General features: G+C 31.9%; 2 protein-coding genes and 1 long non-coding RNA gene across 3 annotated transcripts; 2 read left to right on the plus strand and 1 right to left on the minus strand.

Moving 5' to 3' along the window:
* Nucleotides 1–276: 276 nt before the first annotated feature.
* LOC147816058 (transmembrane protein 94-like) lies at nt 277–47,342 on the minus strand. Its single transcript, XM_087156700.1, has 9 exons — nt 47,205–47,342; nt 21,010–21,177; nt 18,581–18,809; nt 16,770–16,888; nt 15,307–15,431; nt 12,009–12,102; nt 11,102–11,210; nt 9,677–9,779; nt 277–459 (listed from the first exon to the last, which is right to left on the minus strand). The coding sequence occupies exons 2-9, from the start codon at nt 21,151–21,153 to the stop codon at nt 381–383; spliced, it is 1,002 nt and encodes a 333-aa protein (XP_087012826.1). The 5' UTR covers nt 21,154–21,177; nt 47,205–47,342; the 3' UTR covers nt 277–380.
* Nucleotides 47,343–113,264: 65,922 nt separating this feature from the next.
* Nucleotides 113,265–115,322, plus strand: LOC147816059 (uncharacterized). The gene has a single exon (XM_087156701.1). The coding sequence runs from the start codon at nt 113,265–113,267 to the stop codon at nt 115,320–115,322; it is 2,058 nt and encodes a 685-aa protein (XP_087012827.1).
* Nucleotides 115,323–115,779: 457 nt separating this feature from the next.
* On the plus strand, nt 115,780–122,895 carry LOC147816060 (uncharacterized). The gene is made up of 3 exons (XR_015431013.1): nt 115,780–115,896; nt 119,107–119,223; nt 121,649–122,895. It is a non-coding gene; the product is annotated as an uncharacterized LOC147816060 (long non-coding RNA).
* The last annotated feature ends 11,051 nt before the right edge of the window (nt 122,896–133,946 follow it).

Consider the following 133,946-nt stretch of genomic DNA (forward strand, 5'->3'; position numbering starts at 1 on the left):
TGTCTAATAAAATATCTTCAATGACAAAAAAGAAACTTGTCACTGGTTTTTATAAGTTTTTGCCACATTTCGACAAACAGTTTATTATACTTTTTGACAGGTTTTTGACATGTCGTGTCAAAACCAGCTTTTGATGCGAAAACTAAAACCCTGGATAGTAAATGAAATCTCCCCAGGAATTTTTCCATATCACTAGAACTTGTGCAAACTGCAATTGCCAATGCATTTAATGGATTTTAAAATCTCACTTAAAAAAAAAAAAAGATATACAAGCTTGATTGGAGGTTATGAGATATATACCCTTCAAGTTGGTCCTCGCCTGTAATGTGTCCAGTACCTTGTAAGCCACTGCCTGGAAGTTGCAAATATTTAGAGATTATTCAGCTACAGATCATGATATGGAAATCTTCCCATTGCCCAAGAATATATATATATTTTTTTCCCGAGTAAAACTTTTTCCTAGAGAAATATCAAATATTAAAACAATTTTTTTGAAGCATTTTACAATTACAATCTAATTGATAATATAGATTGTAATAAAGATTTTAAAGCTATAATAAATCTTTTTGAAACATGTGATAACTAAAAACATTAAGCAAGAAAAATAAATGTAACAAATTTAAGGGCTTAAAACAGCTGCAATCCTTCAATATTGTACATAAACAAGTAATATGAAACCTTTTTAAAAAAAAAAAAAATTATGATCAGGGATGAGAGTAGTTGGAAAGTAAAAAAGAGGAAATTCAAGAATGAATATATATATATATATATATATATATATATATATATATATATATATATATATATATATATATATATATATATATATATATATATATATATATATATATATATATATATATATATATATATATATATATATATATATATATATATATATATATATATATATATATATATATATATATGTCTTATATGTCTTATATACCGAAATGAGGCTTCTAAATCACATGAATATGAAACTCTATATCGGATTTAAAAAATGCGAAAATACAAATCATGATGCGCAATTTTTAGATCACGTAAATACGAATCACGATACGTAATTCTTAAATAGCGTGAATACGAATCCCGCTGTCTAATTTTTAAAGCACGCATAAATAGGAAAATCGATATTTGATATTACAACCACAAAAACGAATCACGACATTGGATTTTAAGCTCGCATGAATACGGATCGCTATATAGGGTTTTAAAAGTGCGTAATTACAAATCGCGATATTGGATTTTTAAATCTCGTAAATAAGAATCGTAATGTACGACATTTAAATCGCCTGATTAAGAATCGCAACGTTCAACTTTTAAATCAGGTAAATGCGAAAAGCAATGTTTGAGGGAGGAATGAAGACTTAATACTTTCGCTTCACGGAAAATTTAATTCCTCATAAAATATTTTTAACTTGTGCAAAAAAAAAAATTTCAGCGGAAATCAGCGGGAAAAATGGAAAAATCTGAAAAAAAGCGGAAATCCGCGAATCCGCAGAAGAATCACATCCCTGTATATCAACAAACTACAATTTTAAGTAAAAGTTTTTAAAATTTTCTACAAAATATGAAAATATAACTTTTTGTGCTTTGAGGAAGAGGGCCACAAAACATTTTGCCCCGCAGATTCTATAGATTTTGATTTATTTTATTTTCCTTGATTTATTTTATTTATTAATTTGTGACTTTTAATATATATACATACCTGCCAACTTTAAGCATTTGGCGTAAAATTTTATTATAATGCATGATTTCTATATATTCTTCGCATTTATAAACTTAATTAATAATTTTTTTGATCACCACTATTGTTAAAAAAAATAAGCAATTATGTAAATGTGTAATATTGTCTGTCACTACACATCAGCCCTGTCAAAATACGGCGTAAGTTTCTGCCTAAAATTTAAATTTAAATCGCATTTTACTACCACTGGTGAAAATCATCCTTGAAAGGATTGAAAGTTGGCAGGTATGTATATATTTACATCATATTTGACAAGAAATTTTAAAAATAAAAATTAAGGGTGGTGATTATAAAATACCATTTCTAGTTTAACTGAAAGTAGTAATTAAAATCCTTTCAACATTGGTTTCAACATGCAATGCATCATATAGGAAATTTCTTTAGCAGATACATAAAAATCTGAAATATCAGAGAAGTACTTTTGATATTAAAAAAACTATATAATTTATTTTCATTATCATTCATCATAATGGCAAATTAAGGAAAGATTTTTTTTACAAATTAAAGAAGATCACAAACATAAAATTATTCATTATAAAAACAACAACAACAATGAAATAGACTACATGAATCAAACATTATATCATTTATCTTTGAAAACTATTTTTTACAATGAAACTAAGCCTTGGAAAGATTACTACGGAGTATTTTTGAAAGCTTTTCTCAAGAGCTCAAAATCCTTCAAAATAATTATGGAGTTCTTAAAATTCTGACTATTACTATTTATTTATATGAGAATGAAACATTGAAATAGTTATTTCCACTCTAATCCTTTTTAAATTCATAAGACAAACAATTCAAAGTTTGAATAAGTGATGTAATATTTAAATCTTAGCTTTCAGAGCTCATGAAAGGGAAGTTTTTCTTCTGCGGAATGGTTAGGAAACTGGATTTGAAAAAAGGTTTTATTCGTCTCGGGGAAAATAATCACTTACCATGCCGGTTTTAATTACACAACTTTATTGAGACAAAACGCATAGAGAACTAAAACTACATGTACATAAAACAAAAATTAACATTTACTATTCACGTGACTTTATACTGCCATCTATATTTCATTTTGAAAACTACTTTAAGCATAGACATCCTCCCCCGCCATGAACCCTTAGGGGGTTCATAAAATGTTATACATTCATTCAAACTTTAATTTCAAAGATAAAGCAGCAATAAATCAATTACAGAAAATTTTAAGTTTAAGAATCTTCACACAAAACTAAATCAACCTTAAATGAAATATATGTGAATCGTAGACAAACAATAAAAAATTAACTATAACAGAAACAAAATTGATCTAATGAAATGCACTTACAGACCATCATAAAACTTTGATTTAAAATGATTTAAAATTTTGATTTAAAATGAAAATTAAATTTGACTGAAAAATTAAAATTAACAGTTCAAAGTTCGTATGAGTTCAAAGTTTGTATTCTATAGGCAGTGGGCAAAGTTTAACAATAGGACGTTTTAACTCACCATTTGCAGTTTTCAACCTTACCACTCTGATTTTACCATCTGCTCCCGGATAAGTCTCTAGCACACGTCCCAACTTCCACTTCAGTGGAGGTAAATCATCTTCTTTGATTAGCACCAGTTCATTTACAGCAAGATTTTTCTTTACTTGGAGCCATTTCGGTCGCCTTTGAAGAGTGGAAAGATAGTCAGTTGACCACTGTTTCCAAAATTGTTGTTTCATTTTTTGCATTAACCTCCATCGTTGTAAAGGTGTAATCACTTCCTTTGAAAGATCAGAATCCGGTACTGATGTCAATGAAGTACCAATAAGGAAATGACCAGGCGTCATTGCCTCACAATCAGCAGGATCATCCGACAGAGGGGTAAGTCAGGGCTAAAGAGAATAGAAGGGCTGGTTCACTCCTTTGAAGTATCTCTCGCCGCGCCGATTCTCCGACGTCACTCTATTGACGTCACTTTGGCGCAAAGCTCGCACTTTTACTTCAAGAACGGAGCGTTTGGCCTTACTAGCTCTAACTAATATTGGATCATTTCTTTTTGCGAGATATTCTAAGACATTTGTTATTTTCTATAATGACTTTCCTCAGTTTTTGCAGTGAATTTACAAGAATTTAAAACTATTATCGAAATGCCAGTTTGCGCAATTGCAACTTGCAAAAATTCTGATATAAAAACAAAAGGAAAAAGTATAATTTTTCACGTGTTCCCTAAAGTAAATGAACAACTATGTAAAGAATGGATTCCGAAATGACACAGTTAATATAAAACAGCAATACGTTTATTCTGTCGTAAAGAACTTTTATAAAAATTTATTATCTAAATAGAAACCGCCTCGTTACTTCGTAAAGAAAGGCAGGTGAAAAGAATTAAAAAATAGATAAAGTCAAAGAAAATTAAAATGTAAGTAAAAAGTATAAATAAAATATATAGTATATAGTTGAAATTCTCCTAATTTCATAACATATTTTTTAATGTAGTTATTCTAAATATTTATGATTTTTTAAAAAAAATTATATTCTCTTCAATTTAAATATATATAAATTATATCATCGTAAATTTAAATGTCTATAAACAATTGTAAAATTTCTAATGTCATTATGAACTTAAATTATTATTTTGTTTCAGTAATTAGCGTTTAAGGTTGATGTTTCCTAATGATTAAGTATGAACAAATTGCTATTTACGACATGTTTTAAAATCAGGGATTCTAAATTTAACTTAACTTATCTTTATAAAAGAATATGTTGATAAAAAAAGTGTCGATATATGCCTTCATTTTTCTTAATAGTTAAAGTTAAAACTGAACTTTTTAAAATAAAGTATTTATCGTGTCATTTTCACCAACTAGTAAAACATTTTTATAAGTTTAAAATGGTATTTTTTTAATTTAATAACCAAGAAAGTTTTTTTTGAACTATGTTTATGAACGGAAATAATGTGTTAAATACGTAAAGTTTGAAAGCTAATAACCAGAAAAAGTCTAACTTATTTTTACAAAGAGAAAGATGCAAAGTTATCATATCTTTGCTTGCGATCTCCGAGATCTGTGGACACAGTGACGTCATGAGGAGGGAAATCGTAGCTTCAGCTCTAAGAGTGGAGTGAACTAGCCCTTGTATTCTCTTTAGCCCTGGGGGTAAGTGGCCTGGAATTAAGGCAAGCTTCTACTTCAGCAATCAGGGTTATGAATTCTTCGTAGGTGAGGATCTGTTCACCGACAGTTTTTTCAAGGTGTGACTTCATAGATTTAACAGTAGATTCCCACAATCCTCCATGATGAGGTGCCGCAGGAGGATTGAATTTCCAAATGATATTATCCTTTGCAAGATAGCCTTGAAAACCTTCATCTGAAGAGAGTGATGCAATCAGGCGTTTCAACTCTCTATACGCACCAACATAATTTGTCCCACAGTCACTGTGTATCTGATCAGGTTTTCCACGTCGAGATGTAAATCTTCTTAAAGAAGCTAGGAAGGCATCAGAAGTCAGATCACTTACAAGTTCTAAATGAACTGCTTTTGTGGATAAACACACAAATAAACAAACATAGCATTTCATAGTCTTCACACCTCCTCCTTTTCTGAACTTCACTTGGAAAGGACCGGCATAATCAGTTCCAACAATGGAGAAAACTCGGGAAGGTGTTACTCTTACTGAAGGTAAATCAGACATAAATTGTGTCAAAATTCTAACATTTTGACGATGACATTTTACACAACTGGAGATAGTCTTTCTGACAAGATTCTTGACACCAATTATCCAATATTCTTGCGTTAATACTGATAATGTCATTTGAATAGTTCCATGTAGATGGCTTTCATGAAAATATCTCACAATTATCGTTGATAAATGATGACCTTTTGGGAGAAGTATTGGATGTTTTCGACTGTCAGAAAGATTGGAATTCTTCAATCTTCCACCAACTCGGAGCAGTCCCAATGAGTCAAGAAAGGGTGCCAAAGGCAACAGATTGCTATTTTTTGGGAGTGTCTTCTCTTTATGCAGATATTCTATTTCAGTACCAAAAGCATATTCTTGAACTATCTTCACCAGAGATTTTCTAGAATTTTGACTCTCTGCAGTTGTTAAACAACCACTAATCTTTGCAGCTGGAAACTTGCAATTTAAAATAAATCTTCTACACCAGGCAAATACTCTTTGCAATTTAGTCCATGACGAAATTTTATTTATGACGTTCATAAAATCAGGCTGGCTTTCTTCCTTTCAATCATTCATATTAATGTTCATGGGCTTGATTCGTTTCTCAATACGAACTTCATCGTCCAAGTGTTCGCTATTCCAAGAACTAAAACCTTTAGCATTATTCCATTCTGACTCTTCAAGTCTCAGCCAAGGAGGTCCATGCCTGTATTTATCTCCTTCTTTCAATTCGCTTGCATTGCTCCCACGTGTCAGCAAATCAGCAGGATTATCGATACCACAGCAATGTCTCTAATTTTCTGGTTCAGTTTTTGCTTGAACTTCCATTACTCTGTTCCCTACAAAGGGTTTCCAATTGCTAGCACACCCCTTGATCCAATGTAAAGTCACCATGGAATCACTCCATAAATAATAATTGTTCGTTATGTGGAAAACACTTCTCAAGGAGACTAGCACTCTTGAACCAAGGACAGCGGATAAAAGCTCTAGTCTCGGTAACGTAATTTTCCTAACAGGTGCAACTCGAGCTTTTGCAAGGACAAAGCTAACTTCATACTGTCCTGATTCATTGATGTATCTGAGGTAAGCTATAGTACCGAAAGCTAATTCACTGGCATCGCAGAAAATATGTATCTGAAAATCGATGTTCTCTCGACTAGACCTAGGAAAGTACCAACGAGGTACAATAATGTCTTCCAGTTTCGGAACTTCAAATGTCCATTTCTTCCATTTTCTTCTCAAATCATTAGGTAACTCATCATCCCATCCAAGTCTTCTTTGCCAAGTAAATTGCAATAATATCTTTGCTCGAATGCAGCTATAAACCCGATAGGGTCAAAAATCATGCATGATAGGTGCAAAATGGCACGCTTCGTGCAAATAGTACTTGAGAGAGAACAGTTTATGGAAGATAAATCCAATTTCAGTTCATCTTTCACGGTGTCCCATATGACACCTAGTACCTTAATAGGAATCAAACTATTTTTGGAAGATTCTTCGAATTTCGTTTCTTGCCAATATTGCGATAGTTCGATGCTGTTAGTTTTAAACGCACGTAAGTTCATGTTGGCAGACATAAGAATGTTCTTTGTGTCGTTACACAGTTCAATAGCGTCTTCTAAATTATTCACACTTGTACTTAAATCATCGACATAGAGACAATCGTTTAACGCCGCGTATGCTAACTCGTGTGACCCTTTAAATTTCTCAATATGGTGCTTAACTGTAGCGGCTAATAAAAGTGGCGAAGACTTAACCCCGAACGCAACTGTAGTGTTCCGAAAAATCTTAATCTAATTTGGCGGCATCTGATCAAACCAAAGAAAGCGCTGACAATCTCTATCGTTTTTATTTAAAGAAATGCGCAAAAACGCTTTCTCAATATCTGCTATAATTCCAATAAAATTCTGTCGAAACCGCAAAAGAAGATTGAACAAATTAGGGTTAAGATTTGGACCTGCCTCTAAATTATCATTCAATGAATAACAATTTTTGTCTTTAGAAGATGCATCGAATACAATGCGTAGTTTTGTACGCGATTCCTCTTTATCCCTTCTGATAACTGGATGATGAGGCATGTAATACATATGGTCTGACGAAATCCCTTTCTCAATAGCAATAGGTTTAATTACACCCGATTTTAACTGTTCTCTAAACACTTCATTATAATCCTGAAAGAGAGCCTGATCTTTCTCAAAACGGGTAGTCAAACTCCAGAGCCTCCTCTTAGCATTCGAAAAATTATCAGAAAGATTCATGTTTTCCCTAAAAGGCAACCTAATCACATATTTTCCATTTTCAAATTTTATTTCATTTTCAAAGCGTCGCAAAATTTCCATATCATTAGTTAAAATGCTATTATCATCCTTCCCAATAAACAAATTATCTATTTCCCAAAGTTTCCTTAAATTAGCATTTAAATCACCATCTGAATTCGTAAAATTTTTTCTTTCCGAAATTTAAACGTTAACTGATTGAGTTCTTAAATTCATAAATTGCGTAACTCCACTAATACAATAACCGAATAAAGTTTCAATACAATAAAGCCCTTTAGAAAATTCTAATTTATTTCCGGTATAAAATTTCCACATTAAATCGCATCCCAATAAAATGCGAATTTTCTCTTTTCCCTCAAAAGAAAACAATTCTTCTGATGATAAATTTAATTCCTTTAACATTCTTTTAATCATATCATTCGGAGCCTGCACGTGGCAATGAGAAATAGAATCAGTAATAAATAATTCTACTTTCGCGCATCTGCTTGGATTATTTATATGAGATAGGTTAACTGTCGTGACCCCGAAATCTTTTTGAATTGGGTTATTTCCAAATGTATATACTTCTAATCGCTCAGTTCGAGAAATCAATAAATTAAGACTATCTGCTAATTCCTTCGTAATGAAACTACAGCTACTAGCTGAATCATAAAGCATTAAAATATTTTTAGAATTACATTTTTTATTTGGATTACGCGCAGTTACAGAACACGTCGGAAAAATTATACTCTTGTTTTGACTATTGGCCTCATGCGCAATACTAGAAATAATTGATTCAGGAATTTAGATGCTAAAGGTTACGGTGTTGCAACAGCCGTAGGATCAAACCTTAAGGGACCGTTTAAATCTTGCTGTTTTGACAATGCTGAAAAATGGTGACTTGGCTCGTCTGGAAAATAAATGGTGGTACGATAGAAGTGAATGTAAAAATGGAGAATCTAAAGTCTATTGCGGGCAGGATCGTAGGAAGTGTTTGGTGGTTTTTTACTCTTATAATTATTTCATCTTATACAGCCAACTTGGCAGCTTTTTTAACTGTAGAACGTATGGTTACTCCAATTAATTCAGCTGATGATTTAGCAAAACAAACAGAAGTTGAATATGGAGCCCTAATGCACTCGTCGACACAGGAATTTTTCAGGCTACAAAGTGGGAAAATTCCTGTGTATGCCCGCATGTGGGAATTTATGAACTCCAGAAAACATGTATTTGTGCGCACCTATGAAGAAGGCATCCAAAGAGTTCGAGAATCGAAAGGAAAATATGCTTTTCTAATGGAATCAACCAAGAATGAATACATTAACGAACGAAAACCTTGTGATACCATGAAAGTGGGAAAAAATTTAGATGATGAGAATAAAAATGAAAAAAGGTTTTTAGTTCTTCATTTTTATTCTCATCATCTAAATTTTCATCTTTATAACAGGATTCTATTTTATTAAGCAGTTTAGTCGTTAATGCTCTATATGTTGTTCTCTTTTGAATGTTTTTTTTTTTCGAGTTTTCATCAATTTCATCTGTCTCATTATCACTGACCGACATGGTTATTCAAATTCAATTCTAAAGTTCCCAAATTCAAATTTCAATTCTATTCAAGTTTCAAACAAATTCAAAAATCAAAGTCACTTACATGAGTCATCCACATCTGCCCCACGTAATGGCGCCACAAATGAAAAAAGGTTTTATTCGTCTCGGGGAAAATAATCACTTACCATGCCGGTTTTAATTACACAACTTTATTGAGACAAAACACATAGAGAACTAAAACTACATATACATAAAACAAAAATTAACATTTACTATTCACGTGACTTTATACTGCCATCTATATTTCATTTTGAAAACTACTTTAAACATAAACAGGATTTGTTTAGCCAAAGGAAGAAAACTCAGCAAATGAGAAAATCTTTCATAAGTTAAGAAGAGATATATTCAAACAAGATGAATTCTTAGACAATCAAAAGTAATTTTATGTCACATAACAATCAATTCAGTAAAGTAACTGGAAATAAACAACCTGTCAGATTCAGTGAGAACTCGTATGTCATTGCCATCCCAGTACTCATAGCATGCATCTAAAACCAAATCAGCAGTACCTTGAGAAAATAACTGATTGCTACCTGAAAGGAAAAATGTAACAAATTAACATCATAATTATATGTTTTTTCTGAATAAAAAGAGTGAGATTTTTAAAAAAAAAGTGTGGTTAAAACAAAACCAAGCATACTTTGCAACTCTATTAATACTAATGTTTTGCAAAATTAAATTGATATTACTTTAACAAACTTTGATAAAAAAGAATCTAATTATGCCAAATTTTACATCATATCTACACAAGTCACTTGGTGAAACTTGTTACTCCCAGAACTAAATGAAATTCTAGTAATACCTTCATAGTAAACGATTTTATGTCAAAAAGTAAAAACTTATATGTCTGTTGGGCTAATCAGCACCAAAGAAAGACGTTTGGATCAACCAACTTAGTTGAACAAAAGGAAGAAAATCTATAGACTGTTAAAGACAAATTGATATCAAAATTTTTATTTTCTTTACCAACAAAACTCTTTTTAAAGGATTTTTTGCAATTAAGTGATGAGTAACTATATTTATTAATAATGAAAACTAATATTTAACTAGTTAAACTAATAACTGAAACTCATGATCATCTGCTATAGGTTAATACATATTAGTATTCAAAAAATTTTATATTAGGTTTAAAACTCAAATAGTTTAAAATCTCCAACTATCGAAATTAAATAATTTCAAGGAATAAAACTTTACTAAACGAAGTTTGATTTAATAGTTTTCTACTCGTAGTGCTACTAAACTATACTTACTTTAAGAGCTGCTACTGGCTAAGATCATACACATCATATACTTAAAAAAGAACAAATGAGTTTCTTTTAATAATGCAGAGTAAAATAACTATGAACGTGTGGGGATAGTTATTATCGCCAATGTCAACCTTCATCTAGGAAAAGGTACTCCAACCTAGAATCGAGTTAACATGTCTTATATACTAGTGAATTGGAATTGTATTTTTGTAGTGGTAGACACACTACAAACGTATAAATCACAATAAAATGTGATTTGAACATTACTTCGATTTCCATCACGATAAAATGTGAACCGTGATGATAAATGCTTGTGTTTTTAATCAAATGCGAAACTTATAAAACATGCAACTACAATCAGTGAAACAGTAGCCATGACAGATAAGTGTGATTTCTAATTCATATTCGGGAGAACTTCACTTAATAACAAGGTTTGCTTGAAAGTATGGGATAAGAAAGTGTGAGTAACAGTAATGACTGAAGATGAAAGGATTCGCTTTAACAAAAGAAAAAAAAATTATTAACATTTTTACAAAACGAAACACATCTAAAACATATCACACAAAGAGGAATAATGACAAAAAAAATTAATAAAGGAAAATGATTACCTCTATGGAGATCTTTCACAATCATACAAGCCATATTAGGGAATGGCATTTTTAGACCAGGGAAATTGAGTGATTTAGCCAATTTGCCTTTCTGAATAACTTCTGGGTGCTACAAAGCAGAAATATTTAAATTGAAGCTTAAATATAAATATTTAAATACATAACAGAATGTACACATTAAGGAAATAATAGATTTTCTAAACTTACGAGCATTTCTCCTGTTTTATACTCTTCTGAACATGATTATTTCATATCACTTTATTTTATCAAAGTTTATAATAGCTCGTAATAAGTTGATAAGTTTAAATGGAAATTTGTACCTGGAAAAATACAATCTGAAAGTACCCAACTTTGATTTTCACCAATCCACAGGATTAAAGTTTTGTTTTACTAGTTTTTAATCATTTATAAAAATGTATGAGAGACTTTTTGGCTGCGTAATTATTTTTCAACTTTCTAAAAACTATAAAAAAACAGAGAATTTAAAAAAAAATGAAGGATAGAAAATGAAGAAATCATGGATCAAAAGAAGAATCTTCTGTAAATTATAAAATTTTGAATTAAAACAAAAACATTTTTTTGAATAATCACAGGCAATAAAAACAATCACAATTAAGTAAAAAAGCATGCAATTTAGAAATTATGCCTTTCTTTATCAAACCACACGCTTTCATATTGTCAAAACACAACTTATTTTCAGATAAATGATATACTTTATTCCCGATTCTGAATTACAGACAGCACATGCTCATGTAAGAGACGATGCATTCCAAAAACACAAATAGGCAGAAACACAACAATAATTATTCACACAGGTGAACTTGACAATTATAATTAAAAAAAATCCAGTAAAAATAAAACACATAGTTAGCTTTGAATCCAAATATTATTACTGTAAATAACTCACCACATGTCTAAATATTCCAAGCTGTTGTTCTAATTCATAAAAATCTACAACTGAATCTGAAAATCCTATTTGCTTTGCTAACACACAGAGGCATCTGAAATAATTTTAATAAAATTATTTTTTTTTATTTTAAATAAATTAATTTGTAAACTAATTAAAATTAATGTACAATAAATTAATGTCTAATAAATTTAACTCAATATACAATAAATAAATAATACAAATAATTACAATAAATTAATGTCTAATAAATTTAACTCAATATAAAATAAATAAATAATACAAGTAATTACAATGAATTAATTTACAATAAATTAATTTTAATAACTCAATTTACAGTAGATTAATTTTAATAAACTAATTCACAATAAATTAATTTTAATGTATTATCTGGCAAATAATTTTGAAGTTTCTTATATTTAACTAACTATAGTTCCATCTCTTCACTTTTATAATGTATAACCTGCTTATAACTCAATATATTTTAATTACAACCTGATTATAACTTTGTGGAAATTATTTTGTTCCATACATAATTCTTTCAATGAATTTTTAGTAGAACAGTTCTCATTATCAGTTTATAACCTAAAATTTTTTTTCAAGCTGAATTTGACAGCAATTGTTATGATTAATAGGAATATTTTTAAGTCTTAAATATTAGAGAAAATTTCAAAATTTGTAAAACATTTTCATTTTAAAAAAAGACAATATAATACCCAAAGGGTAAAATGCAGATTTATTTAACGCTGAAATGCTTGCTAACAATTGGTCTATCAAAATATACTTTCAGCAACTCATTCTATAATTAATTATCATTTTACACAAATAAATAAACAATTTTTCATGACAGTTATTCAATATTTTGGAATTTGCTTATAGTATAGTCAGTGTTTATTACGAGGATTGCTATTTATATTTCTGGCCTTGGCAATAGTCAGTGTTGCTAGGCGACCGCAGACGATTTTAATCGAAAGTTTGATATTTTTAAACATAAATTCAGCACACGATTTACCATTGTAGCTTCATTTGTGTTGTTGACAGTAAATTGAAAAGTTCTTCTCTTTCGAAAAATGGAATTGAATCGTGAACATTTTCGTGCCATTATTTTTCATAACTTTCGACGTGGATTGTCAAGACAAGAGTGCTTCGATGAACTTAATTCTTTATTCAGCGATAAAGCGCCATCCTACAGCACTGTAAGAAATTGGTATAACGAATTTAATCGTGGTCGATGTTCGATCCAGGACGAATCCCGTGCAGGTCGTCCAAAATCCGTTGTTATGCCAGAAGAGATCGATGCTGTGCGTGAACTGATAAAGCAAGATCGTCATGTGACATACCGTGAGCTAGAGGCGTCTTTGGACATTAGTATGACTAGCATCAATAAAATATTGCATAAACATTTAAGCGTAAAAAAAATTTGTTCGCGTTGGATCCAGCATAATCTGACAAACGCTCAAAAAAAGGCTCGTGTCAATTGGTGCAAGGGAATGTTGGAAAAATACGTTCAAGGTACATCAAAGGCTGTGTATAACATCTACACAGGTGATGAATCATGGATCTATGCATATGAGCCGGAAACAACACAGCAATCAACTGTATGGGTCTTCCAAGACGAGGCAAAACCAAGAAAAGTTGTTCGAGGAAGAAGCGCATCGAAACAAATGATTGCTTGTTTCTTCGGCATTAACGGTCATGTGGCAACAGTTGCGTTAGAGCAACGCAGGACGGTCAATTCTGAATGGTACACGACCATTTGTTTGCCAGAAGTCATCGGAGAAATTCGAAAAAAGCAGAAGAACAGGCGAATCATTCTTCATCATGACAATGCGAGCTCTCACACATCGACTCAAACAAAGGCATTTTTGACGGAGCGAAAAATCGAACTGATGGGTCATCCGCCGTACAGCCCTGATTTGGCACCCAATGACTTCTTCTTATTCCCACACATCAAAAATAAATTACGTGGACAACGATTTTCGACCCCCGAAGAAGCGGTTGATGCATTCAAAACGCGTGTTTTGGAGCTACCTCAATCGGACTGGAAAAAGTGCTTTGAAAATTGGTTCAAACACATGCAAAAGTGTATTGATCATCATGGAGAATATTTTGAAAAACAATATAACCAATTTCGATCCTACATATTTGTTTTTTCATTATTAGGCCAGAAATATAAATAGCAACCCTCGTATATATATATATATATATATATATATATATATATATATAAGTTCAAAATGAAGAAAAAAAAAACAAAGAAAAATTATAGACATATGAAAAAAAGGGGGTGGGAAATAATAAGTAAAAAAACAACAAGCAATATTTTATTTTTAGAAAAAAAAAAAAAAAAAAAAAAAAAAAAAAAAGTGAAATGTTAATTAAAAAACCGGAAAAAAAGCCGGAAAAAAAAGATATAATCTTTTCTTCAGCCCACACGATTATATCCGCAAAACAGAGTGCTTTCTGATATTGTATCAATAAAGCCAAAGCAAAATATATTAATACAATAGTGTGAGGAGCACTCAAAAAATTTTTTTAAAAATAACATAAAAATAGATCATAAAAAGTAAATATAACATGTAAAAACAGATAATAAAATAAAATAAAAAGAAATAATAAAATAAAAATAAAAAACATTAATGTTAACATTAATTAATGTTGTAAACATTAATTAATGTAAACAAATTTAATGTTTTTTATTTTTATTTTTATTTTTTTATTTTATTATTTCTTTTTATTTTATTTTATTATCTGTTTTTACATGTTATATTTACTTTTTATGATCTATTTTTATGTTATTTTTAAAAAAATTTTTTGAGTGCTCCTCACACTATTGTATTAATATATTTTGCTTTGGCTTTATTGATACAATATCAGAAAGCACTCTGTTTTGCGGATATAATCGTGTGGGCTGAAGAAAAGATTATATCTTTTTTTTCCGGCTTTTTTTCCGGTTTTTTAATTAACATTTCACTTTTTTTTTTTTTTTTTTTTTTTTTTCTAAAAATAAAATATTGCTTGTTGTTTTTTTACTTATTATTTCCCACCCCCTTTTTTTCATATGTCTATAATTTTTCTTTGTTTTTTTTTTTCTTCATTTTGAACTTATCTAATGAGTGCTGTTTACTTGCAGCTTAAGCGCAATAAATGTTACTTATTGTTTTTCTTAACTTTCTTAGTGTTTTCTTGTATTTATTTATTTATATATATATATATATATATATATATATATATATATATATATATATATATATATATATATATATATATATATATATATATATTCATTTTCTAATACCTTTTGTTGACTACAACAGGTACAATTGCATCATTATACAAAGATTCACACGCTATGTGATCTGAAAACTTTGTGTAATGTTCTTGTATATTTGGATTACATGTATTCAATAAAATTCCCAACCCCTAGAGGAAAAAAAAAGAGAAAGCTATTAGTTTAAAAAAGAAATGATTGATTTTTTTTCGATGAAATAATACTCAGAATAGTGTAAAACATTGCTTCAATAAAAAATATTTAATTCAAATATGTTGCAACAAAAACTTTTAATATGTTGGCAAGTAAAAGAATAGTATTTCTGACAAAAACAACTATGGAAATATAATTTGATAAGAAAGAAACTAAAGAGAAATATCCAATTATAAAACAGTTGTTTTGAGCTTTATATGAGTAAAGCTAAATAATGTTTGAAAAAAAAATAATACAGTCGAGCCTTGTCGCTGTGAGCCACCTTTGGATTCAGCAGTAAGTCCACTATAAACGATGGTTTATATCCCTGAGGTCATAAATGCAAAACCTTTTCGATCGAGAGAGCACGACAAATGTCTAAATGGCTCTCTCTGTACACCAAAGGTTTTGCCAAAAGTACAGGCAGAGAGAAATAGAATACAAATTACAAAAACCAAATGCAAAAGTATAATACTTAAACTAATACAAAAGAAATCAATGCTCAAAAACTTACTTAAAAATAATAAAAGATTAATAAAATTTCCAGATTAATAAAATAATTAATCAGGAAAGAAAGAGTTTTCCTTTTAATTTCTGTAATATCGAATTTAAAATTAAAAATATTATTAAAAATTATTAGTTTTGTTTTCTTTTAATAGGGCATGATCGAGTCTTAGCTGAGTTGCCCCAGTTAAGCATTTCTGCTAATAATGGCAATTGTTTTCTTGATCCTTTTTTCTTCCTCCTGCGCATTCAATTCGGGGGCGTTTTTTTTTTTGTTTTTTTTTTTTTGTAAATTTCAACTTAGTTGAGGATTTGTAGTCTGTTGTGTTCTTTGGTTTCGGATTTATTATTATTTATTACTATATTGGTTTCAATTTTCTTACAAAATTTCTTTTACGTAGTGCGTTTTTCCACTGGAAATGTAGTTTCTAATTGCTTTTTTTATATTTTCGATTTCCCTTCTTCTATTTATACCACTATAAAGGAACTATCAATTTCTCAGTTCTTCACTATAAGCATATTAAACAACATTAGTTAAATAGCATCTTGAAAACAGTTCACTACAACTAAATATTTACTACTTATGGGTAACTCATTATAGCAAGTTTAAACATGAAAAAACCTTCATCAGTGTCTGAACACGGAAAAAAATTCTTTATTACAGAACCGAATCAATTATATATTGAAAGTTATTCTATGAACTTTGTAACATTATTTAGCCTTAATCAGGAGCTACTTCTAAATGCAGCATTAAAGAAAAAATAAATAAAATTTTACATGGAGTTGATACATACTAATGGTTTTAAGTTTCCGAGAAAGAGTTTCCAGTTGGAATCATCAAACTGAATACCAAATGGGCTGTGCAGATTGTGGGTCAAATCTAATACCTCAACCTGGCTGCCTGGATGATAAACTAGTAAAAAAAATTAAACGGCTTATACTTCCATACATAGGTTTAAATTTAAAAATTAACAAAAAGACTGCACATTGACCATGTCATAGGAATAAGTGATTACTGAATAAAAGAGCTTCTGGCAAATACATTGATCAGTCAGATTTTTAAATCATTCCAATAAGCATTTTTTGATAAAAACCTTATGATTTTTGCATAAACGCCAAGATTTTTTGGTATATTTTGCGGTGAGTCAAAGAAAATTCAAAATTCCTATTGTGTATCTATCTGGAACCAATACAAAGGGACAGATTGGCTAAAAATGTCCGTTAAGAAAACAGTATGGTTTATTGTGATATAGTCCCAAGCACATCACTTCATATAAGCATCCCAAGAGATTTCATTCAAGCTGTTTCTCCTCATATATTCTTCTTAAAGCAAAAATCATTTTATGTCAAAAAACTACTAGTCATTTAGTTCCTCCTTTAAACTTTTGGAAATATTTTACTGATAAAGACAAGACAACAACAATAGCATTTAGTTGCACACATTAAATTTGTGCAATGGCTAATATAAGTGTGGCTGAAAAATTTCCTATGAAACAAATTTCAAAATGAATTTCAGTTTTTGAATAATTATAACATTCTGAGAAATGTTGTAATGAAAAATATATATATTCAATATATATATTTAATATTTGTTTTGTTTCCTATCATAGGCATTAGATATAAAACATTTTTTTAGAACCAAAATTTGAGAGAAAAAAAAGATTTTTTAAAGGAAGAAAAATAATTAGAAAATTTGGAGATATCGAAGTAATTTATTTTCAGTCAATCACTATTTATCAGAAAATTCTACAGACAGGAAGGAAGGAAAAGAAAATGAGTGAATTTTATATCTATTCTCAGCACACTGAATACATTTTTATTTTTTGAGAATGCATATAAACATGCAAATAAAAGGATAAATTTACTCAGTTTACAAGTAATATTGTGTTGTATATATCTTAAGCTAATTCGAAAATCTCGTATTTAGAGAACTACCTACCTCTTTTGCTAGTCTCATCGCAACATAACATTGGCAGTTTGCAAAAAACTAGATTTTTGAATTAGCCCATGACATATACATCTTTTCAGTCATCCTACACATGTTTTAAATCACACAAAAAATGATTTAAATTGCTTCTTTTACTTTACATTCATCACTAACAAAAAAGTTTGTTCAGAATACCTGTGGTTTTTAGAGAAAAAAGCAATTAATAGTTAAGTGCTATGAATCAGCTAAGTTGGTGGCAAGGAAAATTAAAAAAAACTCATTTTGACATCAAAATAATTGTTATAATAAGTTTTACATACATATTTATTCTCCAATTACATGCTATTAGTAATTACATACTTAGTTTATCTAGCTTAACTACAAACAGCAAGATACATTCATAAAAATCGAATTAGAAGTCATTTTTAAAATTACAGTCAATTTTTACAGGTGCATCCCTTTTTTTCTCTTCCTTTTGCTTGTGGCGAGGATATAATATTCTTCATTTTGATTTCTTTTAATAAGTTTCAAAAGTTATATTTTTGAAAAAGAGAGAGAAAAATAAGGCAGGTGTCGATAATTCTTTGCGGATATTAATTCCAATATAATGATAGTATGAAGTTAGGCAGGCAAATTTTTGCAACTATTTTTATGAATGAAAATATTCGCTTGACTCACTATGGTCTTTAACATCCAATCTTTTATTCATTTTGGTGAATCTTTTAATCTCCAATACTTGTTCATTGAGAGGCTGTAATTCTTCTGATGATTCTTGATCAGCATTTTCACACATTTGGGTGCTGTCTTCAGAGTTCGATTTGCTTTTTGGAGACTTCAGGAAGAAAACTTTTTCAGCTGTAGGATTAGGCCAAGACAGAATTCCCTTTTTATCCACACAGCAGAGAGCCTAATGTAGAAAGATATTTTGTTTTATGAAATACTATAAAAGTCTGCCATAATGACAATTCATAATATAGCATATCAATTTGCTGTTATAGTGAGCTTGTTGCTATTAGCATGTAGTGCACATATTTAATATTGAAATAGCAATAAATAAATAAATAGAAAATGAAATAGTTATATCATAGCTGCCAACATGGAAAGGAAACAATCTAGTAGATTTCATGAAATAACATAAATTTCATTGTTGCATAATGTACTAAATATTTTACACAAAGGGAATTTTATAGTTATCAAAATAGAAAAACTGCAATATTTTCCAATTATGATTAACATTAAATGAACTTGAAATTTTATGTATTATGTTGACTCATAAATTCAAATATTAACAGGCATTTAATTTATTGAAAGATGGATTTAAAAAAAATTAATTAATTTTAAAAGAGAGTTCTGAATAAAAATAAACTAAACATTTTAGAGCAAAAAAAAGTTTTGAACTGATTTCTATAAATTAGTAATACTTATTTAAATTAGTATGTATTAGTACACCCTTGTGCAAATTAATTGAAACAAACTCAATAAATTCAGAAAACTAAGAGAAAATGCTATTTTATTTAAATTTATACAAACTCAAAAATTTTTAGTACATAATATAATCTCCACGACACTTTATTAACATTTGGACACGATTCGACATGGATTCCACTTATTTTTTACAGTCATTTATAATATTTAACGCCGTGATTAGCTTCTCCATAGTTGTACAGTCCATATTTAATAGGCGATTCTTGCATATGGCCCAGAGATTCTCAATGGGTTGATATCTGGAGAGTTCCCTGGCCATTCCAATGTCTCAATTTGATTCTCAGACATGAATTTCTTGACAATTTTGGACGTATGTCAAGGAGCTAAATCCTGTTGAAAAATCCCTGTTCCATCAGGGTATAGTTTCTTCAACTCTGGAACAACTTTTTTACCCAGAATAGTAATGTACTGCTCAGAACGCATCATACCGTCAATAGGCTGCAAAGGTCCAACCTCATTGTAACCGAAACAACCCCAAAACATCTTCTTTAAGAAACACGAAAAAAAAAGTTTGTTTCAATTAATTTGCACAAGGGTGTAATACTGTATTAGTAATACTTATTTAAATATCCAAGCAAGTCATAATCGGTACAAAAATTCCATTTCAATCGGTAATTTTTTTTTAGAAAACTTACTCAATTTAAGGGTTTTTTCAAAAAAAGTACAAAAACCAGAAGAGTTTTAATTAAACCAGCAAACTAGGAGAAACTGGTAAAATCCAGTAGAGTTGGCAGCTATGTTATATTTATCGTTTTTTAATTTAATTTCATTTTGAACAACTATTTTGATTTAAAATACCAATCTAGAGCAGACTGCTTTTGCTTACAGATTATAGATTGAACTACGTAGCCTTGTACTTTGAAGGCCGAAATGTCTATGACAGGAACGTTTGAACAGTAAGTTTTAAAATCGTAACAAGTTTGTGTAAGAAGAATATGAAATAAAGGGCAATATCCTTGAACATCATTAATATCATGTTGATTTAAATAGTAAATAGGGAAACTAAGGATTGTAAAGTTATAGTTTGTGGGGAAAGACCATTAGACAATGCCAACCTTCATCCATCAAAAGGTGCCTCAAGATTGAATCAAGTTAGCATGTCTTATATATTAGTGAATTGATGTTTAATAATCATAGCGGTAGTTACGCCGCAATACACTCCCACCAGAATTTTATCAGGGATGAAATTCCATGAACGGATACCATTAGTTGCTGTATTTGTGAAAGACCGGGAGAGCTGGATTAAGGTCACCGGGTTTTGAGCTTTAGCCATGAGAGCTGTAATAAGTTCATGGTTGGGCATGAGGACTCTCCTGTGTTATTAGCAGTCGAGTGTGTGCAGGATACCATTGTGTATAAATGAGACTGAGAAGCAAACGGTCCGAGGAGGACGATGACGTAGTCACAAATAACAAGTCAGCTGTTCATTCTGGGCCATCCATTGAAGTAGTCGTGATCAGATCACCAATGTGGAGAAAGACCATTAGATAAAGACCATTAGATTAGACCATTAGATTAACTTATCTATCAAAAGGTACCTCAAGATACAATAAACTTGATAGATACAAAAATAAAAATAGATAGAAAACCAAAAATAGATGCAAAATAAAAAAAAATCTTACTGTTATGCTACCAAGTACTTGAAGAAGATTGGCAGACCTCCAAAGATATCCCCCAGTTCCGAAAAGAAGGCAGCAAATGAGGCTTTTTAAGTCAGTCCACTTAACACAGCTTTCTATGACAGATGGTACCTCCGTCTCTTCCATCTCATCAAATGGATCGAGCGGTTTCTAAAGAATTCAATTCAGTTTTAAATTTAGCATAGTAAAAAGAATATCCTAAAAAATATATCTTATCTCACAATAAAAACTGAAGGAAACTATACAGCAACTTACTACTAATAGTACTTTTAGTATTAATCAATATACAAGATCTATTGATTATTACAATTAAATATATATAATATCAAAAATATATAATACAATCTATTATAATATTTAATCCAGTTAATAAAAATTTACAGTATGTAAGGCAGTAAAGCCCTCCTTGAGGTACATCCATGTGCACCCTTATCTCAGCGGTTCCCAATTTTTTTTTTTGGTCACGGAACCGTAAATGAACGATCTTCTTCTGGTGGAATCCTTACTTTGCAGATGAAGTATAGAAAGACAATTATGAACTTATTAACCAATATATTTTGAAAATATTTAATAAGAGGATTCACCTTTTGCTCTCATTATACTTTATGAATACTCTTGAATTCACAGCCTAGAGGCTGAATATACTCTAGTAATGAATTTGTTTTCAGTGTATTATGTACAAGGGGAATTATGGTTTCTGTGGAAATGAAAACTCAAAAGAACTTCTATAATGCTTAGAAATGGTTATTAAGGAAACATATTTTTTTTATTAACGAATTTAATTATTTTTATTATGATTTGAAAAGCTCAATGGAAAATGTTAACGTAATTATTATAAAAAATAAATTATTTCCATAATTAATTTCTATTCCATGTACTGTTATTAAAAAATTATATATTCTTTTAAAAAAATATGACCATCAACTTTTTATTGGTATTTTACATTAATAATTTCATGAACACAACCGATGCACTAAATGAATAATAGGTTTTTAACAGGGTCTAAATGTTTTCGTTAATAATTTCCTCAAATTTCAAAGTTGTCAAAAAAAAATTCCTAACCATTGGAACCCCTATAAGCCTTCAGCGGAACCCTAGAATTCTATGGAACACCATTTGGAAACTGCTGCCCTAGTTAACACTAAATCCACTACGATTGCAATGGTTACTGGCCATGGCAGGCCAGTGAAAAGTTCCAAGATCTCTAGTCTGTTTGTTTAGTCATTTCAGTTTGTTTAACGTTCTTTTTCCTTCATGTGATTGTGTGCATAAGACAAACATATTGTATAATTTCTAAAATATACCTTTATTACTCTGTTTGCTTGGTCCGCAGCTAAAAGTTCTTTGCATATCAGTCGAATGAAACGTACAATATAAAAACTAAAAAGCGGAACATCTTAATATCTTTAAATCTAACGACAGGATTTTCACACTGACTTGCAATCTTTGTGGTTTGACCTCAAGTATGCTAATTAATATGGGCTGATGATAATTTAGGTTAGAGAATCAGACAGGAAAAACACACTTTTTCTGAATACATTTTGTAGTTGGTTTCAGAGCTTTGACCATCAAAATATTGAATATTGAGGTCCAAAATAGTTGAGTCACGTGAGCGGCCGAAAGTTTGGCTACATTAATGTTAAATTTCTTTGCAAGTTTCTAGATATCTTTGGAACAGCGAATCAAAAAAGTTTACATACGATTATTAATTGTAAATTAATTCATCTAAAGATAATTTCACGAAAAATACCTGTACATATTTAAATTCTTTATTAATTTTTTCTTATTTATTTTAATAATGGTCACAAAGTCTTTGAACAGCAAGGCATATACATTTTTATATCACTTTAAAATATGTAATTTTGAATGACAAAATCCTAAAATTCATATATAGTTCTTCAGAAATAAATATTTACGAAAATCGATTTTTAAAAATATGAAAGTTGAAATCTCATTACTCTGATACTATTCGATCCATTCAATTCAAATTTTGGATTTTATCTAAAATTTTATAGCTTAAAATGATGTTAAGCTTTGTGTACTTTACTACTCAATTTTTTTTTCACTATAATTAAATAATAAGAAATGGTAAATATTTTTATTTATTCGAAAAAAAATTCCGTGAAATTATCTTTGGAAAAACGAGTCTTACATTTGTGTACTAAATTTCTTGATTTATATAAATAATTCGAGAGATACTGAAATATAACTAAGTAAAGTTAACGCAAGAGGGTTCACATTTTTTACTGCTCTTTCAGACCAAATAAGCAGAAGCATATTTTTTTAGAATGCTTTTATACCCCATATTTGGAAAATCGAAAATCCGAATTGGAAATCCCATATTGGGATAAACTAAATCCGTCACAAAAAAAGCTATGTTTAATTAGAGAAAGTACGTTTTTATGTATTATTCTCTAGCTTAAAAAATCTGCGCATGTTAGTTAACATATTACAGGTTAAACAATAAAGAGTGAATGTTACTACATGATAATTCAATAACGTAACTGCCAACATGGATACGAAAAAATCCAGTAGATTAAGAGCGCACAACAGCCGACCAGGTGGCCGAGTGGTTAGCGTGCCTGACTACGGAGCTGACGGTTGCGGGTTCGAATCCAGCTCAGGGCATGGATGTTTCTTTCTCTCTGTGTTCTACGTCCTTTCTACTCTGTGTGATTGTGTGAATGTGACCCGCTATATAAACAGGTTTGTGGCTGTGTGACGTGGGCGACGCTGCTCCACCGTCGTGGCTTCGCCACAGGTGCCCACTGGGTAACGAGAAGAGAGTAGCAGTTCCGACATTAAGAGGCCAAAGGGACAATACATCCCACAACCTGCGGCTCGCCGACTACTGAAGTGCGGCCCGCAAGATCTTCTAAACACAATAAAAAATAAACAAAAATTTTAAAAAAATGTCGAAATTTTTTAATTGCACTTTTGAGTCATCACGTTTTGACAGGATTAATTTTAACAGATTCTATAGTAAATGTATACCTTTAACGAGCTTTCTTTTGCTTAACGCGCCGATTTTATCATAAATATAAATGTTTTTTTAAACAGTTATATTTCAGCTTTTTAACGTGATTTCGAAAATCCCGAATTTTTATAACGATATTACTCGTATTACGATACGCGAGTTTCAGATCGCCATTTAAATAATCACTTTTTGGTGCAATTTATTTGTGACGTTTTCATCATAAATCTAAAGGATTTTTTTTTTGCAATTCCCACGCAAAAAAAAAAATTCCGAGAATTTAATTACGACATGCGAATTTTAAATCGCGCATTTGACACGTTTTATTCGTGCTGAGTTCAGCATATATTCATCAGTTCAGCATTCATTGTTCAGCATATATCATCATTAGTTCAGCATTCATCAGTTCATACATTCATGAGTTCAGCATATTTTTTTTCCAATTTTTGCTATACTATTCCACGTGATTTTGACGAACCCGTTATTTAATTTCAATGTTATTACGACGCGCGAATTTTTAAACACGCATTTGAATAATTAAATTTTGATACGGTATTCCGGTACAGCTTTATTGTAAATTCTGTTTATTTTTCCTTCGTTTTTTCGGCAACGAATATGATTTGGTCGAATGTGGTGATGAATTGTGACTTGGGTCGAAAATCGTATATATAATCGGAAGAAAAAAAATCGACCGAATAACATTTTTCAGGACTAAATAACAACGTTTTTTAGCAGCATAGCAACACTCAAACCGAAATTTCAATGTTTAGAATAATATTTTCTGGAAAAACGTATTCATAAATCAATTTGCACTTAATCATTTGACATGATTGCAAAGCAGCAAATCCTTCCAAAAAATATTGCACCAGCTGCATTTCAAAATGCGCACATTTTCCACCTCTTATTTTAATGATAAATTTTACCACAAGTTTGAAATATTTAACACCGTTCATATATTTTCCACACAATCTTCAGTAATCTTTACGTAATCCACGTAATCTTTTCCGCACAAAGCAAGCTTCCCGATAAATTATCGGACTTTTCATCTTCTCTAAGCAATCTAGTATATTTTAATAAAAGGAACATGCCCCAGGAAAATTTCAGTGGGCTAATTTTGTGGCTTTCGTTTTAACGCTGATTTTCATGGTAACCGAGAAAAAAAAATATACGTTTGAAATCCAAATAGAATTTCAGGATAATTTTATCACAATAAAATAACAATCTTTTTAATTATTAATATTTCGGTTAGTAGGTCACAAAAAAAAGGCATCGTCGGCTGCCAACTAGGAGCCACTGGTCATCAGAAGCAGTGCGAATGGCCAACTGGATGGTGGAAGTGTCCACTTTTTGAGAACATATAAAAGCTAATTTATTTTATAACCGTCGTTGAACAACCGACCCAATTTTGGGTTTGCGATTACTAATATTCAACTCCGTAGCCTCGTGATTTTGAACCCAATCCCGAAGACATGGAAACTTCTGGATCACTATCCCCAAAGGTATGATTTTGTATGGGAAGTTGGAGGACTTTGTGACTCGACAGATTTAACGTGCTTTAGTCACCATTTACTACACGGAGAGTCTTCGGCAGGCGGGGATCGAACCCACGACCTCTTGGACATGGGCCCAGCACCCTACCAACTAGGCTATCCCGGCCTATTTATTAGTATTTGTTCAGAATTATAGTAAAAAAAAGGGCGGAGATTTTAGAGCAATAGCGTTAAATTTGGAAACTTGGTTAATGATCAGGCCAACAGTAGCAGTTTTAACAGTGGAAATTTTAGAAAACATGCGGCCATTTTATTCAAAATTGAAAATTCTAAATTACTTTAAAAGACATTAGTAAAAATAAATTAAAATTTCTTTTTAAGTATTTCTCAAAATATGGAAAAGGCCACAGGGTTCATTTCTAATATGTATAAAAAAAATTTAAAAAAAAGAAACAAACAAACATTTTATGACCCCCACAAGTAGGCTTATGGTTTATGCATTGTATATAAAGTTTTTAACACATAAAATTTAAGGTTTGAGTTTTTGAACAAATAATGAAACATAAAATTCATGTATATTAAACAACATGAAATGCATTCGTTACAAATTAAATCTGAAATAATTAAAGGCATAATGAAATCGTACTATTTAGATTACTTTTAAATATAAAAAGATAAATATTACGACGAGTAAAAAGTTTTCCACCGAAAAAAAAGCAATCTTGTAAAATGATAAATATATACAAAATCATCAAAATTAATGAGAATAGTAATCTCCATTCAAATCAACAATGATCTGCCAACTTTTCAATCCTTTCGGCAAAGAATTGTGGCGTGCTCGAGTCTAGAAAGCAATCGACCTCATTTATGACCTCATCATTTGAATGGAAGACTGTGCCATCAAGATGCATTTGCAGATGTAAAAACAGATAGTAATCCGAAGGCTCCATGTCAGGTCTGTATGGTGGATGTTGCATCAAATCCCACTCCAGCAGGTCACTGCACTAACACGTAGCCAGGCGTTACCATGATGAAAAAGAACCACCTTCCTTCTAAACTCGTTTTTTCGTGAATGGCATTGCTAACTTTGATTAGCATATTACTGTATATTGTACTGTTGATAGCCTACCCGCTCTTTAGGTACTCCTTATAGATAATTCCACGAAAATCCCATCAGATACAGAGAAGCACCTTTTAGTTAGTTAGCATTCATCTTGCAACCAAAGTTGCTCTGTTTCCCCGAGTGCTGGCCACCCTTCTTTAAGGCTTCTATTGTTATAGTACACCCATTTTTTATCATAGGTTACAATTCTGTCCAGACTGTTCTCTTTTCTTTGACCTTTGGTCTTTCTTTGATCTTTTAGCAGGGCCAAACAGGTCTCTTTTTTTTCTTCTTGCTCTTGTTTCTTGCTCAGCAATCAATTCGTGAGTCACCCAGTGGTTAAACTTAAATGTTAGATTTATGCGTTTGAGAGCATTAACTAGTGTTTTTTGGCAAACGTCCAGCTCTAACTCAATAGTTCGTCTTGAACAATGATTTGCTTCAACTAATCACAATAAACCTCAATAGGGCGGCCAGAACGTGGTTCATCTTCAATGTTGAAATTCCCAGCCAATAAACTTTCGAAACCAAACTTTTACTGCATTATAAAAAAACAGTATTGAAACCTAAACTTTCACACATTTTTTTGTGGCATTCAATTGCACTGAGCTTAGTTTGAAGCTCATACGTACATAATCGTTCTGCTCTGCTGACGTGTTAGCTCCTTTTGAAACACTTTCATTGCACAAGATAATAAAGTTTTGACAAATAAATAACACAATTGTGTAGTTCGAACTTTCAACTTTAGAATGCAAAAACCCGTTAGGAGAAAGGTTAACTACCACGGCAATGGCTGCTGTTGGCGCGGAGGTATCTCCCTTTGGCGGAAAAGTTTTTACCCTACGCGATATATTAAAAAAAATAAAATTGCTGTTTTTTAAATATTAAAAAGAAGAGAAATAAAAGCAATATTAAATTAATTTGAGCCCGAATGAAGCCTGTGTTCCCCAGAAATTTTGGACATGCGTAAAACAATTGAACGTTCTGAAATGGTTACAGCTTTCCCTTGCAATAAATAATACGATATGCTGAAAGCACGTGATTTAGAATAAATGAAGTGCATTTTTGGCGAATAAAGTAGCTATCAAGTTGCATATGAAACAAACTATTTACCGCCATTTGTTATAATTAGTTGCCAAGTGGTCAGTTAAATTTGCCCTACGTAAGATTGTTCAAAGACATAGTTATTAGTCCCCCCTACTTTATGGAAAAGTGTGCACATCACAAAGCTAGGCTGATCTGGCAAATATCTCGAAATCGAAGATATGAAATCGAAGACAATTTGAACTTAAGCAAACTAATTTCTAAAAATTTCGGAAAACTACCGTCTTCACAGTTAAAAACAATATAGCATGAATTTTGTTAGATGAAAACGAAAAATGTAGGCAAATGTCTTCATTTCTAATAAATTAATATTTTTAAAAAAATTTAAAAATCGTTTTATGTTTTATGAAAGTAATCAGCCTGTTTTAGGTGTGACAAATTAGAATAATTTTCTTCTTTTTAGGTGACTTGAAAAACATAATTTTTATTTTTTTAAAATAATATTATCTATAATAATAAAAACGGCCGGGATACACTGGTCGGTAGGGCGCTGGCCCCATGTCCGAGAGTTTGTGGGCTCGAACCCCGCCGGCCGAAGACTTTCCGTGTAGTTGGTGACTGATGCACGTAAAATTCTGTCAAATCGCAAAGTCCTCCATGTTTCCATAGATAGCAAATCTATATGTCTGGGGGTACTGGATTGGAGATCGATCGTTCTTTGATTCAGGTCAAAATTACGATCTATGGATAAATGAATGGAATGTATGAATGGAATGTATGAATGGGTTCGCGTTATAAACAGGTGTGACGTATGATGTGGTAGAAGTCGAATTCTTGGCCATAGATGGGGCCACTGAAACACAAGAATCGCACACTCTGCCTTAAATTTGCTCGGTTTTACCAAGCAGGCTTGCCCGTGTGGCAAGTGGCAATAGAACCAACTAACCATAATAATAAAAGGAAGAGTTAGTGTGTTTCTCTAAGAATATCAGAACCATTTGTGCCAAGGTCCTAAAATTCATCAGTGGCTACAAGTGGCAATTTTTAACTCCCAATCACAAAAAAAAATCATTTTAAGTTTTTTATTATATCACTCATGAGAGACGATTAAAAAATGGAATTTTTTTCATGATTTAGTATTAGTAAAAAATAGCTTTTTCCCCACATTTAATTGTTTTTTATTCATTATGTCAGGTAAAATCACTGATCAACGTGGATGTTATGCGTCGGCTACGTCATAGAGTCAGTATCTTAAAGTTATTTGAAACTCCACATTTATTTTGTTAATAGTATTTTAAAACTCTTTTCCATGAAACTAAATAATTTAAAACCTATTAATAATTAGTAACTGATATGGGGGAAATAATTATGTACTAATAAGCAAAATTAATGCGGGAAAGTTAATAAATCTCTTTTTGAAGAATCGTGAAAAATCTCCCTCCCCTACAAAGAAAGTTTTTACAAATTAAATTAGAATAATCCTTTTTTTTCTTCTTAAATAATGTACGGGGATTATAACAATATGTAAGTTTAAGGACCAATACAGTGAAGCATTAACACAACAATAGTTAAAAAATTTATTTTTGCTTAATCGTTTGTTAAAATGAAATTGTTAACAATGACAACCGAAGGTATTAAAAAGCTACTTTTACAATTGTTACAACCATTTTGAAAGTTAGCGTCTGACTTTTAAAGCTTTAAGATTTCATTTGAGATAAAATGAGCGAATTGTACAAAAATACTTTGATACACCACTGGAAGTTGGAGAGAATGAAGCACCCACGACCACGACCCCCGGAATGTGAGTATACATAATATTATTACGTATATTTCATTAAATTTCTAATCCTTCTCAACAATGATAAGCAAGTGCTTGATTTTCGGCAAAACATTTTATAAATAAATAAAAAAAAAAGGTTTTCAGTTTTTTTCTTTTCTATTATATGTATCAGGTAATTTATTTTTATAGTACATACTAATGTGACTATAAGTTATTGAAAATCTTTTTATAGAATATGTTCTCACTGATGTACACTAGTTATAATTAAATAAAGGGAAAATTACAAGAATAGCGATAATCTCCCCGAAATAAGTCAACGCCAATGAATTTTGAACATGCTGTTGAATAAGAATTGCCAAGTAAAACTGCAATATGTAAATTAGTGGCACTGCAATGGAATGACTTCAGCTGCAATGAGAATAAAATTGTATGTACCGCTGCGAATTTCTTTGCATTTCCGAAATTAGAAGCTTGAGATAACCAATTTGAAACAGTGTCCTCCAGGCGTCATTTGTCCGAAGAACTGCGATGGAGATCTACTGGAAGACTAGAGGCAGGACAATGTCAGATAGCTAAATGTGAGTCTGTGGCTCATGGACTTTGGCAACAATTTCTAACTAGAGGTTCGGCATCCAGAAGGCTCAGCCAAAGACAGCCAAATGCTGCGAAGAACACAGATGATCGACATTTGTTGTTATGAGCACCAAGGAATAGAATCGCTACTCCGAGTCAACTCAGATCTTCCCAACGTCTACTGTGCGTAGAAAGCTTTACGAACGATATATTCGTTTACTAGGCAACCAGACATTTGCGTACCACTCTTGTCACGCCATAGAAGGGAATACTTGAGGTAGGTGCAGCGACACATCCATTAGATGGCTGTTACTTACACAGACGAGTCCAGGTTTAGCTTCCAAAGCGATAGCAGGCGTTCTGTCAATTAAGAGAGAACCTGGAATCAGATATAATCCATCAAACATCCGTAAAAAAGATGCATACCAATGAGGCATTGTCTGTGTGGGGGAGGGGTGGTATCACTTTAGGTGGACGCGCACAGACCTGCATGTCATCTCTATGCTCACGAGAATAGAGATGACATCCTTGATGTTTATATGCACTCTTATGCTGGTGCGCAATAGGTTAGGATTAACTAACAGGTCGGTAACGCCTCGTGGATGACTATCTTCAGCAACAAACAATTCAGCACGTGGAGTAGCCAGCACGATCACAGGACATGAATCCTATCGAGGATGTTTGGATTGCTTTAGGAAGACGTGCATCCGCTCTCAATCACCCGCTTCTGACCCTTGCAACTGCTTTGCAAGAACAATGGCTCGCACTTGTAACGGTTCTGATAGACTGCATAATTGAAAGCATCACTGAAGGCATCGCTGTATGTGCTGTAGTTATTTTAGACATTATTATATGCACTATAATGTTCAATTATCTTATTTATAAGTAATCCAGAATGGAGGAGTAACCTTACCAGGGCACATTTTAAACCTATTTTAAAAAATGCAATTGGAGTTTTGAATTTTTTTATAGAGTTTTGCACCATACAAAAAGTGCACAAAAATAGCTCGCAAACTTTCTATGAGTCACAGTAAAAAAATTGAATACAGTAGAACCTTAATTTATTGTTTCTCATGGAAGTATTCTTTGCGAACAATAGATATGGGAAACCAATAAATACTAAATTAAATAATTAATAATAAAAATTCATTACTAACCGATTGCTACGAAAATTCTCAAAAAACGTATTTTATATTACTCAACCATATTCTAAACTACGAAATCACAATAATTATGAATAAATCGTAATAGTTGCCACAACTGCATAAGTAATCTTAAACAAGAATTTCTGCTTTTCAGACAAAGGGAGTGCATGGATCGAGGAGATGAAAAGAGCCAAATCACTTGAGCTGAAAAGAAAAAATCGAAAACGTCACCAGGACGTGGATGAAACAACTCTTATAAACAGCCTCTTCGGCCGTACAAAAGTGGAAAATATCCTGGACGCCTCAACTTTTGAGGAAATTGAGAAAGAACCGAATAAGAATTGGTTTAGTCGATTAGGCTTTGCATCCAGAAAAAAAGGTGAAAAGAAAGTCAAAACATCTGACAAAGATGAGCCAATCGATGGATCATCATCTAAAATTGGTTCTAAAAAAAGAAAGAGTTGGTTTCATGTTCCAAAAGTCCTTCAACAGAAGAAAGGGAATAAAAAAGTGAACCTACCTGAAGTGTTCACTGCCTTTCGAAATTGGATAAATAAGAGGAGATCCAGAAAGGGTAAGTATTAATTTTAAAAAAATGAATAATTGTTTAATGTTTGAAATCTAAAAATAGACTAATAAAACGAGGTAATACTATTATTTAATACAAATATTGAATAATACTTCATAGACATATATTTTCTCCAAAATTGCTTGAAAAAAAATTTATATAAGAATAATGTATTACATGTTTTTATACAAATCATATTTTTTTCTTTTTCAAAGTTATTGCAAATAGACTTAAAGCCAAACTTTTTTTCTTTTTTGAATGAAATAATGATACTTCAATAAAAAAAATTATTCTTAACTCAGTTTCTTTATTTTGTAGATAAGACGAAATCTAAGAAGTCCAATCAGGAAAATGGAGACATTTTATTGGTTGAAAACAGAAATGTGCTGTTAGACCAAAAGCTAAAATGCTCTACTGATGAACTTCAAACCGATGACGGTGAGATTAAAATATTTGATGACGAGGAGTACTTGAAGTACACGGAATGGGTTGAAGTGGAGTACGAACGTATCTTGGCCCTTTTCAATAAAGAGGATAACACCAAGAACAGAAACTAGAGTAGTGACTGCTAGAACATAGACAGCCCAAATATTGACAACCCGAATATTGACACCTCGAATAACGACATCACGAATATTGACATCCCGAATAATGACAACTCAAAAATTGACAACTCTTGAACAATGACTGCCTGAATATAGACATATCGAATATTGACAGCCCAACTATTAGCGTCCTGATTATTGACATCCTAAATATTGACAGCCCAAATATTGACATTTCAGCTATGAGTGAAAAGAATGGGATATTCAGCTCATTAGATGATTGGGATAAACTTAGGTAAAATAAGATTTTCAATTTTAGTTTGATTAGTTCTAAATTTAATTTACTGTTATAATATAAATAAGTACAATACATTTGCAATAAAACATAAATAATATGCAAATATTTATAAAGTATCAAATTCTTTTTTTTTTTACTTTTTATATTGATTTCAAAAGATATTAAAATTACAGTACATTTTTCAAATCAAGCAATTAATATTATTTTTCTACTTGAAAATAAACAAGTACGCATTTTTACAATGCTAAAATAAACATTACGACCTTGAAAAATCTCTATGTAATGGAGGATAATTATATGTCATTAGAAATTATCACATTATATAGTTATACCAAAATGCGTATTTGTGTTAAAAATAGTTTAATATAGAATTCATTTCATAAAGCTTTTTAAAGTTTTATAAATCCAAAAACAATTTTTTTCTAAATTTCATGAAGTTAAAAAAATACTTATATTTTACCTACATGAAACTTATATTATATAAAAAAAAACTTAATTTATCACATTCATAAAGTTAACTTAAAAAATAATAATGTTTTAAACAACTTAAAATTTCATTTTACTACTTATTTTACTACTTATCTCTTTTTTTAAAATAAAAAGGAAAATTATTTGGGCATTCTTCGTTGATTTCATTTTATATTTTAAATGAGGCACCTTTAAAAAGTATGACAAAATTGCAGTTTTGCAACATATTTCTAAAACTGTCCTAAATTATTATTACAACTTTGAGGGAATAAAATGTATCAAAATTAGAAACTAAACTAAAATTTTATGTTTGAATAATTTAGATCTATAAATAACGCGTATTTCTTCATGTCCAATTGGATCTTAATCTGTATGTGTTCGCCTCAACTAATTGTAATTTTAATTTTTTGCTTTTGTTGCACTAGAAAGTTATTTTAAACAAAAATTAAATAAAGATTTATGACAAATACTTTAAAAAAACCCATCTAAAATTCACATTTAGAATTGCAATAAAGCTAATTTTTTAACAAAAATCTCAGATTCAGTGTGTCATTTTATATAATGAACGTTTTAAATTCTGATAATATACTTTTGTGCAAACTTTAACAAAAATAAATAAATAAAAATTCAAAAAACCTCATAATTAGGAATTCTAATAGGTGTGAATATGTTTTGGAATATATCCTTCATATAATTAGGAATAAACCCTAAAGGTTTTTATATTCAGCACATTTAAAAGCTTTTAATCTAAATTTTAAGATGCTATACATCGATATAAACATTTGCATTCATTAAAATTATAATTAATTTCTTTAATTTCAGTGATAAGGAGAAACAGTTCATTGTAGAACTGAAAAATTCATTACAGATTTATATGATGGATAATGAATTGATTCGATGATGAATTTTCATGGATTTATGGATGATTATGAAGTATTTATGGCTTTAGACAAGGATTTATACAAGTAAATTTATACAACGACATTCCTGATAGAGACAATCACTATGAGGACACACTGATTTATATGAAGACCTAAAAAAAAAGCACGACTTTCTGAATTGGTGAAATTTGCATTTTATAGAGCGTGAATTTATACAAGAAAAATTTTATATTCCTGATAGAGACAATAACTATGGGGATATAGTGATTTGCCGAAGTAATGACATTCATAATTTAAGACTGTGTGAATTTATGTGAGGACATTCCTGATAGGGACAATTACTATGAGGCCACATGGATTTATACAAAGACCTAAAAAAGTGACATTAATTTTCTGAAATGATGATTTTCATAATTTTACACTGAGTGAAATTATACAAGGGTAATTCTATATTCCTGATAGGGACATTTACTATGAGGAAATATCGAATTACACAAAGGCCTGATGAAGGCAAATTGATTTGCTGAATTGGTGACATTTATAATTTTATATTGAGTGAATTCATGCGAGGATATAATTCTATATTCCTTATAGAGACAATTACTATGAGGATATATTGATTTATAAGAGACTCTAAAATTGACACTCTACTGAATTGATGACGATGACATTTATTATTTCATACAAATCAAATGTATTCAAGGATAATTCTATATTCCTAATAGAGACAATTACTATGAGGATATAGTGATTCATCCGAGGACTTGATGAAGGAATACTGATTTTCGAAATTGACAACATTTATAATTCTACACAGAATGACTTTCTATGAAGATAATTCTATATTCCCAATGGAGACAATTATTAGGAGGAAACATTTGTTTAAATGAGGACCTAAAAAATGCACATAGATTTATCGAATTGATTGAATTTATATCAGATAGATTTATATAAGAATAACTTTATATCACACCTTGAATGCATTTATGTGGAGATAATTAATTTAAATGAGAATTCAAATAAAGCCATATAACATACTGTTGTATATGTTTCTTTCATATTGATTTTGTCTGAATTGCTAAAAAACACTAAGTTATATATAAACTAAGTAAATAACAATTAACTAAATAAATAGAATACAAATTTTAAAAACTTTGTTAAACTATGTAACTATGACCAGAAAAGAAGAAAATAATTTTATTTATGCAAATATTAATAATTTTGTTTTAAAGACAAAAAAATCCTAGTGCTTTATCATTTTCAAAAGACATGGTAATATTTTCAGCGGTGGTTGATCTTTTTTTTAGCGCATTTAAGACTCATAGTTCTTAAAATTTTGTTATATCTTTTTTTCATCTTATTTTTTTGCTTACTTGATCTAGGAACTATCTGAAAACCTTCCTTATTTCCAAGTAAATATAAAAGTAAATCCAATATAATACAGCGTTACCCCTTTACTTTTCAAACTAAAACAAAGCATTTCCTCAGACTTCTTGATAAAACATTGTAAAAGCCCTATTTCCCAATTTAATATGTGTCTTTCATTTAAGTTAATCCCATTTACAGCTCAGTTTGATTCATAGCAGGAGTTATACGGGTAGCTGACTCCCATACAAAATTCAGTTTCATGAATGTGATGCTTTTTACTTTATTTTATAATCGTCGTTGAACAGCCGACACAATTTTAGTGTTTATGACTACTAACGTTCAACTCCGTAACCTTGTAATTTCGAACCCAATCCAGAAGACAAGGAAACTCCTGGATCAAGTATTAGGAGAAATTTGCCTTCGTGGAGGATTTTTTGATGGAACTAACCCGCATTTGCGTTGCATGGAGAGGAAGACCACGAGAACCACCCACGGTTAGCCTGACGGCAAGGGGACTCTAACCCAGGATCCGTCTGCGAATTGCCAGAACATACCGCAGATTGTAAAGGGTTGGCGAAAATTTCTATTGGCGTTAAAGGAGCGTATTCGCAAATCGCCAAACAGCTGTGTGCTTATGTTTTTGTTTTGTTTTCGGTATCGCATAACATTCAACAAGTTAGATATGGGTGCGACATTTCAATTAAGCGGGTCTTCATTTGATTCTTCTGCATCAAATAAAATATAAAGCATATTTTTTTGTTATAGCACCGACATAATCGTTTGTATCTGTTGACTAAATTGTGTTTATTAGTGTTTTTTAAAAGGTCGTAATAGAACTAAGATAGAAAAATTACACATTATTACATATTCCATAGTTTCATAACTTTCATTAAATGTATTTCGAGTAGTGAAAATTCTTTTCCTACTCATCCACTAATTAAAATTAATAATTTCACAATAACCTTTAATCCTTTGTAATGAAATGATTATTATAATAAAGTTTGTTTACTTAAAAGATTAAAAATTTTTTTTTATTGTTTAGCAGAGACTTTGTTTCCAATTCCATACTCATTAATTAAACTTAATGGTTCTGCTCGAATACCATTTACAATGTTTTTAAAATTTTTATTTAATTTTCAATTATTATGAAATTCTTTAAATATTTTTCGACGTAGAGATTATTTAGCAATAATGCGAAAAGCTGAAATTTATTAATATATAATATTTATAAATGTTTAAGAGAATTTTTAGCAGCTATTTTGTACTAATTATTTTAGTTGAAATGTTCATTATACACAGTTTTATAATAATAATCGTAAAATTCATTGAACAATTGAGTATTACATTTTAAAATGCAAGTAGAATTTAATAATTATGTCATTTTATAACTGCAAAACGGTAGAAAAGTAACTTCGTTATAAAGTTTTACATGATACGAGAATATTATACGATTGCTTTATAATGAAAGAACAACAATTTAAGTTTTAAACTTTTTGTGGAAAAGAAAAAAAGAACGAAATTTTTTCCTTTCATCGGTGTTAGCGATTAGAGAGTCTTTTATCGTAGAAATATTAAATCAGTATTGTTCCCTTTTAAATAAAAATGCATTTTGCTCCGGAAAAAAAAATTACTTGAATTTGTCAATAGAAATTCCCTAATTATAGCAGCAAATTATAGAGAATTATAGAGAAATTTTTTTCCTGCGTATTCGGATTTTTGAGCCCCAGTATATAGAGGTTGCAGCAATCTGGAAATATTATCCCAATAGTTTGGTCAGGAAAGCAATGCAATGTTAGGACCCCTTAGTGTTAACTTTACTTTTAGCGCATTTCACCATATCTTGGGAACTTTCCAGTGAACTTTAAAGTGAATTGAAAATTTTTTGCACTCAATGTTTTAATGTTCATTTAATTTAGAATTTCCTTAATTCTCTACCACTATTGTAAATATTTACTTTTCACCTAACTTGTAAAATTAAAAAGATTAGAATTCTTTACAAAATCACTCAGGCGAAGTGATTGCGTTTTATTTAAATCTTATTTAGAAGGTATTTTTCTAAAAGTATTTATCTAATCCTGGGAAAGTTTTTATCTAATTTTTGTTTCTTATTTATCTATAGTTATTGAAAGTTAAGTTGATATATTTTAAGTTGAAATGAATGTCGACCTGCTTTGCATAGTTCAAAAATTATTTCAAAGGAAACATAACTTATCATTAAACACTCAGGACTTACAATTATAAATCAAACAATCACTACATTTATTTATTAAAAAACACTCTTATGAACTGATAATAAATTGATCTAAGTCCTAAATGTGAGTTCTATAATATATGATTTATTTAAACTCAGTATATACATCTGACATCTGTTGTCGCCAATGGCTCAATTTTAAAATATAGTTTTTCTTTTACAAATTTTCGGATATTTTTATATGAAGGATAGTATTAAGTTTGAGAATTAAAAATTTTTGTTCAAAAAAGTTGTTAAAAATTATAATTAGTATTAATACTTGACAACAGGAAGTTTTTAATTAAAGGTTGAAAATTTTTTTAATTATATTATTTTTTAATTCTGTTATTTTTCTATTATGTTTTTAATTACCTAATTCATATAACAGTATTTAGGAATCTATAAATTTATGCTACGTATGATCGCTGCAGAATAACCTGTACACAATATATTTAAATAAAATATATTTTTAAAATTGTGCATTTTCTATTAATTGCATTTATTATTCTTATACTGAAAGAGTATCAAGGTATCTATGACCTCCATAATAAATGAAGTATTTATGGACTTCTATATATATTAAGGAATTGAATCAATTTTTCACGAAGTTTAAGATCTCATCCCATTGGAAAAAAAGTTATTTAATAAATATTTTTTTACAATAAATGCTTCTAGTAATAAAACAAACGCGATATAGGTTATTGAAGAAAAATCCCTTCATTTGTACATTTTTCCCTTCTTGAAATTATTTCACATATTTCTTTTTTCACTAGCGAATTTCCGATTACTTTGAAATTTTAAAAATATCGATTTTTTCATTTGCATGAAATTTTTACTCTTTAGAGTAAAAATTACATGCAATACATGCGTGATAACATTTTTGAATACTCCAATTTTTTTTCTAATAAATGATATGTCTTTGTTAATTTCTAAAAAAAAATTTCATAAAAAAGTTTGCATTATTCTTTTATCAAGATTGATTTAACAGAGAAAGTCACTTAATTAAAACAGGTTATGTTTTCTTACCATAAAAGTTAAATAGAATTAATTCTTCAAAATAGCGTTCCAATAAAACATGGTATTAAAATGTTACGTTATTTTTTGTGATTGGTTCATTACTAAATTATTTTTATTTCTTCACAAACACAATTCTTGCAAAAAAAATTAAATCTGTTATATCAAAAAACTAGATCGTTTTATAAAATCTATATATATATTTCTCTTACACGGCACCAAAAAAAAGGCTCATTGCAGCTCCCCGAATGGCAATGTTAGAAAATCGACCAATGATTGCTGCTAAAAATGTCACATGGCAAATGTCACATGAGGTGGCTCAACATATAGCGCTTTTAAAAACGGAAACAATAACCAGAGTGAGCATTATCAGGTTGTTCAATTCAGATTCATGCCCTAAAAACATGATAATATTTAATTTAAACTCAATTAGGAATTAATTAGGCTGGCCTTCTCCATGATTATAAATAAGTCACAAGGTCAGACTTTTGAGAAAATCAGTTTAGTATTGACTAAGCAAGTTTTTAGTCATGGACAACTTTATGTTGGCCTGTCAAGAGTTAAGTCATTTGACAGCCTTTCAGTAATTGCTCTAAGATGCCAATCTATAATTGTGTTTTCAAAGAAATTCTGAATGCTTAGTGTTAATTTCTTAGAGCTTTGCAGAAAAAAATGTCTTTTGGAAAAAAAATTTATTGAAACTTCTATTGGCAGTAGGCAAGGGGAACTGCCAAAATCAAAACTCCCCGATTAGAAATGCAGCATGGCGACCTCCACGTAGTATTTCTCGGGTAATGCTAACAGCCATGCATTTTAATTTATTGTATGTAAAACATCCTTATTTTGTTCTAAAATGTTATGTACTTTATCACAAATGTTAATTAATTTAGAAATTGATTTCAATAATGCTGATCACCAAAAAATATTTCATTTGGCGATAAAACAAATTTTTGTGTTCTTGAAAATGAAAGACTTTTTGAGGGTTATTATCTCACAAGGAAAAGTTAGGATTTAAAGTTTATATTTTTAAATAATAAATTTTTTTTCTAAAACTTTCAGAATTTCTAGCATTAACTAATTTATTATACACATTCAGTTGAGTTTAGGTGAGTAACTGCATTATTTGATAATTTATTTTGCTGACATGTTTCTCATTTAGCTAATGTTTTGATTTTTTCACCATGTACAATCTAAATAGCTAATATACTTTTTTAAAAGTCAATAAGAACATTGATAGAATTCTTCTACATAAGTACAATACTATGTCTTTGATGATAATATACTATGTCTTTGTGCTAGAACATTGTGTTCATTGGCGAGCGAGAGCAGCGAGCCATGGTTCACGGCGTGAACCACATAGGATTGCTTGGCAATTCTCGGGGGTTGGCAAGCGTCAGCGAGCAGGGGGCGGAGCCTCCTAGTATAAATTATTGCGCTTAATAAAATATAAATACAGTTTATTTATAACGTGATCCTAAGAATAAAAAGGTTATTTTCTTTTTTAATTCTCTACTAAAATGAATTAATGAGTTATTTTTATTCATCATGGCTAGTCGAGGAGGAGAAAAAAAATATCGAATTTCACTGCTTAGGTTAATGTAATTTCGTTCTTCCACCACATTTACGCGTAATCCATCGCCAATTCCACTTGCAATCGCCTAGTTTATAATCTACGGTATGTTTTGGCAATTCGCGATCCGTCTACCACTGAGGATATTTCATGTCAGCACTGCGGTCGATGCAAACCGGGTGCGGAATTCGTATCGACCAGCCATCGCCGGGATCGAACCCGGGTTCACCTCATTGAAAGACAAAAGCTCTATCACTGAGCCATCGCGGCTCAATGTGATACTTCAAAAATCATGTTAAAATAATTACTATTAAATTAAAATGTTAAAAATATTTGTTGAAGAACATGGAAAACGCTAAAGGGTTCATTTCTGAAATTAAGAAAAAATTTATGACCTCCACTAGTGGGTTTATGTAGTGTATATAAAGTTTTTAACAAATAAAATTTAAGGTTTGAGGTTTTGAACATAACGAAATGAATGAAACATAAAATTCATGTATATTAAACAACATGAAATGTATACGTAACAAAATAAATCTGAAACAATCATAAACACAATGATTATACTATTTAATCTACTTTTAAATATTAGAAGGTAAATATATTAAAAATAACAAAATTGCTTCTTTTTAAGGATTAAAAAGAAGCAAAAAACAATATTAAATTAACTTCAGCTCGAATGAAGCCTTTGTTCCCCAGAAATTTTGGAATAGCGTAAAAAAATTGAACGTTCCAGGAATGATTACATCTCTCCCTTAGAATAAATAATACGAGATGCTGAAAACACGTGTTGCATTTTTGGCGAAAAAGGTGGTGATCGGATTGCATATGAAACAAACAATTTAACGCCATTTGTTATAATTAGTTGCCAAGTGGTCGATTAAATTTGCCCTACGTAAGATTGCTCAAAGACGTAGTTAGTCCCCACTATTTTATGGCAAAGTGTGCGCATAAAACTTTCTGAAAACTACGTCTTCAAAGTTAAAAACAAAAATATAGCATTAATTTTGTTTTATGAAAACAAAAACTGTAGGGTACAGTCAGCAAAAGAAAAAAATGAATCACTTTGAATAACTTTTGTTCTAATGGTCGGATTTTCACGAACGTATCAATCTTCATGGTTCCTGGGGGTGACCTCAAATATGCTAATTAACTAGTGCTAACTATTAATTAAGTTATGAAATCAGACATAAAACCGTACTTTCTCTGAATAAACATCTATTTTCTTTTTACATATTTGGAATGCTGACCTTTGAAATAAGGGGGTAGATAAAATTTCGAAAAAATTGGATCGAAAAATGGGTCGCAATAAAGATTTATGTATATGGCAAAAGTTTAAAAAAAATGCCAAATTACCTCGACATAGAATGAAACAATTTAAAACAACCATAAAGAAGCTGAATGAATGACGAGACGTCATAACGTGTGTCTCTGTTGCTATAGGCAACCAAGAAGAGAATTTTTGGATCTGCTCTTTGGGCATAGAAAATAGTATTCCTTTTAATACTTTGAAAATAAAATTTTAATTTAAAATGAAGAAATGGAAATGAAATTATTTATGATTTTCCAATATTTCAAAATTTGAACGTTGAACTTATTATTTGACATTTCTTATTTTTTTAAAGATGTTATTTGAATAAAAATGCTGTACTAAAACCAAATTTACTTAAGTTATTATAAATTTATGAAGAGTTGTAGGGCTAATTGCTTTTACACCTCAGTTCAAGCCTTTCAGGAAAAGAAAAAAAGAGATCCTGCAAAAAAATTTGGGTCACGATTCTGATGCGCAATCAGAAGGTTTTGTAAAATTCACGGCATTTCTTTTCGACAAAATTGAAATATATATGTTACCGGCAAAGTATGAAATCCGGCATTACATATAATGCCTGAAACTAGCCGGCAAAGTATGAAATGATTTATATTTCACAAATTTCCTAGGCATTATATATAATGCCGGATGCTATTTAGGCAAAGTATGAAATAAACGTCCTGATGAGGTTATTATGTAAACATGTTACTGTGAATGACCGAAATCGGTGGTTGTTGACTTTCACCGGTGAATATTGACAATCACATAGTCGCTTTGAATGTCCGAAATATTTATTATATCCGATTTGATATTAATTTATTCGTGGATATAATTACATTTATTCGATATTTTAATACTTACTGACGATAGATTAGAAGAAACATCAGTGTTTGGAGTATCGGGCAAATATATACCGGGCAATGATACTTGACCTTAAAAAAATATCAGTGTAGGATATACCGGGCAAATGTATACCGGGAAGTGGCACTTGACCTTAAAAAAACATCAGTGAAAGGGGGAGTATTTAGAAGATAAACTAACTAAGAAATTGCGCTAAATTATTTTTTTATGATTCGCTGAAGTATTGTTAGAGATTCGCTTCTTGAAAAAATGAGTTCAAATTTTTAAAAATGTTAATTTCTTGAACCATGTTGCTAACTGTAAAAAATATAAAAAATGCCAATATTTTGACTCAAACAAAAACATATTACAGCGGATCGTAGAGTTTAAATAGCAAGGTTAGAGAATTACAAAAAAAGTTAAAAGATAATAATTCATAATGATTTAATTTTTGGCTGCTTACTAGGGTCTTCGTTTTTGCTTCATCAACGGAAAACTAATAACCAATGTGAAAATTATATAAATAACCATTTAAAGAATGCACATGCTTTATAACATTTGTAAAATAACAAGTATTTTTCCAAATTAGAATTTTTAAAGAAATTAGCTGCCTTCTAATATAAGAGTTCACTTTTGAAACTGCTGATCACGCATGAAATACCCTACTACCCTACACCTGAGCTCAAGAATTTGCTCTTCATATGATTTGCGAATGATACTAAGTAAACTTGATTTCTAGTAAAACGAATTAATATTATTTACATACTCATTTCGTTAGTTTGTTAAAAAAATAATTTAAAAAGTTAAAAGAAAGGAAAATTTAGGTTTATAATACCCTTAATTAAACAAGAGTAACACTTGTTACAGTATTTAACTCTGACATTCTTTTCATTAGATAACTTCTTTTGCCGACGATTTTGTTCGTTTTCTAAAATTAAAGCCAGCTGACGCCTTCTTGTGTAATTTTTGCATTTTATATTTGAAATTTTAAAGTCGAATGACATGTATGAAATTATCCCTAGTTCAAAGAATCGAAGTTAAATAGTTGCAAGTCCAACTGTTTCGAAAAGAATTAACTACTTCGGTGCATTGAAACAATTATCAATGAATTATTAATATTCTTGTTTCCTTATTACGAAATATTAGATCCAAATTTGTATTCATTATTTCTTCAAAACGTGCATTAAATCTATTATTATAGGTTTTTTAAGTAGAAAAAATCCTAATGTTAGAAAAAGACAAAACAAAACAAGGCATATCGAACATTTTCCTGATATAGGATTTTTTTTGAACTGCGCAAAAGTTGAGAAATAATATAAACAACTTTTTAAGCAGATATTTTCAACTTTTTAAAAGAAAAGGGTAACTTTCTTTAAGTTAGCAGGCAAGAATAACTTTGAACGGCAAAATAAAATTGTATGCCCATAGACTTTTTAAAAAACAAAACAATGTGTTGTATTTTTTTGTTGTGCACACATACGCATTTACTTTTCATTACTCAAATAAATAAGAAACAATAAAAAAAAATTAATAATTTATCTTCATTTTTCGAAAACAATAGTATGCTTAGTAAATAGTCAGCTGTTCTGCATCGAATGATATTGATCAGTAGAGTATTTTTAATTTCTTTCTTAACAAGACTTAATTCTCAGCTAGCTGGCAGTAATTCTAAGTTTTCTTTCAATAAAAACTTAACAATAATTTAAAAAGTAATTTTATATTAAAGGAAAACATAAATTAAAGTACTAAAACAATTGATTCGTATATTAATGGAAAAATAATATATATGGTAGCATAAAAAATAAGATTTTCAGAAACGTTAAAATTTAATTAAAAAGTTAGAAAAATAACACGTGCAGACAGGTAATTTGCAAATTTATGTTAAGATTAAGGCGATATATGAGATGTAAAGAAGTTTTAAAATGCTTAAAAATGTTGATTACGCATTCGTATTAATAATCATATAATAGATATTGAAAAAATTGATAAACATATTATTGCAAATCGATGCATACTTTGGTATATTATTGAAATTGTATCAATTATTAGAAGAACAAACAAACAGTTAAAATAAAAAAAGCTGATATATAATTACATTCTACCAGAAACATGTTATAAAACTCAACATTCGTTAATAAAATCTTTTTATTCAATAAAATGCTTTATTCAAATCTTTATTTAATTAAGAATAAATTTTTAAAAAACTCAAAAAAAAAAAAAAAAAAAAAAAAAAAAACGTATTTTATATTTTAAAAAAAAGGATTAGCAATCGGTTATCAGCGAAAATATATGAATGAAATTTTCATCTACGAGCGCGTAATTCAAATCCTCGTAAGTTAACCATATTTAAAGATTAATTGCCGCAATTAAATATTTCTTCATTGTCGCCAAATTATTTTTTTAAAAATAATTAATTTTAATTTTTCTCAGTTTCTATCATGTAGAGAAATGTATACGTCATAATTCAAAATTTTTTCATCCACAATGAAATTAAATAATAAATAATTATTACAAATTATTTTTCACATGCAATTATCTTTGGGTAAATGGGTTTTATAAGTGAGCGCTATTTTATTTGAATTGCTTTATTATTTTTAAAAATATGACTAAAAACGCAAAAAGTGAAATTAACATTAAGGGGTCCGAAATTTGGATCTGTCTTCTGACCAAACTATGGGGACCACATTTCCCAGATTGCGGTTACCCCCTATATTTTGAAGGTTAAGAATCCAAATATGTTAAAATATGTTTATTCAGAGAAAGTACGTTTTTGTGCCTGATTTCGTAACTTAATTACACTAATTAATTATCATATCTGAGGTCATCCCCAGGAACCATTAAGATTGACACTTACAGGGATGATAGTAGTCAGAAAGTAAAGAAAATCCAAGAGGAAAATATATATATATATATATATATATATATATATATATATATATATATATATATATATATATATATATATATATATAAACAAAAATTTGACAAAAAAAGTGCGATTTTTAAACTTGTAAACCATGTGATTATAAATCCCGATATGAGGCTTTTAAATCACGTAAATATGAAACTTTATATCGAATGTGCAATATTTAAATCGCCTGAATAAGAATCGCAACGTTCAACTTTAAAATCAGGTAAATACGAAAATCGAGGTTTGATAATGAAATCGCGATTTTAAAAATGCATCAATACAAAACACGATATTGGATTTCTAAATCTCGTAAATAAGAATCGCAATGCGCAACTTTTAAATCAGGTAAATACGAAAATCGATGATTGATATTAAAATCGCGTGATTAAAAATCAAGATATTTGCAGAGTCTGGACTTGGGATTTCTAAAAGGCGTGTTTGTATTGTTTTTGTTTAGACATAATAAATAAAAATTTTTAAGATTAATTGAATGAGCAAATGAATATTTTCACAGCAAATACACCTCTATTTTTGTTCTCTCTTTTTTTTCTTCTTTTTTTTTCATGCCAGAATACAAGAAGCAGCGACGTCTGAATTACGAAAATACGAGCTATCCATCGACGGATAAAAAATACGGAAAATATTATTTAGTGTGTGTGAAATCGGAGAAAATAGCTAATATAAGTAAAAATGCGGAAGGGCGTAGATTGAATTTTCTGTTTATCTTTGAAAATCGTAAATAAATATAATTATTTTACTTCAACGACTGAATTTAAAAAAAAAGCGGGATATTTATAAAAAAAAAAAAAAACGAAACTTTTAGAGAATCGGAGTTTTTGATAAAAAGGCTGAAATTCGAGAGACAAAAAAAATCTCATCCCTGTATAAAGAAAGGTCAACCAGTTTTATCCCAAGGAAATTATTTTTAGAGAAACTTCAGAGGGAGGAATAAGGACTTCAATAATTTCGCTCCGCGGAAAATTAAATTCCTCATAAAACATTTTAACTTGTGCAAAAAACAATTTCAGCGGAAATTAGCGGGAAAAATGGAAAAATCTGAAAAACGGCGGAAATCCGCGAATCCGCGGAAGAATCTCATCCGCATGTAAAGAGTTATTAAAATATATAAATGAATTTTAATTAATACAACTAAATATAACAGGTACACAACTACAAATCACAAATTTAATTCACAACTAATAAAAGCATAGGAATTTTTATAATCATACAATGTTAAGTATGAATAATTAAACCAAATTTTAAATATAATATACTGATATTACACCTACATTTCAGAAAAATTTAAAAATTATTGCATTTTATCTTCTAAGGAAATCAATACAGAAATGTATAGAATATTTACTAATACAGTTAAACTGAGCTTAAAAATAAATAACCTTAAAATTAAATCATGAATTACCAATTGCATTTTAATATATTTCACAATGTAACCTATATTAAAACTTAATTTAGGCCAAGGGTCAGCAAATTAGTAGATAGAAAGAATAAAAAACAAAAGAAGTAACAAAAATTACAAATTACAGATTTGCAATGTAAAACTAAAGCAACTAACAGAAAGCTTACTTGTTACTCAAATTAAATGGTTAATTCTATGTAGCTTAACTATAAAAAAGTATTCTTTTAATTTGAGTGTTGTAAAATAACCGGAATATTAAAATAACATTAATACATTTTATTATATTTGAAAATGTAAACAGTTTTAAAACTCAATTTAGACCACCGCTGATCATAGTAGGAGGAAAATAAATAAAACACAAGAAACAACACACATTTCAAATAGTAGATTTGTAAAGTTAAGCTAAAAAACTAACTTCATCAAATAACAAAAAGTCAATTTGTTATTAAAGTAAAATGGTCAATACTATAATAATTAAGCAATAAAAGGAGTGCTTTTTAATTTAAAGATTTCATGAATTGTTTCATTATGGCAGCAGAAACTGAGAAATACTAATTGTAAATACATGAAATTGCAGATAAAAACACTTTATTTAGAATAACGGAAGTGATGTTCTACTGTATTTACAAAAATAAAATTAATATATCTACCTGGAAATACAGACAGATGTACAGACAGAACGACTATTTATTAAACAAATTTAAAATTTCCAATAACAGCGCTTCACATAAGCCTTGGATTCGTTAACCAATCAAATTCAACAATGCGCGTAGAAATTTGCACCTCAGAACTTGAGAGGGTTATGATGTACATTTGCATTGGGGAAAAAGTCGCCAATTCGATGATTGATGATCATAGTATCTTTTTAAAAATTCTAGTTAAGAACTTAGATTTTAATCTTTTTGTGTTGAAAACCCATCCTTCAAGATATGATTATGATGTGCCATAATAAGTGTGTTTTTTTCGTGATTTATTCTTCTTTTGAAATAAAGAGAAATACTTGGAAATTTTTTTTTATGGTAGTGGGGGAAAAAAAGTGTTTGTTAGCTGGTTTTAACGGCGATGAATTAAATTTCGTTTTACCTTATCACATAAAAACGAATAAAAAAACAGACTAAAATATGTTAATTTTTCGAGATGAAAATATTTCTTATATGATTTAAAATAACATTAAAAATTTTATTTATTAATATTCAAGGATTCTATTTTTTCTTTTTTCCTTGAGTGAAATACGAAGAGGTCGAGCTAGATTTATTATTATTTTTTCTTTTTAAAAGTTTGTTATGAATTCGAAATCCGAGGATTTAAAATATACAGAACATGCGGTGTGCTTCGTAAAAAAGCTTTTATTATAAACTTTCAGAATTCTTTTCGAAAAAAGAAAAAAGAATATAGATGCCCATTAGAAGTCTCAAATCGGTATTTCAGAGACAGAGAGAAAAAGAAAAAAAAAACTTTGTCAAAATCGAACCATTACAGCAATGAAGGTGGTAGAGAAAATATTAAAACCACTTCGATTACGGTTTAAACTTGGTGTTTTTAATAATTGCTCTATAAGTCTCCATATTTCCTCTGTCAGTGAACCAAGTTTTGATGTTTTCAGACCGATCCCCCCAGGCGGCGATTGAAAGCGTTTTCTTTCTTTTTTCCTCTCTATTAAATTCACGACTACGCAGACTTTTATGACTTCTATTTTTTAAAAGGGTACTAAAAATATACATCGAGGCAGTTTTTACGGGCCAACCTATATTTTGTAGCATTAAACTCATTCTTGTTTAAGTTAATGCGATAAAAAAAATAGGCTTGTTTATTTTTCTCTATTTAGCTAATTGACTGCAATAATAAGTTAAATTATTTTATTTTTTATTTATTTATATATTTTTTTAATACCCGTCGTTGAACAGCCGACCCAATTTTGGGATTACGACTACTAATGCTCAACGCCGTAACCTTGTAATTTTGAACCCAATCCAGAAGACAGGGGAACTCCTGGATCAAGCATTGGGAGAAATCTGCCTTCGAGGAGGACTTCTCGATGGAACTAACCCGCATTTGCGTTACATGGAGAGGAAGACCACGAGATCCTCCAACTGTTAGCCTAACGGTAAAGGGACTCTAACTCATGATTTGTCAACTACTGAGGATATTTCACGTCAGCACTGTGGTCGGTGCGAGCAGGGGGTGGAATTCGAATCAACCACCTATCTCTGGGATCGAACCAGGGTAACCTCATTAGGAGGCGAGAGCTCTATCCCCTGAGCCATCACGGCTCTAAGTTAAATTCTTTAACACAAATCACTACCGAAGGGCTGGGATCAGGGGCGGATCTACTTAAGGGCTTTTTGGGCTGCAGCCCAGGGCCCCGTGGATACAAAGGGCCCCAGTCCCCACTGAAAACAATCGGTGATATTTTGAATTTAAAAAAATATCTAATATTTTAAAGAAAAAACTATTATAATTTTGGCAACCCTGAGATCAATCAACCCATGCATGTGCGCGTCTATCGAACGGAACGGCGAATTACCAGTCGCTTGTTTTTGGTCAGTGTATTTTTTCGCGTCTATTACGGGGGACTTCCCGCAGCGCCGCTTAGCTCCCGACGTAATTTTTTCTTCCGCACTTTTGTTCTCGTCGTCAAAGTGTCAAACTTGTTTAGTTTACTAATAACTGTCTTGACTACCAGCAACCCTCTCATCCCACTGAAATTTGTTGATATTTTCTACACTATCATTCTATGATGTTTCTATGCTACACTATCTTAAGGATTTTTTAACTTTGCCAATCACTAGCTGTGAAGCTGAGCTCTCTTTCTCCAGGATGTCATACATAGAAAACAAATAAAGGACAACAATGTTGAACCATCGACTAAATCATTTATCAGTTTTTTTTCATAAATTGTGATTTAACGAAGGACTTAAAATGTGCTGAACAAATAAAGGAATTTGCACCACAAAATTGCAGAAAGGTTGCCTTATAATTTATATAACATAACTACACCTAACCTGTCAATTTCTTTTGCAATAATGTTGTACAGTTGCTGTTTGTATAGACAAATAAAAATAAATAAGTAAAAAAAAAATAATAAAATTATTTTATTGTCCTATTTTTTTCTATATACTTATCTACATCACTATAGAAAGCAGTTTTTTTGACAAAATGGCTATTAGGGCCCCAAAGTAGTTTCAGCCCAGGGCCCCACAAAATCCCGATCCGCCCATGGCTGGGATAGCCTGATTGATAGGGCGCTGGATCCATGTCCAAGAGGAAGCGGGTTCGAACCTTGCCGGCCAAGGACTCCCCGTGTAGTAAATGGTGACTGAAGCACGTTAAATCTGTCTATGCACAAAATCCCTCATGTTCCCATAACAAAACAAACATCTGAGGGTACTGATCCAGGAGTTACCTTGTCTTCTGGATTGGTTCAAAATTACAAGTCTACGGAGTTAAACATTAGTAGTCGCAAGCACAAAAGTGGGTCGGCTGTTCAACGACGGTTATTAAATATAAAAATCACTACCGTTCAAAATGTAGAGAAAACATGGAAAAAATTACAGAACAATGAAAAAAAAGGGGGGGAGAAAAATAATAATAAAAATAACAAGAAACTGGGAAAAAAATCCGAAAAAAAGGCAAAAAATCCGGAAAATGAAAGATATAATCTTCTTATCAGCTCACACGATTATATCCGGACAAAGGAGTGCTTTCTTATAATGTATCAATATAGCCAAAGCAAAATATATCAATACAATAATATAGTATATATATATATATATATATATATATATATATATATATATATATATATATATATATATATATATATATATATATATATATATATATATATATATATATATATATATATATATATATATATATATATATATATATATATATATATATATATATATATATATATATATATATATATATATATATATATATATATATATATATATATATATATATATATATATATATATATATATATATATATATATATATATACCGACTTATCGTAAGTGTGATTAGTTTCTTCAAAAAGTCCTGCACAAAGGCTAGTTTTTCGCAATACTTGTCCCCAGAGTTTCCTTGTTTTTTGGGTTGGGTTCATATTTTAAGGCAACAGAATTGAACATTGATATGCGTAAACTCAGAAATGTGTTACCCGTTCAACGGTGGTTATGAAATAAAAGAACATCCAATTAACCATCGTCTTTTCATCTGCTTTCTGTGAAAAAAATATCTAAGAAATTCTTACGACACATTGTAAGATTAACTTTTCCATAATATCAGGAAAATTGTGTGAGACTCAACTCGATTCTTACAAGTTATGCCTAATATTTATTTTGTTCAAAGCAATAAAAAAGTTTTTTTTCCATAACTTTTTTACATTTACTTTACATTAGTTTAACTAATTCAACACTATATGATTTTTGTTATTCATATTCAAATTAGAAATACTATTTATATGCGGAAATACATCTTGGAAAGATAATATTTTAAAACAATACACATCGCTGGTTCAAAACTAAAACGACACATCTGCAAACGTGTTATGCTTGAAGATGTGACGTTTTAGTTTTGAACCAGCGACATGTCATTGGAAAACCAATTACATTTATTTATCGAGAAAGAAAAACCGTTAGAATATTATTGGTTGACCTGTTGATTGTTATTTATCACATGTTACTCGTTAAGAGAAAAAAACAAAAAATACATTGTTAGTTAGCATTGTGTGCAAGCATTTTAGTTAGGAAATGAGTTATTTTAATCACTTCGTTAAAACTTAATATATTTAAAAAAAGGCATTTACGCTACAATACATAAACATATTAACAATTTCAGAAACAAAATGCGCACCGCATTTCACATTTTATTTTTAAATTTTAACTGTATGTTTTTAATGACATTTGTAAGCATCATAGCAATATTGGTAACATGTGCACTTATTTTGATGAAAGTCCCGCAGTGGACTGATCGTTAAGACACGGTTCCCAGCAGATCACCGAAGTCAAGCATCACTGACTGCGGTCAGTGTGCGGGTGGGTGACCACTTGGATCAGTCTGCGTAGGGACCGAGGGTGTGCGGTATTGGTCCTCGTTAAACTGTGCTACCGTAAAGTGCTCGACTTCGCGCGCAGTTCGTCGGGCTACTGAAGCGGGGGTGCATTCCCTCCGCAGAGGATCAAAATTGTGATGGCATGTCTTCGGATCATCCTCCGGGATGTTTCCCAGACCGTCGCCAATAGACCATTGTACAGCTCTAGTGCGACGTAAATAAACAACAACATATTTTGATGAAAAATATATAAACAGTACAAAAACTAGTTATAAAAATTATTTAATCTACTGATTTTAAAAGCTTTAATTTTTATCGAAATATGCGTTTTGCAGAACTCCCCCTCCCTGCCCTTTGTAACAAACTGTTGCAGTTTTAAGAAGTTCCACCCATCCCCTGCAGGCGTGACGTCATTATTTTATGTACTATTATTAATTTAATGCGTATCTTACGCTAAAAATTCCCACTTAGTGAATTAGCAAGTTTGAAAGGAAGCTATGAAAAAGATAATGGCTTAAATATGGTAACTATGGAAAAAATTAGAATTTCTCTCTTAAAAAGAGATATTTTCTTTTAAAAAGAAAAGATAGAAAAACACAAATGGATCGCAAGGGAAAGGAAAGGGGAGGGCGGAAGTAACTTTGAGCGGTTTTTAAATAATTAATAAGTTGGCAAGTAATCAGAAGAATTTTTGCAGTCGTAATTTAAATCTTTTACTTAGTGTCTCATTTTATACATTTAATTTTCTTTTTTTTTATCCTCCTCAGTTTTTATTTCTTTATACTTTTCACACTTTTTAAGAAATATAACTCAACTAAACTCAAACACAAACCTGCATTTTCTCGGAATTAAACGTAATTTTTTTTGGAAGGATTTCTATTCTTCATCATCAAAGCATGGAGGTTTGTTGCCCTTAATCTATAAAACACGGGTTCCAAACATTTAGGCTGGTGAGCGATTGAAAGTTTGGGACCATAATTGTTAATGTCACTTTGTGCGTATTTCGCTATTACTTAAAAATTTTTTTAATCAAATCGTAAAATTTATGCACACGATTATAAAATTCCTTTATCCGAAGATAATTCAATATAAAAAATACTTTTTAATAATTATTTAAACTAATTCAATAATATCCTCCTCAGTTCTGTGTGTGAATTGTGTTTAACACATAAAAAGGACCTCGAGTGCAAAGGGTTAAATTTATTCGCCTTTTTTTTTCTTTTTTAAAGCGTTACTTTTAAAAATAGCCGTCATTCAGGTGATTTGCATCGTCCGCCCTTAACCGCTTCTCTGATTATCCCGAGTTAACTCGGGTATGTATATATTGCAAATAATTATTATCCCGAGAAAACTCGGGTATGTATATATTGCAAATAATTATTATCCCGAGTTAACTCGGGTATGTATATATTGCAAATAATTATTATCCCGAGAAAACTCGGGTATGTATATATTGCAAATAATTATTATCCCGAGTTAACTCGGGTATGTATATATTGCAAATAATTATTATCCTGAGAAAACTCGGGTATGTATATATTGCAAATAATTATTATCCCGAGAAAACTCGGGTATGTATATATTGCAAATAATTATTATCCCGAGAAAACTCGGGTATGTATATATTGCAAATAATTATTATCCCGAGTTAACTCGGGTATGTATATATTGCAAATAATTATTATCCCGAGAAAACTCGGGTATGTATATATTGCAAATAATTATTTTCCCGAGTTAACTCGGGTATGTATATATTGCAAATAATTATTATCCCGAGAAAACTCGGGTATGTATATATTGCAAATAATTATTATCCCGAGTTAACTCGGGTATGTATATATTGCAAATAATTATTATCCCGAGAAAACTCGGATATGTATATATTGCAAATAATTATTATCCCGAGAAAACTCGGGTATGTATATATTGCAAATAATTATTATCCCGAGTTAACTCGGGTATGTATATATTGCAAATAATTATTATCCCGAGAAAACTCGGGTTTGTATATATTGCAAATAATTATTATCCCGAGTTAACTCGGGTATGTATATATTGCAAATAATTATTATCCCGAGAAAACTCGGGTATGTATATATTGCAAATAATTATTATCCCGAGTTAACTCGGGTATGTATATATTGCAAATAATTATTATCCCGAGAAATCTCGGGTATGTATATATTGCAAATAATTATTTTCCCGAGTTAACTCGGGTATGTATATATTGCAAATAATTATTATCCCGAGAAATCTCGGGTATGTATATATTGCAAATAATTATTATCCCGAGAAAACTCGGGTATGTATATATTGCAAATAATTATTATCCCGAGAAAACTCGGGTATGTATATATTGCAAAAAATTATTATCCCGAGAAAACTCGGGTATGTATATATTGCAAATAATTATTATCCCGAGAAAACTCGGGTATGTATATATTGCAAATAATTATTATCCCGAGAAAACTCGGGTATGTATATATTGCAAATAATTATTATCCCGAGAAAACTCGGGTGTAGCAGAATTTGTCGGTGCGCTTTGTTTTCTTACGTTTTTACTCTGCCAAAAGCAAAAAAAAAAAAATTTAAAAAAAAAAATTCTGCTGTGATCAGAAGTTGTTTGGGAGTTTTGCTGCTAGATTGTGGGACTGCAAACGTGTTTTGTGTAATTGTTTATACGATGGTTGATGACATTACATAGAAGAAAAATGGTAAAACAAATGGGACATCACTTCACTGGCTGTTGTAAAGTATCAATTTGTGTTGTCACTTTTAAAAACTATCATACAAAGACTGCTGTTTAATTTTCTTCACTTTCCCGAGATAACTCGGGATAGCAAACTAATAGTGAATTAAATATTTTTTTACAAATAAAAAAAAATAAAATTTTAACTTAAAACTTGTTTACTATGTTTCATTTCAGTTCCTTGTACTTATTAATGAAATAAAAAAAAATGTCGATTTTATGCATTTGTTTCAACAAATATTGGTGAGAGAAGCGGTAAATATATATATTTTTAGAATCCTTGTCAGAAATGAAGACAAAAAAAGTCGTAAATTAATGTTTAACACCGTCAAAAATATAACGATAATTATTGAAGAAGCTGGGACTAAAATCTTCTTAGCGTGTATAACATAGTTTTCCAACTTATTTTGGGTCACCGTCCTCTTCACAAGTGAAAAACTTTTCAGCTCCAGCGTATAGAAAAATAAAAATAATTGAATAAGAAGTTATAAACATTCTAGTCCCATATTAAGTCGTTTAACATTTTTGTTTTGATGCTCTTCTGAAACCTTTCTTTCAAATAATTGAAAATATATTTTATAGCTAATGCATTTAAACTATAAACGTTTTTTTGTTGTTGTTGTTGCTAGTTTTAGTAAAAATAACTCATACGCAGGTAGGTAGGTACTTTATTGACGTCGCATTAGAGCTGCACAATGGGCTATTGGCGACGGTCTGGGAAACATCCCTGAGGATGATCCGAAGACATATCATCGCAATTTTGATCCTCTGCAGAGGGGATGGCTCCCCTGCTTTGGTAGGCCGACGACCTGCGCACGAAGTCGAGCACTATATGGTAGAATAGCTTAACGTGGACCGATACGGCGCATCCTCGGTCCCTACGCAGGCTGATCAAAGTGGTTACCCACTCGCACATTGACAGCAGCCAGTGATGCTTAACATCGGAGTTCTATCATAAGTAAATAATTTAAGTGTTTTTGCGTAAAAATGAATTCAGCGGAATCATTTTGAAATTTAAAATTAAATACTTAATTAAATATTTTTCTTATATTTTATTTAAAAAAAATTTTGACAAATTTTATCAGAGCTGCGGTAGAAAGAAATGTTCACCTCTCAATGAGATGCCCTAGTTTGGAAACCCAGAGGTGCTGGGTGATTCGAATTCCGGTCCCGACTCGCACCGAACACAGTGCACTCGTAGGATATCCTCAGTGGTAGATGGATCAAGGGTTAGTATACCTCAGCCTTCGGGCTAACGGTGAGATAATTTCGTGGTTTACCTCTCACTATAACGCAAATACAAATTAGTTTCATCAAAAAGACCTCCGCGGAAGCTAGTTTGTCCCAATGCTTGATCTATGAGTTCTCTTGTCTTCTGGGCTGGGTTCAAAATTACAAGGCTACGTAGTTGAACATAGATAGTCGTAAACTCAAAATTGCGTCTACTGCTCAATGCCGGCAATATAATAAAAATGTTATTAGGTGGACCTGCAATCCACCGCCTGATTTTTTTTATTAGTACTACTATGAGTGAAATATTTTTAAAAAACTAATCACGTATACTTTATGAGTTAACAAAAAATGTGAGGTAAAGGGTATTTGAGAACATCCCTTTGAATTATCACACAAAGAAAGAAAAAAACACATAAATTATACAAATAAACTATCTTACCAATACATTCAAGAATTCTTTATAAAAAGTGTTAAAAACAAACAAATATTTGCATACTTTATAGTTTTCTAGTAACAAATTTCTAAATTTGAAAAATAGTACAGTTAATTAAGATATAGAATAGATCAATCTTCTAAAATTTCCGAAAATGAATAGCATCTCTCAATCACCCACAATCTTATTAGGTCTCTGCAGAAGGGCTTCACCGCCTACTGAGATAATCCCCCCCCCCCTGTCGGGAAACTATGACATAGAAATAAAGAGAGGAATTGAAAGGCCATTATAAAAAGAAACAATACAATTTTTTCAACAATCTGACTGGTTTGGACGTTTTTCATCTTACCTTCCAATATTTATTTAACATTATTTTATTGCGATTTATCATTGAGGGGTGAGTAGCCAGATTCTTCAGCAAAAAATAAGCACCGTTTAAGTATTTTTCTCGCACTCAACAGATATTTTTAATCACTTTCCCAAAAAAAAAAATCATGATTAGGATCTGTGGAGTATAAAAAATTATTTCTTTATATCTTTTAAAGTTCTTTATTTATAAACATAAAACCAACAAAATTCAAAAACATCATTTTCAAGGACTCTACATAAGACTAATAGTAACCGACCTACCCCCGAAGGAGTTTTCGGATAAGGGTTTCACCCGTTGTCACGTGAACTAAGCACTACAAATTACAGTAAAGTAAAATCAAAACCAAAAAGATTGATACACATAGGAAAAAATTACGAAATCGAAAAGATCAAACAGATAAAAATAAAACAGAATCCTCAGAAAAAGTTAAAAGCGCTTGAAACACCTAAATGAGTAAAATTAACGAACAATAAAAGTGTCAAAAATACAGGTAAAAACACATAAAAAGTAAGGTCAGGTAAAATAACAAATGGTAAAAATACCAGAAATCACATTAAAAACATAAAAAACAAAAATAAGCTTAATAAAATAAGACTTTACGTAAGCATGATAAAGTAACTAGTTTCTGATAAATATTGCAGAGAAAATTATGAAAATCATGCATTTTTTGTAATTTAGAACAATAATCGATACGGCAAAGAAAAAATCTCCTTCTAAAAGATAGAAAATCTAGCACTTTTTACAAATCCCGGATAAAAAAAAAGCACCTTTAAGGGCTTTTAAATAACGTAAATAAAAAATAAGCACTTTTTAAAAACGCTATACGCACCCTGGAGAAAACGTAGCGATTGAACATTGATTTAACATTTCGATATTGTTTTGTTTCTACCTATGGGGGGTGCCTCTAAATGATGTCACACGTGGAGGGGAGGAAGAGGGTTCGTGAAATTGTGACAGTTTCTAACAAAAAGGAAGGGTAGCATAATAAAGTTTGCTTTAAAAATAAAAATTTAAAGCAGTAAATTTAAGCACTTTATTTTTATCAAAATAAGTTTATAAATAATATATATTATTGCTGTGCTCACAAACGTTATTGTTACACATAGTTGTTTAAAAATAAAATAGGAAACAAAATCTATAAAATAATGCTTTATATTTTGAGAGCTACAAATATATTTTTATGTAGTAAGTGACAAGAGGAGGTCGGGGTGAGTGTGACATTTGGATATGGTGAGTGTGACATTTTGTTATAAAAGGGTGGATGAAAAATACTTGGGAAAAAAATGTGTGAGACATCATTTATGAATGACTCCTAACCTAAATATTAATTTGTGACCCACAAGATGCATATTTTTTTACATCATATTTAACAAAAATTCTAAAATTGAGCACACATTTTAGAATTATAGAGGAAAAAAAATTGAGTTATAGGAAAGGATTATTCTAGGATTATAAGAAGAAAAAAATTCATTGAAAAGGACATTTTTCCCCCCACACTATCTAATTTATTGACTGCATTAACAAAGACTTCATCTAAGAATGAAATTATTTAAACTTTGCAGCTTTTAATTCACAGATTAAATTTTTCAAATATTGAAGGTTATTCAGAACAGAAAACCACGATTTTTAAATGGCAGCTTTCTTAACTTGTTAAGCGTATTTGAAATTCTTATGGGCAGCGTTTTTAAAAAGAAAAACACAGAATTATTCATATTTTGTTACAGTTATATCTTGAAATTATAAATATATTCGAAAAACTCTTCTTTACGAAGTCGCTATTTTGTTAAACTCGTTGAACGATTTAAAATTCCAACTCGCGCAATTTAAAATTTATGAGCTTAGAATTACAAAATACACTCAAAAGATTAAATGTATCATGAGGCAATCTTAAAAATATATCAATTTTAACTCAGTTTGAAATTTCACTCAATATCACTAAATTTTAAACTGAAGGTTAAACTAAGGAGAAGAATCAAACGATGAACCTAACTTAGTTTGGCAATCTGCCAGGTGTTGCATAAGGGGGGAAAAACGAAAATTATTTTGTCTTTTAGGGAATTAATTCTATTGCCATTTTAATTTAACTGTCAAAATACTCACGGGTGAAAAAAAAAGAATGCTGAATTTCTATTAAAATCATTTTGCCAAATATATATAAAAAAAGAACTTTAAAATGCAATAAACAAAAAAAGTACGCTACATTAGAAACATGCATAAGTTAAACAATCAGTTAATTTTTTAAATTTCATGAATCTAACTGTAAATTAAAACACGTTTAATCTTTTCGAAAGCTTATTTCATCTAAAGCGTGACGTCAATAAACTACTATGAAAATATGTATATAGAAAGGTTCTTTATAGTTATATAGTTTTTTCCCCTCCCGATTTTAAAATGGTAATTGTGTTCTCCCTAATAACCTGCAATGTTACGTAATTTATCCTCAGTGGTAGATGGATCATGGGTTAGAGTCAGGCTAACCATGGGACGTTTTCGTGGTTTTCCTCTCCATGTAACGCAGATGCGGGGGTAGTTCTATCAAAAAGTTCTCCACGAAAGCAAATTTCTCCCATTACTGTATTCAGGAGTTTCCTTGTCTTCTGGATTGAGTTCTGAATTAAAAGGCTAAGGAGTTGAACATTGGTAGACGATAACTCTAATTTGGGTCGGCAGTTCAACGACGGCTATTAAGCATAAAATAACATGCAATGAGTTTTGGGGGCTCAAGGGATAGAGTATTCGCCTTCCAATGAGGGTGAACTGGGTGCGAATCCCAGAGATGGCTGGCGGATACGAATACCGCACCCGGTTCGCAACGACCACAATACTGATGTAACTCCTTCTAATATTGACTTATAATTTTCAAACTCTGGCAGAAATTAGAGTTTTATAAACCAAACAATCGTGCCGAAGGAAATATTTATACACTAATTTGGGGGCACATAATGGGCCAAAAGAGATTTTGTTAATTAACCGGAAGAAAGTTGTTTAAGCTATATATTCGTGAAAGAATTGTGTGAGTGGTGGTGTGGTTGTTAGCGCCATGAGTAAAGAAGTTTGTAGACTCGGTGGTCAGGGGTTCGGTCCTGGGCACTGGATAATTTTTAACTTTTTTTTCTAGCTACTTTATTTTATTTTTTAAAATTTATTTTTCAATATTTAAACGAGAATTAAGTGTTATATATAGAAAAATAATTATTTTTCTTTGGGAAAGAGGGAATATTAGGTAAAAAACGAATAAATATCGACTCCGGAGCTACGCACATGACTCACTCCGTAACTCCTTTTAATATTGACTTATAACTTTCAAACTCTGCCAGAAATTAGAGTTTTATATACAAAACAATCGTGCCGAAGGAAATATTTATACACTAATTAGGGGGCACATAATGGGCCAAAAGAGATTTTGTTAATTAACCGGAAGGAAGTTCTTTAAGCTATATATTCGTGAAAAAATTGTGTGAGTGGAGTTGTGGTTGTTAGCTCCATGAGTAAAGAAGTTTGTAGACTCGGTGGTCAGGGGTTCGGTCCTGGGCACTGGATAATTTTTAACTTTTTTTTCTAGCTACTTTATTTTATTTTTTAAAATTTATTTTTCAATATTTAAACGAGAATTAAGTGTTATATATAGAAAAATAATTATTTTTCTTTGGGAAAGAGGGAATATTAGGTAAAAAACGAATAAATATCGACTCCGGAGCTACGCACATGACTCACTCCGTAACTCCTTTTAATATTGACTTATAATTTTCAAACTCTGCCAGAAATTAGAGTTTTATATACCAAACAATCTTGACGAAGGAAATATTTATACACTAATTAGGGGGCACATAATGGGCCAAAAGAGATTTTGTTAATTAACAGGAAGGAAGCTGTTTAAGCTATATATTCGTGAAAGAAATGAGAGAGTAATGGTGTGGTTGTTAGAGCCATGAGTCAAGAAGTTTGCAGACTCGGTGGTCATGGGTTCGGTACGGGGCACAGGATAATTTTTCAATTTTTTTTTTCTAGCTACTTTATTTTATTTTTTAAAATTTATTTTTCGATATTTAGACGAGAAATAAGTGTTATATATAGAAAAATAATTATTTTTCTTTGGGAAAGAGGGAATATTAGGTAAAAAACGAATAAATATCGACTCCGGAGCTACGCACATGACTCACTCCATAACTCCTTTTAATATTGACTTATAATTTTCAAACTCTGCCAGAAATTAGAGTTTTATATACCAAACAATCGTGCCGAAGGAAATATTTATACACTAATTAGGGGGCACATAATGGGCCAAAAGAGATTTTGTTAATTAACCGGAAGGAAGTAAGCTATATATTCGTGAAAGAATTGTGTGAGTGGAGGTGTGGTTGTTAGCGCCATGAGTAAAGAAGTTTGTAGACTCGGTGCTCAGGGGTTCGGTCATGGGCACTGGATAATTTTTAAATTTTTTTTCTAGCTACTTTATTTTATTTTTTAAAATTTATTTTTCGATATTTAAACGAGAATAAAGTGTTATATATATAAAAATAATTATTTTTCTTTGGGAAAGAGGGAACGTTAGGTAAAAAAGCGAATAAATATCGACTCCGGAGCTACGCACATGACTCACTCCGTAACTCCTTTTAATATTGACTTATAATTTTTAAACTCTGCCAGAAATTAGAGTTTTATATACCAAACAATCGTGCCGAAGGAAATATTTATACACTAATTAGGGGGCACATAATGGGCCAAAAGAGATTTTGTTAATTAACAGGAAGGAAGCTGTTTAAGCTATATATTCGTGAAAGAACTGAGTGAGTGGTGGTGTGGTTGTTAGAGCCATGAGTAAAGAAGTTTGCAGACTCGGTGGTCATGGGTTCAGTCCGGGGCACTGGATAATTTTTTAATTTTTTTTTTCTAGCTACTTTATTTTATTTTTTAAAATTTATTTTTCGATATTTAGACGAGAATTAAGTGTTATATATAGAAAAATAATTATTTTTCTTTGGGAAAGAGGGAATATTAGGTAAAAAACGAATAAATATCGACTCCGGAGCTACGCACATGACTCACTCCATAACTCCTTTTAATATTGACTTATAATTTTCAAACTCTGCCAGAAATTATAGTTTTATATACCAAACAATCGTGCCGAAGGTAATATTTATACACTAATTAGGGGGCACATAATGGGCCAAAAGAGATTTTGTTAATTAACCGGAAGGAAGTTGTTTAAGCTATATATTCGTGAAAGAAATGTGTGAGTGGTGGTGTGGTTGTTAGCGCCATGAGTAAAGAATTTTGAAGACTCGGTGGTCAGGGGTTCGGTCCTGGGCACTGGATAATTTTTAACTTTCTTTTCTAGCTACTTTATTTTATTTTTTAAAATTTATTTTTCGATATTTAGACGAGAATAAAGTGTTATATACATAAAAATAATTATTTTTCTTTGGGAAAGAGGGAATATTAGGTTTAAAACGAATAAATATCGATTCCGGAGCTACGCACATGACTCACTCCGTAACTCCTTTTAATATTGACTTATAATTTTCAAACTCTGTCAGAAATTAGAGTTTTATATATCAAACAATCGTGCCGAAGGAAATATTTATACACTAAATTGGGGGCCCATAATGGGGCAAAAGAGATTTTGTTAATTAACCGGAAGGAAGTTGTTTAAGCTATATATTCGTGAAAGAATTGTGTGAGTGGTGGTGTGGTTGATAGCGCCTTGAGTAAAGAAATTTGTAGACTTGGTGGTCAGGGGTTCGGTCCTGGGCACTGGATAATTTTTAACTTTTTTTTCTAGCTACTTTATTTTATTTTTTAAAATTTATTTTTCGATATTTAGACGAGAATTTAGTGTTATATATAGAAAAATAATTATTTTTCTTTGGGAAAGAGGGAATATTAGGTAAAAAACGAATAAATATCGACTCCGGAGCTACGCACATGACTCACTCCGTAACTCCTTTTAATATTGACTTATAATTTTCAAACTCTGCCAGAAATTAGAGTTTTATATACCAAACAATCGTGCCGAAGGAAATATTTATACACTAATTAGGGGGCACATAATGGGCCAAAAGTGATTTTGTTAATTAACCGGAAGGAAGTTGTTTAAGCTATATATTCGTGAAAGAATTGTGTGAGTGGAGGTGTGGTTGTTAGCGCCATGAGTAAAGAAGATTGTAGATTCGGTGCTCAGGGGTTCGGTCCTGGGCACAGGATAATTTTTTAACTTTTTTTCCTAGCTACTTTATTTTATTTTTTAAAATTTATTTTTTGATATTTAGACGAGAATTAAGTGTTATATATAGAAAAATAATTATTTTTCTTTGGGAAAGAGGGAATATTAGTTAAAAAACGAATAAATATCGACAACGGAGCTACGCACAAGACTCACTCCGTAACTCCTTTTAATATTGACTTATAATTTTCAAACTCTGCCAGAAATTAGAGTTTTATATACCAAACAATCGTGCCGAAGGAAATATTTATACACTAATTGGGGGGCACATAATGGGCCAAAAGAGATTTTGTTAATTAACCGGAAGGAAGTTGTTTAAGGTATATATTCGTGAAAGAATTGTGTGAGTGGAGTTGTGGCTGTTAGCGCCATGAGTAAAGAAGTTTGTAGACTCGGTGCTCAGGGGTTCGGTCCTGGGCACTGGATAATTTTTAACTTTTTTTTCTAGATACTTTATTTTATTTTTTAAAATTTATTTTTCGACTTTTAAACGAGAATAAAGTGTTATATATATAAAAATAATTATTTTTCTTTGGGAAAGAGGGAATATTAAGTAAAAAAACGAATAAATATCGACTCCGGAGCTACGCACATGACTCACTCCGTAACTCCTTTTAATATTTACTTATAATTTTTAAACTCTGCCAGAAATTAGAGTTTTATATACCAAACAATCGTGCCGAAGGAAATATTTATACACTAATTAGGGGGCACATAATGGGCCAAAAGAGATTTTGTTAATTAACCGGAAGGAAGCTGTTTAAGCTATATATTCGTGAAAGAAATGTGTGAGTGGTGGTGTGGTTGTTAGAACCATGAGTAAAGAAGTTTGTAGACTCGGTGGTCAGGGGTTCGGTCCGAGGCACTGGATAATTTTTAACTTTATTTTCTACCTACTTTATTTTATTTTTTAAAATTTATTTTCCGATATTTAGACGAGAATAAAGTGTTATATACATAAAAATAATTATTTTTCTTTGGGAAAGAGGGAATATTAGGCAAAAAACGAATAAATATCGACTCCGGAGCTACGCACATGACTCACTCCGTAACTCCTTTTAATATTGACTTATAATTTTCAAACTCTGCCAGAAATTAGAGTTTTATATACCAAACAATCGTGCCGAAGGAAATATTTATACACTAATTGGGGGCCACATAATGGGCCAAAAGAGATTTTGTTAATTAACCGGAAGGAAGTCGTTTAAGCTATATATTCGTGAAAGAATTGTGCGAGTGGAGGTGTGGCTGTTAGCGCCATGAGTAAACAAGTTTGTAGACTCGGTGCTCAGGGGTTCGGTCCTGGGCACTGGATAATTTTTAACTTTTTTTTCTAGCTACTTTATTTTATTTTTTAAAATTTATTTTTCGATTTTTAAACGAGAATAAAGTGTTATATATATAAAAATAATTATTTTTCTTTGGGAAAGAGGGAATATTAGGTAAAAAAACGAATAAATACCGATTCCGGAGCTACGCACATGACTCACTCCGTAACTCCTTTTAATATTGACTTATAATTTTTAAACTCTGCCAGAAATTAGAGTTTTATATACCAAACAATCGTGCCGAAGGAAATATTTATACACTAATTAGGGGGCACATAATGGGCCAAAAGAGATTTTGTTAATTAACCGGAAGGAAGCTGTTTAAGCTATATATTCGTGAAAGAAATGTGTGAGTGGTGGTGTGGTTGTTAGCGCCATGAGTAAAGAAGTTTGTAGACTCGGTGGTCAGGGGTTCGGACCGGGGCACTGGATAATTTTTAACTTTCTTTTCTAGCTACTTTATTTTATTTTTTAAAATTTATTTTTCGATATTTAGACGAGAATAAAGTGTTATATACATAAAAATAATTATTTTTCTTTGGGAAAGAGGGAATATTAGGTTTAACACGAATAAATATCGACTCCGGAGCTATGCACATGACTCACTCCGTAACTCCTTTTAATATTGACCTATAATTTTCAAACTCTGCCAGAAATTAGAGTTTTATATACCAAGCAATCGTGCCGAAGGAAATATTTATACACTAATTAGGGGGCACATAATGGGCCAAAAGATATTTTGTTAATTAACCGGAAGGAAGTTGTTTAAGCTATATATTCGTGAAAGATTTGTGTGAGTGGAGGTGTGGTTGTTAGCGCCATGAGTAAAGAAGTTTTTAGACTCGGTGCTCAGGGGTTCGGTCCTGGGCACTGGATAAATTTTAACTTTTTTTTCTAGCTACTTTATTTTATTTTTTAAAATTTATTTTTCGATATTTAAACGAGAATAAAGTGTTATATATATAAAAATAATTATTTTTCTTTGGGAAAGAGGGAATATTAGGTAAAAAAACGAATAAATATCGACTCCGGAGCTACGCACATGACTCACTCCGTAACTCCTTTTAATATTGACTTATAATTTTTAAACTCTGCCAGAAATTAGAGTTTTATATACAAAACAATCGTGCCGAAGGAAATATTTATACACTAATTAGGGGGCACATAATGGGCCAAAAGAGATTTTGTTAATTAACCGGAAGGAAGCTGTTTAAGCTATATATTCGTGAAAGAATTGTGTGAGTGGAGGTGTGGTTGTTAGCGCCATGAGTAAAGAAGTTTGTAGACACGGTGGTCAGGGGTTTGGTCCTGGGCACTGGATAATTTTTAACTTTTTTTTCTAGCTACTTTATTTTATTTTTTAAAATTTATTTTTCAATATTTAAACGAGAATTAAGTGTTATATATAGAGAAATAATTATTTTTCTTTGGGAAAGAGGGAATATTAGGTAAAAAGCGAATAAATATCGACTCCGGAGCTGCGCACATGACTCACACCGTAACTCCTTTTAATATTGACTTATAATTTTCAAACTCTGCCAGAAATTTGAGTTTTATATACCAAACAATCGTGCCGAAGGAAATATTTATACACTAATTGGGGGGCACATAATGGGCCAAAAGAGATTTTGTTAATTAACCGGAAGGAAGTTGTTTAAGGTATATATTCGTGAAAGAATTGTGTGAGTGGAGTTGTGGCTGTTAGCGCCATGAGTAAAGAAGTTTGTAGACTCGGTGCTCAGGGGTTCGGTCCTGGGCACTGGATAATTTTTAACTTTTTTTTCTAGATACTTTATTTTATTTTTTAAAATTTATTTTTCGACTTTTAAACGAGAATAAAGTGTTATATATATAAAAATAATTATTTTTCTTTGGGAAAGAGGGAATATTAAGTAAAAAAACGAATAAATATCGACTCCGGAGCTACGCACATGACTCACTCCGTAACTCCTTTTAATATTTACTTATAATTTTTAAACTCTGCCAGAAATTAGAGTTTTATATACCAAACAATCGTGCCGAAGGAAATATTTATACACTAATTAGGGGGCACATAATGGGCCAAAAGTGATTTTGTTAATTAACCGGAAGGAAGTTGTTTGAGCTATATATTCGTGAAAGAATTGTGTGAGTGGAGGTGTGGTTGTTAGCGCCATGAGTAAAGAAGATTGTAGACTCGGTGCTCAGGGGTTCGGTCCTGGGCACAGGATAATTTTTTAACTTTTTTTCCTAGCTACTTTATTTTATTTTTTAAAATTTATTTTTTGATATTTAGACGAGAATTAAGTGTTATATATAGAAAAATAATTATTTTTCTTTGGGAAAGAGGGAATATTAGGTAAAAAACGAATAAATATCGACTCCGGAGCTACGCACAAGACTCACTCCGTAACTCCTTTTAATATTGACTTATAATTTTCAAACTCTGCCAGAAATTAGAGTTTTATATACCAAACAATCGTGCCGAAGGAAATATTTATACACTAATTGGGGGGCACATAATGGGCCAAAAGAGATTTTGTTAATTAACCGGAAGGAAGTTGTTTAAGGTATATATTCGTGAAAGAATTGTGTGAGTGGAGTTGTGGCTGTTAGCGCCATGAGTAAAGAAGTTTGTAGACTCGGTGCTCAGGGGTTCGGTCCTGGGCACTGGATAATTTTTAACTTTTTTTTCTAGATACTTTATTTTATTTTTTAAAATTTATTTTTCGACTTTTAAACGAGAATAAAGTGTTATATATATAAAAATAATTATTTTTCTTTGGGAAAGAGGGAATATTAAGTAAAAAAACGAATAAATATCGACTCCGGAGCTACGCACATGACTCACTCCGTAACTCCTTTTAATATTTACTTATAATTTTTAAACTCTGCCAGAAATTAGAGTTTTATATACCAAACAATCGTGCCGAAGGAAATATTTATACACTAATTAGGGGGCACATAATGGGCCAAAAGAGATTTTGTTAATTAACCGGAAGGAAGCTGTTTAAGCTATATATTCGTGAAAGAAATGTGTGAGTGGTGGTGTGGTTGTTAGAACCATGAGTAAAGAAGTTTGTAGACTCGGTGGTCAGGGGTTCGGTCCGAGGCACTGGATAATTTTTAACTTTATTTTCTACCTACTTTATTTTATTTTTTAAAATTTATTTTCCGATATTTAGACGAGAATAAAGTGTTATATACATAAAAATAATTATTTTTCTTTGGGAAAGAGGGAATATTAGGCAAAAAACGAATAAATATCGACTCCGGAGCTACGCACATGACTCACTCCGTAACTCCTTTTAATATTGACTTATAATTTTCAAACTCTGCCAGAAATTAGAGTTTTATATACCAAACAATCGTGCCGAAGGAAATATTTATACACTAATTGGGGGGCACATAATGGGCCAAAAGAGATTTTGTTAATTAACCGGAAGGAAGTTGTTTAAGCTATATATTCGTGAAAGAATTGTGCGAGTGGAGGTGTGGCTGTTAGCGCCATGAGTAAAGAAGTTTGTAGACTCGGTGCTCAGGGGTTCGGTCCTGGGCACTGGATAATTTTTAACTTTTTTTTCTAGCTACTTTATTTTATTTTTTAAAATTTATTTTTCTATATTTAAACGAGAATTAAGTGTTATATATAGAGAAATAATTATTTTTCTTTGTGAAAGAGGGAATATTAGGTAAAAAGCGAATAAATATCGACTCCGGAGCTACGCACATGACTCACACCGTAACTCCTTTTAATATTGACTTATAATTTTCAAACTCTGCCAGAAATTTGAGTTTTATATACCAAACAATCGTGACGAAGGAAATATTTATACACTAATTAGGGGGCACATAATGGGTCAAAAGAGATTTTGTTAATTAACCGGAAGGAAGCTGTTTAAGCCATATATTCGTAAAAGAAATGTGTGAGTGGTGGTGTGGTTGTTAGAGCCATGAGTAAAGAAGTTTGTAGACTCGGTGGTCAGGGGTTCGGTCCGGGGCACTGGATAATTTTTAACTTTTTTTTCTAGCTACTTTATTTTATTTTTTAAAATTTATTTTCCGATATTTAGACGAGAATAAAGTGTTATATACATAAAAATAATTATTTTTCTTTGGGAAAAAGGGAATATTAGGCAAAAAACGAATAAATATCGACTCCGGAGCTACGCACATGACTCACTCCGTAACTCCTTTTAATATTGACTTATAATTTTCAAACTCTGCCAGAAATTAGAGTTTTATATACCAAACAATCGTGCCGATGGAAATATTTATACACTAATTGGGGGGCACATAATGGGCCAAAAGAGATTTTGTTAATTAACCGGAAGGAAGTTGTTTAAGCTATATATTCGTGAAAGAATTGTGTGTGTGGAGGTGTGGCTGTTAGCGCCATGAGTAAAGAAGTTTGTAGACTCGGTGCTCAGGGGTTCGGTCCTGGGCACTGGATAATTTTTAAATTTTTTTTTCTAGCTACTTTATTTTATTTTTTAAAATTTATTTTTCGATTTTTAAACGAGAATAAAGTGTTATATATATAAAAATAATTATTTTTCTTTGGGAAAGAGGGAATATTAGGTAAAAAAACGAATAAATATCGATTCCGGAGCTACGCACATGACTCACTCCGTAACTCCTTTTAATATTGATTTATAATTTTTAAACTCTGCCAGAAATTAGAGTTTTATATACCAAACAATCGTGCCGAAGGAAATATTTATACACTAATTAGGGGGCACATAATGGGCCAAAAGAGATTTTGTTAATTACCCGGAAGGAAGCAGTTTAAGCTATATATTCGTGAAAGAAATGTGTGAGTGGTGGTGTGGTTGTTAGCGCCATGAGTAAAGAAGTTTGTAGACTCGGTGGTCAGGGGTTCGGTCCGGGGCACTGGATAATTTTTAACTTTCTTTTCTAGCTACTTTATTTTATTTTTTAAAATTTATTTTTCGATATTTAGACGAGAATAAAGTGTTATATACATAAAAATAATTATTTTTCTTTGGGAAAGAGGGAATATTAGGTTTAACACGAATAAATATCGACTCCGGAGCTATGCACATGACTCACTCCGTAACTCTTTTTAATATTGACTTATAATTTTCAAACTCTGCCAGAAATTAGAGTTTTATATACCAAGCAATCGATCCGAAGGAAATATTTATACATTAATTAGGGGGCACATAATGGGCCAAAAGAGATTTTGTTAATTAACCGGAAGGAAGTTGTTTAAGCTATATATTCGTGAAAGAATTGTGTGAGTGGAGGTGTGGTTGTTAGCGCCATGAGTAAAGAAGTTTGTAGACTCGGTGCTCAGGGGTTCGGTCCTGGGCACTGGATAATTTTTAACTTTTTTTTCTAGCTACTTTATTTTATTTTTTAAAATTTATTTTTCGATATTTAAACGAGAATAAAGTGTTATATATAAAAAAAATAATTATTTTTCTTTGGGAAAGAGGGAATATTCGAAACGAATAAATATCGGCTCCGGAGCTACGCACATGACTCACTCCGTAACTCCTTTTAATATTGACTTATAATTTTCAAACTCTGCCAGAAATTAGAGTTTTATATACCAAACAATCGTGCCGAAGGAAATATTTATACACTAATTAGGGGGCACATAATGGGCCAAAAGAGATTTTGTTAATTAACCGGAAGGAAGCTGTTTAAGCTATATATTCGTGAAAGAAATGTGTTAGTGGTGGTGTGGTTGTTAGCGCCATGAGTAAAGAAGTTTGTAGACTCGGTGGTCAGGGGTTCGGTAAGGGGCACTGGATAATTTTGAACTTTATTTTCTAGCTACTTTATTTTATTTTTTAAAATTTATTTTTCGATATTTAGACGAGAATAAAGTGTTATATACATAAAAATAATTATTTTTCTTTGGGAAAGAGGGAATATTAGGTTTAAAACGAATAAATATCGACTCCGGAGCTACGCACATGACTCACTCCGTAACTCCTTTTAATATTGACTTCCAATTTTCAAACTCTGTCAGAAATTAGAGTTTTATATACCATACAATCGTGCCGAAGGAAATATTTGTACACTAATTAGGGGGCACATAAAGGGCCAAAAGAGATTTTGTTAAATAACCGGAAGGAAGTTGTTTAAGCTATATATTCGTGAAAGAATTGTGTGAGTGGAGGTGTGGTTGTTAGCGCCATGAGTAAAGAAGTTTGTAGACTCGGTGCTCAGGGGTTCGGTCCTGGGCACTGGAAAATTTTTAATTTTTTTTTCTAGCTACTTTATTTTATTTTTTAAAATTTATTTTTCGATATTTAAACGAGAATAAAGTGTTGTATATATAAAAATAATTATTTTTCTTTGGGAAAGAGGGAATATTAGGTTTAAAACGAATAAATATCGACTCCGGAGCTACGCACATGACTCACTCCGTAACTCCTTTTAATATTGACTTATAATTTTCAAACTCTGTCAGAAATTAGAGTTTTATATTCCAAACAATCGTGCCGAAGGAAATATTTATACACTAAATTGGGGGCACATAATGGGCCAAAAGAGATTTTGTTAATTAACCGGATGGAAGTTGTTTAAGAAATATATTCGTGAAAGAATTGTGTGAGTGGTGGTGTGGTTGTTAGCGCCTTGAGTAAAGAAGTTTGTAGACTCGGTGGTCAGGGGTTCGGTCCTGGGCACTGGATAATTTTTAACTTTTTTTTCTAGCTACTTTATTTTATATTTTAAAATTTATTTTTCGATATTTAGACGAGAATAAAGTGTTATACATATAAAAATAATTATTTTTCTTTGGGAAAGAGGGAATATTAGGTTAAAAACGAATAAATATCGACTCCGGAGCTACGCACATGACTCACTCCGTAACTCCTTTTAATATTGACTTATAATTTTCAAACAATGTCAGAAATTAGAGTTTTATATACCAAACAATCGTGCCGAAGGAAATATTTATACACTAAATTGGGGGCACATAATGGGCCAAAAGAGATTTTGTTAATTAACCGGAAGGAAGTTGTTTAAGCTATATATTCGTGAAAGAATTGTGTGAATGGTGGTGTGATTGTTAGCGCCTTGAGTGAAGAAGTTTGTAGACTCGGTGGTCAGGGGTTCGGTCCTGGGCACTGGATAATTTTTAACTTTTTTTTCTATCTACTTTATTTTATTTTTTAAAATTTATTTTTCGATATTTAGACGAGAATAAAGTGTTATATATATAAAAATAATTATTTTTCTTTGGGAAAGAGGGAATATTATCTAAAAAACGAATAAATATCGACTCCGGAGCTACGCACATGACTCACTCCGTAACTCCTTTTAATATTGACTTATAATTTTCAATCTCTGACAGATATTAGAGTTTTATATACCAAACAATCGTGCCGAAGGAAATATTTATACACTAATTGGGGGGCACATAATGGGCCAAAAGAGATTTTGTTAATTAACCGGAAGGAAGTTGTTTAAGGTATATATTCGTGAAAGAATTGTGTGAGTGGAGTTGTGGCTGTTAGCGCCATGAGTAAAGAAGTTTGTAGACTCGGTGCTCAGGGGTTCGGTCCTGGGCACTGGATAATTTTTAACTTTTTTTTCTAGATACTTTATTTTATTTTTTAAAATTTATTTTTCGACTTTTAAACGAGAATAAAGTGTTATATATATAAAAATAATTATTTTTCTTTGGGAAAGAGGGAATATTAAGTAAAAAAACGAATAAATATCGACTCCGGAGCTACGCACATGACTCACTCTGTAACTCCTTTTAATATTTACTTATAATTTTTAAACTCTGCCAGAAATTAGAGTTTTATATACCAAACAATCGTGCCGAAGGAAATATTTATACACTAATTAGGGGGCACATAATGGGCCAAAAGAGATTTTGTTAATTAACCGGAAGGAAGCTGTTTAAGCTATATATTCGTGAAAGAAATGTGTGAGTGGTGGTGTGGTTGTTAGAACCATGAGTAAAGAAGTTTGTAGACTCGGTGGTCAGGGGTTCGGTCCGAGGCACTGGATAATTTTTAACTTTATTTTCTACCTACTTTATTTTATTTTTTAAAATTTATTTTCCGATATTTAGACGAGAATAAAGTGTTATATACATAAAAATAATTATTTTTCTTTGGGAAAGAGGGAATATTAGGCAAAAAACGAATAAATATCGACTCCGGAGCTACGCACATGACTCACTCCGTAACTCCTTTTAATATTGACTTATAATTTTCAAACTCTGCCAGAAATTAGAGTTTTATATACCAAACAATCGTGCCGAAGGAAATATTTATACACTAATTGGGGGGCACATAATGGGCCAAAAGAGATTTTGTTAATTAACCGGAAGGAAGTTGTTTAAGCTATATATTCGTGAAAGAATTGTGCGAGTGGAGGTGTGGCTGTTAGCGCCATGAGTAAAGAAGTTTGTAGACTCGGTGCTCAGGGGTTCGGTCCTGGGCACTGGATAATTTTTAACTTTTTTTTCTAGATACTTTATTTTATTTTTTAAAATTTATTTTTCTATATTTAAACGAGAATTAAGTGTTATATATAGAGAAATAATTATTTTTCTTTGTGAAAGAGGGAATATTAGGTAAAAAGCGAATAAATATCGACTCCGGAGCTACGCACATGACTCACACCGTAACTCCTTTTAATATTGACTTATAATTTTCAAACTCTGCCAGAAATTTGAGTTTTATATACCAAACAATCGTGACGAAGGAAATATTTATACACTAATTAGGGGGCACATAATGGGTCAAAAGAGATTTTGTTAATTAACCGGAAGGAAGCTGTTTAAGCCATATATTCGTAAAAGAAATGTGTGAGTGGTGGTGTGGTTGTTAGAGCCATGAGTAAAGAAGTTTGTAGACTCGGTGGTCAGGGGTTCGGTCCGGGGCACTGGATAATTTTTAACTTTTTTTTTTAGCTACTTTATTTTATTTTTTAAAATTTATTTTCCGATATTTAGACGAGAATAAAGTGTTATATACATAAAAATAATTATTTTTCTTTGGGAAAAAGGGAATATTAGGCAAAAAACGAATAAATATCGACTCCGGAGCTACGCACATGACTCACTCCGTAACTCCTTTTAATATTGACTTATAATTTTCAAACTCTGCCAGAAATTAGAGTTTTATATACCAAACAATCGTGCCGATGGAAATATTTATACACTAATTGGGGGGCACATAATGGGCCAAAAGAGATTTTGTTAATTAACCGGAAGGAAGTTGTTTAAGCTATATATTCGTGAAAGAATTGTGTGTGTGGAGGTGTGGCTGTTAGCGCCATGAGTAAAGAAGTTTGTAGACTCGGTGCTCAGGGGTTCGGTCCTGGGCACTGGATAATTTTTAAATTTTTTTTTCTAGCTACTTTATTTTATTTTTTAAAATTTATTTTTCGATTTTTAAACGAGAATAAAGTGTTATATATATAAAAATAATTATTTTTCTTTGGGAAAGAGGGAATATTAGGTAAAAAAACGAATAAATATCGATTCCGGAGCTACGCACATGACTCACTCCGTAACTCCTTTTAATATTGATTTATAATTTTTAAACTCTGCCAGAAATTAGAGTTTTATATACCAAACAATCGTGCCGAAGGAAATATTTATACACTAATTAGGGGGCACATAATGGGCCAAAAGAGATTTTGTTAATTAACCGGAAGGAAGCAGTTTAAGCTATATATTCGTGAAAGAAATGTGTGAGTGGTGGTGTGGTTGTTAGCGCCATGAGTAAAGAAGTTTGTAGACTCGGTGGTCAGGGGTTCGGTCCGGGGCACTGGATAATTTTTAACTTTCTTTTCTAGCTACTTTATTTTATTTTTTAAAATTTATTTTTCGATATTTAGACGAGAATAAAGTGTTATATACATAAAAATAATTATTTTTCTTTGGGAAAGAGGGAATATTAGGTTTAACACGAATAAATATCGACTCCGGAGCTATGCACATGACTCACTCCGTAACTCTTTTTAATATTGACTTATAATTTTCAAACTCTGCCAGAAATTAGAGTTTTATATACCAAGCAATCGATCCGAAGGAAATATTTATACATTAATTAGGGGGCACATAATGGGCCAAAAGAGATTTTGTTAATTAACCGGAAGGAAGTTGTTTAAGCTATATATTCGTGAAAGAATTGTGTGAGTGGAGGTGTGGTTGTTAGCGCCATGAGTAAAGAAGTTTGTAGACTCGGTGCTCAGGGGTTCGGTCCTGGGCACTGGAAAATTTTTAATTTTTTTTTCTAGCTACTTTATTTTATTTTTTAAAATTTATTTTTCGATATTTAAACGAGAATAAAGTGTTGTATATATAAAAATAATTATTTTTCTTTGGGAAAGAGGGAATATTAGGTTTAAAACGAATAAATATCGACTCCGGAGCTACGCACATGACTCACTCCGTAACTCCTTTTAATATTGACTTATAATTTTCAAACTCTGTCAGAAATTAGAGTTTTATATTCCAAACAATCGTGCCGAAGGAAATATTTATACACTAAATTGGGGGCACATAATGGGCCAAAAGAGATTTTGTTAATTAACCGGATGGAAGTTGTTTAAGAAATATATTCGTGAAAGAATTGTGTGAGTGGTGGTGTGGTTGTTAGCGCCTTGAGTAAAGAAGTTTGTAGACTCGGTGGTCAGGGGTTCGGTCCTGGACACTGGATAATTTTTAACTTTTTTTTCTAGCTACTTTATTTTATATTTTAAAATTTATTTTTCGATATTTAGACGAGAATAAAGTGTTATACATATAAAAATAATTATTTTTCTTTGGGAAAGAGGGAATATTAGGTTAAAAACGAATAAATATCGACTCCGGAGCTACGCACATGACTCACTCCGTAACTCCTTTTAATATTGACTTATAATTTTCAAACAATGTCAGAAATTAGAGTTTTATATACCAAACAATCGTGCCGAAGGAAATATTTATACACTAAATTGGGGGCACATAATGGGCCAAAAGAGATTTTGTTAATTAACCGGAAGGAAGTTGTTTAAGCTATATATTCGTGAAAGAATTGTGTGAATGGTGGTGTGATTGTTAGCGCCTTGAGTGAAGAAGTTTGTAGACTCGGTGGTCAGGGGTTCGGTCCTGGGCACTGGATAATTTTTAACTTTTTTTTCTATCTACTTTATTTTATTTTTTAAAATTTATTTTTCGATATTTAGACGAGAATAAAGTGTTATATATATAAAAATAATTATTTTTCTTTGGGAAAGAGGGAATATTATCTAAAAAACGAATAAATATCGACTCCGGAGCTACGCACATGACTCACTCCGTAACTCCTTTTAATATTGACTTATAATTTTCAATCTCTGACAGATATTAGAGTTTTATATACCAAACAATCGTGCCGAAGGAAATATTTATACACTAATTAGGGGGCACATAATGGGCCAAAAGAGATTTTGTTAATTAACCGGAAGGAAGCTGTTTAAGCTATATATTCGTGAAAGAAATGTGTTAGTGGTGGTGTGGTTGTTAGCGCCATGAGTAAAGAAGTTTGTAGACTCGGTGGTCAGGGGTTCGGTAAGGGGCACTGGATAATTTTTAACTTTATTTTCTAGCTACTTTATTTTATTTTTTAAAATTTATTTTTCGATATTTAGACGAGAATAAAGTGTTATATATATAAAAATAATTATTTTTCTTTGGGAAAGAGGGAATATTAGGTAAAAAAACGAATAAATATCGACTCCGGAGCTACGCACATGACTCACTCCGTAACTCCTTTTAATACTGACTTATAATTTTTAAACTCTGCCAGAAATTAGAGTTTTATATACAAAACAATCGTGCCGAAGGAAATATTTATACACTAATTGGGGGGCACATAATGGGCCAAAAGAGATTTTGTTAATTAACCGGAAGGAAGCTGTTTAAGCTATATATTCGTGAAAGAAATGTGTGAGTGGTGGTGTGGTTGTTAGCGCCATGAGTAAAGAAGTTTGTTGACACGATGCTCAGGGGTTCGGTCCTGGGCACTGGATAATTTTTAACTTTTTTTTCTAGCTACTTTATTTTATTTTTTAAAATTTATTTTTCGATTTTTAGACGAGAATAAAGTGTTATATACACAAAAATAATTATTTTTCTTTGGGAAAGAGGGAATATTAGGTTTAAAACGAATAAATATCGACTCCGGAGCTACGCACATGACTCACTCCGTAACTCCTTTTAATATTGACTTATAATTTTTAAACTCTGCCAGAAATTAGAGTTTTATATACCAAACAATCGTGCCGAAGGAAATATTTATACACTAATTAGGGGGCACATAATGGGCCAAAAGAGATTTTGTTAATTAACCGGAAGGAAGCTGTTTAAGCTATATATTCGTGAAAGAATTGTGTGAATGGTGGTGTGATTGTTAGCGCCTTGAGTGAAGAAGTTTGTAGACTCGGTGGTCAGGGGTTCGGTCCTGGGCACTGGATAATTTTTAACTTTTTTTTCTAGCTACTTTATTTTATTTTTTAAAATTTATTTTTCGATATTTAGACGAGAATAAAGTGTTATATATATAAAAATAATTATTTTTCTTTGGGAAAGAGGGAATATTAGGTAAAAAACGAATAAATATCGACTCCGGAGCTACGCACATGACTCACTCCGTAACTCCTTTTAATATTGACTTATAATTTTCAATCTCTGACAGATATTAGAGTTTTATATACCAAACAATCGTGCCGAAGGAAATATTTATACACTAATTAGGGGGCACATAATGGGCCAAAAGAGATTTTGTTAATTAACCGGAAGGAAGCTGTTTAAGCTATATATTCGTGAAAGAAATGTGTTAGTGGTGGTGTGGTTGTTAGCGCCATGAGTAAAGAAGTTTGTAGACTCGGTGGTCAGGGGTTCGGTAAGGGGCACTGGATAATTTTTAACTTTATTTTCTAGCTACTTTATTTTATTTTTTAAAATTTATTTTTCGATATTTAGACGAGAATAAAGTGTTATATATATAAAAATAATTATTTTTCTTTGGGAAAGAGGGAATATTAGGTAAAAAAACGAATAAATATCGACTCCGGAGCTACGCACATGACTCACTCCGTAACTCCTTTTAATACTGACTTATAATTTTTAAACTCTGCCAGAAATTAGAGTTTTATATACAAAACAATCGTGCCGAAGGAAATATTTATACACTAATTGGGGGGCACATAATGGGCCAAAAGAGATTTTGTTAATTAACCGGAAGGAAGCTGTTTAAGCTATATATTCGTGAAAGAAATGTGTGAGTGGTGGTGTGGTTGTTAGCGCCATGAGTAAAGAAGTTTGTTGACTCGATGCTCAGGGGTTCGGTCCTGGGCACTGGATAATTTTTAACTTTTTTTTCTAGCTACTTTATTTTATTTTTTAAAATTTATTTTTCGATTTTTAGACGAGAATAAAGTGTTATATACACAAAAATAATTATTTTTCTTTGGGAAAGAGGGAATATTAGGTTTAAAACGAATAAATATCGACTCCGGAGCTACGCACATGACTCACTCCGTAACTCCTTTTAATATTGACTTATAATTTTTAAACTCTGCCAGAAATTAGAGTTTTATATACCAAACAATCGTGCCGAAGGAAATATTTATACACTAATTAGGGGGCACATAATGGGCCAAAAGAGATTTTGTTAATTAACCGGAAGGAAGCTGTTTAAGCTATATATTCGTGAAAGAATTGTGTGAATGGTGGTGTGATTGTTAGCGCCTTGAGTGAAGAAGTTTGTAGACTCGGTGGTCAGGGGTTCGGTCCTGGGCACTGGATAATTTTTAACTTTTTTTTCTAGCTACTTTATTTTATTTTTTAAAATTTATTTTTCGATATTTAGACGAGAATAAAGTGTTATATATATAAAAATAATTATTTTTCTTTGGGAAAGAGGGAATATTAGGTAAAAAACGAATAAATATCGACTCCGGAGCTACGCACATGACTCACTCCGTAACTCCTTTTAATATTGACTTATAATTTTCAATCTCTGACAGATATTAGAGTTTTATATACCAAACAATCGTGCCGAAGGAAATATTTATACACTAATTAGGGGGCACATAATGGGCCAAAAGAGATTTTGTTAATTAACCGGAAGGAAGCTGTTTAAGCTATATATTCGTGAAAGAAATGTGTTAGTGGTGGTGTGGTTGTTAGCGCCATGAGTAAAGAAGTTTGTAGACTCGGTGGTCAGGGGTTCGGTAAGGGGCACTGGATAATTTTTAACTTTATTTTCTAGCTACTTTATTTTATTTTTTAAAATTTATTTTTCGATATTTAGACGAGAATAAAGTGTTATATATATAAAAATAATTATTTTTCTTTGGGAAAGAGGGAATATTAGGTAAAAAAACGAATAAATATCGACTCCGGAGCTACGCACATGACTCACTCCGTAACTCCTTTTAATATTGACTTATAATTTTTAAACTCTGCCAGAAATTAGAGTTTTATATACAAAACAATCGTGCCGAAGGAAATATTTATACACTAATTGGGGGGCACATAATGGGCCAAAAGAGATTTTGTTAATTAACCGGAAGGAAGCTGTTTAAGCTATATATTCGTGAAAGAAATGTGTGAGTGGTGGTGTGGTTGTTAGCGCCATGAGTAAAGAAGTTTGTTGACTCGATGCTCAGGGGTTCGGTCCTGGGCACTGGATAATTTTTAACTTTTTTTTCTAGCTACTTTATTTTATTTTTTAAAATTTATTTTTCGATTTTTAGACGAGAATAAAGTGTTATATACACAAAAATAATTATTTTTCTTTGGGAAAGAGGGAATATTAGGTTTAAAACGAATAAATATCGACTCCGGAGCTACGCACATGACTCACTCCGTAACTCCTTTTAATATTGACTTATAATTTTTAAACTCTGCCAGAAATTAGAGTTTTATATACCAAACAATCGTGCCGAAGGAAATATTTATACACTAATTAGGGGGCACATAATGGGCCAAAAGAGATTTTGTTAATTAACCGGAAGGAAGCTGTTTAAGCTATATATTCGTGAAAGAAATGTGTGAGTGGTGGTGTGGTTGTTAGCGCCATGAGTAAAGAAGTTTGTAGACACGGTGATCAGGGGTTTGGTCCTGGGCACTGGATAATTTTTAACTTTTCTTTCTAGCTACTTTATTTTATTTTTTAAAATTTATTTTTCAATATTTAAACGAGAATTAAGTGTTATATATAGAGAAATAATTATTTTTCTTTGGGAAAGAGGGAATATTAGGTAAAAAGCGAATAAATATCGACTCCGGAGCTACGCACATGACTCACACCGTAACTCCTTTTAATATTGACTTATAATTTTCAAACTCTGCCAGAAATTTGAGTTTTATATACCAAACAATCGTGACGAAGGAAATATTTATACACTAATTAGGGGGCACATAATGGGTCAAAAGAGATTTTGTTAATTAACCGGAAGGAAGCTGTTTAAGCCATATATTCGTGAAAGAAATGTGTGAGTGGTGGTGTGGTTGTTAGAGCCATGAGTAAAGAAGTTTGTAGACTCGGTGGTCAGGGGTTCGGTCCGGGGCACTGGATAATTTTTAACTTTTTTTTCTAGCTACTTTATTTTATTTTTTAAAATTTATTTTCCGATATTTAGACGAGAATAAAGTGTTATATACATAAAAATAATTATTTTTCTTTGGGAAAAAGGGAATATTAGGCAAAAAACGAATAAATATCGACTCCGGAGCTACGCACATGACTCACTCCGTAACTCCTTTTAATATTGACTTATATTTTTCAAACTCTGCCAGAAATTAGAGTTTTATATACCAAACAATCGTGCCGATGGAAATATTTATACACTAATTGGGGGGCACATAATGGGCCAAAAGAGATTTTGTTAATTAACCGGAAGGAAGCTGTTTAAGCTATATATTCGTGAAAGAAATGTGTGAGTGGTGGTGTGGTTGTTAGCGCCATGAGTAAAGAAGTTTGTAGACTCGGTGGTCAGGGGTTCGGTCCGGGGCACTGGATAATTTTTAACTTTCTTTTCTAGCTACTTTATTTTATTTTTTAAAATTTATTTTTCGATATTTAGACGAGAATAAAGTGTTATATACATAAAAATAATTATTTTTCTTTGGGAAAGAGGGAATATTAGGTTTAACACGAATAAATATCGACTCCGGAGCTATGCACATGACTCACTCCGTAACTCCTTTTAATATTGACTTATAATTTTCAAACTCTGCCAGAAATTAGAGTTTTATATACCAAGCAATCGTGCCGAAGGAAATATTTATACATTAATTAGGGGGCACATAATGGGCCAAAAGAGATTTTGTTAATTAACCGGAAGGAAGTTGTTTAAGCTATATATTCGTGAAAGAATTGTGTGAGTGGAGGTGTGGTTGTTAGCGCCATGAGTAAAGAAGTTTGTAGACTCGGTGCTCAGGGGTTCGGTCCTGGGCACTGGATAATTTTTAACTTTTTTTTCTAGCTACTTTATTTTATTTTTTAAAATTTATTTTTCGATATTTAAACGAGAATAAAGTGTTATATATAAAAAAAATAATTATTTTTCTTTGGGAAAGAGGGAATATTCGAAACGAATAAATATCGGCTCCGGAGCTACGCACATGACTCACCCCGTAACTCCTTTTAATATTGACTTATAATTTTCAAACTCTGCCAGAAATTAGAGTTTTATATACCAAACAATCGTGCCGAAGGAAATATTTATACACTAATTAGGGGGCACATAATGGGCCAAAAGAGATTTTGTTAATTAACCGGAAGGAAGCTGTTTAAGCTATATATTCGTGAAAGAAATGTGTTAGTGGTGGTGTGGTTGTTAGCGCCATGAGTAAAGAAGTTTGTAGACTCGGTGGTCAGGGGTTCGGTAAGGGGCACTGGATAATTTTTAACTTTATTTTCTAGCTACTTTATTTTATTTTTTAAAATTTATTTTTCGATATTTAGACGAGAATAAAGTGTTATATACATAAAAATAATTATTTTTCTTTGGGAAAGAGGGAATATTAGGTTTAAAACGAATAAATATCGACTCCGGAGCTACGCACATGACTCACTCCGTAACTCCTTTTAATATTGACTTCCAATTTTCAAACTCTGTCAGAAATTAGAGTTTTATATACCATACAATCGTGCCGAAGGAAATATTTATACACTAATTAGGGGGCACATAAAGGGCCAAAAGAGATTTTGTTAAATAACCGGAAGGAAGTTGTTTAAGCTATATATTCGTGAAAGAATTGTGTGAGTGGAGGTGTGGTTGTTAGCGCCATGAGTAAAGAAGTTTGTAGACTCGGTGCTCAGGGGTTCGGTCCTGGGCACTGGATAATTTTTAACTTTCTTTTCTAGCTACTTTATTTTATTTTTTAAAATTTATTTTTCGATATTTAGACGAGAATAAAGTGTTATATACATAAAAATAATTATTTTTCTTTGGGAAAGAGGGAATATTAGGTTTAACACGAATAAATATCGACTCCGGAGCTATGCACATGACTCACTCCGTAACTCCTTTTAATATTGACTTATAATTTTCAAACTCTGCCAGAAATTAGAGTTTTATATACCAAGCAATCGTGCCGAAGGAAATATTTATACATTAATTAGGGGGCACATAATGGGCCAAAAGAGATTTTGTTAATTAACCGGAAGGAAGTTGTTTAAGCTATATATTCGTGAAAGAATTGTGTGAGTGGAGGTGTGGTTGTTAGCGCCATGAGTAAAGAAGTTTGTAGACTCGGTGCTCAGGGGTTCGGTCCTGGGCACTGGATAATTTTTAACTTTTTTTTCTAGCTACTTTATTTTATTTTTTAAAATTTATTTTTCGATATTTAAACGAGAATAAAGTGTTATATATAAAAAAAATTATTATTTTTCTTTGGGAAAGAGGGAATATTCGAAACGAATAAATATCGGCTCCGGAGCTACGCACATGACTCACCCCGTAACTCCTTTTAATATTGACTTATAATTTTCAAACTCTGCCAGAAATTAGAGTTTTATATACCAAACAATCGTGCCGAAGGAAATATTTATACACTAATTAGGGGGCACATAATGGGCCAAAAGAGATTTTGTTAATTAACCGGAAGGAAGCTGTTTAAGCTATATATTCGTGAAAGAAATGTGTTAGTGGTGGTGTGGTTGTTAGCGCCATGAGTAAAGAAGTTTGTAGACTCGGTGGTCAGGGGTTCGGTAAGGGGCACTGGATAATTTTTAACTTTATTTTCTAGCTACTTTATTTTATTTTTTAAAATTTATTTTTCGATATTTAGACGAGAATAAAGTGTTATATACATAAAAATAATTATTTTTCTTTGGGAAAGAGGGAATATTAGGTTTAAAACGAATAAATATCGACTCCGGAGCTACGCACATGACTCACTCCGTAACTCCTTTTAATATTGACTTATAATTTTCAATCTCTGACAGATATTAGAGTTTTATATACCAAACAATCGTGCCGAAGGAAATATTTATACACTAATTAGGGGGCACATAATGGGCCAAAAGAGATTTTGTTAATTAACCGGAAGGAAGCTGTTTAAGCTATATATTCGTGAAAGAAATGTGTTAGTGGTGGTGTGGTTGTTAGCGCCATGAGTAAAGAAGTTTGTAGACTCGGTGGTCAGGGGTTCGGTAAGGGGCACTGGATAATTTTTAACTTTATTTTCTAGCTACTTTATTTTATTTTTTAAAATTTATTTTTCGATATTTAGACGAGAATAAAGTGTTATATATATAAAAATAATTATTTTTCTTTGGGAAAGAGGGAATATTAGGTAAAAAAACGAATAAATATCGACTCCGGAGCTACGCACATGACTCACTCCGTAACTCCTTTTAATATTGACTTATAATTTTTAAACTCTGCCAGAAATTAGAGTTTTATATACAAAACAATCGTGCCGAAGGAAATATTTATACACTAATTGGGGGGCACATAATGGGCCAAAAGAGATTTTGTTAATTAACCGGAAGGAAGCTGTTTAAGCTATATATTCGTGAAAGAAATGTGTGAGTGGTGGTGTGGTTGTTAGCGCCATGAGTAAAGAAGTTTGTTGACTCGATGCTCAGGGGTTCGGTCCTGGGCACTGGATAATTTTTAACTTTTTTTTCTAGCTACTTTATTTTATTTTTTAAAATTTATTTTTCGATTTTTAGACGAGAATAAAGTGTTATATACACAAAAATAATTATTTTTCTTTGGGAAAGAGGGAATATTAGGTTTAAAACGAATAAATATCGACTCCGGAGCTACGCACATGACTCACTCCGTAACTCCTTTTAATATTGACTTATAATTTTTAAACTCTGCCAGAAATTAGAGTTTTATATACCAAACAATCGTGCCGAAGGAAATATTTATACACTAATTAGGGGGCACATAATGGGCCAAAAGAGATTTTGTTAATTAACCGGAAGGAAGCTGTTTAAGCTATATATTCGTGAAAGAAATGTGTGAGTGGTGGTGTGGTTGTTAGCGCCATGAGTAAAGAAGTTTGTAGACACGGTGATCAGGGGTTTGGTCCTGGGCACTGGATAATTTTTAACTTTTCTTTCTAGCTACTTTATTTTATTTTTTAAAATTTATTTTTCAATATTTAAACGAGAATTAAGTGTTATATATAGAGAAATAATTATTTTTCTTTGGGAAAGAGGGAATATTAGGTAAAAAGCGAATAAATATCGACTCCGGAGCTACGCACATGACTCACACCGTAACTCCTTTTAATATTGACTTATAATTTTCAAACTCTGCCAGAAATTTGAGTTTTATATACCAAACAATCGTGACGAAGGAAATATTTATACACTAATTAGGGGGCACATAATGGGTCAAAAGAGATTTTGTTAATTAACCGGAAGGAAGCTGTTTAAGCCATATATTCGTGAAAGAAATGTGTGAGTGGTGGTGTGGTTGTTAGAGCCATGAGTAAAGAAGTTTGTAGACTCGGTGGTCAGGGGTTCGGTCCGGGGCACTGGATAATTTTTAACTTTTTTTTCTAGCTACTTTATTTTATTTTTTAAAATTTATTTTCCGATATTTAGACGAGAATAAAGTGTTATATACATAAAAATAATTATTTTTCTTTGGGAAAAAGGGAATATTAGGCAAAAAACGAATAAATATCGACTCCGGAGCTACGCACATGACTCACTCCGTAACTCCTTTTAATATTGACTTATAATTTTCAAACTCTGCCAGAAATTAGAGTTTTATATACCAAACAATCGTGCCGATGGAAATATTTATACACTAATTGGGGGGCACATAATGGGCCAAAAGAGATTTTGTTAATTAACCGGAAGGAAGCTGTTTAAGCTATATATTCGTGAAAGAAATGTGTGAGTGGTGGTGTGGTTGTTAGCGCCATGAGTAAAGAAGTTTGTAGACTCGGTGGTCAGGGGTTCGGTCCGGGGCACTGGATAATTTTTAACTTTCTTTTCTAGCTACTTTATTTTATTTTTTAAAATTTATTTTTCGATATTTAGACGAGAATAAAGTGTTATATACATAAAAATAATTATTTTTCTTTGGGAAAGAGGGAATATTAGGTTTAACACGAATAAATATCGACTCCGGAGCTATGCACATGACTCACTCCGTAACTCCTTTTAATATTGACTTATAATTTTCAAACTCTGCCAGAAATTAGAGTTTTATATACCAAGCAATCGTGCCGAAGGAAATATTTATACATTAATTAGGGGGCACATAATGGGCCAAAAGAGATTTTGTTAATTAACCGGAAGGAAGTTGTTTAAGCTATATATTCGTGAAAGAATTGTGTGAGTGGAGGTGTGGTTGTTAGCGCCATGAGTAAAGAAGTTTGTAGACTCGGTGCTCAGGGGTTCGGTCCTGGGCACTGGATAATTTTTAACTTTTTTTTCTTGCTACTTTATTTTATTTTTTAAAATTTATTTTTCGATATTTAAACGAGAATAAAGTGTTATATATAAAAAAAATAATTATTTTTCTTTGGGAAAGAGGGAATATTCGAAACGAATAAATATCGGCTCCGGAGCTACGCACATGACTCACCCCGTAACTCCTTTTAATATTGACTTATAATTTTCAAACTCTGCCAGAAATTAGAGTTTTATATACCAAACAATCGTGCCGAAGGAAATATTTATACACTAATTAGGGGGCACATAATGGGCCAAAAGAGATTTTGTTAATTAACCGGAAGGAAGCTGTTTAAGCTATATATTCGTGAAAGAAATGTGTTAGTGGTGGTGTGGTTGTTAGCGCCATGAGTAAAGAAGTTTGTAGACTCGGTGGTCAGGGGTTCGGTAAGGGGCACTGGATAATTTTTAACTTTATTTTCTAGCTACTTTATTTTATTTTTTAAAATTTATTTTTCGATATTTAGACGAGAATAAAGTGTTATATACATAAAAATAATTATTTTTCTTTGGGAAAGAGGGAATATTAGGTTTAAAACGAATAAATATCGACTCCGGAGCTACGCACATGACTCACTCCGTAACTCCTTTTAATATTGACTTCCAATTTTCAAACTCTGTCAGAAATTAGAGTTTTATATACCATACAATCGTGCCGAAGGAAATATTTATACACTAATTAGGGGGCACATAAAGGGCCAAAAGAGATTTTGTTAAATAACCGGAAGGAAGTTGTTTAAGCTATATATTCGTGAAAGAATTGTGTGAGTGGAGGTGTGGTTGTTAGCGCCATGAGTAAAGAAGTTTGTAGACTCGGTGCTCAGGGGTTCGGTCCTGGGCACTGGATAATTTTTAACTTTCTTTTCTAGCTACTTTATTTTATTTTTTAAAATTTATTTTTCGATATTTAGACGAGAATAAAGTGTTATATACATAAAAATAATTATTTTTCTTTGGGAAAGAGGGAATATTAGGTTTAACACGAATAAATATCGACTCCGGAGCTATGCACATGACTCACTCCGTAACTCCTTTTAATATTGACTTATAATTTTCAAACTCTGCCAGAAATTAGAGTTTTATATACCAAGCAATCGTGCCGAAGGAAATATTTATACATTAATTAGGGGGCACATAATGGGCCAAAAGAGATTTTGTTAATTAACCGGAAGGAAGTTGTTTAAGCTATATATTCGTGAAAGAATTGTGTGAGTGGAGGTGTGGTTGTTAGCGCCATGAGTAAAGAAGTTTGTAGACTCGGTGCTCAGGGGTTCGGTCCTGGGCACTGGATAATTTTTAACTTTTTTTTCTAGCTACTTTATTTTATTTTTTAAAATTTATTTTTCGATATTTAAACGAGAATAAAGTGTTATATATAAAAAAAATTATTATTTTTCTTTGGGAAAGAGGGAATATTCGAAACGAATAAATATCGGCTCCGGAGCTACGCACATGACTCACCCCGTAACTCCTTTTAATATTGACTTATAATTTTCAAACTCTGCCAGAAATTAGAGTTTTATATACCAAACAATCGTGCCGAAGGAAATATTTATACACTAATTAGGGGGCACATAATGGGCCAAAAGAGATTTTGTTAATTAACCGGAAGGAAGCTGTTTAAGCTATATATTCGTGAAAGAAATGTGTTAGTGGTGGTGTGGTTGTTAGCGCCATGAGTAAAGAAGTTTGTAGACTCGGTGGTCAGGGGTTCGGTAAGGGGCACTGGATAATTTTTAACTTTATTTTCTAGCTACTTTATTTTATTTTTTAAAATTTATTTTTCGATATTTAGACGAGAATAAAGTGTTATATACATAAAAATAATTATTTTTCTTTGGGAAAGAGGGAATATTAGGTTTAAAACGAATAAATATCGACTCCGGAGCTACGCACATGACTCACTCCGTAACTCCTTTTAATATTGACTTCCAATTTTCAAACTCTGTCAGAAATTAGAGTTTTATATACCATACAATCGTGCCGAAGGAAATATTTATACACTAATTAGGGGGCACATAAAGGGCCAAAAGAGATTTTGTTAAATAACCGGAAGGAAGTTGTTTAAGCTATATATTCGTGAAAGAATTGTGTGAGTGGAGGTGTGGTTGTTAGCGCCATGAGTAAAGAAGTTTGTAGACTCGGTGCTCAGGGGTTCGGTCCTGGGCACTGGATAATTTTTAACTTTCTTTTCTAGCTACTTTATTTTATTTTTTAAAATTTATTTTTCGATATTTAGACGAGAATAAAGTGTTATATACATAAAAATAATTATTTTTCTTTGGGAAAGAGGGAATATTAGGTTTAACACGAATAAATATCGACTCCGGAGCTATGCACATGACTCACTCCGTAACTCCTTTTAATATTGACTTATAATTTTCAAACTCTGCCAGAAATTAGAGTTTTATATACCAAGCAATCGTGCCGAAGGAAATATTTATACATTAATTAGGGGGCACATAATGGGCCAAAAGAGATTTTGTTAATTAACCGGAAGGAAGTTGTTTAAGCTATATATTCGTGAAAGAATTGTGTGAGTGGAGGTGTGGTTGTTAGCGCCATGAGTAAAGAAGTTTGTAGACTCGGTGCTCAGGGGTTCGGTCCTGGGCACTGGATAATTTTTAACTTTTTTTTCTAGCTACTTTATTTTATTTTTTAAAATTTATTTTTCGATATTTAAACGAGAATAAAGTGTTATATAAAAAAAAATTATTATTTTTCTTTGGGAAAGAGGGAATATTCGAAACGAATAAATATCGGCTCCGGAGCTACGCACATGACTCACCCCGTAACTCCTTTTAATATTGACTTATAATTTTCAAACTCTGCCAGAAATTAGAGTTTTATATACCAAACAATCGTGCCGAAGGAAATATTTATACACTAATTAGGGGGCACATAATGGGCCAAAAGAGATTTTGTTAATTAACCGGAAGGAAGCTGTTTAAGCTATATATTCGTGAAAGAAATGTGTTAGTGGTGGTGTGGTTGTTAGCGCCATGAGTAAAGAAGTTTGTAGACTCGGTGGTCAGGGGTTCGGTAAGGGGCACTGGATAATTTTTAACTTTATTTTCTAGCTACTTTATTTTATTTTTTAAAATTTATTTTTCGATATTTAGACGAGAATAAAGTGTTATATACATAAAAATAATTATTTTTCTTTGGGAAAGAGGGAATATTAGGTTTAAAACGAATAAATATCGACTCCGGAGCTACGCACATGACTCACTCCGTAACTCCTTTTAATATTGACTTCCAATTTTCAAACTCTGTCAGAAATTAGAGTTTTATATACCATACAATCGTGCCGAAGGAAATATTTATACACTAATTAGGGGGCACATAAAGGGCCAAAAGAGATTTTGTTAAATAACCGGAAGGAAGTTGTTTAAGCTATATATTCGTGAAAGAATTGTGTGAGTGGAGGTGTGGTTGTTAGCGCCATGAGTAAAGAAGTTTGTAGACTCGGTGCTCAGGGGTTCGGTCCTGGGCACTGGAAAGTTTTTAATTTTTTTTTCTAGCTACTTTATTTTATTTTTTAAAATTTATTTTTCGATATTTAGACGAGAATAAAGTGTTATACATATAAAAATAATTATTTTTCTTTGGGAAAGAGGGAATATTAGGTTAAAAACGAATAAATATCGACTCCGGAGCTACGCACATGACTCACTCCGTAACTCCTTTTAATATTGACTTATAATTTTCAAACAATGTCAGAAATTAGAGTTTTATATACCAAACAATCGTGCCGAAGGAAATATTTATACACTAAATTGGGGGCACATAATGGGCCAAAAGAGATTTTGTTAATTAACCGGAAGGAAGTTGTTTAAGCTATATATTCGTGAAAGAATTGTGTGAATGGTGGTGTGATTGTTAGCGCCTTGAGTGAAGAAGTTTGTAGACTCGGTGGTCAGGGGTTCGGTCCTGGGCACTGGATAATTTTTAACTTTTTTTTCTAGCTACTTTATTTTATTTTTTAAAATTTATTTTTCGATATTTAGACGAGAATAAAGTGTTATATATATAAAAATAATTATTTTTCTTTGGGAAAGAGGGAATATTAGGTAAAAAACGAATAAATATCGACTCCGGAGCTACGCACATGACTCACTCCGTAACTCCTTTTAATATTGACTTATAATTTTCAATCTCTGACAGATATTAGAGTTTTATATACCAAACAATCGTGCCGAAGGAAATATTTATACACTAATTAGGGGGCACATAATGGGCCAAAAGAGATTTTGTTAATTAACCGGAAGGAAGCTGTTTAAGCTATATATTCGTGGAAGAAATGTGTTAGTGGTGGTGTGGTTGTTAGCGCCATGAGTAAAGAAGTTTGTAGACTCGGTGGTCAGGGGTTCGGTAAGGGGCACTGGATAATTTTTAACTTTATTTTCTAGCTACTTTATTTTATTTTTTAAAATTTATTTTTCGATATTTAGACGAGAATAAAGTGTTATATACATAAAAATAATTATTTTTCTTTGGGAAAGAGGGAATATTAGGTTTAAAACGAATAAATATCGACTCCGGAGCTACGCACATGACTCACTCCGTAACTCCTTTTAATATTGACTTATAATTTTTAAACTCTGCCAGAAATTAGAGTTTTATATACCAAACAATCGTGCCGAAGGAAATATTTATACACTAATTAGGGGGCACATAATGGGCCAAAAGAGATTTTGTTAATTAACCGGAAGGAAGCTGTTTAAGCTATATATTCGTGAAAGAAATGTGTGAGTGGTGGTGTGGTTGTTAGCGCCATGAGTAAAGAAGTTTGTAGACTCGGTGGTCAGGGGTTCGGTCCGGGGCACTGGATAATTTTTAACTTTCTTTTCTAGCTACTTTATTTTATTTTTTAAAATTTATTTTTCGATATTTAGACGAGAATAAAGTGTTATATACATAAAAATAATTATTTTTCTTTGGGAAAGAGGGAATATTAGGTTTAACACGAATAAATATCGACTCCGGAGCTATGCACATGACTCACTCCGTAACTCCTTTTAATATTGACTTATAATTTTCAAATTCTGCCAGAAATTAGAGTTTTATATAACAAGCAATCGTGCCGAAGGAAATATTTATACACTAATTAGGGGGCACATAATAAGCCAAAAGAGATTTTGTTAATTAACCGGAAGGAAGTTGTTTAAGATATATATTCGTGAAAGAATTGTGTGTGTGGAGGTGTGGCTGTTAGCGCCATGAGTAAAGAAGTTTGTAGACTCGGTGCTCAGGGGTTCGGTCCTGGGCACTGGATAATTTTTAAATTTTTTTTTCTAGCTACTTTATTTTATTTTTTAAAATTTATTTTTCGATTTTTAAACGAGAATAAAGTGTTATATATATAAAAATAATTATTTTTCTTTGGGAAAGAGGGAATATTAGGTAAAAAAACGAATAAATATCGATTCCGGAGCTACGCACATGACTCACTCCGTAACTCCTTTTAATATTGACTTATAATTTTTAAACTCTGCCAGAAAATAGAGTTTTATATACCAAACAATCGTGCCGAAGGAAATATTTATACACTAATTAGGGGGCACATAATGGGCCAAAAGAGATTTTGTTAATTAACCGGAAGGAAGCTGTTTAAGCTATATATTCGTGAAAGAAATGTGTGAGTGGTGGTGTGGTTGTTAGCGCCATGAGTAAAGAAGTTTGTAGTCTCGGTGGTCAGGGGTTCGGTCCGGGGCACTGGATAATTTTTAACTTTCTTTTCTAGCTACTTTATTTTATTTTTTAAAATTTATTTTTCGATATTTAGACGAGAATAAAGTGTTGTATACATAAAAATAATTATTTTTCTTTGGGAAAGAGGGAATATTAGGTTTAACACGAATAAATATCGACTCCGGAGCTATGCACATGACTCACTCCGTAACTCTTTTTAATATTGACTTATAATTTTCAAACTCTGCCAGAAATTAGAGTTTTATATACCAAGCAATCGTGCCGAAGGAAATATTTATACATTAATTAGGGGGCACATAATGGGCCAAAAGAGATTTTGTTAATTAACCGGAAGGAAGTTGTTTAAGCTATATATTCGTGAAAGAATTGTGTGAGTGGAGGTGTGGTTGTTAGCGCCATGAGTAAAGAAGTTTGTAGACTCGGTGCTCAGGGGTTCGGTCCTGGGCACTGGATAATTTTTAACTTTTTTTTCTAGCTACTTTATTTTATTTTTTAAAATTTATTTTTCGATATTTAAACGAGAATAAAGTGTTATATATAAAAAAAATAATTATTTTTCTTTGGGAAAGAGGGAATATTCGAAACGAATAAATATCGGCTCCGGAGCTACGCACATGACTCACTCCGTAACTCCTTTTAATATTGACTTATAATTTTCAAACTCTGCCAGAAATTAGAGTTTTATATACCAAACAATCGTGCCGAAGGAAATATTTATACACTAATTAGGGGGCACATAATGGGCCAAAAGAGATTTTGTTAATTAACCGGAAGGAAGCTGTTTAAGCTATATATTCGTGAAAGAAATGTGTTAGTGGTGGTGTGGTTGTTAGCGCCATGAGTAAAGAAGTTTGTAGACTCGGTGGTCAGGGGTTCGGTAAGGGGCACTGGATAATTTTTAACTTTATTTTCTAGCTACTTTATTTTATTTTTTAAAATTTATTTTTCGATATTTAGACGAGAATAAAGTGTTATATACATAAAAATAATTATTTTTCTTTGGGAAAGAGGGAATATTAGGTTTAAAACGAATAAATATCGACTCCGGAGCTACGCACATGACTCACTCCGTAACTCCTTTTAATATTGACTTCCAATTTTCAAACTCTGTCAGAAATTAGAGTTTTATATACCATACAATCGTGCCGAAGGAAATATTTGTACACTAATTAGGGGGCACATAAAGGGCCAAAAGAGATTTTGTTAAATAACCGGAAGGAAGTTGTTTAAGCTATATATTCGTGAAAGAATTGTGTGAGTGGAGGTGTGGTTGTTAGCGCCATGAGTAAAGAAGTTTGTAGACTCGGTGCTCAGGGGTTCGGTCCTGGGCACTGGAAAATTTTTAATTTTTTTTTCTAGCTACTTTATTTTATTTTTTAAAATTTATTTTTCGATATTTAAACGAGAATAAAGTGTTGTATATATAAAAATAATTATTTTTCTTTGGGAAAGAGGGAATATTAGGTTAAAAACGAATAAATATCGACTCCGGAGCTACGCACATGACTCACTCCGTAACTCCTTTTAATATTGACTTATAATTTTCAAACAATGTCAGAAATTAGAGTTTTATATACCAAACAATCGTGCCGAAGGAAATATTTATACACTAAATTGGGGGCACATAATGGGCCAAAAGAGATTTTGTTAATTAACCGGAAGGAAGTTGTTTAAGCTATATATTCGTGAAAGAATTGTGTGAATGGTGGTGTGATTGTTAGCGCCTTGAGTGAAGAAGTTTGTAGACTCGGTGGTCAGGGGTTCGGTCCTGGGCACTGGATAATTTTTAACTTTTTTTTCTAGCTACTTTATTTTATTTTTTAAAATTTATTTTTCGATATTTAGACGAGAATAAAGTGTTATATATATAAAAATAATTATTTTTCTTTGGGAAAGAGGGAATATTAGGTAAAAAACGAATAAATATCGACTCCGGAGCTACGCACATGACTCACTCCGTAACTCCTTTTAATATTGACTTATAATTTTCAATCTCTGACAGATATTACAGTTTTATATACCAAACAATCGTGAAGAAGGAAATATTTATACACTAATTAGGGGGCACATAATGGGCCAAAAGAGATTTTGTTAATTAACCGGAAGGAAGCTGTTTAAGCTATATATTCGTGAAAGAAATGTGTTAGTGGTGGTGTGGTTGTTAGCGCCATGAGTAAAGAAGTTTGTAGACTCGGTGGTCAGGGGTTCGGTAAGGGGCACTGGATAATTTTTAACTTTATTTTCTAGCTACTTTATTTTATTTTTTAAAATTTATTTTTCGATATTTAGACGAGAATAAAGTGTTATATATATAAAAATAATTATTTTTCTTTGGGAAAGAGGGAATATTAGGTAAAAAAACGAATAAATATCGACTCCGGAGCTACGCACATGACTCACTCCGTAACTCCTTTTAATATTGACTTATAATTTTTAAACTCTGCCAGAAATTAGAGTTTTATATACAAAACAATCGTGCCGAAGGAAATATTTATACACTAATTGGGGGGCACATAATGGGCCAAAAGAGATTTTGTTAATTAACCGGAAGGAAGCTGTTTAAGCTATATATTCGTGAAAGAAATGTGTGAGTGGTGGTGTGGTTGTTAGCGCCATGAGTAAAGAAGTTTGTTGACTCGATGCTCAGGGGTTCGGTCCTGGGCACTGGATAATTTTTAACTTTTTTTTCTAGCTACTTTATTTTATTTTTTAAAATTTATTTTTCGATTTTTAGACGAGAATTAAGTGTTATATACACAAAAATAATTATTTTTCTTTGAGAAAGAGGGAATATTAGGTTTAAAACGAATAAATATCGACTCCGGAGCTACGCACATGACTCACTCCGTAACTCCTTTTAATATTGACTTATAATTTTTAAACTCTGCCAGAAATTAGAGTTTTATATACCAAACAATCGTGCCGAAGGAAATATTTATACACTAATTAGGGGGCACATAATGGGCCAAAAGAGATTTTGTTAATTAACCGGAAGGAAGCTGTTTAAGCCATATATTCGTGAAAGAAATGTGTGATTGTGGTGTGGTTGTTAGATCCATGAGTAAAGAAGTTTGTAGACTCGGTGGTCAGGGGTTCGGTCCGGGGCACTGGATAATTTTTAACTTTTTTTTCTAGCTACTTTATTTTATTTTTTAAAATTTATTTTCCGATATTTAGACGAGAATAAAGTGTTATATACATAAAAATAATTATTTTTCTTTGGGAAAAAGGGAATATTAGGCAAAAAACGAATAAATATCGACTCCGGAGCTACGCACATGACTCACTCCGTAACTCCTTTTAATATTGACTTATAATTTTCAAACTCTGCCAGAAATTAGAGTTTTATATACCAAACAATCGTGCCGATGGAAATATTTATACACTAATTGGGGGGCACATAATGGGCCAAAAGAGATTTTGTTAATTAACCGGAAGGAAGCTGTTTAAGCTATATATTCGTGAAAGAAATGTGTGAGTGGTGGTGTGGTTGTTAGCGCCATGAGTAAAGAAGTTTGTAGACTCGGTGGTCAGGGTATCGGTCCGGGGCACTGGATAATTTTTAACTTTCTTTTCTAGCTACTTTATTTTATTTTTTAAAATTTATTTTTCGATATTTAGACGAGAATAAAGTGTTATATACATAAAAATAATTATTTTTCTTTGGGAAAGAGGGAATATTAGGTTTAACACGAATAAATATCGACTCCGGAGCTATGCACATGACTCACTCCGTAACTCCTTTTAATATTGACTTATAATTTTCAAACTCTGCCAGAAATTAGAGTTTTATATACCAAGCAATCGTGCCGAAGGAAATATTTATACATTAATTAGGGGGCACATAATGGGCCAAAAGAGATTTTGTTAATTAACCGGAAGGAAGTTGTTTAAGCTATATATTCGTGAAAGAATTGTGTGAGTGGAGGTGTGGTTGTTAGCGCCATGAGTAAAGAAGTTTGTAGACTCGGTGCTCAGGGGTTCGGTCCTGGGCACTGGATAATTTTTAACTTTTTTTTCTAGCTACTTTATTTTATTTTTTAAAATTTATTTTTCGATATTTAAACGAGAATAAAGTGTTATATATAAAAAAAATAATTATTTTTCTTTGGGAAAGAGGGAATATTCGAAACGAATAAATATCGGCTCCGGAGCTACGCACATGACTCACCCCGTAACTCCTTTTAATATTGACTTATAATTTTCAAACTCTGCCAGAAATTAGAGTTTTATATACCAAACAATCGTGCCGAAGGAAATATTTATACACTAATTAGGGGGCACATAATGGGCCAAAAGAGATTTTGTTAATTAACCGGAAGGAAGCTGTTTAAGCTATATATTCGTGAAAGAAATGTGTTAGTGGTGGTGTGGTTGTTAGCGCCATGAGTAAAGAAGTTTGTAGACTCGGTGGTCAGGGGTTCGGTAAGGGGCACTGGATAATTTTTAACTTTATTTTCTAGCTACTTTATTTTATTTTTTAAAATTTATTTTTCGATATTTAGACGAGAATAAAGTGTTATATACATAAAAATAATTATTTTTCTTTGGGAAAGAGGGAATATTAGGTTTAAAACGAATAAATATCGACTCCGGAGCTACGCACATGACTCACTCCGTAACTCCTTTTAATATTGACTTCCAATTTTCAAACTCTGTCAGAAATTAGAGTTTTATATACCATACAATCGTGCCGAAGGAAATATTTATACACTAATTAGGGGGCACATAAAGGGCCAAAAGAGATTTTGTTAAATAACCGGAAGGAAGTTGTTTAAGCTATATATTCGTGAAAGAATTGTGTGAGTGGAGGTGTGGTTGTTAGCGCCATGAGTAAAGAAGTTTGTAGACTCGGTGCTCAGGGGTTCGGTCCTGGGCACTGGAAAATTTTTAATTTTTTTTTCTAGCTACTTTATTTTATTTTTTAAAATTTATTTTTCGATATTTAGACGAGAATAAAGTGTTATACATATAAAAATAATTATTTTTCTTTGGGAAAGAGGGAATATTAGGTTAAAAACGAATAAATATCGACTCCGGAGCTACGCACATGACTCACTCCGTAACTCCTTTTAATATTGACTTCTAATTTTCAAACAATGTCAGAAATTAGAGTTTTATATACCAAACAATCGTGCCGAAGGAAATATTTATACACTAAATTGGGGGCACATAATGGGCCAAAAGAGATTTTGTTAATTAACCGGAAGGAAGTTGTTTAAGCTATATATTCGTGAAAGAATTGTGTGAATGGTGGTGTGATTGTTAGCGCCTTGAGTGAAGAAGTTTGTAGACTCGGTGGTCAGGGGTTCGGTCCTGGGCACTGGATAATTTTTAACTTTTTTTTCTAGCTACTTTATTTTATTTTTTAAAATTTATATTTCGATATTTAGACAAGAATAAAGTGTTATATATATAAAAATAATTATTTTTCTTTGGGAAAGAGGGAATATTAGGTAAAAAACGAATAAATATCGACTCCGGAGCTACGCACATGACTCACTCCGTAACTCCTTTTAATATTGACTTATAATTTTCAATCTCTGACAGATATTAGAGTTTTATATACCAAACAATCGTGCCGAAGGAAATATTTATACACTAATTAGGGGGCACATAATGGGCCAAAAGAGATTTTGTTAATTAACCGGAAGGAAGCTGTTTAAGCTATATATTCGTGAAAGAAATGTGTTAGTGGTGGTGTGGTTGTTAGCGCCATGAGTAAAGAAGTTTGTAGACTCGGTGGTCAGGGGTTCGGTAAGGGGCACTGGATAATTTTTAACTTTCTTTTCTAGCTACTTTATTTTATTTTTTAAAATTTATTTTTCGATATTTAGACGAGAATAAAGTGTTATATACATAAAAATAATTATTTTTCTTTGGGAAAGAGGGAATATTAGGTTTAACACGAATAAATATCGACTCCGGAGCTATGCACATGACTCACTCCGTAACTCCTTTTAATATTGACTTATAATTTTCAAACTCTGCCAGAAATTAGAGTTTTATATACCAAGCAATCGTGCCGAAGGAAATATTTATACATTAATTAGGGGGCACATAATGGGCCAAAAGAGATTTTGTTAATTAACCGGAAGGAAGTTGTTTAAGCTATATATTCGTGAAAGAATTGTGTGAGTGGAGGTGTGGTTGTTAGAGCCATGAGTAAAGAAGTTTGTAGACTCGGTGCTCAGGGGTTCGGTCCTGGGCACTGGATAATTTTTAACTTTTTTTTCTAGCTACTTTATTTTATTTTTTAAAATTTATTTTTCGATATTTAAACGAGAATAAAGTGTTATATATAAAAAAAATAATTATTTTTCTTTGGGAAAGAGGGAATATTCGAAACGAATAAATATCGGCTCCGGAGCTACGCACATGACTCACCCCGTAACTCCTTTTAATATTGACTTATAATTTTCAAACTCTGCCAGAAATTAGAGTTTTATATACCAAACAATCGTGCCGAAGGAAATATTTATACACTAATTAGGGGGCACATAATGGGCCAAAAGAGATTTTGTTAATTAACCGGAAGGAAGCTGTTTAAGCTATATATTCGTGAAAGAAATGTGTTAGTGGTGGTGTGGTTGTTAGCGCCATGAGTAAAGAAGTTTGTAGACTCGGTGGTCAGGGGTTCGGTAAGGGGCACTGGATAATTTTTAACTTTATTTTCTAGCTACTTTATTTTATTTTTTAAAATTTATTTTTCGATATTTAGACGAGAATAAAGTGTTATATACATAAAAATAATTATTTTTCTTTGGGAAAGAGGGAATATTAGGTTTAAAACGAATAAATATCGACTCCGGAGCTACGCACATGACTCACTCCGTAACTCCTTTTAATATTGACTTCCAATTTTCAAACTCTGTCAGAAATTAGAGTTTTATATACCATACAATCGTGCCGAAGGAAATATTTATACACTAATTAGGGGGCACATAAAGGGCCAAAAGAGATTTTGTTAAATAACCGGAAGGAAGTTGTTTAAGCTATATATTCGTGAAAGAATTGTGTGAGTGGAGGTGTGGTTGTTAGCGCCATGAGTAAAGAAGTTTGTAGACTCGGTGCTCAGGGGTTCGGTCCTGGGCACTGGAAAATTTTTAATTTTTTTTTCTAGCTACTTTATTTTATTTTTTAAAATTTATTTTTCGATATTTAGACGAGAATAAAGTGTTATACATATAAAAATAATTATTTTTCTTTGGGAAAGAGGGAATATTAGGTTAAAAACGAATAAATATCGACTCCGGAGCTACGCACATGACTCACTCCGTAACTCCTTTTAATATTGACTTCTAATTTTCAAACAATGTCAGAAATTAGAGTTTTATATACCAAACAATCGTGCCGAAGGAAATATTTATACACTAAATTGGGGGCACATAATGGGCCAAAAGAGATTTTGTTAATTAACCGGAAGGAAGTTGTTTAAGCTATATATTCGTGAAAGAATTGTGTGAATGGTGGTGTGATTGTTAGCGCCTTGAGTGAAGAAGTTTGTAGACTCGGTGGTCAGGGGTTCGGTCCTGGGCACTGGATAATTTTTAACTTTTTTTTCTAGCTACTTTATTTTATTTTTTAAAATTTATATTTCGATATTTAGACAAGAATAAAGTGTTATATATATAAAAATAATTATTTTTCTTTGGGAAAGAGGGAATATTAGGTAAAAAACGAATAAATATCGACTCCGGAGCTACGCACATGACTCACTCCGTAACTCCTTTTAATATTGACTTATAATTTTCAATCTCTGACAGATATTAGAGTTTTATATACCAAACAATCGTGCCGAAGGAAATATTTATACACTAATTAGGGGGCACATAATGGGCCAAAAGAGATTTTGTTAATTAACCGGAAGGAAGCTGTTTAAGCTATATATTCGTGAAAGAAATGTGTTAGTGGTGGTGTGGTTGTTAGCGCCATGAGTAAAGAAGTTTGTAGACTCGGTGGTCAGGGGTTCGGTAAGGGGCACTGGATAATTTTTAACTTTATTTTCTAGCTACTTTATTTTATTTTTTAAAATTTATTTTTCGATATTTAGACGAGAATAAAGTGTTATATACATAAAAATAATTATTTTTCTTTGGGAAAGAGGGAATATTAGGTTTAAAACGAATAAATATCGACTCCGGAGCTACGCACATGACTCACTCCGTAACTCCTTTTAATATTGACTTATAATTTTCAAACTCTGTCAGAAATTAGAGTTTTATATACCAAACAATCGTGCCGAAGGATATATTTATACACTAATTAGGGGGCACATAAAGGGCCAAAAGAGATTTTGTTAAATAACCGGAAGGAAGTTGTTCAAGCTATATATTCGTGAAAGAATTGTGTGAGTGGAGGTGTGGTTGTTAGCGCCATGAGTAAAGAAGTTTGTAGACTCGGTGCTCAGGGGTTCGGTCCTGGGCACTGGATAATTTTTAACTTTTTTTTTCTAGCTACTTTATTTTATTTTTTAAAATTTATTTTTCGATTTTTAAACGAGAATAAAGTGTTATATATATAAAAATAATTATTTTTCTTTGGGAAAGAGGGAATATTAGGTAAAAAAACGAATAAATATCGATTCCGGAGCTACGCACATGACTCACTCCGTAACTCCTTTTAATATTGACTTATAATTTTCAAACTCTGCCAGAAATTAGAGTTTTATATACCAAACAATCGTGCCGAAGGAAATATTTATACACTAATTAGGGGGCACATAATGGGCCAAAAGAGATTTTGTTAATTAACCGGAAGGAAGCTGTTTAAGCTATATATTCGTGAAAGAAATGTGTTAGTGGTGGTGTGGTTGTTAGCGCCATGAGTAAAGAAGTTTGTAGACTCGGTGGTCAGGGGTTCGGTAAGGGGCACTGGATAATTTTTAACTTTATTTTCTAGCTACTTTATTTTATTTTTTAAAATTTATTTTTCGATATTTAGACGAGAATAAAGTGTTATATACATAAAAATAATTATTTTTCTTTGGGAAAGAGGGAATATTAGGTTTAAAACGAATAAATATCGACTCCGGAGCTACGCACATGACTCACTCCGTAACTCCTTTTAATATTGACTTCCAATTTTCAAACTCTGTCAGAAATTAGAGTTTTATATACCATACAATCGTGCCGAAGGAAATATTTGTACACTAATTAGGGGGCACATAAAGGGCCAAAAGAGATTTTGTTAAATAACCGGAAGGAAGTTGTTTAAGCTATATATTCGTGAAAGAATTGTGTGAGTGGAGGTGTGGTTGTTAGCGCCATGAGTAAAGAAGTTTGTAGACTCGGTGCTCAGGGGTTCGGTCCTGGGCACTGGAAAATTTTTATTTTTTTTTTCTAGCTACTTTATTTTATTTTTTAAAATTTATTTTTCGATATTTAAACGAGAATAAAGTGTTGTATATATAAAAATAATTATTTTTCTTTGGGAAAGAGGGAATATTAGGTTAAAAACGAATAAATATCGACTCCGGAGCTACGCACATGACTCACTCCGTAACTCCTTTTAATATTGACTTATAATTTTCAAACAATGTCAGAAATTAGAGTTTTATATACCAAACAATCGTGCCGAAGGAAATATTTATACACTAAATTGGGGGCACATAATGGGCCAAAAGAGATTTTGTTAATTAACCGGAAGGAAGTTGTTTAAGCTATATATTCGTGAAAGAATTGTGTGAATGGTGGTGTGATTGTTAGCGCCTTGAGTGAAGAAGTTTGTAGACTCGGTGGTCAGGGGTTCGGTCCTGGGCACTGGATAATTTTTAACTTTTTTTTCTAGCTACTTTATTTTATTTTTTAAAATTTATTTTTCGATATTTAGACGAGAATAAAGTGTTATATATATAAAAATAATTATTTTTCTTTGGGAAAGAGGGAATATTAGGTAAAAAACGAATAAATATCGACTCCGGAGCTACGCACATGACTCACTCCGTAACTCCTTTTAATATTGACTTATAATTTTCAATCTCTGACAGATATTACAGTTTTATATACCAAACAATCGTGCCGAAGGAAATATTTATACACTAATTAGGGGGCACATAATGGGCCAAAAGAGATTTTGTTAATTAACCGGAAGGAAGCTGTTTAAGCTATATATTCGTGAAAGAAATGTGTTAGTGGTGGTGTGGTTGTTAGCGCCATGAGTAAAGAAGTTTGTAGACTCGGTGGTCAGGGGTTCGGTAAGGGGCACTGGATAATTTTTAACTTTATTTTCTAGCTACTTTATTTTATTTTTTAAAATTTATTTTTCGATATTTAGACGAGAATAAAGTGTTATATATATAAAAATAATTATTTTTCTTTGGGAAAGAGGGAATATTAGGTAAAAAAACGAATAAATATCGACTCCGGAGCTACGCACATGACTCACTCCGTAACTCCTTTTAATATTGACTTGTAATTTTTAAACTCTGCCAGAAATTAGAGTTTTATATACAAAACAATCGTGCCGAAGGAAATATTTATACACTAATTGGGGGGCACATAATGGGCCAAAAGAGATTTTGTTAATTAACCGGAAGGAAGCTGTTTAAGCTATATATTCGTGAAAGAAATGTGTGAGTGGTGGTGTGGTTGTTAGCGCCATGAGTAAAGAAGTTTGTTGACTCGATGCTCAGGGGTTCGGTCCTGGGCACTGGATAATTTTTAACTTTTTTTTCTAGCTACTTTATTTTATTTTTTAAAATTTATTTTTCGATTTTTAGACGAGAATTAAGTGTTATATACACAAAAATAATTATTTTTCTTTGAGAAAGAGGGAATATTAGGTTTAAAACGAATAAATATCGACTCCGGAGCTACGCACATGACTCACTCCGTAACTCCTTTTAATATTGACTTATAATTTTTAAACTCTGCCAGAAATTAGAGTTTTATATACCAAACAATCGTGCCGAAGGAAATATTTATACACTAATTAGGGGGCACATAATGGGCCAAAAGAGATTTTGTTAATTAACCGGAAGGAAGCTGTTTAAGCCATATATTCGTGAAAGAAATGTGTGATTGTGGTGTGGTTGTTAGATCCATGAGTAAAGAAGTTTGTAGACTCGGTGGTCAGGGGTTCGGTCCGGGGCACTGGATAATTTTTAACTTTTTTTTCTAGCTACTTTATTTTATTTTTTAAAATTTATTTTCCGATATTTAGACGAGAATAAAGTGTTATATACATAAAAATAATTATTTTTCTTTGGGAAAAAGGGAATATTAGGCAAAAAACGAATAAATATCGACTCCGGAGCTACGCACATGACTCACTCCGTAACTCCTTTTAATATTGACTTATAATTTTCAAACTCTGCCAGAAATTAGAGTTTTATATACCAAACAATCGTGCCGATGGAAATATTTATACACTAATTGGGGGGCACATAATGGGCCAAAAGAGATTTTGTTAATTAACCGGAAGGAAGCTGTTTAAGCTATATATTCGTGAAAGAAATGTGTGAGTGGTGGTGTGGTTGTTAGCGCCATGAGTAAAGAAGTTTGTAGACTCGGTGGTCAGGGTATCGGTCCGGGGCACTGGATATATTTTAACTTTCTTTTCTAGCTACTTTATTTTATTTTTTAAAATTTATTTTTCGATATTTAGACGAGAATAAAGTGTTATATACATAAAAATAATTATTTTTCTTTGGGAAAGAGGGAATATTAGGTTTAACACGAATAAATATCGACTCCGGAGCTATGCACATGACTCACTCCGTAACTCCTTTTAATATTGACTTATAATTTTCAAACTCTGCCAGAAATTAGAGTTTTATATACCAAGCAATCGTGCCGAAGGAAATATTTATACATTAATTAGGGGGCACATAATGGGCCAAAAGAGATTTTGTTAATTAACCGGAAGGAAGTTGTTTAAGCTATATATTCGTGAAAGAATTGTGTGAGTGGAGGTGTGGTTGTTAGCGCCATGAGTAAAGAAGTTTGTAGACTCGGTGCTCAGGGGTTCGGTCCTGGGCACTGGATAATTTTTAACTTTTTTTTCTAGCTACTTTATTTTATTTTTTAAAATTTATTTTTCGATATTTAAACGAGAATAAAGTGTTATATATAAAAAAAATAATTATTTTTCTTTGGGAAAGAGGGAATATTCGAAACGAATAAATATCGGCTCCGGAGCTACGCACATGACTCACCCCGTAACTCCTTTTAATATTGACTTATAATTTTCAAACTCTGCCAGAAATTAGAGTTTTATATACCAAACAATCGTGCCGAAGGAAATATTTATACACTAATTAGGGGGCACATAATGGCCCAAAAGAGATTTTGTTAATTAACCGGAAGGAAGCTGTTTAAGCTATATATTCGTGAAAGAAATGTGTTAGTGGTGGTGTGGTTGTTAGCGCCATGAGTAAAGAAGTTTGTAGACTCGGTGGTCAGGGGTTCGGTAAGGGGCACTGGATAATTTTTAACTTTATTTTCTAGCTACTTTATTTTATTTTTTAAAATTTATTTTTCGATATTTAGACGAGAATAAAGTGTTATATACATAAAAATAGTTATTTTTCTTTGGGAAAGAGGGAATATTAGGTTTAAAACGAATAAATATCGACTCCGGAGCTACGCACATGACTCACTCCGTAACTCCTTTTAATATTGACTTCCAATTTTCAAACTCTGTCAGAAATTAGAGTTTTATATACCATACAATCGTGCCGAAGGAAATATTTATACACTAATTAGGGGGCACATAAAGGGCCAAAAGAGATTTTGTTAAATAACCGGAAGGAAGTTGTTTAAGCTATATATTCGTGAAAGAATTGTGTGAGTGGAGGTGTGGTTGTTAGCGCCATGAGTAAAGAAGTTTGTAGACTCGGTGCTCAGGGGTTCGGTCCTGGGCACTGGAAAATTTTTAATTTTTTTTTCTAGCTACTTTATTTTATTTTTTAAAATTTATTTTTCGATATTTAGACGAGAATAAAGTGTTATACATATAAAAATAATTATTTTTCTTTGGGAAAGAGGGAATATTAGGTTAAAAACGAATAAATATCGACTCCGGAGCTACGCACATGACTCACTCCGTAACTCCTTTTAATATTGACTTATAATTTTCAAACAATGTCAGAAATTAGAGTTTTATATACCAAACAATCGTGCCGAAGGAAATATTTATACACTAAATTGGGGGCACATAATGGGCCAAAAGAGATTTTGTTAATTAACCGGAAGGAAGTTGTTTAAGCTATATATTCGTGAAAGAATTGTGTGAATGGTGGTGTGATTGTTAGCGCCTTGAGTGAAGAAGTTTGTAGACTCGGTGGTCAGGGGTTCGGTCCTGGGCACTGGATAATTTTTAACTTTTTTTTCTAGCTACTTTATTTTATTTTTTAAAATTTATATTTCGATATTTAGACAAGAATAAAGTGTTATATATATAAAAATAATTATTTTTCTTTGGGAAAGAGGGAATATTAGGTAAAAAACGAATAAATATCGACTCCGGAGCTACGCACATGACTCACTCCGTAACTCCTTTTAATATTGACTTTTAATTTTCAATCTCTGACAGATATTAGAGTTTTATATACCAAACAATCGTGCCGAAGGAAATATTTATACACTAATTAGGGGGCACATAATGGGCCAAAAGAGATTTTGTTAATTAACCGGAAGGAAGCTGTTTAAGCTATATATTCGTGAAAGAAATGTGTTAGTGGTGGTGTGGTTGTTAGCGCCATGAGTAAAGAAGTTTGTAGACTCGGTGGTCAGGGGTTCGGTAAGGGGCACTGGATAATTTTTAACTTTATTTTCTAGCTACTTTATTTTATTTTTTAAAATTTATTTTTCGATATTTAGACGAGAATAAAGTGTTATATACATAAAAATAATTATTTTTCTTTGGGAAAGAGGGAATATTAGGTTTAAAACGAATAAATATCGACTCCGGAGCTACGCACATGACTCACTCCGTAACTCCTTTTAATATTGACTTATAATTTTCAAACTCTGTCAGAAATTAGAGTTTTATATACCAAACAATCGTGCCGAAGGATATATTTATACACTAATTAGGGGGCACATAAAGGGCCAAAAGAGATTTTGTTAAATAACCGGAAGGAAGTTGTTCAAGCTATATATTCGTGAAAGAATTGTGTGAGTGGAGGTGTGGTTGTTAGCGCCATGAGTAAAGAAGTTTGTAGACTCGGTGCTCAGGGGTTCGGTCCTGGGCACTGGATAATTTTTAACTTTTTTTTTCTAGCTACTTTATTTTATTTTTTAAAATTTATTTTTCGATTTTTAAACGAGAATAAAGTGTTATATATATAAAAATAATTATTTTTCTTTGGGAAAGAGGGAATATTAGGTAAAAAAACGAATAAATATCGATTCCGGAGCTACGCACATGACTCACTCCGTAACTCCTTTTAATATTGACTTATAATTTTTAAACTCTGCCAGAAATTAGAGTTTTATATACCAAACAATCGTGCCGAAGGAAATATTTATACACTAATTAGGGGGCACATAATGGGCCAAAAGAGATTTTGTTAATTAACCGGAAGGAAGCTGTTTAAGCTATATATTCGTGAAAGAAATGTGTGAGTGGTGGTGTGGTTGTTAGCGCCATGAGTAAAGAAGTTTGTAGACTCGGTGGTCAGGGGTTCGGTCCGGGGCACTGGATAATTTTTAACTTTCTTTTCTAGCTACTTTATTTTATTTTTTAAAATTTATTTTTCGATATTTAGACGAGAATAAAGTGTTATATACATAAAAATAATTATTTTTCTTTGGGAAAGAGGGAATATTAGGTTTAACACGAATAAATATCGACTCCGGAGCTATGCACATGACTCACTCCGTAACTCCTTTTAATATTGACTTATAATTTTCAAATTCTGCCAGAAATTAGAGTTTTATATAACAAGCAATCGTGCCGAAGGAAATATTTATACACTAATTAGGGGGCACATAATGGGCCAAAAGAGATTTTGTTAATTAACCGGAAGGAAGTTGTTTAAGCTATATATTCGTGAAAGAATTGTGTGAGTGGAGGTGTGGTTGTTAGCGCCATGAGTAAAGAAGTTTGTAGACTCGGTGCTCAGGGGTTCGGTCCTGGGCACTGGATAATTTTTAACTTTTTTTCTAGCTACTTTATTTTATTTTTTAAAATTTATTTTTCGATATTTAAACGAGAATAAAGTGTTATATATAAAAAAAATAATTATTTTTCTTTGGGAAAGAGGGAATATTCGAAACGAATAAATATCGGCTCCGGAGCTACGCACATGACTCACTCCGTAACTCCTTTTAATATTGACTTATAATTTTCAAACTCTGCCAGAAATTAGAGTTTTATATACCAAACAATCGTGCCGAAGGAAATATTTATACACTAATTAGGGGGCACATAATGGGCCAAAAGAGATTTTGTTAATTAACCGGAAGGAAGTTGTTTAAGAAATATATTCGTGAAAGAATTGTGTGAGTGGTGGTGTGGTTGTTAGCGCCTTGAGTAAAGAAGTTTGTAGACTCGGTGGTCAGGGGTTCGGTCCTGGGCACTGGATAATTTTTAACTTTTTTTTCTAGCTACTTTATTTTATATTTTAAAATTTATTTTTCGATATTTAGACGAGAATAAAGTGTTATACATATAAAAATAATTATTTTTCTTTGGGAAAGCGGGAATATTAGGTTAAAAACGAATAAATATCGACTCCGGAGCTACGCACATGACTCACTCCGTAACTCCTTTTAATATTGACTTATAATTTTCAAACTCTGTCAGAAATTAGAGTTTTATATACCAAACAATCGTGCCGAAGGAAATATTTATACACTAATTAGGGGGCACATAATGGGCCAAAAGAGATTTTGTTAATTAACCGGAAGGAAGCTGTTTAAGCTATATATTCGTGAAAGAAATGTGTGAGTGGTGGTGTGGTTGTTAGCGCCATGAGTAAAGAAGTTTGTAGACTCGGTGGTCAGGGGTTCGGTCCGGGGCACTGGATAATTTTTAACTTTCTTTTCTAGCTACTTTATTTTATTTTTTAAAATTTATTTTTCGATATTTAGACGAGAATAAAGTGTTATATACATAAAAATAATTATTTTTCTTTGGGAAAGAGGGAATATTAGGTTTAAAACGAATAAATTTCGACTCCGGAGCTACGCACATGACTCACTCCGTAACTCCTTTTAATATTGACTTATAATTTTCAAACTCTATCAGAAATTAGAGTTTTATATACCAAACAATTGTGCAGAAGGAAATATTTATACACTAATTTGGGGGCACATAATGGGCCAAAAGAGATTTTGTTAATTAACCGGAAGGAAGTTGTTTAAGCTTTATATTCGTGAAAGAATTGTGTGCCAGGTGGTGTGGTTGTTAGCGCCATGAGTAAAGAAGTTTGTAGACTCGGTGGTCAGGGGTTCAGTCCTGGGCACTGGATAATTTTTAACTTTTTTTTCTTGCTACTTTATTTTATTTTTTAAAATTTATTTTTCGATATTTAAACGAGAATAAAGTGTTATAAATATAAAAATAATTATTTTTCTTTGGAAAAGAGGGAATATTTGCTAAAAAACGAATAAATATCGATTCCGGATCTACGCACATGACTCATTCCGTAACTCCTTTTAATATTGACTTATAATCTTCAAACTTTGCCAGAAATTATAGTTTTTTATACCAAACAATCGTGCCGAAGGAAATATTTATACACTAATTAGGGGGCACATAATGGGCCAAAAGAGATTTTGTTAATTAACCGGAAGGAAGTTGTTTAAGCTATATATTCGTGAAAGAATTGTGTGAGTGGTGGTGTGGTTGTTAGCGCCATGAGTAAAGACGTTTGTAGACTCGGTGGTCAGGGGTTCGGTCCTGGGTGCTGGATATTTTTTAACTTTTTTTTCTAGCTACATTTTTTTATTTTTTAGAATTTATTTTTCGATATTTAAACGAGAATAAAGTGTTATATATATATAAATAATTATTTTTCTTTGGGAAAGAGGGAATATTAGGTAAAAAACGAATAAATATCGACTCCGGAGCTACGCGCATGACTCACTCCGTAACTCCTTTTAATATTGACTTATAATTTTCAAACTCTGCCAGAAATTAGAGTTTTAAATACCAAACAATCGTTCCGAGGGAAATTTTTATTTTCTAATTAGGGGGCACTTAATGGGCCAAAATAGATTTTGTTAGTTGACCGGAAGGAAGTTCTTTTAGCTATATATTCGTGGAAGCAACGTGTGAGTCGTGGTGTGGTCGTTAGCACCACGGGTAAAGAAGTTTGTAGACTTGGAGGTCAGGGGTTCGGTCCTGGTCACGGATTAATTTTTATTTCTTTTTCTATATATTTTATTTTTTTAAATTTATTTTTCGACATTTCAGCAAGAATAACATTTTCTATAAATAAAAATAACTATTCTTCTTTTGGGAAAAAGGGAATATTTGCTAAAAACGAATGAATATCGACTCCGGACCTACGCACATGACTCACTCCGTAACTCCTTTTAATATTGACTTATAATTTTCAAACTCTGCCAGAAATTAGAGATCTATATACCAAACAATCGTGCCAAAGGAAATATTTATACACTAATTATAGAGCACAAAATGGGCCAAAAGAGTTTTTGTTAATTAACCGGAAGGAAGTTGTTTAAGCTATATATTCGTGAAAAAATTGTGTGAGTGGTGGTGTGGTTGTTAGCGCCATGAGTAAAGAAGTTTGTAGACTCGGTGGTCAGGGGTTCGGTCCTGGGAGCTGGATATTTTTTAACTTTTTTTTCTAGCTATATTATTTTATTTTTTAAAATTTATTTTTCGACATTTCAACGTGAAAAAAATGTTATTTATCTGAAAATAATTATTTTTCTTTGGGAAAGAGGGAATGTTAGCTAAAAAACGGATAAATTTCGACTTCTGAGCTACGCACACGACTTACTCCGTAACTCCTTTTAATAATAACATATAATTTTCAAATTCTGCCAGAAATTAGAGTTTTATATACCAAACAATCGTGCCGAAGGAAATTTTTATACACTAATTAGGGGGCACATAATGGACCAAAATAGATTTTGTTAATTGACCGGATAGAAGTTTTTTAAGCTATATATTCGTGAATGCAACGTGTGAGTCTTGGTGTGGTTGTTAGCGCCCTGAGTAAAGACGTTTGTAGACTCGGTGATCAGGGGTTCGGCCCTGGGCACTGGATAATTTTTAACTTTTTTTTCTAGCTACTTTATTTTATTTTTTAAAATTTATTTTTCGATATTTAAACGAGAATAAAGTGTTATATATATAAAAATAATTATTTTTCTTTGGGAAAGAGGGAATATTAGGTAAAAAACGAATAAATATCGACTCCGGAGCTACGCACATGACTCACTCCGTAACTCTTTTTAATATTGACTTATAATTTTCAAACTCTGCCCGAAATTTGAGTTTTAAATACCAAACAATCGTGCCGGGGGAAATTTTTATATACTAATTAGGGGGCACTTAATGGGCCAAAATAGATTTTGTTAGTTAACCGGAAGGAAGTTCTTTTAGCTATATATTCGTGGAAGCAACGTGTGAGTCGTGGTGTGGTCGTTAGCACCACGGGTAAAGAAATTTGTAGACTCGGAGGTCAGGGGTTCGGTCCTGGTCACGGATTAATTTTTATTTTTTTTTCTATTTATTTTATTTTTTAAAATTTTTTTTTCGACATTTCAGCAAGAATAACATTTTCTATAAATAAAAATAACTATTCTTCTTTTGGGAAAAAGGGCATATTTGCTATAAAACGAATGAATATCGACTCCGGAGCTACGCACATGACTCACTCCGTAACTCCTTTTAATATTGACTTATAATTTTCAAACTCTGCCAGAAATTAGAGTTCTATATACCAAACAATCGTGCCGAGGGAAATTTTTATATACTAATTAGGGGGCACTTAATGGGCCAAAATAGATTTTGTTAGTTAACCGGAAGGAAGTTCTTTATGCTATATATTCGCGGAAGCAACGTGTGAGTTGTGGTGTGGTCGTTAGCACCACGGGTAAAGAAGTTTGTAGACTCGGTGTTCGGTCCTGGTCGCTGGTTAATTTTTAACTTTTTTTTCTATTTATTTTATTTTTTTAAATTTATTTTTCGACATTTCAGCATGAATAAAATCTTCTATAAATAAAAATAACTATTCTTCTTTTGGGAAAAAGGGAATATTTGCTAAAAAAACGAATAAATATCTATTCTGGAGCTACGCAGATGACTCACTCCGTAACTCCCTTTAATATTAGCTTATAATCTTCAAACTCAGCCAGAAATTAAAGTTTTATATACCAAACAATCGTACCAAAGGAAATTTTGAGACGCTAATTAGGGAGAACATATAGGGCCAAAATAGATTTTGTTAATTAACCGGCAGGAAGTTCTTTAAATGGATATTGGAAGGTAAGATGAAAAACATCCAAAGTAGTCAGATTGTTGAAAAAATTGTATTGTTTCTTTTTATAATGGCCTTTCAATTCCTCTCCTTTTTCTGTGTCATAGTCTCCCGACGGGGGGGGGGATTATCGCAGTAGGCGGTGAATCCCTTCTGCAGGGACCTAATAAGATTGTGGGTGATTAAGAGATGATATGGATTTTCGGAAAATTTGGAAGATCGATCTATTCTTTATCTTAATTAAGTATACTATTTTTCAAATTTAGAAATTTGTTACTAGAAAACTATAAAGTATGCAAATATTTGTTTGTTTTTAACACTTGTTATAAAGAATTCTTGAATGTATTGGTAAGATAGTTTTTTTGTATAATTTATGTGTTTTTTTCTTTCTTTGTGTGATAATTCAAAGGGATGTTCTCAAATATACTTTACCTTTACATTTTTTGTTAACTCTTAAAGTATATGTGATTAAAGTTTTTAAAATATTTTACTCATAGTAGTACTAATCAAAAAAACTGGCGGTGGATTGCAGGCCTGCCATATAACATTTTTATTATCTTGCCAGCATTGAGCAGTAGACGCAATTCTGAGTTTTCGACTATCTATGTTCAACTACGTAGCCTTGTAATTTTAACCCAGTCCAGAAGACAAGAGAACTCATAGATCAAGCATTAGGACAAAGTAGCTTTCGCGGAGCTCTTTTTGATGAAATTAATTTGCATTTGCGTTATAGTGAGAGGTAAGCCACGAAAACATCTCACCGTTAGCCCGAAGGCTGATGTATACTAACCCTTGATCCATCTACCACTGAGGATATCCTACGAGTGCACTGTGTTCGGTGCGAGTCGGGACCGGAATTCGAATCACCCAGCACCTCTGGGTTTCCAAACTAGGGCATCTCATTGAGAGGTGAACGCTGAATCTACGGCAGCTCTGATAAAATTCGTCAAAAATTTTTTTAAATAAAATATAAGAAAAATATTTAATTAAGTATTTAATTTAAATTTCAAAATGATTCCGCTGAATTTATTTTTACGCAAAAACACTTATATTATTTACTTATGATAGAACTCCGATGTTAAGCATCACTGGCTGCTGTCAATGTGCGAGTGGGTAACCACTTTGATCAGCCTGCGTAGGGACCGAAGATGCGCCGTATCGGTCAGCGTTAAGCTATTCTACCTTATAGTGCTCGACTTCGTGCACAGGTTCTCGGCCTACCAAAGCAGGGATGTAATCCCCTCCGCAGAGGATCAAAATTGTGATGGCATGTCTTCGGATCATCCTCCGGGATGTTTTCCAGACCGTCGCCAATAGCCCATTGTGCAGCTCTAGTGCGGCGTAAATTATCAGCAACAACGTAAAATATACGTCACATTCCTTTGATAACTCAAGAGGTTTAAACAATTTTTCTGCCTGCCATATGTGAGGCTATATCTCGATCTTGAGTCTGAAACTATGAATTGCTTTTAAGTTTCAAATACGTACGTTGGCTTGTTTACTCATTAGAAAATACGGTTATTCGATATAAAAACATTATATGCTGATCGTTTTGTCGTAGTGGTCTTTCAGAGATTTCGGGGAACGAATCCGCTCATATCACTAAGCCGAATTTTTGTATCTTGGCTACCCTGCTAGATTGTCTAGCAAAAACTTCATCAAGTTGAATGGTACTAGAGGAGTGATTTGATTTGATTACTTTATTCACATGAATAAAATGAAAATTCAACCAAAAACTTCATTTTATTCGATTTGAGCCTTGTCAATCGAAGAGCAGATAGCACAAATTCGATATAGTTACAATCAGTGTTAGAACGGAATTTGAACCTGATTCCTCGGAGCTTAAAAATATTCGGCAGGAGGACCATGTATCTTGACAAAATGATTAGAGAAAAAGCATAGACTTAATGGGAAGGTAACCGAGTATCTAATGTCTAAAGAGAAGCTGAGAGTCTAATGTCTCGGACGGCAAAAGAGAAGGTTTCAAGTTCTTGTCTGAAGTTACTAAAGAACCTCAACACTGTAACGGAGTGGAACAAGCACCAACTGCATGAAGATAATAACTAAGATATAAGTCGGTGATACCACAGAAATCAAAATCATCACCTTCTTCGCACCATAAGCATTTAAAGAATGGTTAACAGAAGTGAACTAACAACAGCAATATATTTTATTTATCAGGCTGATCAAAGTGGTCACCCACCCGCTAACTGACCACAGCCAGTAATACTTGACTTCAGTATTCTACTGGGAACTGTCTCTTTAAGATCAGTCCAATGCGGGACTCAAGCTTGAGAAGATCATCACAATGATGTAGTCAGGATGGCGGTGGAATCCTTACCCGTTACTTCCAAACTAGAGAGCGTTTGGTGGAATGGTGAGACCACTTGTCCAGGGAGGCCCCTTTTATCGTTCTGTAAAAAAGTAATTACCCTAAAACCTGATATTTCCTCTGCACCTTTTGCTAGAATTTTTCTCAACCATGAAAAGTAACCTCAGCTCACTCAAGGCACAGAGGATATATTGCATATGAGTATTTTATTCATTGGTACTTGCATGCTTGTGTGCTCAATTACATGCAAGTGCTCAATTACGTTACATGCATTCAATTATACAAGTACGACTTTTAAGTCTTTATCAGGTAGAAAGACAGATAGAACAATTCAAATAAGAACAATGCAAAGATACATTCGGGGTTCGGCGGGTTTCGAACCCTCTACCTCCACGCTACAGAACGTTTGGCTCGTGGTTGTGGTTTTTTACATCATACTAGAGCTGCGCAATGGGCTATTAGCGACGATCTGGGAAACACCCCTGAGGATGATCCGAAGACATACCATCACAATTTTGATCCTCTGGCGAGGGGATGGCACCCCCGCTTCGGTAGACCAACGACCTGCTCGTGAAGTCGAGTACTTTACCGTAGAAGAATTTAACGAGGACCAATACCACACACCCTAAGTTCCTTCGTAGACTGATCCAAGTGGTTACCCACTGGCACACTAACCGCAGCCAGTGATGCTTGACTACGGTGTTCTACTGGGAACAGTGTCTTAACGATCAGTCCACTGCGGGACCTTTATCAAGCAGAAAGACAGATAGTACAATTCAAGTAAGGACATTACGAAGATACATCCAGGGAAGGGCGGGATTCGAACCCGTTACCTCCACGCTACAGAACGTTTGGCAGGAGATAACATTCGACACAGGGTGGCCCTCAAAACGCGAATAGCATAGATCCACTTCATCATCAACTCAACTCAACTTTGACAGACAATAATTGACAATCGTTATCGATATGAAGGGATATAAAATACGGGGCAAGAGTGGTACCCAACGATACCATGACATACGAGAAGCACGTGAACGAAGAAAATTTATCGTTTGTGTTGCACTCGATCTAGTCTCGGCATACGACAACGTATGGATTGATGGTCTCCTCACCAAACTCCTCTCGGTCGGCATATCTGGAAAAACAGCACTTTTCTTACAAAACTTTCTCTCCGATAGAACCTTCTACATCTCTTGGCGCAACACCCGGTCTAAAGATTTCCAGCAACCCCAGGGCCTTCCGCAGGGCAGTGTCCTCTCCCCCCTTCTTTTTATGTTTTACCTTAAAGACATTCACAAACACCTTCCCACTGGAGTTCAAATTCTTGTGTTCGCTGATGACATCTACATTTACTATACTGCAAAATCTTTTGACAGGGTTATTGCTAAACTTCAAGATGCCCTCATCACCATTCAAACTTGGTGCACAGAGTGGAAAATGGCTATTTCACCCTCAAAAAGTGCAACTATTAATTTCTCTAACAAACGTCTGTCACCTACGATTCAGTTAACAATTTTTAACGAACGAATTCCCCAAGTTAATTCCATCAAAATTCTCGGCATCCATTACACTGCAAACATTTCTTTCCTCGGTCATTTTCAATACCTAAAAAAGAAATGTTTAAAAAAAATTAATGCACTCCGCTGCATCTCTAGCACTCAGTGGGGGTCTCGAACCTACCACCTCATTCAGATTGTAAATGCCACAATCAGAAGTATCTTAGAGTATGGCAGCCCAATCCTCTTCTCTGCGCCAAAATCACATCTCCGAGTAATTGAAACAATCTACAACTCTAGCCTCCGCGCAGCAACGGGCCTCCCACGATGGACTCCAATTCATATCCTCCACAGAGAAGCCGGCACTACCTCAATCTCACACAGACTTGTTTTAGCAGCTAAAAAATTCTACCTCCGTCACTGTTCCCTTGGCTCTCACTCCCCAATAAATCGCCTTTTGCATAAATTCCATTTTACTAGACTTAAAAAGAAACCCCACCTTTTCCTCAAATTTCAGGACATCTTCAGCCAAAAAGGCATAAGTAAATTCAATGTCATCCCCTTCCACATTCCAGTTTTCCTCACAGATCTCCCGAACCTCTGTTTTTTTGTACACGATCTTCCTTTTCAAACTACGAAAAATCCCAACGAAATCCTCCCTCTCTATCAGGAAACCCTCCACACCCTTTGGAAAGACTTTGTCATCCTGGCTACCGATGCCTCAAAATCCAGTACGAACACAGGTATTACGGCTATTAACTCAAGGAACAACATGTCTTATATCTCTCAAATCCATCCTATTAACTCAGTTTTCACCGGAGAAGTTTTAGCGATTTGGTTAGCAGTCACAAAATTCACTACTGAGTATCTAGATTACGTTATTTTATCGGACAGTAAGTCCGCAATCACTGCCCTCATCTCAGCCACCCATAAATCCCCTCACAGCATCCTCCTCTTACAAAACAAGATAGTTTCAGCAAGTGCAAAAGTGAAATCAATCACGATCGCCTGGACACCAGCACACGTTGGCATCCCCCCCAATGAAACCGCTGATAAGCTGGCCAAACACGCCACCAATTCCCCTCGAGCCATCTCTTTTATCTCACCTGAAGACTTGTCATATTCAGCAGTTTTAGACTCAAACCGCGAACTCAGTAACCTCCGGACTAATTCAAAATACCACAAGCGTTTCCCCTTTGATCACCCTGTTAATAAAACTTCCCTCAATCAACTCCCAAACCGAAAATACGATATCTTAATCTCGCGTCTCCGAAGCAACACAATCCAACTTAACGAAATTTATGCAAAAATAGGGCTCGTAGACTCCCCTTTGTGCGACCATTGTCAACTTCCAGAATCTGCTATCCACCTCCTCTTTGAATGCAAAAAGTTCGAGCATCAGAGACAAACACTGCGCGCCTCAATCGGAGTTTTTCCACTCTCCCTTCACCGTCTTCTTAGTTATAACCAATACGATAATCTTCTCAAAAATTTAGTGGATTTTTTAATTTCAACTAAGCGTTTCTAGCCTCCAGTTTTCAAATCCATAATTAAATGCAGTTACTAATTTTTAAGTTTTAGTTTAAGCCTCTCTGAGCGCCTGGGAAAAAGAGTATGTTTTTCTTATTTTTTTGTTTTGATGAACGTGTTTCTCCAAAAGTATTGGAACCACCAAATGCTAGTTTTTAATTTTTTCTAATCTTCCTCTCCAAAAGTGTTTTGGAAAATATTTAATTTTGATCTCTACTGTAAACTTGTTTCGCTTCTTCAAGAACAGCGTGCACTCTCATCACCTCATCGTCATCATCTTCAGCATCAACAACTCAACTCACAAAAATACACCTTACAGCAAGGGGGATAAAAGCGAGTAGCAGAGATCCCCCCCACATCAAGAATCGATGAATCGGTTAGTGGCGCTTCGCGCCAAACACCGAGATAACCCCAATATCCAGCATCCAGCATCCCCCCCACATCATCATCAACAGTCAACAGTACCCAACGAGTTCTTCATATCTCTGCTTTGTCGTTACTTTATTTGTATGAGTTGGAAGGTAGTGTGTTTAGTCAAGTTTTACAAGTCAAGATCTGACGAGAACTTTAAAGTAAGTCTTTTTCTATTCTTCGCTACTTTTACGTACTTAAACTTTTTCGGGATAATTGATGATATGCTTGTAATTCTCCAAAATTCGGAATTTCTTTTAAGAATGAGTAATATACTTCTTTAACTTGCGCTCTTGTGAAAGTTAGTTTTTTTTTTATGAGATATTGGCTAGCTGAAAGTATTATTTTTAAAATTTCTTTAATATTATTGAGTAAAACTGTTGAATGTTTATGAAAAACAGTAAAACGAGAGTTTTATGAAACAATAGTTTTAAAATTTAAAATTTTTTTAATATATTTTTTAACAGGATGTAATATCTAATAGTCTACTTTTTAAAACTCTGTCCTTTTCTTCTCCGATATTGATTTGATTTATAAAGGTTTGTGAATGTTTCAAATTTAACAGAATTCCCAATCAATTCTAAAATCTTGTATATTAAAGATTAATATTTCAATAGAGATTAGTGTAAGACATTTTTATTTAAATATTTGGGTTGCACAAACTATCAATTTTGATTAAACAAAATCAGTGTCTTCTATATTTACTTTTGGTGATTTAGCTATAGTTTGTCTAAATGACGAACTTCCCTAGCCATTTGTCTGGACCCGTGGCGGTAACTATGGTAACGAGGTTAGTGGGTTAAGTAAAAACTACTTCTAAAATACAGAACGATATAGGTTTCAAAATATTTGAGATGAATGAAATTACGATTTAATTTTTAAAAGATACTTATGTTAGTTCTTACGTTAGGGGTAGCTCTTACCATAGACAAACTATAGGTTTACCAGTCCGATTCCTTAGACCAGGGAAGTTAAATTTCGTTAGGCCGTTAATTAGTTTGCATGTAGTTAAGCAAATGTTTCAACCTTTAGCCAGTGCGATTAAGGCAAATGAAATTTTTTTCTTCTCGAGTTTAAAGTAAATCAATATTCAACTATTGTGAAATAATTTCTCCCTTGAAATGTGATTATTTTGTCTGCAAATTTTGCTCATAATTCTTGGGGAGAATAATGGTGACTAACTGGCTTGCACGGAAATTTTAACCGTAATAACTTTCTTCAAAACCTGTGAAAATTTAAGGATGGAAAATTTCGTTTAATCGAAAATTTAGTTTCGAAACTTTAAGATTAAGAATTTCGTTTTATGGAGATTCTATTGTATTTTGATAAATCTACTATGGTATTGAAATCTGCAAATCGTTTGCTAATTTTATTTAGATATGTTAAATAATTTCGTAATGAAACACAATTAAATTGTTATATATAATTTACTGGTTTTGTATACTAAATATTTTGCATGAATTGTTGGCTTATTTTAATTTTATGTATAATCTATTTGATTTTAAACGATGTAAAGGAATGAACTAACTTCCTACAAGGTGGTTGGGAGGTTTGCTGCCTACTTTAAATTTCCTTCATAGGTCAACCATGACTAGCTGCGAACATAAATTTATAATTGTGTAGGGCTCCGTGGCTGAATCGACGCGACACGGCGATATTGTCGCAGAGCGTTAGAGTTCTTGCAGAAAGATTTTCTTTTGAAAAATAAATTTTACTTCATTTCTGCAGAAATTTTCACGTAATATTTAAACCATGAATTTAGATAATCACTTTTTGACTCGGTTAATTTACGCAGATTGCATCGTAAATCCATGTAATGTTTCGATTTTATTTTCGGCAGTTATTGAAGTTTATTTTTACGCGGGTTGTAGATATCTCGATACATTTCAAATGATAGGGAACATTCGAATCGCGCATTTGAGCATTTACTTGATAAGGTTATAATTTATCGAATTTTTAGCGATTATTGCTATTGATTTCTCTAGCTTTTAAATCGGATATTTTTTTTATACGATATAATTAACCACTACCTAATTTCTAAACTAAACACGCATTTGAGGAGTCTGATTCTCGTGATTTCGTTGTCTATCACTACTACGGATTTCACAATTTTTAATAATTTTCTTTATTGTGATAATTATTTACAATATGCGAAGAAGGAAGTAATTTCTGCTCCCCCAACAACATGCGAAAATATCACCCATAATAAATAAATATATATATTTTTACACGTTCAACTTAAAATATATATATATATATATATATATATATTGTAAACAAAGCGCTTTTGTTGTTTTAAATGAGTAACATATATGTTTAAAAGTATCTTGCAGTAAGATATTAGTGCTAGAGTTCTGTCGCAGACATCTCTAAAAGATTTTGCCACCGGGATGGGTTCTTCGGGGATTTTCTGTAACGAGTAATTTTCGTGATTCTAAAGTACAGATTTTAAAAATTCGAAAACAGTTGAAATGTCATTCAGACTAGAAAAGAAATTTACCAAAACTGTGAAATAAAAATTTTTAAGTCTTTAATAACTCCAATTCTTCTGAGAATTGGAGATTTTAATTTAACCGCATGAATATTTAGCACCGAACTCTAGTATTGTCGCATTAGTCTGCATGGTGCGTAGCGTTTTTAAAAAGGGCTTAAAGGTGCTTATTTTCGTTATTTAAAAGCCCTTAAACGTGCTTTTTTTCATTGTGTGTTTTTAAAAAGTGCTTAATTTTCAAACAAGAGATTTTTTTTTTCGTTGCCATGCCGATTTTCGCCACGTATTATGCAAAAGCATGCTTTTCACATTGTTCTAATCAACTTTTTCACTATTCATTTCGGCGTACCGTCGGTCCATAGCGTATAAAAGCGCCAACCATTTTATATGTTTGATGAAATACTTGCGAGTTCGTATGTGCGTCTACTGAGCTGACTTCGATGAGATTATTGCACTCTCATGTGCAGCTCTGCTGCATTTTGCAAGATATTCTCAATTTTAGACTTCATTTTTCACCCTCTGATATCGAACCGAAAAATCTCTATCATTTTAGAACTGCTAATATAATCAAGAAAAGAGTTCTTTGTCAAACTAATTGGTTTATTACGATCATCTAAAGTCTTTGAAAATTATTTTGCATTTTGTTAATGTATATAGTGCTTAAAAATTTTTTTGAGTGCTTAAAAAGTACTTAAAAGGTGCTTATTTTTTGTTGAAAGATTTGACTACGCACCCTGGTTTAATATTATAGATTTATTAGTCATAAGTATAAAACATTCATCAGTCAACTTAAATTATATTACACAAAAGTATAAAAACATATGCCATTGTATCTGCAGCAAATTTTATATTTTTAATGACATTTCCTATTTTCTTGCAGGATCCAAGAATCTACCTTAAAATAGATGTTTGGTACTCCACTATCTGAAGTTTATGCTATATTAAGAAATCTATTCCTTGCAGGAGAATGTCGGCTATCATTAGAAGATTTAGATGGGTAAGGAAGTTAAGATTTATTTTGATCGTATCAAGAAATTGTTTAATAAATTTTATTTAACATTAGAAAGACAAACTTAGTAAATACCTAAATTGCCCTAAAGCTGTCAAAATGACTACATTGTGAAAGAATAACTAGTGTATAAAGAAATTTGTTTAAAATTTTCAATATTTTTATATTTGCAGTTATATAGCAAGTTAATTAGTAAATATTAACAACAAAAAAAATTACGTCTTTTACAAAAAGTCACAAAATTCCAAGAAATTGTGTCATTATATACATTGTTTTTCTAATTGAAATTAAAAAGCAGTCAAAATGACTTCCTTGGACAATCTAGTGTTAATGTATCTATTCTAGTTTAGCATTTTATCATCTATTGAATTATAAAACACTTTAGACATTGAACTATTCCATAAATAAAAGTAAATATTTAAGGTATTAGACTAAGAAAAAAATAGGTTATTTCGACGAAAATTTAGATTTTTATTAACCTTGTTTGAACGTTAATTCATTGGATTTTCAAAACCCTTTAAATTTTTGATCTCCGATTTTTAGAAATGATAGTAATTTTCCATGGTGATAAATGAAAATGAAAGTACGGTCCTAGGCAATATCATTAGATGCACTATAAGATTCTACGTAAAATCATAATTATCTGGTGATACTATACAATTTTATTGTTTTTAAGCGACTGAAACCGGTTTGCACTTGTTTACGTTCGTGTATTAATTGGTTAACATTTGTAATGCAATACGTTAAAAACAAATACAAACTGGAAGTATATATGAAATCTCTTGAATTAAAACCCATTACACGTGTTTAAATATAAAAGTATTGCCTATAAACTCGTGCAAAACATGCAATTATTAAAACACTACAGTGGGTCTAATTATAATGTATTAATATAATACGTGATATAATAAATATTCTATATGTCTTTTAATTTAATAAATTGTTGTTCTTATAGCGTCTAATTTACACAACACATGACACACATGACAAAAGTTCAGTTTAGACTGCCTTGAAATTTTGCATATAGATTTTGTATAATGGTGCAAGTGTGAATTTGCTGTTTTATCAATCTTAAAGCATATTAAGTCTTTAAAAATTGAATATTACTATTTAATTTTTAATTCTTTTTGAAATTATAAAATAGTTAAAAGCTCGGGTAATAACATTAATCTAGATGTTTTTGCAATTTATGAAATAAAATTTACTATATAGCTGTTAGCGTGGTATGAAAAAATGAGTAGTTTTAAACTCATTTGATTTAACAAATATTTTATACATTTTTAAACAGGGTATCTGCTACATTTCAGATTTTTAAATTAATGACTAAAGTATTAAAATAACTTCAATTGAAATGATAGGTATATAATCAAAACTGTTATACTCTGCATCTTCATTAGATTTCAAACTTAAAAAAAGAGTAAAAGTTCAATTATGAGTGACAAATTTTGTTCAATACCGAAATTCATGACTTTCCATGATTTCTCATGACTTCCAGGCAAGCAGATACCTTGTTTAAACTTTACATTAAATTTAATTTTTAAAGCCCTGCTTACAAAATTTAGCCTTAAAAATCTTGTGGATTTCCACGATCAGTCTGACGGCAAGGAGCTTCTAACTCTTGATCCGATAGAGGATATTTTACGTCAGTAGCGCGGTCGGTGCTAGCCAAGAGCAGAATTTGTATCTACCAGTTTATGCTTAGGTAGCATCATTGGGAGGCGAACGCTCGGGGGGCCCCCACTGCTTTTAATTGGTTTTGAAGTGTACAAAATTTTTGTCTCACTGAAAAACTGAACTTGTTTGGACAAAACTTTATAACATTAGTATTGCGTCCTATGTAACTTTAGTCATATCTAAAACTTATGTTTAATTTAGTTTCTTGGTTGGAGATGTTTAACTTCTGCTGATAAAATCTCCTACTGATCAGGAGGCTAATAAATTTAGTCATTTGGCACAAAGCTCTAAAATAAGAACTTTCACGAATATCAGACTGTAATGTTCCCTCACGGTCAAAAGGTAAATCTCTTAATTCCGTGGTTATTTAGAGTTTTGGATAATTGAAATTTCGACAACGCCATTAAGTTTTCGTTTGAACTTCGCCTGCATTAATATAGATTTCTGTGTTACTCCAGCCTTTTGAGAAATGCGCACACAGCTCGGAGATCCTACCTGCAGGAATTAAATGTTCGGATTAATATGATCACCTTCATAAGATTTATGAATTTTGTAAAATGCAGACTCTGGATATGCATTTAAAGGGCCTACCTACAAAGGAGTTGACTGAGATATTTGCATAACTAATATTTATAAAAATTTTACTCTACTTTAATATCAAACACTGCCTCTGACTAGAGTGAAATTATGTTAATTTGACCATCAGAATAAAGATATTTTGTATTCTTTTTAACTCTAGGCTTTGCATTGCTGATCTAATTGCCTTGAGGATCGTAGTCTTCAAAAATCTCCATTACTGAACTAGTTACCATGAGGCGTGTTGTCTGCCAAGATCTCCATCACTGACCTAGTTACCATGAGGCGTGTTGTCTGCCGAGATCTCCATCACTGACCTAGTTACCATGAGGCGTGTTGTCTGCCGAGATCTCCATCACTGACCTAGTTACCATGAGGCGTGTTGTCTGCCGAGATCTCCATCACTGACCTAGTTACCATGATGATCGTAGTCTGCCCAGATCTCCATCACTGACCTAGTTACCATGATGATCGTAGTCTGCCAAGATCTCCATCACTGACCTAGTTACCATGATGATCGTAGTCTGCCAAGATCTCCATCACTGACCTAGTTACCATGATGATCGTAGTCTGCCGAGATCTCCATCACTGACCTAGTTACCATGAGGCGTGTTGTCTGCCGAGATCTCCATCACTGACCTAGTTACCATGAGGCGTGTTGTCTGCCGAGATCTCCATCACTGACCTAGTTATCATGAGGCGTGTTGTCTGCCGAGATCTCCATCACTGACCGAGTTATCATGAGGCGTGTTGTCTGCCCAGATCTCCATCACTGACCTAGTTACCATGAGGCGTGTTGTCTGCCGAGATCTCCATCACTGACCTAGTTACCATGAGGCGTGTTGTCTGCCGAGATCTCCATCACTGACCTAGTTATCATGAGGCGTGTTGTCTGCCCAGATCTCCATCACTGACCTAGTTACCATGAGGCGTGTTGTCTGCCCAGATCTCCATCACTGACCTAGTTACCATGAGGCGTGTTGTCTGCCCAGATCTCCATCACTGACCTAGTTACCATGATGATCGTAGTCTGCCCAGATCTCCATCACTGACCTAGTTACCATGATGATCGTAGTCTGCCAAGATCTCCATCACTGACCTAGTTACCATGATGATCGTAGTCTGCCAAGATCTCCATCACTGACCTAGTTACCATGATGATCGTAGTCTGCCGAGATCTCCATCACTGACCTGGTTACCATGAGGCCTGTTGTCTGCCAAGATCTCCATTACTGACCTAGTTACCATGATGATCGTAGTCTGCTAAGATGACCTACTTCAGCTGCCTGGTTGACATAACAGAACAAAGGTTTATTTTTACATTCTCCTTGAATAGTATGATAATTCCATTTTCGGCATTTTGGTTATTTAAATATTTTCTCTGATAAGAATTAAGCTATATAAATATTTTTAATTAAATCTAAATCCATATTTATAATATAAATGCAATTTAAGTGTACATCATTAAAAGTTTATTTAAAATATTTTTATTAATCGTAAAGAATATTTAAGTCATATTTAAAAATTATTTATCATATTTAAAAATTTTTACTCATAAATTTTTTGAGCGATATTTATCCATTAAATATCTTAAATTAAATTTAAAGTCTAAGTCTCTGAAATTTGGCAGCACCTTCTCTAACCTATCAGCTATGTATTATATATACGTACTGTTAATAGTCTTAGCATTTTTAATACAAGCTTATTGTTAGCTATTCCTCGCTATCAGCTATGGCATAATATTTAAGAAAATTAAACCTTGGCGCAAAAGAACTAATTCCGATTTATTTGTTTTTTCCTTCAAACTATTGTCCAGTACACTAACTAAAATCTAAAATTTGTATTATTCAAAAGAATTGTTTTAGTGTGCCAGTTTAAATTCAAATCATTAACTTCAGAGAATTATTAAAAATTAAAATACTTTCGTTCGATTCTCAGACTAAACATATTTAGATGAATAATACTTTATATCTGATTTTATTTTGGTATTACAAATTTTTAAATATTCCTTTTCCACCAAATACGTCATACGTTACTTTCATTTTTTAGAATCTGTTTAAGTAAATGTGGGTTAATTTCAAAATCTACCGATTAAACTACACTTAATCTGAAGTTTAAGCAAAACTTGTTTGTAAAAAATTTGAGGAATTTATATCGAATAGACAAAATCTGATCTCAAATTTGTAAGCTATTAAAATTAACTCTTAAACTTGTTTTAATTTTTAAAACAAATTACAGCTCGCAGGTAAAAACCGGTATTTATTAAATACACGATATAAAATGTCAAAACTCTTTGCGGTAACGAGATATTTGGATGACGGAAAACCAGCATACAATATTGCAAATTCAGTGTTACCTTAATAAATCACACGGTATAAAATTGATAGTTATGAATTAATCTCCCCTCATCAGTAAAATACATATTAAATACCAGTTGACGTATTTTAGGTAACCCGTACTGTTCGAAATACAAATCTTATCTTACTATTCCTGATCTATCGGTTTGTGTACTTATCACTTAAGTTGTTTAAAACCCTTCATGCTAGTGACTCGCTGTAGCGTCATAGCATCGCATTTTTCAAATTTTACTTTTGTCCTAATCTTAGTTAGCTTTGATGGAAAACAATGTTGCATAGTTAGCACTTTACACATTAGGTTTTTATTTACGTAACTGTATTAAGGTAAATTTCACTAAACAAATCTAAATTTACAATTTGTCGATCATTTATGTAGTATCTATCGCAATAACAATTCTACGTATTTAGTCTAAATTTTAAAAGAATTAATGCGCATTATATAAAAAGATTGAGAACGAAACTATTAAAAGAAAATTAATGAAAAATCAAGACTATCTAGTAATTAAGTTAGCGCAGCGGAACGCGGTAGAGGTTTGCTCAAGAAATGTTCTAATTTTGTCACTCAAAATAAAGCTGGTAGCTTTTAACACGCTTTGGCGTAACAGAAACTTTTATTTGTAGTTAGTACTAATTATACACATTATCGTATGCTCTGAAAATGTTAGATTAGTTAGAAGTTTGGTAAATAAAATATTTCTAATTGTCAGTTGATTTCTTAAGATAAACGAAAATTATCTTTCTTATGAAATATATTTGATACATTAATAAATGGGCTTCTACAAAACTAGTCGCATTTTTTAATCTTATTTCTCTGCCGAGTCTATTTGCATAACGAAAATCTTTAAATGGATATGCCTCAATTTGCTTAATCTCACCTCTTAAATATTCAAAGCAGTTTTGATATATATATTCAGTGCTTAAAAGTATACGTTCAACTAAAAATTTCAACACCGAATAATATTTATGGATGATTCGGCTCGTTTAGTTCTGTGAAATTGGCTGTAAGCATAGCACGTGATAAAAGGATAATTTATAAATTTTAAAAGAATCTGTGACACACTATTTAGCCATAGTTTCAAAAAGTAAGTTTGGAAAATTTTTGAATTTTCCCTTTTTTAAATGTAATATTCCTGGATGAGCAAATTTAAAGCAATTCATGTTAAAAGAATTTCGTTATGCATTCATATTATTCATTCATCATGCTATTTCTGGCTAACTACTAACATCGAGACTAACTATAACATATATTTTAACCATAAGCTAACATCAATTCATTGACTCGGCGGCTAAATAAGTTTAAACAATGGGGCATAGTTACGCGGTATAAGCTATTTTATTTAGAGTATACTTAAAATTTATATTTTAAAATTATATTAGATTTTTATAAATTATGAAATAGTAAAATTTTTTAATTAAGGTTATGCAGTTTCGATCATTTTCAGTTATTTTTCCAAGTTTAGTGAAAATAACGTGGAAAAAACGTTTAGAAATATTTTGGAAATACTGAAATTCAGCTTTGTTCGAATTTTGAAATTTCTAATTCGGATAAAATAAAAATTTTGTAACAGGTGCACTAAAGATACGCACACATTTTTAAAAACATGCATATATTTTAATAACTATAAAAGATAAAAATTAATTTCTGACTTTGTATAAACTAAAACAAATTCTAAACACATTAGGCTGTCCAGCTAACTATTGTGACTGAAATCCCGCTGTAATACGGGTAGACTTCAAAAACGTTCTTTCTTGTATATTAAACTAGTTTCATTGTAAATTGTTTTCGACTAAGTATGCATCGATTGAGTTAACAACGTTTCACATATAGAGCCGTACATCCACAGCATTAATCTCTTTTCGACCCAGGTTTCAAACACCCTGGAAAGTACTTGGCGAGCTTTAAAACTTGTATAGCTATTAAAAAGAATAACGCATAACAGCTACTAGGCATTACGATATGAGCAACTTTATCTAACTATGCTAGATCCTTAACTTGACATAAAGCTAGTCTAAAACTAGAAAAGTGGGTACTAGAAAAATTATTTTTCAAAGCATAAATGGTAGAGCTTTAGTTGAAAAGGGTTCGTACACATATTAATCATTACAGAATATTCCATAATCGGATAAATAATTGCTTTAATAATTTGATAGTTTCGAAAATAGGTGCATGAATTCAATCGCCCTTCAAGGTCTAAATCAAATTATAGAATTTACTTCAAAACTAAGATTAAATTTAAGTTTGATGACAAAATTGAAACGTGAATTTAATATTACATCTAAAGTCTCTAAATGTAATCGAAAATTTAAAACTATTTGAATTGTGAATGTTGCAACTTAGTATTTATTACAACCAAATTTATTCGTCCTATTGAAATTTAATACAATTTTAAAATATTTTAAGGAAAATTAAATCTTAACTTGCATATGTATCTAATAAAACAAAACAGGTATTTAGTATTTGTAATGGTTCACGTGTTATAAAAAAGTAATTCAACGTATTCACGTATAAATTAAATATTACCAATTTAAGATTTTCAAATCTGATTTTGGTGCTACGTAAAGTAAATATATAGATTTCCACTCAAATGAGTGTTTAAAGCGTTCTCGAACGCATATTTTTAAACTAAACTATTTCTTTTAAATATACCGATCTTGTGTAAAAGTGCTACAAATATAGGTTATTGGTCAGAGAAAGCAAAATTTCTGATAGAAAATTGAATCTACTATTTGAACAGAAGCCGAAACAATCCAGAAGGTAAAGTATAAACATACTATCTTAATGTGTTCAGTTTGAAATCTAACAGTAAAATTTTTTTCCCGATTCTCATAGTATGTTGCGATTGCGTTTAATACTTAAGAATTAATGACATAGATAATAATAAGCTTGGTCAATGAATAAAACTTGTATGCTGAAATATTATATGAAAAGTAGATTTGCAAATTCCGAGAAGTGTTATTTTTTTAATCTTTAAGTTCATTGATTTGGGTTCTATCCTAAGCGGATCATTGTTAAAACGGGCGAGAAATCTTCTATGCAAATACAAGTTCAATAAAATGTTATAGATAACTCGAAATCGGGGTCATATAATACTGATTTTGGAATCTCGAACAGTTCTGAGCTGGATTAAGTTAAATTGTCTATGAAGTAAATTGTGAGATACTACATCGAAATTGCAACTGTATCATTTTATAGTTGTCGAGAACCAAATTTAAACCTGATAGCACGTATATATTAAGATTTCGATTGAAAGATGAAAAACAGTCAGTACTAGAGCGTTTATAGTCGATGATATAGCAGATCTACACAATTTGGGGATATCTATCTACAGCATAAGTGTGCAAGTGTGAATCGGAAGTTTCGGAATGTTCTAGACTAGAACCCTCTGAATTAGATAGGCCGACTTATTTATTTTTGGAGCAAAGAGCTAACATAAGCACGTAACATAACTAATACTAACATAACGTTAACTTGCTAACTTGTTTGCTCCAATATTACTTGATAGGTCGGCTCTGATAGTATAGGAGCCTTATTCTAGACTAGTGAGAAATATGACGTGGAAGTGGTAGACGGCCGCTCTGCTTCCTCGTCATGTTTCACACCCGTCCAGCCGTTTCAGAACTTCTCGATTCACACATATGCGCTTCTGTAGTGGATTAGTTTCTTTGTGCTGTGTAGAAATCTTTTAATGGCAGAGTCTTGGTTTAAGAACTTGAAACTAGTTATTCTTTTTTGATATGTACTCGTGCAGCTTTGACTCTTAACAGAATAACTAGGATACAACAATGAATTTTCGAACGAAAGAGTTTCCCGATCTCTTCAGACGCTATACTGATCGTGTTTGCAAAAATCATATTTTTTGCTCAAAACACTAAGTAGCAATAAATCTTCAGGATTTTAATATACCCAAACCTAAAGGTGAAAAAATCCGTTCTTAGAAAAAGATGTAGCTAATTTTTGTAAAAAAAAAAGTAAATTTTTTAACTGCCCTTTTCTGACAGTTATAAATTAACAGTTTAAATTCTTTACAGCCTTATAACTTGAATTGACAGTAAAAGGTAGTGCCAATTTTATGTAAGACTGCAGGCTAAAATTTAATCTAGAGAGAAACTCAATGTGCAAATCTGCCTTTCATATAAATTAGTTTAAAAAATTACATCTTCAAAATATAACTTAAATTTTTCGGAAATTAAGTTTCAGGTGCAAGAGACTTTTTCAATTGTAAAATAAAATCTTAAAAAAAAAATTATTTTTAAAGTTTTTTTAGACACTATTTAAAGTGACAAAATTGGGAATTAAATTTTAATGCATTCAGGTTCATTATTTTTGTTCTGATATATATTTTTACAAGGAGAATTTTCAATAGATTATAAATTTTCATGACTCTCGCATTGTGTAATTAAATATCAAAGTTGCCGTTTGATAGTTTATTGTACATTTTAAGAAATCCATGTTAATATTTCTTTGTGTAAACAAAGTGCAAGTTTAATGTGAAATGTTGCTAGGAAAACTCCATTGTAAATGTTAGAGCTCCATGTAAAATAAGGAAGATATTGTATAAAACTAACTTGCAAATGAGTGACATGTAATGCCTAGTTGCAGTTTGAAATATGTGTAAATATAAAATATTTTAATAAAAATATTTGATCGACAAATTGGTTAGTTTTACTTTTCTCATGTATAAGAATTTCATTTTATTCCAGGCTTAAATTACTACTTTACAGATTAATGATATTCAAATTTGTCTTGAGATTTTATTTGAAATTTGCATTAGGGAAATATTACGCTGTTAGTTGAACTCTTCTCTAATTACTTTACGGATAGTTATCAAAGCAAATGTAGATTTCATCAGAACCGAATTTAGTTCTATGTTGAGACACTAGAGAAGTACTTAGAAACATTTTATGCCTGTCAACATGCACACTTTTTAAAGAACTTTTCTTAGTGAAAAATCTAATTCAAACAAGTAGATATAGACAATAAAATTCTCCCAACTGACAAGAATAAGTGCTTTTATCTGATACTCATTAGTTTTTCTTCATTACTCTCGAGAATTGAGATCCAGATTATGCTTTTTGACGCACCATTTTTATTAAGCAGAAAGGGGCTGATCCCCCCTTTCGCTGTCGCTCAAGAACCTCTATTTCATCTCAATAGTTGCTGTTTCTTTAGTTAAACGGCTTTTTAGAAAACGGCTTTTCTTTAGTTAAAATTATTCACTTACATATACGTACTAAAAGTAATTGTGTTTGCTTACACTTGTGCCTCCACTTCCCCACGTTCAAATATTATCTATTGGTATTATAAATATTTTGATTTAGAGTTGAACAAAAGTAATTTTTCTAAGTAATCTTTTTTTATAACGTTTATATTAATCAAGCAAATTTGAGTTCATGACCGTAATTTCATATTTTCGCCTATCAATCAGGCAGATATGTTAAATACCATTTTTGCTTGCATCACATTATGCATGAAGCTGATCATTAAATTTTATAACAATATATTAATGTTTGCACAAAATAATTATAAAGCACTTAATAAGATTAGACACTGTTTTAAGTAACTTTATTTTAAAATGTAGCCCAGAATTACATTATAATAAAATAAAAAGCAATTCTCTTAGTTTTAAATTCTTGAATTAAAAGTGTAATAATAGCAGTAGAGAAAAATACCTTTAAATTTGGAATACAGACATATTTATACAAAAACAATACGTTTGACTTTTTACGCTGATAACAATATGATATGAGTGACGATATGACGATATGAATAACGATATGAGTGAGGAAAAGTGAATCCTACCACGTGATTTTTCCATTCAATTTAAGTGCGCCGACAACAGGGAAAAGCTGTCAGAAAATTTTGTTTTTATGTTATATCTATTTCATACCTTTTAATTGTATTGTAAGTTCAAAACTAATGAAAATATATTAATCATTTTAATTTTTTATTATAAAATACAGAATGACAGCATTTTTTTGCTCCTATGAAGGTAAAATTTTTAAACCGCATCTGACTTCCATTATTTACAAATTTGTTTTCATTTGCAGTTAATTAGAACTAAGAAACATCACTGAAATTTATGTAATTAACAATCAAATTTTTGAAATATGACTGAAAATTTCTTATTTGGATTTTATATTCTAGTATAAAGTATCGATAATCTAACAAATTTTTTTCTGTTTTTAAAATTAAAAATATCAACATTTTTACTTGTAATTAGAGAGTTTGAAAAAATATAAAAGGGAAACCGGTGTCCCATCTGCGTCAAAGGTTAAAGAATTTTTCTCCTTTTGTATTAGTAGTTTAACAAACTAAATTCCGTTACTTTTTTGAATTCTTTTTATTTATTGAAATTATTTTTGTATTTAAAGGTTAGACTAATAAAGTTTCTTAAATTTTAAAGCATTTTTAGGACTTTCAAAAACTTAAACCTTTTAGTAAAATTTTGTGACTAGCTTGAATAGAACAAAATTTAGTGAATGAAATAAACTGTTCAAATGGTTTACTTATCTTCAGAATTCTTTTTTAAATACTGAGGGCAGAGACCTTTTCAAAACCATTATTAAATCTCCTTCTTAATTTTTCATTATTACCCGAACTTAATAATCTAGTTATATAAATTCTCATAAGCAATCTACTGATTAAAGTGTACACATTTCCGATAAATGAAGTGTTCTTAATTCTCTGACGAAGAATTTTTATTAAACATGTCGTACTTTTTCATTATATTGTATAAAAGTCGAAACAATTGAAAATATTATCGTTCGAATTTTGATCATTTATGATTATTAAATAGTATTATGATTATTAAATAGAATACCGCATCAGTTTTTGTTTCTGCTGTGAATGTAATTAATTTATCTATCTCGGTTCACTTCTAAATTTACACTTATTTGAAGTTAATTAGATCTAAGAAATAGCTATTCATCATTGAATTTTCCTTAATTAACAAAATCAATAATTAAATTTTTGACTATAAATAATAAAAAATTAAAACTACCTTTTGGATTATATATTTCAGTTCAGATTATTTTACAGAATTTTTAGTAAATATTAGATTTTATGATTAAATATACCAAAATATATTTTTACTTGCAATAAAAGTGTCAAAAATATATAAAAGGGGAAATTGTCTCATCTGCGTCAAAGGTTAAGGAATTTTTCTCATTTTGTATTAGTAGGTTAACAAACTAAATTCCGTTATTTTATGTCATTCTTTTTATTCAGTGAAAGCTCTTTTACACCTAGTTTCCAAATTTAAAAAGTTTTTGTATTTAAAAATTAGACTATTAAAGTTACTTAAAATTTGAGTTAAATTTTGTGACTAGGTTCAATAGAACAAAATTTAAAGAATTAAATTGACTGTTCAAATGGTTCCCTTAGTTTGCTTCAGAATTTTCCAAATGCTGAGGTGGAGGGTAGAAATCTTTTTAAGACCATTATTAAATATCAATCTTAATTTTCCGATATTACAGGTAATTTATAAAATCACATTTTTGAATTATGACTGAATATTTTGGATTTTATATTTCAGTATAAAGTACCGATTTTTTAGAAACTATTGAATTGTTTTTAGAATTCAAAACATATTTTTACTTGTGCCGACCAGGTGGCAGAGTGGTTAGCGTGTCTGACTGCAGAGCCATTGGCCGCGGGTTCGAATCCTGCTCAGGGCATGCATATTTCTTTTCCTCTCTGTGTTCTATATCCTTTCCTCTTTGTTTAAATGTGACCCTCCCTATAAACGAGTTTGTGGTTGTGTGACGTGGGCGACGCTGCTCCACCACCGTGGCCTCGCTACATGTGCCCACTGGGTAACGAGAAGAGAGTAGCAGTTCTGGCATTTCTGTGGCCAATGGGACAAACCCCAAGTGCCCGACATTAAAAAAAAATATTTTTACTTGTAATTAGAGAGCTTAAATGAAAAAAGAGGAATAAGGTGGAATTTCACAACTACTTTAAAAGACCTTGATTTTGCTGATGACATCGTACTTATTTCATCCAAACGCACAGACCTTCAGCTTAAAACAGACAAATTCAACAAATATTCAAATAGTGTAGGTTTATTCATGAACAAGAAGAAAACTAAAGTAATGAGAATAAATAAATAAAAAAATGACAAAATTAGAATCGAAAATCACGAAATAGATGACATAGTCATTTAGGTTCTATTGTAGATAAAAAAAAAAAGGTGGAAGTAGTGAAGATATTAGACAGAGAATAATCAAAGCAAGAACATGTTTTAAGGGATTACATAAATTTTGGTGAGAGTCAAATATTGAAATAAAGACAAAAATAGTTGTTTAAAAAGCTATTGTTAGAGCAGTACTATTATATGGCGCAGAAACCTGGAAACAGACTAAGATCGAAATACAGAAATTAGAAACCTTTCAAAACAAATGTTTAAGATTTATTTTTAAAATTTTCTGGCCTTACAAAGTATCAAGTCAAAATCTATTAAAGAAATCTAAAATAAAAACAATAGAAGATGAAATTAAAAAACGAAGATGGAGCTGGCTCGGACATATCCTTAGAATGCCCAAAGAAATAATTACATCTGTTGCGCTTACATGGGCCCCTGATGGTAAAAGAACAAGAGGAAAACCCAGACTTACCATCCAGCGCATGTTTTTGGGCGAATTAAAAGAAGGTAGAATATCTGGGTGGGAGGAAGCAAGATCTATTGCTAGAGACAGGAGGCGTTGGAGGGATATGCTAGGGGCCTTAAGGGCCAAAAGGCACGTAGAGGATAAGTAAGTAGAGAGCTTAAAAATATGTATAAGTAATACCTGTATCCGATCTGCGTCGGTTAAAGAATTTTTCTCATTGCGTACTAGTATGTTAACCAACTAAATTCCGTTATTTTATGTAATTCTTTCTATTCATTGAAAACTCTTTATGCACCTGGTTATCAAATTTAAAACGTTTTTGTATTTAAAAATTAGACTAATACAGTTTCTGAAATATTAGAGCATTTTTAAAACTTGAAAAAATATTTAGTAACATTTTGAGACTAGGTTCAATAGAACAAAATTTACTGAATAAAATCAACTATTCAAATGATTCACTTAGGTTCTTCAGAATTCTAATTTTCCAAATGCTGAAGGGGTGGAAAAAAACCTTGTCAAGTTAGTTCCATTATTACACGAACGTAATATTCTAGCTGTATAAGTTCTCCATTATGCTAAGCAATCTCGACCAATATAATTTTCTACTGACAAAAGTGTACACACCAACAGTGAAGTTTTTTGAACTGTTTTATATCCTCAAAATAAAACAACAAATAGTTTCCATTGTGCTTAAGATTTTATAGCTTTCAAAGCTTTTGATTATTCCACAAACGCAGATCCTTGTAAAACTACTAATTACTTAATTGAAATTCTTATTTCCCTAATTAAAACTATAAAAAAAATCAGAAAACTGTAACGGAAAATCTTATCAATTTATATGACGATCTTATGACTGAATACTCCAGGGACCAGAGCTTTAAATGACGAAAGAAATGCGGTTTTTACTTAGAAATATGCAACGATGAAACTCTTAAAAAATGTGAGTTTAATTCATATTGTTAGGACTTAGTACGTTTTATCGGGTCTGAAATCGCAAGATGAAAAGACTTAATGTCGATTTTTTTTAGAAGTGAACTATTCTGACTCTTTAAATGTAAGCAGTGAATAAAAGAAGAATGTGTGAAAGTTTCCAAATTTCTAATCAGCAATTTTTTATCACCTAAAATGTACCGAGTTGGTAATTAAGATCTCAACGTTCCTTTTTTGAAATGTTTAAAATGGGGATATTTTCTCTACCGGTTTCATCTGATGCCAATTTTCATGAAAAACTTGGTTCAAGCACTCTTCATTAGTCCGGGATAGCGTGGTCGGTAGGGCAGCTGGGCCCATGTTCGTGGGTTCGAACTCCGCCGGTCCAAGACTCTTCGTGTAGTAAATGGTGATTGATTTACGTTAAATATGCAATGTCACAAAGTCCTCCATGTTCTCATAACAAATTATACCTCTGAGGGTACAGAACTGGAGATGGATCGTTCTCTGCTTAAGGTCTAAATTACGATCTGTGGATGTATAAACGATTCCGCCCTACAAATG

Source organism: Parasteatoda tepidariorum, chromosome 2, assembly GCF_982258835.1.
Source record: "Parasteatoda tepidariorum strain Cologne lab strain chromosome 2, Ptep-v5.0, whole genome shotgun sequence".
Taxonomy (NCBI): domain Eukaryota; kingdom Metazoa; phylum Arthropoda; class Arachnida; order Araneae; family Theridiidae; genus Parasteatoda; species Parasteatoda tepidariorum.

What these genes read in the sequence shown, in the direction of transcription:
- LOC147816058 (XM_087156700.1), bottom strand. Translation starts at nt 21,153, where the DNA reads ATGGAAGAGACGGAGGTACCATCTGTCATAGAAAGCTGTGTTAAGTGG. An exon ending in TGTGAAAGATCTCCATAGAG is followed by an intron (nt 9,780 to 11,101) that starts GTAATCATTTTC and finishes TTTTCCTTTCAG; the next exon opens with GTAGCAATCAGTTATTTTCT. An exon ending in GTTCTCACTGAATCTGACAG is followed by an intron (nt 460 to 9,676) that starts GTTGTTTATTTC and finishes ATATTTCTCTAG; the next exon opens with GAAAAAGTTTTACTCGGGAA.
- LOC147816059 (XM_087156701.1), top strand. Translation starts at nt 113,265, where the DNA reads ATGAAGGGATATAAAATACGGGGCAAGAGTGGTACCCAACGATACCAT.